The 144,179-nt window shown below is 37.9% G+C and overlaps 1 protein-coding gene and 1 long non-coding RNA gene across 2 annotated transcripts; both read left to right on the top strand.

Moving 5' to 3' along the window:
• The first annotated feature begins 34,194 nt into the window (after window positions 1-34,194).
• On the top strand, window positions 34,195-143,392 carry LOC137217582 (uncharacterized). Its single transcript, XR_010940144.1, has 3 exons — window positions 34,195-34,837; window positions 141,789-141,908; window positions 143,232-143,392. It is a non-coding gene; the product is annotated as an uncharacterized lncRNA (long non-coding RNA).
• On the top strand, window positions 34,831-38,066 carry UBQLN2 (ubiquilin 2). Its single transcript, XM_067724607.1, has one exon. It carries the CDS (start codon window positions 34,977-34,979, stop codon window positions 36,849-36,851), a length of 1,875 nt encoding a protein of 624 aa, XP_067580708.1. The 5' UTR covers window positions 34,831-34,976; the 3' UTR covers window positions 36,852-38,066.
• Window positions 143,393-144,179: the final 787 nt, after the last annotated feature.

The raw sequence follows: 144,179 nt of genomic DNA, 5'->3' as shown, positions 1-144,179 counted from the left end.
TGGTATATTTTGGAAATTAATCCTTTGTCTGTTGTTTCATTTGCAAATATTTTCTCCCATTCTGAGAGTTGTCTTTTTATCTTCTTTATGGTTTTCTTTGCTGTGCAAAAGCTTTTAAGTTTAATTAAGTCCCATTTTTTAATTTTTACTTCCGTTACTCTAGGAGGTGGATCAAAAAAGATCTTGGTGTGGTTTATAACAAAGACTGTTTTGCCTATGTTTTCCTCTAAGAGTTTTATAGTGTCTGGTCTTACATCTAAGTCTTTAATCCATTTGGAGTTTATTTTTGTGTATGATGTTAGGTAGTGCTCTAATTTCATTCTTTTACATGTAACTGTCCAGTTTTCCCAGCACCACTTACTGAAGGGGTTCTTCTTTCTCCATTGTCTGTTCTTGCCATCCTTGTTGTAAATTAGGTGCCCATATGTGCGTAGGTTTACCTCTGGGCATTCTATCCTTTACCACTGATCTATATTTCTCTTTTTGTGCCAGTACCATACTGTCTTGATTACTGTAGCTTTGTGCTATAGTTTGAAGTCAGGGAACCTGATTCCTCCAACTCCATGTTTCTTTCTCAAGATTGATTTGGCTATTCACGATCTTTTGTGTTTCTCTATGAATTGTAAATTTTTTTCTTCTAATTCTGTGAAGAATGCCATTGGTAGTATGATAGGGATTGAATTGAATCTGTAGATTGCTTTGAGTAGTATCGTCATTTTCACAATATGGATTCTTCCAATCCAACAACATGGTATATTTCTCCATCTGTTTCAAGAATATGGTATATTTCTCAATCTCTTTATGTCATCTTCAATTTCTTTCATCAGTGTTTTATAGTTTTCTGAGTACAAGTCTTTTGCCTCCTTAGGCAGATTTATTCCTAGGTATTTTATTCTTTTTGTTGCAGTGGTAAATGGGAGTGTTTCCTTAATTTCTCTTTCTGATCTTTCATTGTTGGTATATAAGAATGCCAGAGATTTCTGTGCCTTAATTTTTTATTCTGCAACCTTACCAAATTCACTGATTACTTCTAGTAGTTTTCTGGTGGCATCTTTAAGATATTCTATGTATAGTATCATGTCATGGGCAAATAGTGACAGTTTTACTTCTTCTTTTCTGATTTGGATTCTTTTCATTTCTTTTTCTTCTCTGATTGCTGTGACTAGGACTTCCCAAACTATGTTGGATAACAGTAGTAAGAGTGAACATCCTTACTTTGTTCCTGATCTTAGAGGAAATGCTTTCACTCTTTCACCACTGAGTATGATGCTAGCTGTGGGTTTGTTATATATGGCCTTTATTATGTTGTGGTAGGTTCCCTCTATGCACACTTTCTTGAGAGTTTTTATCATAAATAGGTGTTAAATTTTGTCAAAAGATTTTCCTGCATCTATTGAGAATCATATGGTTTTTATTCCTTAACTTGTTAATGTGGTGTATCACATTGATTGATTTGTGTATACTGAAGAATACTTGCATCCCTGAGATAAATCCCACTTGATCATAGTCTATGATCCTTTTAATGTGTTGTTGGATTCTCTTTCCTAGTATTTTGTTCAGGATTTTTGCATCTATGTTCATCAGTGATCTTGGTCTATAATTTTCATTTTTTGTGATATGTTTTTCTGGTTTTGGTATCATGGTGATGGTGGCTTCGTAGAATGTATTTGAGAGTGTTTCTCCCTCTGCAGATTTTCAGAATAGTTTGAGAAGGATCAGTGTTAGCTCTTCTCTAAATGTTTGACAGAATTAGCCTATGAATCCATCTGGTCCTAGACTTTTGTTTTTTGGAAGATTTTTAATTACAGTTTCAATTTCATTCCTTATGATAGGTCTATTTATAGTTCCTAATTCTTCCTGGTTCAGTCTTGGGAAATTGTACCTTTGCAAAAAATTGTCCATTTCTTCATGATTGTCCATTTTATTGGCATATAGTTGTTTCTAGTAGTGCCTTATAATCCTTTGTATTTCTACAGTGTCAGTTGTGATTTCTCCTTTTTCATTTCTAAGTTTATTGATGTGCATCCTCTCCCTTTTTTTCTTCATGAGTCTGGCTAAGGGTTTATCAATTTTGTTTATCTTCTCAAAGAACCATCTTGTCGTTTTATTGATCTTTGCTACTGTTTTCTTTGTTTCTATTTAATTTATTTCTGATCTGATCTTTATGATTTCCTTCCTTCTCTTGACTTTGGATTTTCTTTGTTCTTCTTTCTCTAGTTGTTTTAAGTTAGGGTTAGATTGTTTATTTGAGATTTTTCTTGTTTCTTGAGGTGAGATTGAATTGCTATTACCATCCCTCTTAGAACTGCTTTTGCTGTGTTCTTTATGTTTTGGGTCTTCGTGTTTTCATTGTTATTTTTTTCTATGTATATTTTTATTTATTCTTTGATTTCTTCAGTGATCTCTTGGTTATTTAGTAGCACACTATTTAGCCTACATGTATTTGTGTTTTCTTACAGTTTTTTCCTGTAACTGATTTGCAATCTCATAGTGTTGTGGTCAGAAAAGATGCTTGATATGATTTCAATTTTCTAATATTTCCAAAGGCTTGATTTGTGACCCAAGATGCAGTCTATCCTGCAGAATGTTCCATGTGCACTTGAGAAGAAAGTGTATTCTGCCACTTTTGGGTGGAATGTTCTACAAATATCAATTAGATCTATATGGTCTATTCTGTCATGTAAAGCTTGTGTTTCCTTATTTATTTTCTGTTTGGATGATCTGTCCATTGGTGTAATTCGGGTGTTAAAGTCCACTACTATTATTGTGTTTTGTCATTTTCTCCTTTCATGGTTGTTAGAATTTGCCTTATGTATTGAGGTGCTCCTATGTTGGGTACATAAACATTTATAATTGTTATATCTTCTTCTTGGATTGTTACTTTAAACATCAGGTACATGCTAATGGTGCCCAGATATACATGCTCAGCCCTGCCTTCCTTGCTGAGCTCCAGATTTATGTGCCTAACTGCATGTAAGATATGAATGTCTAAGTTTCACATTCTGTATGACCATAAAGAACTCTTTGTTATCACACTGCCTTCATTTTCCTCTCTCACTTGACACTATCTTCCTTATCTTTCTGAATCACACCATTATACGTCCAGTTGCTTAGATGTTATCCTTGATTTTTTTCCCTTGTCCTTGCGCCATATCTGATCAGTCAGCAACTCCTATCCACTTCCACTAGCTTTTTAGTGTGACATTTCAATCCCACAAGAACATTAAAAGAACAATAAAATAAACACTTATATACTCTTTATTTAGATTCATCAATTGTTAACAATTTCTTTTATCTTTCTTCCCCACTCTCACCTCTTGCCTTCTATGAACCATTTAAAACTTAGTTGTAGACATCTTGAAGCTTCACTTATATATACTTTAGTATGTATCTCCTAAGAACAAGGGTATTCTCCCACAGAACTATAATGCAATTATACATACAAAAAAATAACACGGATACAATATTATTTAACAACAGTCCATATCTGAATTCCCCCAATTATTCCCATAATATCCTTTGTAGATTTTTTTTCCTTATCCAGACTCAGACATTGCATTTATTTGTGGTGCTTCTTTAGTTTCCTTTAATATAAAACAATACCTGTAGACTTTTCTTGTCTTTCATAATATTAGCATTTTTCAAGAGCCCAAGTAGTTGCTTTGAAAACTAATTTTCAATTTGGATTAGTATGATTTTTTCATTGTGTTTAGGTATGTCTTCTCATTTATACTTCCAGGATATATCTTAATTAATTTTTGTCTTCATCTTTACTATCCTAGCCCAAGTCACAGTTATTTCTTATCTGCACTAATATGAAAACATTCCTACTGTTTCTTTTCTTACTCCACTCTACCTTTTTTTCCAATAACAGCCAGACTGATCATTTAAAAATGTCACTTGGATCATATCATCCCTATATTTAAAACTTATCAGTAGCTTCTGCTCCTCTTTTAGAAAAGTATCCAAATTTTAAAAAAATTTTACTCACTACCCTCCAGGGCCTCATTGCCATTTAAAATTATACCATTTCTTACTTGCTTTGGGATATTTTCATGAACTGTATGTTCTTTTTGGAATGTTCTTTCTCATTTTTTACCTGGCTATCTCCTGCTCATCATTCATAGCTCACTTTAAATATATCCTTAGAGAAGACTTTCATGACTATTTATTGTAGAATACATATGTCGTATGATTCTCTTTCACATCTTTTTCCTTATCTTGATACTCGTATTGTAGCTTGTAAGTTTATATTTATTTGTGTAATTATTTATTTAATGTGTATTTCATGAGGGCAGTGTGTGTGTTTTATTCTCTACTGTATTCCCATGGTTTGCCACTGCCTAGCACATAGTAGTGAACTTAGTAAATATTTGTGAAATAAAGGAAAAATTTTGGTGGGAAATGTTGTGGACCCTCAAACTGTTTTTAATCACACATTTACAATTATACATATCACTAGATCTGTCCATGAGGTAGAAGTGTTTGAATAATCCTGTTCACAAGTCTAAACTTTTCTACTGCATACTCTCATATTTTTTAAAAAATTAAGTCAGTACCCCAGTTACCATCTGAAACCCAAAGGCCTGTCTAGGTTATGTTTACATCTCTTTTTTCAAACCCTGCCTTGTGACTTGCAGACATCCAAGAGCAATGTCTCTCCAACTTAAATAATATGTGGCCATACTTTAATTTTAAAAAAATACTGTAACACTATAGTTGACTTAAATTATTTTTATTATGATGGTATTTAAGTATGTACAAACATGAAACTATACATATATTATTTATGCTTATAGTCCTAAAACTATAAACCAAAATATATTTTTAAATTAAATAAAACCTGCTCAACTAGTAAAATTCAAAGTAACAACATTATTTTTGGTTACAAATAATTTACCATTTGCAAGATGAATATATTACTGACTATTGTGGAACATGTTACTCTGAATGTTCATCCCTGTATTTTTGTAAGACTCAATTTTCCCATTACATTTTTCTATTCCAGTTACTGCAGAACTATTACTTGCATAGCCATCTATGATGCTATTTAGTCTTTCCTTGGTGAGAATACATCACTTACATATTCATTTCACTGCCATTCTAATCTTACTCCACTATAATTAAAATAGTGGAATATATAATTAAAGTAACATGTGTAACACAGATTTCAAAATTGATGGCAGTACTCACGTGTGAGGTGGTCAACCAGATGATCCAGAATGTGATTTTGTTAAGTTATATTATCGGAATAAAAATACACAAAGATGAAATTATTATAGACAACTTGCTGCCACCTGAGATTATCTTCATGGATCCCCAGAGGGTCCTGTGCACCTCAGAGAAATAGAACATGTAAGGTTCAGAGATTCTACCATCCAGATGTAACATTTTAATAGCTAAATGGATATTTTTGAAAAGAGATTGCTTTACTATCAAACAGATCAGTCTTGATGATGGGTTGATCGTTTGGTCCTTAGGTATAATAATTACAATGACTACTACCAATTTAGTGATCATCAGAGCAGGTCAAGATAGCAGAAGAGTAGGACATGGAGTTCACCTACACCCCACAGATACATCAAAAATACATCTACATGTGGAACGACTCTCACAGAACATCTACTGAACTCTGGCAAAAGACCTCAGACTTCCAAAAGGGCAAGAAAATATCCACATAACTGGGTAGGACAAAAAAAAAGAGACAAAGGAATAGAGATGAGACCTGCACTCCTGGGAGAGAGCTGTAAAAGAGGAAAGGTTTCTGCATATGGGGAAGTTCCCTCACTGCCAGGGAGATCGGCCAGGACAGAGGGGGAGCTTCAGAGCCTTGGAGGAGAGCACAGCAAAAGGTTTGCAGAGAGCAAAGCAGAGAGAGACCTGCACAGATGATTGGTGCTGACTGGCACTCACCAGCCTGAGATGCTCGTCCATGTGGCAGGCAGGGGCTGGGTGCTGAGACTCGGGCTTCAGAGGTCAGACCTTGGGGAGAGGACAGGGGTTGGCTGCACAAAGACAGCCTGAGGTGGCTAGGGTGTGGTGCACAACAACAGAGGGAGTCCGGGAAGAAGCCTGGGCCCACAAGAGGTGCAAGGCACCATTGTTCGAGGGCACATGAGGATAGAGGCAGGTCCACCATAGGAGCTTCTTTCTTGGAGGGCACTGCCTACATGAGCTGCAGGCATGAGCATGAGCCGACTCTGGCATCTCGGAATCCAGAGGTGGGAGTGGAATACTGCTGCCACCCAGGGTCCTATGGGGAGGGGGAGAGGTTGCAGCCCCCACCTTCCCAGGATTGTGCACAGCCTGCTAACACCAAGTGTCCCATGACCCGGCACCGACCACTGTTCCCACTTGTCTGGGGGCATGAGCAACATATGGCTGCTGCCAAGGGTCCCATGACCTGGCGCCAACCACTGCCAATGCCTTCCTGGGAGCATGGACGTGGGCCATGCACCTGCACAACCCCTATCAAGGGGATAAGGTCTAGCACATGCTGAAGAAAGAGATGGCAAACATTCAAACCAGAACCAGCCCTCACTCCAAAAAACCATTAAACACACACAAGCTTTGCAGAGATGCTTCCACATATAAATAGCCCTCCAAGACTACAGTAGATATTTGTTTCTCCTAAACTCACAGAGTAAGAGATATATAAGTAAAATGAAGAAGCAGAGGAACCACTCTCAGTTAAAAGACCAAGAGAATTCCCCTGAAGGAACAAACAATGAAACAGACCACTTCAGTCTAACTGACACCAAGTTCAAAAATGAGGTAATGAAAATGCTGAAGGATTTAGAAAGGCTATTGACAAATATGCAAATTACTGTAAAAAAGGAACTAGAAACTATAAGGAGGAAGCAAGAAAAATTTATAAGTTCATTTGCTGTGATAAAAGTTGAGCTTAAGGCAATGAATACCAGAATGAATAATGCAGAAGAAAAAATAAGTGACCTGGTGAGTGGGGTCATGAAGAGGGCTTGCTGGCTGGTGATTTGAATCAGGCAGAACTGCCCATGGACCTCCCTGGCAAGAGAAGGGCCACCGACTGGGCTCTGCAGCTGTGGGGAGGATTGTGGTCAGACAATATCTGAGCATTGATTTCTGCACCCAAAGAGTGCTGCCAGTCAGAGCAGACTCCAGCTGTAAACATCTGGAACACCTTACAGGAATAATTCTAAAATACATTCAAATTAAAAATAAAACTGATTTAGGACCCGAAAGTAGGTGGAGAGATCACCTTCTTCCCCACAAATACATCAACAATACATCTACATGTGGAACAACTCCTACAGAAAACCTACTGAATGCTGTCAGAAGGTGTCAGACTTCTCAAAAGGCAAGACACTCCCCAAGTACCTGGCCATGTGGCTGACAGGGTCTTGGTACTCTGTCCGGGTGTCAGGCCTGAAGCTCAAAGGTGTGGGAGCCGAGTTCAGGACATTGGAACACCAGAGACCTCCCAGCCCCACATAATATCAAATGGCAGAAGCTCTCCCAGAGATGTCCATATCAACACTAAGACTCAGTTCCACTCAACGACCAGCTAGCTACAGTGTTGGACATCTCATACCAAACATTAGCAAGACAGGACCACAACACCACCCATTAGCAGAGAGGCTGCATAAAATCATAACAAGTTAACAGACACCCACCCATTAGCAGAGAGGCTGCATAAAACCATAATAAGTTAACAGACACCCCAAAACACACCACCGGATGCAGCCCTGCCCACCAGAAAGACAAGATCCAACTTCATCCACCAGAACACAGGCACCAGTCCCCTTCACCAGGAACCCTACACAACCCAATGAACCAACCTTACCCACTGGGGGAACACACCAAAAATAACAGGAACTACGAACCTTCAGCCTGCGAAAAAGAGACCCCAAACACAGTAAGATAAGCAAAATGAGAAGACAGAGAAATACACAGCAGGTGAAGGAGCAAGGTAAAATGAAACCACACCAAACAAATGAAGAGGGAATAGGCAGTCTACCTGAAAAAGAATTCACAATAATGATAGTAAAGATGATGCAAAATCTTGGAAATAGAAAGGATAAAATACAAGAAACTTTTAACAAGGACCTAGAAGAACTAAAGAGCAAACAAACAATGATGAACAACACAATAAATGAAATTTATAATTCTCCAAAAGGACTCAATAACAGAATAACTGAGGGAGAAGAATGGATAACTGACTTGGAAGATAAAAAAGTGGAAATAAGTAACACAGAGCAGAAAAAAATATTGAAGAGAATTGAGGACATTCTCAGAGACCTCTTAGAAATCATTAAATCCAACAACATTCAAATTATAGGGGTCCCAGAAGAAAAAGACAAAAAGAGAGGGACACAGAAAATATTTGAAAAGATTAGAGTTGAAAACTTCCTTAACATGAGAAAGGAAATAATCAAGGGCAGGAAGTGCAGAGAATCCCATACAGGATAACTCCAAGGGGAAACACGCCAAGACACATATTAATCAAACTATCAAACAAATATTTCACAATTTATATGGAAATAAAAAAGACCCCAAATAGCCAAAGCAATCTTGAGAAAGAAAAACGGAGGTGAAGGAATCAGCTTCCCAGACTGCAAACTATACTAAAAAGCTACAGTAATCAAGACAGTGTGGTACTGGCACAAAAACAGAAATATAGGTCAAAGGAACAGGAGAGAAAGCCCAGAGGTAAGCCCACACACATATGGTCACCTTATTTTTGATAAAGGAGGCAAAAATATACAATGGAAAAAAAGACAGCTCCTTCAATAAGTGGTGTTGGGAAAACTGGACAGGTACATGTAAAAGAATGAAATTAGAATACTCCCTACCACCATACAAACAAATAAACTCAAAATGCATTGAAGTCCTAAATGTAAGGCCAGACACTATAAAACTCTCACAGGAAAACATAAACAGAACACTCTATGACATAAATCACAGCAAGATCCTTTTTGACCCACCTCCTAGAAAAATGGAAATAAAAACAAAAATTAAAAAATGGGACCTAATGACAATTAAAAGCTTTAGCACAACAAAGGAAAGCATAAACAAGACAAAAAGACAACCTCAGAATGGAAGAAAATCATTGCAAATGAAGAAACTGACAAAGGATTAAACTCCAGAATTTACAAGCAGCTCAATATCAAAAAAACAAAACAAAACAAAAAACAATCCATCAATGGGCAGAAGACCCAAATAGACATTTCTTCAAAGAAGGTTTACACATTGAGAACAAACACATGAAAGGATGTTCAAAAGCACTAATCATTAGAGAAATGAATATCAAAACTACACTGAGGGGCTTCTCTGGTGGCGCAGTGGTTGAGACTCCACCTGCCGATGCAGGGGACACGAGTTCATGCCCCGGTCTGGCAAGATCCCACATGGCGTGGAGCGGCTGGGGCTGTGAGCCATGGCTGCTGAGCCTGTGTATCCGGAGCCTGTGCTCTGCAACAGGAGAGGCCACAGAAGTGAGGGGCCCGTGTACTGCAAAAATAAATAAATAAACAAACTACACTGAGGTATCACCTCACACCACTCAAAATGGCCATCATCAAAAAATCTACAAACAATAAATGCTAAAGAGGGTGTGGAGAAAAGTGAACCCTCTTGCACTGTTGATGGGAATGTAAATGGATACAGCCACTATGGAGAACAGGATGGAGGTTCCTTAAGAAACTAAAAATAGAAATACCATACAACCCAGGAATCCCACTACAGGGCATATCCCCTGAAAAAACCATAATTCAAACACAGTCATGTACCACAATGTTCATTGCAGCTCTATTTACAATAGCCAGGACATGGAAGCAACCTAAGTGTCCACCAACAGATGAATGGATAAAGAAGATGTGGAATCTATATACAATGGAATATTCCTCAGCCATGAAAAGAAACGAAATTGAGTTATTTATAGTGAGGCAGATACAACTAGAGTCTGTCATACAGAGTGAAGTAAGTTAGAAAGAGAAAAACAAGTACCGTATGCTAACACATATATATGGAATCAAACCAAAAAGGTGCTGAAGAACCTAGGAGCATCAGGAATAAAGATGCAGATGTAGAGAAAGGACTTCAGGAAAAGAGAGTGGGATGGGGAAGCTGGGACGACATGAGATAGTTGCATGGACATATATACAATACAAAATGTAAAATAGATAGCTAGTGGGAAGCACCCACATAGCACAGGGAGATATGCTCGGTGCTTTGTGACCACCTAGAAGGGTGGGATAGGGAGGGTGGGAGGGAGATGCAAAAGGGAGGAGATATACATACGTATATGTACGTATAAAGGGAGGAGATATACATACGTATATGTAGAGCTGATTCACATTGTTATAAAGCTGAAACTAACACACCATTTTAAAGCAATTATACTCCAATAAAGAGGTTTAAAAAAGTTAAATACAAAGAAAAAATATTAAAAGCCACAAGAGAAAAGCAACAAAAAAATATACAGGGGAATCCACGTAAAGTTAACAGCTGATTTCTCAGCAGAAACTCTGCAAGCTAGAAGGCTGTGGAAGGACATAATTAAGACATGAAAGGGAAAAACCTACAACCAAAATTACTCTAAACAGCAAGGATCTCATTCAGATCTGATGGAGAAATTAAAATCTTTACAGAGAAGCAAAAGCTGAGAGAGTTCAGCACCACCACACCCACTTCACAACAAATGCTAAAGGAGCTTCTCTAGGCAGGAAACACAAGAGAAGGAAAAGACCTAAAAAAAAAAACGCAAAAAACAATTTAGAAAATGGTAATACGAACACACATATTGATAATTACCTTAAATGTAAATGGTTTATATGCTCCAACCAAAAGACATAGACTGGCTGAAGAATACAAAAACAGGAACCATATATATGCTGTTTACAACAGACCTACTTCAGACCTACGGACACATAAGACTGAAAGTGAGGGGATGGAAAAAGATATTCCATGCAAATGGAAATCAAAAGAAAGCTGGAGTAGCACTTCTCATATCAGGGAAAATAGACTTTAGAATAAAGACTATTTCAAGAGACAAAGAGGACACTACATAATGATCAAGGGATCTACCCAAGAAGAAGATTTAACAATTGTAAATATTTATGCACCCAACAGAGGAGAACCTCAACACATAAGGTAAATGCTAACAGCCATAAAAGGGGAAATCAACAATAACACAATCATAGTAAGGAATATTAACACCCCTCTTTCGCCAATGGACAGATCATCCAAAATGAAAATAAATAAGGAAACACAAGCTTTTAATGACACATTAAACAATATGGACTTAATTGATATTTACAGGACATTCCATCCAAAAACAACAGAATACAGCTTCTTCTCAACTGCCCGTCGAACATTCTACATGAGAGATCACATCTTGGGTAAGAAATCAAGCCTTGGTAAATTTAAGAAAATTGAAATTATATCAAACATCCTTTCTGACCACAACGGTATGAGACTAGATATCAATTACAGGAAACAAATCTGTAAAAAAAAAAAAACACACATAGACGCTAAGCAATACACTACTAAATAACTAAGAGACCAGTAAAGAAATCGTAGAGGAAATCCAAAAATACCTAGAAACAAAAGATAATGAAAACACAACGATGGAAAACCTATGGGATGGAGCAAAAGCAGTTCCAAGATTGAAGTATATAGCAATACAATCCTACCTCAAGAAACAAGAAAGACCTCAAATAAACAACCTAACCTTATAGCTAAAGCAATTAGAGAAAGAAGAACCAAAAAAACACAAATTTACCAGAGGGAAAAAATCATACGATAAGCTCAGGAGTAAATGAAAAAGAAATGAAAGAAATGATACCAAAATTGAATAAAACTGAAAGCTGGCTCTCTGAGAAGATAAACAAAATTGATAAGCCAGTAGCCAGATTTATCAAGAAAAAAGGGAGAAGACTCAAATCCATAGAATTAGAAGTGAAAAAGGAGATGTAACAACAGACACTGCAGAGATACAAGGATCATGACCAATTACTACAAGAAATTATATGCCAATAAATTGAACAACCTGGAAGAAATGGACAAATTATTAGAAAAGCACATCCTTCTGAGACTGAAACAGGAAAAATAGAAATTATAAATAGACCAATCACAGGTAATGAAATTGAAGCTGTGATTAAAAATGTTCCAATGTTCCATAGAGAATCCGAAAGACACTACCAGAAAACTACTAGAGTTAATCAATGAATTTGGTACAGTAGCAGGGTAAAAAATTAATGCACAGGAACCTCATGCATTCTTATATACTAATGATGAAGAATCTGAAATAAAATATAAGGAAAAACTCCCATTTACCATTGCAAAAAAGAATAAAATACCTAGGATTAAATCTACCTAAGGAGACAAAAGACCTGTATGCATAAAACTATAAGACACTGATGAAAGAAATTAAAGATGTTACAAACAGATGGAGAGATTACCATGTTCTTGGATTGGAAGAATCAACATTTCAAAAATGACTATACTACCCAAAGCAATCTACAGATTGAGGTCAATCTCTATCAAACTACGAATGGCATTTTTCACAGAACTAGAATAAAAAATTTCACAATTTGTATGGAAACACAAAAGACCCCGAATAGCCAAAGCAATCTTGTGAAAGAAAAACGGAGCTGGAGGAATCAGGCTCCCAGACTTCACACTATACTACAAAGGTACAATAATCAAGACAGTATGGTACTGGCACAAAAACAGAAATATAACTCAATGGAAAAGGATAGAGAGCCCAGAGATAAACCCATGCACATATTGTCACCTTATCTTTGTTAAAGGAAGCAAGAGTATACAATGGAGAAGAGACAGCATGTTTAATAAGTTGTTCTGTGATAAATGGACAGCTACATGGAAAAGAATGAAATTAGAAGACTCCTTAACACCATACACAAATATAAACTCAAAATGGATTAAAGACCTAAGTGTAAGGCAAGGCACTATAAAACTCTTAGAGGAAAACATAGGCAGAATGCTCTATGACATAAATCACAGCAAGATCCTTTTTGACCCACAACCTAGAGAGATGGAAATAAAAACAAACATATGGGACCTAGTGAAACTTTAAATCTTTTGCACAGCAAAGGAAGCCATAAACAGGACAAAAGGACAACCCTCAGAATCGGAGAAAATATTTGCTAATGAAGCAACTAATAAAGGATTAATCTCCAAAATATACAAGCAGCTCATGCAGCTCAATATCAAAAAAACAAACAACCCAATCCAAAATTGGGGAGAAGACCTAAATAGACATTTCTCCAAAGAAGATATACAGAATGCCAACAAACACATGAAAGGATGCTCAACAACACTAATCATTAGAGAAATGCAAATCAAAACTTAAATGAGGAATCATCTTACACCAATCAGAATTGCCATCATTAAAAAATCTAGAAACTATAAATTCTGGAGGAGGTGAGGAGAAAAGGCAACTCTCTTGCACTGTTGGTGGGAGTGTAAATTGATACAGCCACTATGGAGAAGAGTATGGAGGTTCCTTAAGAAACTAAAAATAGAACTACCATACTACACACCAATCCCACTACTGGACATACACTCTGAGAAAACCATAATTCAAAAATAATCATGTACCACAATGTTCATTGCAGCACTATTTACAATAGGCAGGACATGGAAGCAACCAAAGTGTCCATTGACAGATGAATGGATAAAGAAGGTGTGGCATATATATATATATATATATATATATATATATATATATATAGTGGAATATTACTCAACCATAAAAAGAAACAAAATTGAGTTATTTGTAGTGAGGTGGATGGACCTAGAGTCTGTCATACAGAGTGAAGTATGTCAGAAAGAGAAAAACAAATACCGTACGCTAACACATATATATGGAATCTAAAAAAAAAAAAAGGTTCTGAAGAACCTAGGGGTAAGACAGGAATAAAGACGCAGATGTAGAGAATGTAATTGAGGACATGGGGAAGGGGAACGGAAGCTGGGACGAAATGAGAGATCGGCATGTACTTATATATACTACCAAATGTAAAATAGATAGCTAGTGGGAAGCAGCTGCATAGCACAGGGTGATCAGCTCAGTGCTTTATGACTACCTAGAGGGGTGAGATAGGGAAGATATATAGCGTGTGAGATATATATATATATAGAGAGAGAGAGAGAGAGAGAGCTGATTCACTTTGTTATAAAGTAGAAACTAACACACCATTGTGAGCAATATTACTCCAATAAAGATGTTTAAAAAATTTTTTTAAGAAATAATTATGCACAAAAAAGGTAAAAGAATACCCCCATCGGTAATATATGACTATTTACATCTGCTTTTAAATGTCCCAACCTTGGTTTCTGCTAACAATTATTCTAGGATCCTTAATTTGTTTATCCTCAGATTCAGAAATTTTTTTTCCATTGTCAGGCCTTACACTTAGAAGAAACCTAAATTCTATTGAGTGGACCACTATTTCCCAAAGTGTGTTCTGTGGAACACAAGTTCTACATAATATTATGGAGTCTAATGGTCACATAAATACCACATAGTATGTTTGCCTCTTGTAGAGTTACAATGCACTTTAGAATGATAAAGAAACTTGTTTAACTGTGTTTGATGCCAGTGTTTGCCAGACTTATTTTGGAATCACTTTTTAAACCTATTAATCTCTCTTATAACACATACACATATGTGTGTACATATGCACAGGCATGTGTGCATGTATACACACACACACTTTGAGAAACCTTGGAAGGAATACTAACATTGATGCCCTACACAAAAAGTCCTCAAATGTTCTCAGAAAGGACCCTCTTTCTTTTCTGGAGATAATTTCTGAGGTTCTGATAGGCTCGAATTCTCCTTATTTCCTTGCTTTGAGCAGTTCTAATTCACTTTTAGACATATGCATGATTTCCTTGTTTGTTGAAAAGTGTGGCCACCCATTTGGTAGAGCTAAGAATACTTAAAAGAATTTTCTAGTGTGGATAAACTAGAAAGTACCTGACTACCTGTTTCATTTCCCAGCTTCAGAGTTGGTAATTGCTGTTGCATTTCCTTCTCGTGGGACTCTACTTAGACTCATGTAAACTTAGTAGTGGTATAAAATGAAAGTAAAGTAAACCTAGTTTCATGGTACAGAAATCTTATAGGATGCTTTAGCACAAAAAGTGTTCTGTGGTCTAATAAGTTCAAAGAGCACTGTATAAGAGTGAAGTAAGTCAGAAAGAGAAAAGCAAATACTGCATGCTAAAACATATATATGGAATCTAAAACAATAATAATAATAAAGTTCTGATGAACCTAGGGGTAGGAGAGGAATAATGAGGCAGATGTAGAGAATGGACTTGAGGACACAGGGAGGGGGAAGGGTAAGCTGGGATGAAGTGAGAGAGTATCTTTTACATATATACACTGCCAAATGTAAAATAGATAGCTAGTGGGAAGCAGTCACAAAGCACAGGGAGATCAGCTCAGTGCTTTGTGACCACATAGAGGGGTGGAATACGGAGAGTGGGAGGGAGACAAAAGTGGCAGAGGATAAGGGGATATATGTATACATATAGCTGATTCACTTTGTAATACAGCAGAAACTAACACAATGTTGTAAAGCAAGTATACTCCAATAAGGATGTTAAAAAATAAGAGACATATGTTATAATGTAAAGCAGGCCAATCTACATGTAATAGGGATTCCAAAAGGGGAAGAAAGAGAAAAGGGTATTGAAAATGTATTTGAAGAAATTATGACTGAAAAATTCCCAAACCTAAGAAGGAAACAGACATCCAGATACAGGAAGCACAGAGCGTCCCAGACAAGATGAAGCCAAACAAACCTACACCAAAACATATTATAATAAAAATGGCAAAAGTTAAAGAAAGGATTCTAAAGGCAGCATGAGAACAACACAGAGTTAATTACAAGGGAACCGCCATAAGTCTATCAACTGATTTCTCTAGAGAAACACTGCAGGCCAGAAGGAGTGACAAAATATATCCAAAGTCTTGAAAGAGAAAAACCTGCAACCTAGAATAATCTACCCAGAAAGATTATCATTTAGAATAAGAGGAGTAATAAAGAATTTCTCACACAAGCAAAAACGAAAAGAATGCAGCAATACTAAACTTATCCTTAAATAGTGAAAGGTCATCTCTAAAGAGAAAAGAAGCAAGAAGATACAGGAAGGAGGAAATCACAATTGGAAAGTAAATCACTTAAATTAGCCAGTATACAGATCAAAAAGAAAAGAAAAAAAAAAAACTATTTGTGACCGCAATGATAAACACAAGGAACAGCAAAAGGATAAACATGAAGATATAAAAAGGGACATGAAAATCATAAAATGTGAACAAGAAGATAAGAAAATGCCGATTCTTTTTCTTTCTTTTAGAATGTGTTTCAACCTATATGAATATCAGTCTAAAGCAAGCAGATATAGGAAGGAGTTAACATACTTGAAAAACAGGGCAACCACAAATCCAAAACACACAGTAAATTCACAAAATCTAAATAAAAGAGAGCACAAGCATAAAATAAAAGGAAATCGTCAAACCACAAAAAGAAAAGAAACAAAGAATCAACTGGGAAAACAAGGTTTGAAATGTCAATACATACATATGTATCAATAATTACATTAAATGTCAATGGACTGAATGCTCCAATCAAAAGACATAGAGTGGCAGACTGGATAAAAAAACAAGAGCCTACAATATGCTGCCTACAAGAGACCCATCTTAGGTCAAGGGACACATATAGATTGAAAGTGAGGGGATGGAAAAAGATATTTCAGGCAAATGGAAATGACAAGAAAGCAGGAGTTGCAATACTCATATCAGACAAAATGAACTTTAAAGACTATAAAGAAAAATAAAGAAGGACACTATATAATGATAAAAGAATCAATACAAGAAGAGGATATTATAGTCATCAATTTATATACACCTAATATAGGAGCACCCAAATATATAAAACAAATACTAACAGACATAAAGGGAGAAATCAATTGGAATACAATTATAGTAGGAGTCATTAACACCTCACTCACATGAATGGACAGATATTCCAGACAGAGAATCAATAAGGAAACAGAGATTCTAAATGATATAATAGAACAGTTAGACTTAATTGATATTTTCAGGACTTTACATAGCAAAAATACCAGAATACAAATTCTTTTCAAGTGCACACGGAACATTCTCTAGGGCTGACCACATACTAGGGCAAAAAAACTAACCTCAACAAATTAAACAGTATAGAAATTATTTCAAGCATCTTCTCTGACAACTATGGAATGAAACTAGAAATCAATCACAGGAAAATAAATTAGAAAAAAATGCCTAAATGGAGACTAAACAAATGCTACTAAAACATTGTTGATTCAACAAGAAAACCAAAAAGATACCTTGAGAAAAATGACAATGAAAACACAACCATAAAAAAATCTATGGGATGTGGCAAAAGCAGTTCTTAGAGGGAAGTTCATAGCAATACAGGCCTTCATCAAAAAAGAAGAAAAATCTCAATAAACAACCTAACTTACCACCTAAAAGAATTAGAAAAAGAAGAAGAACAAACAAAACCTAAAGTCCGCAGAAGGAAGGAAATAATAAAGATCAGGGAGTAAATAAATAAAATAGAGATTTTAAAAATAGAAAAAAAATCAATAAAAACAAGAGCTGTTTCTTTGAAAGGGTAAACAAAATTGACAAACCTCTGACCAGGTTCACCAAAAAGAAAAGAGAGTGAACCCAAATAAAAAAAATAAGAAATTGAAAAGGAGAAACCTCAACTGATACTGCAGAACTACAAAAAAACCATAAACCAATACTATGAACAATTATATGCCAACAAATTTGACAACCTAGAAGAAATGGGCAACTTTCTAGAAACATACAGGCCACTAAAATTGAATCAAGAAGAAATAGATGATTTGAACAACCTAATCACTACAAGTGAAATAGAATCTGTAATAATAATAAAAAAAAACACCTACAAACAAAAGTCCAGGACCAGATGGTTTCACAGGTGAATTCTACGGAACATACAAAAAAAAATTATATCAATCTTTCTCAAACTCTTCCAAAAGACTGAAGAGGAGGGAACACTCCCAAATACATTCTATGAAGGCACCATCACCCTGTACCAAAACCAGACAAAGACACCATCAAAACAGAAAATTACAGGCCAATATCTTTGATGACTATCGATGCAAAAATTATCAACAAAATATTAGCAAACAGAATCCAACAACACATAAGAAAGATCATACACCAAGACCAAGTGGCATTCATCTGAAGTCCACAAGGATGGTTCAACATTCATAAATCAACGAATGTAACACACCACATAAACAAATGAAAAGTCAAAAACCACATGATAATCTCAGTAGATGCATAAAAAGCATTTGATAACATTCAACATCCATTCATGATAAAAAAAAACTCTTACCAAAATGGGTATACAGGGAACATATCTCAACATAATAAAAGCCATTTATGACAAACCCACAGCCAATACTCAATGGTGAAAAGCTAAAATTCTTCCCAATAAAATCTAGAACAAGACAGGGATGCCCACACATCACTTCGATTCAACATATTATTGGAAGTCCTAGCCATAGCAGTCAGACAAGAAAAAGAAATAAAAGGTATCCAAATTGGAAGGGAAGAGGTAAAATTGTGACTATATGCAGATGCCATGATACTATATATAGAAAACCCTAAGGACTCCACACAAAAACTATTAGAACTAATATCTAAATTAAGCAATGTTGCAGACACAAGATTAATATACAGGAATCTGTTGCATTTCTATATATTAAAAAGAAATATCAAAGAGAGGAAGAAAAATATAACCCCATTAAAAATCACATTAAAAAAATAAAAGAAATTCACAGAAAGATAGACAAGATGAAAAGGCAGAGGGCTTTGTACCAGATGAAGAAACAAGATAAACCCACAGAAAAACAACTAAATGAAGTGGAGATAGGCAATCTCTCAGAAAAAGAATTCAGAATAATGATAGTGAAGATAATAATGAACCTCGGAAGAAGAAAGGAGGCAAATATGGAGAAGATGCAGGAAATGTTTAACAAAGACCTAGAAGAATTAAAGAGCAAACAAACAGAGATGAACAATACAATAACTGAAATGAAAACTACACTAGAAGGAATCAATAGCAGAATAACTGAGACAGAAGAACGGATAAGTGACCTGGAAGACAGAATGGTAGAAATCACTGCTGCAGAACAGAATAGAGAAAAAAGAAAGAAAAGAAATGAAGACAACAACATAAGAGACCTCTGGGACAACATTAAACACAACATTTGCATTATAGGGTTCCCAGAAGGACAAGAGAGAGAGAAAGGACTATAGAAAATATTTGAAGAGATTATAGTCAAAAACTTCTCTAACATGGGAAAGGAAATAGCCACCCAAGTCCAGGAAGTGCAGCGAGTCCCACACAGGATAAACCCAAGGAGAAACATGCCGAGACACATAGTAATCAAATTGGCAAAAATTAAAGACAAAGAAAAATTATTGAAAGCAGCAAGGGTAAAATGACAAATAACATACAAGGGAACTCCCATAAGGTTAACAGCCGATTTCTCAGCAGAAACTCTACAAGCCACAAGGGACTGGCATGATATACTTAAAGTGATGAAAGGTAAGAAGCTACAACCAAGATTACTCTACCCAGCAAGGATCTCATTCAGATTCGATGGAGAAATCAAAAGCTTTACAAACAATCAAAAGCTAAGAGAATTCAGCACCACCATATCAGCTGTACAACAAATGCTAAAGGAACTTCTCTAAGTGGGAAACACAAGAGAAGAAAATCACCTACAGTAACAAACCCAAAACATTAAGAAAATGGGAATAGGAACATACATATCGATAATTACCTTAGATGTGAATGGATTAAATGCTCCAACCAAAAGATACAGGCTTGCTGAATAGACACAAAAATAAGACCCATATATATGCTGTCTACAAGAGACCCACTTCAGACCTAGGGACACATACAGACTGAAAGTGAGGGCATGGAAAAAGATATTCCATGCAAATGGAAATCAAAAGAAAGCTGGAGTAACAATACTCATATCAGGTAAAATAGACGTTAAAATAATGTTACAAGAGACAAGGAAGGACACTACATAATGATCAAGGGATCAATCCAAGAAGAAGATATAACAATTATAAATATATAAGCACCCAACATAGGAGCACCTCAATACATAAGGCAACTGATAACAGCTATAAAAGAGGAAATCGACAGTAACACAGTAATATTGGAGGACATTAACACTTCACTTACACCAATGGACAGATGATCCAAAATAAAAATAAATAAGGAAAGAGAAGCTTTAAATGACAAATAGACCAAATAGATTTAATTGATATTTATAGGACATTCCATCCAAAAACAGCAGATTACACTTCTCAAGTGTGCAAGGAACATTTTCCAGGATAGATCACATCTTGGGTAACAAATAAACCCTCAGTAAACTTAAGAAAATTGAAATCATATCAAGCATCTTTTCTGACCACAACGCTATGAGATTAGAAATGAATTACAGGGGAAAAAATGTGAAAAACACAAACACATGGAGGCTAAACAATATGTTACTAAATAACCAAGAGATCACTGAAGAAATCAAAGAGGAAGTCAAAGAATACCTAGAGACAAATGACAATGAAAACACGACGATCCAAAACCTATGGGATGCAGCAAAAGCAGTTCTAAGAGGGGAAGTTTAGAGCTATACAAACCTACCTCAAGAAACAAGAAAAATCTCAAATAATGCATCTAACCTTACACCTAAAGGAACTAGAGAAAGAAGAACAAACAAAACCCAAATTGAGCAGAAGGAAAGAAATCATAAAGATCAGAGCGGAAATAAATGAAACAGAAACAAAGAAAACAATAGCAAAGATAAATAAAACTAAATGCTGGTTCTTTGAGAAGTGAAACAAAATCGATAAATCATTAGCCAGACTCATCAGGAAAAAGAGGGAGAGGACTCAAATCAATAAAATTAGAGATGAAAAGGAGAAGTTACAACAGACACCACAGAAATACAGAGCATCATAAGAGACTACTACAAGCAACTCTATGCCAATAAAATGGACAACCTGGAAGTAATGGACAAATGCTTAGAAAGGTATAACCTTCCAAGACTGAACCAGGAAGAAATAGAAAATATGAACAGATGAATCACAAGTAATGAAATTGATTATGATTAATAATTTTCCAACAGACAAAAGTCCAGGACCAGATGGCTTATCAGGTGAATTCTATCAAACATTTAGAGAAGAACTAATACCCATCCCTCTCAAACTCTTCCAAAAATTGCAGAGGAAGGAACACCCCCAAACTCATTCTATGAGCGCACCATCATCCTGATACCAAAACCAGACAAAGATACTACAAAAATGGAAAATTACAGACCAATACCACTGATGAATATAGATGCAAAAATCCTCAACAAAATGCTAGCAACCAGAATCCAACAACACATTAAAAGGATTATACACCATGATCAAGTGGGATTTATCCCAGTGATGCAAGGAGTCTTCGATATACACAAATCAATCAATGGGATACACCATATTAACAAATTTAAGAATAAAAACCATATGATCATCTCAATAAATGCATAAAAAGCTTTTGACAAAATTCAACACCCATTTATAATAAAAGAAACTCTCCAGAAAGTGGGTATAGAGGGAACCTACCTCAACATAATAAAGGCCATATACGACAAACGCACAGCAAACATCATTCTCAAGAGTGAAAAACTGAAAGCATTTCCTCTAAGATCAGGAAGAAGACAATGATGTGCACTCTCCCCACTATTATTCAACATAGTTTTGGAAGTCCTAGCCATGGCAATCAGAGAAGAAAAAGAAATAAAAGGAATAGAAATTGGAAAAGAAGAAGTAAAACTGTCACTGTTTGCAGATGACATGATACTATACATAGAGAATCCTAAAGATGCCACCAAAAAACTACTAGAGTTTATCAATGAATTTGGTAAAGTTGCAGGATACAAAATTAATGCACAGAAATCTCTTGCATTCCTATACACTAATGATGAAAAATCTGAAAGAGAAATTAAGGAAACACTCCCATTTACCATTGCAACTAAAAGAATAAAATACGTATGAATAAACCTACCTAGGGAGACAAAATACCTGTATGCAGAAAATTATAAGACACTGATGAAAGAAATTAAAGATGATAGCAACAGATGGAGAGATATACCATGTTCTTGGATTGGAAGAATCAATATTGTGAAAATGACTATACTACCCAAAGCATTCTACAGATTCAATGCAATCCCTATCAAATTACCAATGGCAATTTTTATGGAACTAGAATAAAAACATCTTAAAATTTGTATGGAGACACAAAAGACCCCAAATAGCCATAGCAGTCTTGAGGGAAAAAAAATGGAGCTGGAGTTATCCAACTCCCTGACTTCAGACTATACTGCAAAGCTACAATAATGAAGACAATACAGTACTGGCACTAAAACAGAAACATAGATCAATGGAACAAGATAGAAAGCCCAGAGATAAACCCATGCACCTGTGGTCAACTAATATATGACAAAGGAGGCAAGGATATACAATGGAGAAAAGATAGTCTCTTCAATAAGTGGTGCTGGGAAAACTGGACAGCTACATATAAAAGCATGAAATTAGAACACTCCCTGACACCATACACAGAAATAAACTCAAAATGAATTCGAGACCTAAATGTAAGACCGGACACTATAAAACTCTTAGAGGAAAACATGGGAAGAACACTCTTTTACATAAATCACAGCACGATCGTTTTTGATCCACCTCCTAGAGTAATGGAAATAAAAACAAAAATAAACGAGTGGGACATAATAAAACTTAAAAGCTTTTACACAGCAAAGGAAACCATAAACAAGACGAAAATACAACCCTCAGAATGGGAGAAAATATTTGCAAATGAAGCAACTGACAAGGATTAATCTCCAAAATATGTAAGCAGCTCATGCAGCTCAATATTAAAGAAACAAACAACTGAATCCAACAATGGGCAGAAAACCTAAATAAACATTTCTCCAAAGAAGACATACAGATGGCCAAGAAGCACATGAAAAGCTGCTCAACATAACTAATTATTAGAGAAATACAAATCAAAACTACAATGAGGTATCACCTCACACCAGTTAGAATTGGCATCATCAGAAAATCTACACACAACAAATGCTGGAGAGGGTGTGGAGAAAAAGGAACCCTCTTGCACTGTTGGTGGGAATGTAAATTGATACAGCCACTATGGTAAACAGTATGGAGGTTCCTTAAAAAACTAAAAATAGAATTACCATATGATCCAGCAATCCCACTACTGGGCATGTACCCAGAGAAATCCATAATTCAAAAAGACCCATGCACCCCAGTGTTCATTTCAGCACTATTTACAATAGCCAGGTCATGGAAGCAACCTAAATGCCATTGACAGATGAGTGGATAAAGAAGCTGTGATATATATATACAATGGAATATCTCTCAGCCATAAAAAGGAACTAAATTGAGTCATTTGTTGAGACGTGGACGGATCTAGAGACTGTAATACAGAGTTTAGTAAGTCAGAAAGAGAAAAACAAATATTGTACATTAACGCATGTATGTGGAACCTAGAAAAATGGTACAGATGAACTGGTTTGCATGGCAGAAATTGAGACACAGATGTACAGAACAAACGTATGGACACCAAGAGGGGAAAACCGTGGGGGGGTGGGGATGGTGGTGTGCTGAATTGGGCGATTGGGATTGACATGTATTCACTGATGTGTATAAAATTGATGACAAATAAGTATGTGCTGTATAAAAAATAAAATAAAATTCAAATGTTAAAGAAAAAACTAATACTAAACTTTCTTTGGGTTATTTGTATGGAAATATGTTAATATAAATGTTTCAGACATTACATGAAATTCCTAAAAATCTTATATGTTCTGGTATAATGTTATAAGTCATAATTCTAGTTATTACTTTAAAATGTATATCTCAGAAATAACTAAATTTCCTTGTCAATTGCATTATTATGAACTTTCATGAAATCTTTAACCATGGTCATTTCTAAGTCTTTTGTCATTTACAGACAGTTCTGGGTGTACTCTGATGCTTTTGCAAAAATGTTCCTATAAAAGGGTTTCATCTTCACGGAATTCATGGAAAAAACTCTGACAAGTACAGGTTTCTGATAACTGACTATACTCCTGAACTGAATGAATAAGCATTTTCAGAACTCTAATGGAAAACTGATGAATTCATAAAAGTGCTAACAAAAGGTCAAGATGAAAAAAAGATTAATTACATGGGACTCAGTGAATTGATGAGGATGATTATAATTTTTGTGACTTTCTGTTTGAATTTTTAAAATGTGATGTAAATTTATGTAAAAAGAACTTAATGTAAAACAAACAAAAAACCCAAATTAAAACAGAAAAAGAAAATAAGTTTAAAAATGCATGATTGGTAACTTTTAAAAGTTGTGAATCACTGTGCTGTACACCTGAAATGAACATAATATTGTGAATCAACTCTACTGCAATTAAAAAAAAAGAATAAAATACCTAGGGATAAATTTAACCAAGGATGTGAAAGACCTATACTCTGAAAACTATAAAACTCTGATGAAAGAAATTGAAGCTAAAAAAAAGGGAAAATATCCCTTGTTCTTGGATTAGAAGAATTAATATTGTTAAAATGGCCACATTATCCAAAGCAATCTCCAGATTTAATGCAATCCCTATCAAAATACTCATGCCATTTTTCACAGAACTAGAACAAATAATCCTAAAGTTTATATGAAACTACAAAAGACCCAAGATTAGGAAAGCAATCTTGAGAAAAAAGAACACAGCTGCTGGTGTAACCCTCCCATACTTCAGAATATACTACAAAACTACTCTTATCAAAAAAACATGGTATTGGCACCAAAACAAACACATAGATCAAAGGAAAAGAGAAGAGAGCCTGGAAATAAACCCCTTCCTCTATGGTTAATTAATCTATGACAAAGAATGTAAGAATATACAGTGGATAAAAGACCATCTCTTCAAAAAGTGGTGCTGGGAAAATTGGACTGCCACATGTAAAACAATGAGATTAGAACATTCCCTCACACCATACACATAAATAAACTCAAAATGTTTTAAAGACCTAAATGTAAGACAGAAAACCATAAAACTCTTAGAACCTAGGCTGAACATTCTCTGACATAAATGGTAGCAATATTTTCTTGGATCAGTCTCCTAAGGCAAATGAAATAAAGGCAAAAATAAGCAAATGGAACCTAACTAAACTTAAAAGCTTTTTACGCAGTAAATGAATCTATCAACAAAATAAAAGAGTACCTATGGAATGGGAGAAAATATTTGCCATTGATGGATTGACAAAGGGTTAATATTCAAAATATAAAAACAGCTTATACAACTCAATATCAAAAACAAAAATCAACTCAATTAAAAAATGGGCAGATGACCTGAATAGACATTTTTCCAGAAAAAGACATACAGATGACTAACAGGCACATGAAAAGATGTTCAACATCACTATTTATTGGAGAAATGCAAATCCAAACAACAATGAGATATCACCTGGCACCTTTCAGAACGCCTATCATCAAAAAGTCTACAAATAACAAATATTGGAGACTATGTGGAGAAAAGGGTACCCTTGTACTCTGTTGCTGGGAATGTAAATTGGTGCAACCACTATGGAAAACAGTATAGAGGTTATATGGCTATATATCCAAAAAAATGAAAACATTAATTCAAAAAGATACATGCACCTCAGTGTTCATAGTAACACTACTTAGAACAGCCAAGACATGGGAGCAACCCACGTGCCCATCAACATACTATTGGATTAAGAAGATGTGGTATATACATATACGATGGAATATTAGCCATAAAAAAGAATGAAATGCTACCATCTGCAGCAATGTGGATGGATTTAGAGAATATGATTCTTACTGAAATACATCAGACAGAAAAAGATAAATACTGTATGGTATCAATTATATGTGGATTTAAAAAAAAATACAAGGGAATGTATATGCAAAACAGAAATAATCTCACAGATATAGAAAGCAAACTTGTGGTTACCAAAAGGGAGAGGGAAGGTGGGAGGGATAAATTCAAGTTATGGGATTAACAGAGACAAACTACTATGTATAAAATGTATAAGCAACAGGATATACTGTATACCACAGGGAATTATAGCCATTATCTTGTAATATCCTAATTGCTAAAAATACTGAATTTCTACACTGGACACCTGAAACTAATATAATATTGTAAATCTCCTATACTTCCTTAAGAAATAGTTTGTCATCATATACTTATATTGCAAAAATGTAAATTTTGAAGTATTATGAATACTGACATTTTGAAATAAACTGTTACTCTCTTAAATATACCCAACAGAATCTAAATACTATAGCAATTTGAGATCAGCTATCATTTTTTTAACATCTTTATTGGAGTATAATTGCTTTACAATGGTGTGTTAGTTTCTGCTGTATAACAGTGAATCAGCTGTACATATACATACATCCCTATCTCCTCCCTCTTGAGTCTCCCTACCACCCTCCCTAACCCACCCCTCTAGGTGGACAGAAAGCACCTAGCTGATCTCCCTGTGCTATGCGGCTGCTTCCCACTAGCTATCTATTTTACATTTGGTAGTGTATATATGTCAATGTCACTCTCTCACTTTGTTCCAGCTTACCCTTCCCCCTTATCATTTGTTTTTAAAATACATTAAAATAATTTTATTTAACTATTGGATAATTTATATTGTTTCTTTCTTTCCTCTAATGTATAGTTCCATTTATTATCACCCCAGAATTTTTGTCCTAATTTTGTATATTTTTTTTGTTAAAAAGCCTTTCATTGATCACTGTATCATATTTCCCTACCTCAAAAACTATTTAAATTAATTTTAAAGGTTAAAAACTGTTCCTTACTAATTTATCATTCAATTATTGTCAGTATATGATTGATCAAAATAATATAAATGCATCACCAATATTTGTAAATTTTTTTAAGTAAAAAGTTAAAATTTAATTGAATATTCATTTGAAGGATTTTTTCCCTATTATTTTATTTATCCAAACATGAATAGTACTCATTGCTACCAATTTATTCCTTTAATTTTTTATTAATATAAGCACTAAACTATATAATAAATAAATGAATAGATGGGAATTAAAGAACTTTATTATAGTAATTTCCTTCCATCTTTAATTTCCTTGCAGATAATATGCCAAAAATCACATAATTATCCATCTTCATAAATCATTTATCAGCTGACAATTCAATTAGGCCCTCCTTCAATTTTGTCCAAGACAAAGAATTGGAAATTACAGACTTGCAAAATGATTTATTACATAGTGTTTAGAGTCATTAATTTTCTCAATGTGGACACCAATATGTACTTCAAATTTTCCCTTTGTAAACAAACTCAAGGTTTTCATCCCCAGAGGCAATGCAGTATTGTCAAATCTTAGACGTAAGACAGAAGTATGCCTTTATTTTGTAACGCGGGAAAAGGTAAATTGCAAAAAGGGACATTTTGTAGAAGATCAATTTTAGGAAAGAAGCTATGTGGAAATTGAATATCTAGAAATTGATTCTCTTTAAGCTACTATCTTTATCCTCCTACTGTTTGAAAAGACTTTGTGTAGACAAACTCAATTTGAAGACTTGCCATAGATAATACTGCTACCACTGCTATATCTGGTGCAACAATTGGTTTTTACCATTGAAACCAAGCAGAACCCTGTGGGCTCTCAGGCACAAAAGCCTTTTTGTGTCCCCTATTTCTTGTTTGTAAGAAATAGGCTTCATTCAACCCCATCTCATATCCTGCTCAACTCCCAGTGTTCAGTTGGAAGTTCCCAGTGTTCAGTTGGAAGTCCCATAGCTCTGATGGTAAATGACATGGAAAGATAAACTGAAGGAAAAATAAGTATTGGCTGCTATCATCATCCTCTTCATCGTCACCATCATCGATGGAGTGTTTGTGCAAATACAGACATATTTATACTCCCCCCCCCCCGCAGAGTGAATATGCCACATTCTAATAAAGTGACACAAGTGTGTTCTTGGATTTTGCAACTCACCTCAGTGCTTCTACTCTTCAGGAGATAGAATGACGGAAGGGACGGCTTGAACTCTTCCAGAAAGGGTCAAAAACTCCAATGCCTATGGGACCAACTAGATAAGCAATTTAATAAAGTGGACTTGGTAGAGTCAGAACACATGCCTTGTCTAAAAGGGACAGCCACTACTCAGCTCCAGTCAAACTGTGGCACTTCAAGTGTATTAGTCTAATATAGCCATATCATCCAGTTTTAAAAGAAAAGCTTGAAATGTGGATTCGTATGGGAAATTTGCCGAGTATTATGTGTTGGCAGGCCAAAGCCAGTCCATGAGTTGCCAGTTTGTAATTCATGTGCTAAAGTTTAAAGTGGGTATATAGCACCAGAATTTCTGAACATTCAAGAAAGCCTGACTTGTTCATTCTTTTTTATATGCAAGCTAAATGAAAAATCAAGATTATTAGAAGATTACAGGTACTATAGAGTCAGAACAAGAATGATAGATGATTTGAATATACATCTCTAGAACATAATATATATCTGCTAGGTAGACTATCTTTGGTCTGATCCTTTACTGGTTTTTTTGCTTTTGTTTCTGTTTCTGTTTTTGTTTTTGTTTTTGTTTTTGTTTTTGTTTTTGTTTTGGTCATAGTTTAACTTACCAAGAGTAAATTTATTTCATTTGTTTTATTTCAGAAGAGAGGGTGTGTCAGAGCAATTGATGTCTCTATCATGTATTTACTACAACTGTGAAATGTATGCATGTTAGTCCCAGTTTTGCTGATGAAGAAACTGAGATTCAGAAAAATGAAATGAACTGTACTAAGGTCATACAGCCATAAGTGACCAAGCCAGAGTTGAAATCCTGGTCTTTTTGGCTTAAGTCTAGGCTCTTGCCATTATACCATCCTGCTGTCTCTCTAGTTCTGCTTGTATTATTTGCGCCTATGTGCATCAGTAGGAGTGGGGAGCAACCATAGGATTTCCCTTAAATTCTGTAGATATACTCCATTTAATTAGTACAATCACTTCAAGACCCCAACAACAGAAATTACTTCCTCAGGATAAATTCCTAAAGAAGAATTACTCAGTAAAATTGTCTGCATGTTTTATTAAGCTTTCAGTGTTTATTAGCAAATTGTCCTTCAGATAAGTTGAACCTACAAAGTAACCTAATTCCCAGTAGGAATGAGGTCCTGTTTCCTCTAATAATAATAACAATAATATTATTCATATAGTGCTTACTATGAATGGGGCACTGTTCTAAGTGCTTGACATATGTTAATTTATTTGATTTCCAGAAAGCTCATTTCACAGATGACGAATATCAAGGCACAGAAAGGTTAAATTACTTGCACAACATCATGTAGTGAACAAGTGGAAGTAGTGGAACCAGGATTTGAAGCTAGGCAGTCTAGATTAACTATGTCAGGACTGAATATTATATTGTTCTCTTTAATTTAATAGACAAAATATTTCAGTTATATTAATTTGTATTTTTTTATTTAAAGAAGATAAAAATTTTTTCTTTTTCTTTCCTCCTTCCCTTTTCCTTCCTTCCTTCCTTCCTTCCTGACCCTTTTTTCCCCTTTTGTGACATTAACATACTAGTTAATGCCTTCTGTCTAGTTTTCTCTTATGGTGTTCATTTAAAAAAATTATTTGTAAGAAGTGTGTTATGTCAAGAATATTAAGACTTCATGTGTTATAAATGTTGCAATTTCTTTTAGTTTGACTTTAACCTTTTAGTTTTTATTGTATTTTTGACATATAGAAGTTTAAAACTCCTTAGGAAATCTGTCTATCTCTCCATTTATGTTTTTTTGTTTGTTTTAGAAAGGCCATAATCAAACCTAGGTTATATAAATATTTGCTATAATAGTTTTCTGCAAATTTTATGATTTAATTTTTTATCTAGAATTTATTTTGGCATTTAAAATTAAGATTCATGGAAAGTTTCACTCTTTCCACCTTTCCAACACATTAGGGATTTATTGTGTTTCTCATGTCTTTTTTGTCAGTTCAATGGTATTTGGTAAAGATAGGAGGTGAAAGCACAGGCTTAGTTGCCACCTTTAAGATCAGAAAGCTGATTTTAAAATAGTTAATTATTTCATTTCTTTTTTGTTTTTCTTACAAGTTTCTTACATGGCCTGTTAAGGTTTTCTACTTCTTGAATATATTTTGGTCATGTACACCTTCCTAGAAAAGTAATACAGTGATCCATTTTTCTTTATCATTAGCAAAGATTTGTACAAAGTCTTTTCTCATAATTCTCAAAAATATAAACCCTTTATCTGTGATTAAATCTACTCATGGAATTCTAGTTTTCATGTAATTATCTTGTTGCTCCTTTCTTAAGTTGCAGCTAATTAATGCTGTGCTTCTCACTAATAAAGGCGTGTTCATTTAACTGCTGGAATGCTAATTTTATTTAGTTGTAATTTAAAACATTAAAGTGGATATATTTTGGAATAAAATGCAAAAAAATAACATGATTTATAAGATAAATGAAGAGAATTCAAAATAATGTGCTTTTGGCCAAACTCGTTGAAACAGAGGGTAGAATGGTGGTTACCAGGGGCTGGGGGATGAGGGGAATTGGGGAGATGTTGGTCAAAGGCTATGAACTTCCAGTTACGAGATGAATAAATTCCAGGGATCTAATGTACAGCATGGTGATTATAGTTAATAATGCTGTATTGTATACTTGAAAGTTGCTAAGAGAATAGAGCTTAAATGTTCTCACCACAGAAAAGAAAAGGCCATTATGTGACCTGACAATGCTGCAATGGTAATCATTTTTCAATATATATGTATATCAAATCAATGGGCTGTACACCTTAAATTTACACAGTGTTATATGTCAACCATATCTCAATAAATCTGGGGTGGAGAGAGAAAACAATGGCCAAAATAACACTAAATCTCTATCTACTGAGCCCAAACTGTGGTCTTCCTCCACCACCCATGGGGAGACCTCTTTGACAAAGTCTTTCAGTTTCTCATAAATTACCCTCTATGGTAGAACTCAGGATGATTGCTGTTTATTGTTTTTTTTAATTTATTTATTCATTTATTTCTTTTTGGCTGTGTTGGGTATTCGTTGCTTCGTGTGGGCTTTCTCTAGTTGTGGTGAGCAGGGGCTTCTCTTGTTGTGGAGCACGGGCTCTAGGTGTGTGGAATTCAGTAGTTGTGGCGCACGGGCTTAGTTGCTCCGTGGCATGTGGGATGTTCCTGTAGCAGGGATTGAACCCATGTCCCCTGCATTGGCAGGTGGATTCTTAACCATTGCACCACCAGGGATAAAGAGCTTACAGAAGGAAAAGAAATGTGTTTTTAGGAGAATTCAGGAAGAGGATGAGTGTGTTTTACCCGTGCTGTGTTCCTTGTAAGAGAGTCACATAGTTATAATGTTTATCTATTTGACTTGTTCTTCAAAGACCTTCTTAGATTTTCTTAGCAAATTTCATTTTTTGAGTCTGTTAATTCATTAATGTTCGACTTTTATCATTTTGTAGCCATCACCCTGCTTTCCTTTTTTTTCTGTTGTCCTCTTTATTTGAATGCCTAATTAATTTTTTCTCTCTCTATTCTTCGGTATTTAAGATCTTTGAGTGTATAAATTTGACTCTGAGCTCATTCACATAGTTAAATCAAATACCGCTAAATTGAAGCTTGATAAGAATGCAGATTCCTGAGCACCACTTATATTTTGGTAAGTTTGGAGTGGGGTCTAGAAATCCGTTTGTTTTTTTTTGTTTTTTTGTTTTTGTTTTTTTTTTTGTACACGGTCCTCTCACTATTGTGGCCTCTCCCGTTGCGGAGCACAGGCTTCGGACGCGCAGGCTCAGCGGCCATGGCTCACGGGCCCAGCTGCTCCGCGGCATGTGGGATCTTCCTGGACTGGGGCACGAACCCGTGTTCTCTGCATCGGCTGGCGGACTCTCAACCACTGCGCCACCAGGGAAGCCCAAGAAATCCGTATTTTTGAATGAGATCCTCAGATCACATATAGGGAAATCCCATCATAATTATGAATGTTTATGTTCTCATTATCATTATTTTTCTAAATTCACTCTAATAAGAACTTTGATTTGCACTTTGTCCCAAAAGTGTTTAATTCTGTTTTAATTTTCAAGTGGTTGAGTTTTTCATTCACAGTTTCATTATTAATATCTAGTTTTGTTCTATTGAGATCAAGGAAGATGGCCTGTGATACTTTCTTAATTTTTTCTTTTTTGAGAAAATTAAAAATCTAAAAAAAATATAAAATAGTATTATAACAAATACTCATATCCCTACCACCTAGAATTAACTCTTGCTATTTTGCCATATTCGCTTCCATTTAAAAGAGGAAATATATTTTTAGAGATTTAATTAAATTTCCTTTTAATTACTGTCCTCTGTCCTATTTCATTTCCTCTTCCTCATGGGTGCAAATTTGCTATGAATCATTCTAGTATATTTTCAATAGCTTCACATACATATGAATGCATCTATAAACACCATAGAGTGTTTTGCTAATTAATTAGGTTTTTGAGATCTATATATATAAATATATTTAGATATAGTTCATTCCTTTTATCTTCTGTATTCTAATAATCACATTAATCACACTCTATTAATCCATCCCCCTATTGAGAGACATCATATACCTATATTTTTTTCTTATCTTGAGATTTACTAAAGCATTTGTGGCCTAAATGTTATTAAATGTCGGCTGGATACTAGGGGGAAAAGGTACTTTTATGCATGGTATAAACCAGAATTAGAAATTTATACATAAATTTGAAATTTATTCTATTATTCAAGGGCTAGATCTTTATTTCTCCTACTTAATCTGTAACTAAATTAGATACATGTGTTAATAGCTGCCACTACTATTGTGTGCCTGTCAATTTCTACCTATAATTTCTCACCAAAATATCTTCTCATTTTTAAAAATTGTAAACGCAGTGCATACTTATAAAAGCCATCAGAAAATTTTTAATTTTATTTTAAAAAAAAGGAACAAGGGACTTTCCTGTTGGTACAGTGGTTAAGAATCTGCCTGCCAATGCAGGGGACATGGGTTCGATCCCTGGTCTGGGAAGATTCCATGTGCTGAGGAGCAACTAAGCCCTGTGCCACAACTACTGAGCCTGCGCTCTAGAGCCTGCATGCCACAACTACTGAGCTGCGTGCCACAACTACTGAAGCCTGTGTGCCTAGAGCCTGTGCTTCACAACAAGAGAAGCCACTGCAATGAGAAGCCCGTGCACCACAACGAAGAGTAGCCCCCGCTCGCCACAACTAGAGAAAGCCCTTGTGCAGCAACGAAGACCCAATTCAGCAAAAAAAAAAAAAAAAAGGAACAGTTATTCATAATTTTAGCACCAAGTACTAACCACCATTAACATACTTGTGTATAGTGTTCCAGGTTTCTTTTTATACATACACATACATTGTCTTTAAGGACAGTTTACACATACAAACTGTTTATAAAATATAGTTTTAACATAAAAATATACTTACTGTATTTTTTGGTATTGAAACATGTGATTGTATAATTTCTAACTGTACGGAAATATATAAAACTGAAAATACTCTGTAATTTCCCTGTAACTACCATTTATTTCATGTACACTTTTTATCATACAAATTAACTACCTGTTTCTTAAACAGTGAATATTATTTTTTGTATGGTAATATCATAATATATCTGACCAATCCTGTGTAAAGAGACACTGATTATCTTTTAAAATAATTTTTTAAATGCTGCAGTGCATGTACATTTTATACATATGTATTTTTGTGTCCTTATCCAATTATTTTCATAGGTGAGGTCTCTAAATGAGGCATTTCCAAATAAAGGTGGAAATATTTAAAATGTTAAAATTGCCTTAAGATAACAACTTACACTTCAATTGGCATGACAGTTCATTTTCTCAGCTCTCTCAATGATAAGGTTTATTATTATTTTTCATCTTTGCCAATATAAGACAGAAGAAGAATCTCATTGTTTTAATTTGAAATTCTTTGATTACTCGTGAGCTTAATCATCCTTTTATATGCCCATTGGCCATTTGCACTTCTTTTGTAAAATGCAGGCTCTTGCCTAGTCCTCTTCCCTTCCCCCAAGGGGGGTGTTCATCTTTTCCTTTTTGCTTTGTCAGAGTTCTTTGGTTCTCATTTTTGATCTTTTACTTCGGGTCGGTTTGATTCAGGCTTTCATCTTTTCACTTCACTGCCTGATGGAATATATATATATTCTCCATTAGTCTTTAATGTCCTTTATAGAAGCTGGCTCCCTTTCCTCTCTTCCTCCTTCCTTCCCTCTCTTTTCTCTTGTCTCCTGTTGTCCCTTTGTTTCTTTCTCTCTGTTTCTCTCTCTCTCCCTCATCTTTTTTTTTTTTTTTCGGTACATAAGTTTTTAATTTTGACCGAGTCGACTCTATCATCCTGGGCCTGGCGCCGCGTCAGCAGAGGGGGGCGGGGAGGCGAGCGCGGAACTGGGGGAAGGGAAGGGGCGGGGAGGAGCGGGCGGAGCAGCTGCGCGAGCTGCTGGGAGACCGCGCGGTGGGATCACACGGCGGCGGCGGCGGCGGCGGCGGCGGCGGCCCAGAGACCTGAGCGGCGAGACCTCGGCCCGCGGCCTACTCGGAGCCCTCTCTCCACCGGAGGACCAGGGATCCGCAGTCTTCAACATAGAGGTACCGTGCTCCGCGCTCCCCGCCCAGCCCGGCCCAGCCTGCTGCGGCGGTGCCTCCTTCCTTCCTTCTTCCCTCGCTCTCTCTCTCGCCCGCCCGCCCGCCCGCGCCTTCCCTGTCTGCCTGCGTCACTGCGGCCGCCATGGCTGAGAACGGCGAGAGCAGCGGCCCCCCGCGCCCCTCCCGCGGCTCTGCTGCGGCCCAAAGCCCTGCCTCTGCCCCGGCGGAGCCCAAAATTATCAAAGTCACTGTGAAGACCCCCAAAGAGAAAGAGGAGTTCGCAGTGCCCGAGAACAGCTCAGTCCAGCAGTTTAAGGAAGCGATTTCGAAACGCTTCAAATCCCAAACGGATCAGCTAGTGCTGATTTTTGCCGGAAAAATCTTAAAAGATCAAGATACCTTGATTCAGCATGGCATCCATGATGGACTGACTGTTCATCTTGTCATCAAAAGCCAGAACCGACCTCAGGGCCAGTCCACCCAGCCTAGTAATGCCGCGGGAACTAATACTACCACCGCGTCGACTCCCAGGAGTAACTCCACACCTATTTCCACAAATAGCAACCCGTTTGGGTTGGGGAGCCTGGGAGGACTTGCAGGCCTTAGCAGCCTGGGCTTGAGCTCGACCAACTTCTCTGAGCTCCAGAACCAGATGCAGCAGCAGCTCCTGTCCAGCCCTGAGATGATGATCCAAATCATGGAAAATCCCTTTGTTCAGAGCATGCTTTCGAATCCTGATCTGATGAGGCAGCTCATTATGGCCAATCCACAGATGCAACAATTGATTCAGAGAAACCCAGAAATCAGTCACCTGCTCAACAACCCAGATATAATGAGGCAGACCCTCGAAATCGCCAGGAATCCAGCTATGATGCAAGAAATGATGAGAAATCAAGACCTGGCTCTCAGCAATCTTGAAAGCATCCCAGGTGGCTACAATGCTTTACGGCGCATGTACACTGACATTCAAGAACCCATGCTAAATGCCGCACAAGAGCAGTTTGGGGGTAATCCGTTTGCCTCGGTGGGGAGCAGTTCCTCTTCTGGGGAAGGTACGCAGCCTTCCCGCACAGAAAATCGCGATCCACTACCCAATCCGTGGGCGCCACCACCGGCTACCCAGAGTTCTGCGACCACCAGCACAACAACGAGCAGTGGCAGTGGATCTGGCACTAGCTCTAGCAGTGCTACGGGGAACACAGTGGCTGCAGCTAATTATGTTGCCAGCATCTTCAGCACCCCAGGAATGCAGAGCTTGCTGCAACAGATAACTGAAAACCCCCAGCTGATCCAGAATATGCTGTCTGCACCCTATATGAGAAGCATGATGCAGTCGCTGACCCAGAATCCAGATTTGGCTGCACAGATGATGCTGAATAGCCCTGTGTTTACTGCAAATCCTCAGCTGCAGGAGCAGATGCGTCCACAGCTCCCTGCTTTCCTGCAGCAGATGCAGAATCCAGACACACTCTCAGCCATGTCAAACCCAAGAGCAATGCAGGCTTTAATGCAGATCCAGCAGGGGCTACAGACATTAGCCACTGAAGCACCTGGCCTCATTCCAAGCTTCACTCCAGGTGTGGGGGTGGGGGTGCTGGGAACAGCTATAGGCCCTGTAGGCCCAGTCACACCCATAGGCCCCATTGGCCCCATAGTCCCGTTTACTCCCATAGGCCCCATTGGACCCATAGGACCCACTGGCCCTGCAGGTCCCCCTGGCTCCACTGGCTCAGGCGCCCCCCCTGGGCCCCCTGTATCTAGCTCTGCACCCAGTGAAACTACGAGCCCAACATCGGAATCTGGACCCAACCAGCAGTTCATTCAGCAAATGGTGCAGGCTCTGGCTGGAGCAAATCCTCCGCAGCTGCCGAATCCAGAAGTCAGATTTCAACAACAACTGGAACAGCTCAACGCAATGGGGTTCTTAAACCGGGAAGCAAACTTGCAGGCTCTAATAGCAACAGGAGGCGACATCAATGCAGCCATTGAGAGGCTGCTGGGTTCCCAGCCATCATAATTACATTTCTGTACCTTGAAAAAATGTATCTTATTTTTGATAATGGCTCTTAAATCTTTAAACACACATAATTGTACTTTACTTTCACTTTGATTCTTTTAAATCTGTCTAGTTATAAATTTAATATGCATTTTAAGGTGGAGTCCTTTCCTCCCTCTTTGTTTCCTCCCTCCCTTCCCTCCTCCCTCCCTCCCTTCCCTCCTCCCTCCCTCCCCTCCTCCCTCCCTCCCTCCCCTCCTCCCTCCCCTCCTCCCTCCCCTCCTCCCTCCCTCCCTCCCTCCCTTCCTTCCTTCCTTCCTTCCTTCCTTCTCTGTTTTGAATGGTGGGAATCAATGCCATTTCACTCAAAGGTGTTGCATGCAAACACTTCTGCTTTTATTGTGATTTTTGGAAACAGATATCAACCTTTACAGTTGGGTGAACAAGTTTTGTCCTACAGATGTCCAATTTATTTGCATTTTAAACATTATCCTATGATAGTAATTAAATGTAGAATGAAAATATTAAAAACATAAATTAATTGAAGCTCTAATTTGTGGTACAATATTGCTTATTGTGACTTTGGCATGTATTTTTGCTAGCAAAATGCTGTAAGATTTATACCATTTGATCTTTTTTGCTATATTTATACACAGTACAGTAAGCACAATTGGAACTGTACATCTAGAAATATTACAACAGAATCTCTGAGCAGAATATGTATAACCAAAATGAGAAAGGATATAAGAAATATTTCTGGAGCTCGGTATATCTCACAATTTTGTAGAATCTTACAGCATCTTTGATAAACTTCTCAGTGGAAATGTTGGCTAGGCAAGTTCAGTTAAAATATAGTAGAAATGTTTATCCTGGTATCTCTACGTATACATTTAATTGTACAGAAAACTTACAGTGTGACATTGTGTCAACATTTGCAAATTGATTGTATATGATCTTAATCTTAGTGCAGCCTGAAGGATCAGTATAGTAATGCCAGGAAAGTGCTTTTTTTAAGACTTCCTTCTCAGCTTCTCCCATAAAGAGACCCTAATACGCATTTTGATTTGTAATTGGAAATGTAACTTTCACTGAAAATGTCATGTGACGTTTGCATTACTTTTAACTGCTGTGTATAAAGGAAACTGTATCTTTTGACTCTATCAGTTATTTCTCTTGTGCACAGGGAAAAATGCATTAAAAATGACTAAAAAAATAAAAAAATTTAAAATGGATAAATCTTTTCCTTTTTGCCTTCTGGCCCTAGAATCATGTTTAGAAGGATTGCCAACCCCAAGATTATATAAATCTTATCCTGTATTTCTCTAATTTTGATGGTTTTGTTTTTGAAAAAAAGTTCCTTTGCCCTGTCTGGAATTATTTTGATGTATAGATTTAGGTATTCTAACTTTTTTTTCCCCCCGAAGGGTAGACAGTTGTTACCCGGTTTTTATCTCATTGTCCTCATGCCCCCCTCCATTTGAAATGTCATACATATATATACTTTATTCTGTGTTTGAATTCTCTTTAGTACCACTGAACATTGTAGCCCCAGTACACCAGCCTGTAGTTATTGAGTTAGAAATGACTTCATATCTCTTAGGGTAAGTCCTCCTTTTGATCTTTTTTATTTTTCACAATTTTCTAATGATTCTGACGTGTTGATTTTACCAGATGAACTTTACAGTTATTAGACTTCCCTCCCCCCCAAAAAAATAAATTGGGAATTTGATTAGAATTGTCTTAAATTGATACGATAGTGAGAATTACAGTGCTTTCCAGAAACATGATATATTGCCTCATTTTTAAAAAGCTTTTACATCCTTCAAGAGAGTTTTATTTATTTAAGTCCTGTATAATTTGTAATAAATGTATTCCTAGGTAATACAGATATATGGGAAACAATACTGCAATTGTGAGCTCTTATTCACTGTGTTACCTGTGTGGTCATTTTTGCTATATAGGGGAAGAATGTATTTTCATAGATTAATTTTAAGTTGGCAGTTTATTGGAATCTATTAAATTCAGAGACATTCAGTTGATCCTTTTGAGTTTTTCCTGGTAAGCAATCATATCAATGATAAGTTATAATGATAGGTTATTTTCAAAATTTATAACATAGTTCTGATGGCATGGGTTAAACAATTCCAGAATAGTGCTAAAGAGGAAAAGTGGCAATGGCATTCTTGTCTTGTTTCTCATTTTAACCAGACTATGTTTGCTGCAGCAATTCTAAATTGCATTTTCGAAAGACCATTCCTCTGGGAGATGGTCAAATAAGTTTGCAAAATGCTGTATACTATAGCCCCTCTTGGAGAGTCATTAGGCAGTAAATTTTGACTAGTATTATGTTTAAAGGAGTATGTTCTTTAAACGATTAAAAACTATTTAATCTTATCTAACTCAGCATTTCCTAAACTTATTTGAGTAAAGAACAACTTTTTTCCCTTTAAACACCCTAATAACATTTGGCATATCAATGTTCCTCAGAACATCAAGTTAGGAAATGGTGATTTATTATTTCACTGCTGTATGATGCTTGGGTGTTCACAATAATTACAGTAGCAAAGTCTGCCATAATTAAGAATTTTTATGACATGAAGGATTTTATAGGCAATCAATATAAAAATTAGCCAGTAACATAGAAAATAGCAAGAAATCAATAGCTATAGGAAAAACTGGATGTTTTCTGAGGCCTGGCTCAGACAATTTAACAGGTAAATTTCTTTCAGGCATTCAAGGAACAGAGAATTCCTTAATTACCCTTGCCAAATGTTTCTCTACCTTTTAATACATTTTGTTTTCTCCCTGAAAAGGTCCAATCTTTAATTTATTAATTCTATTTTTTTGGTTGTATTTTTGCTTTCCAGTTAATTAATTTTTGTTTATAACTTTATTTACCCTTTTAAAAAAATTTAAAACTGTTCATCTCTTACATGATATAATTTCCTCTTATTATCTTGCAAGTTCTTTTCATAGGCTCTGTTTTTGTTTTGGGTTTTATCTACTGTTAATTCACAATTTATCCATTTATTCATCGTTGAATAAGAAGGGCATATCCTAACCTGCTATCTTTCTCCCTCCAATAAGAGTGGGGTAATTCTTTTATGCTTTCACTGTTTACTTGGTTGTCGTCCCCTCTCTAAGCTTACACTAGATGGCTAGATGGTGTAAGTTTATATTACTGGCTCTGTGAGCCAGCAGGATGAGGTAGTGGGGAGGGAGCTAGGGCCAGGGGCAATCCCAGCAGGAGATGTTCACCTCAAGTTGGCTTTCTTCATTTGCTCTTTTGGCCTCTACTTCAGGTATGTGATATCATATTATACTCGCCACTTGTGTGTGGCCAGTGTGTGAGTGGGTTGGATATAAAACATTGAAATAAGTCCTCCTGGTTTATTAATGAGGACTCATATCAGGTTGAGACCATCATGTTTATTGAGACCATGGTCAGAGACACTGAGCTTGCCTTCTGAGAAGGAGCAGCCTGCTCCAAAGTCTGTTGATGTGCAATGTCAAAATAGCAACAAATGGAGTAATTCCTGTCAGGGCCTAGCCCAGGGATTTGGGTTAAGGTATCAGGAGAGCCCTTTGGCCTGTGTTTCATGTTCACAAAACTCAAATTCAGAATTTTAACATTATTCTCAAATGAATTGATTACTCCAGCCATACAGCTAGACTGAGCTGGTTGAAAATGTTCATAATACAGCTTAATTTAGTAAATGTAAACTTTTAAAACTATGTGGCAATTTCGATATTTCCAATTTGTATTATTTTATTTAAAAAATGTATTGGGAGGCTTAGATGAAGAATGTTACTCAGGCTTACCTCAATTTATGAGAGGTTCTCATCCCAGTCTTTTTCACTGCCTGCTCCCACCTTCAGTCCTTGCTCCTTTAAGCTAGATGGTATTAGTGCTTTTCTGCCAGGATTTTCTTGATTTGTCAATATATCACAGAACTTAAGATTGGCGATATCTTTCAGTATGGCCCCATCAGCATCATGTCTTACAGAAATTCCTTGACAATTCTAATGCCCTCATTGTTTGTACAGGTTTTGCTCAATTTTTGTTTCCCTGTGGTCATTTCTATTGATTTGTAGGAGGAAGGACAAAAATTGGGGACCTTTTCCAATGCTACCATCTTCCCAGAAGTCTGTTAGGAAACTTAGGGGAAAAACAATTTTCTAAAACTAGAAAGGAGAAAAATGATTTGGATTATGATTTCAGATACCAGACTGAAGCCACCCAAAGAACAACTTCATCAGGTGGTGTACATTCTTACCAAGGCTTTAGACATTTTGATAATGGGTAAGCACCATTGGCAAAAGGTATTCTAAACCAGCAAACTCCAAAGGTTGGGTAAGCCACTCTCAAATAAGGAATTGTTTGTCCTGACATACATAGGCAACATTATTCATCAAATGGATATGTATTGAAGCATATGGCTAGCTAGCTTCAGCTGTACTGAGGTATCTAAACACAGATTTGGGTTCCCTAAGTACTATCAAAATTCAACTTCAGAACTTCTTAGCCCAATGTGTAGATTAGCAAATTTAAGGTAATTTCAGGAAAGATGCTTTAATTTATTATTAAAAGAATAGTTGATGAGCATGAAAGAAAAAAGACATGATTACTCAGCTCTAGCTTGGATTTCACAATATTGTTTCTGTTAGATTGGGATGATAATAATAGCTAATGTATTCATGGTTATGTTCAATTTTCATAGCAACCCTATATGGTAGTACTACTATTATCTTCCCCAGTTTACAGATAAGGAAATAAACTAACAGTTTAATTTTCTGGGGTCACACTGCTATTAAGTGACAGAGTCAAAATTTGAACCCAATTCTGAGATTCCAGAGTGTGTGCTTAACCAGTTCATTCTTCTGCTTTCCCCTGAATCTATTAAACTATACTGGTCTATTTATAATAGAGATTTTTATAATAAATTATGTACTAACTTGCCTCCTCGGTGTTGTTGTGGAGATACATTAGCTGTTGTTAAATGAATGCATCTCTGCTGCTTTTCACACTGGTGCAGCTCCCATAAAAATGCATATGTGAGAATCAGCTTTGTCATAATCAAAACTGCAATTTGGTGGTTTGGCTTTCTGACTTTTGAGTTATGGCGAATATTTGAAACTGTCCTTCAGTACATCTGTCCACAGTGTCCTAATACATACGGTATGCCTCCAAATTGGCAATCACATGGGCCACTTGTGCTTCAGCTGCTCTGGAGGATGCCTGCATTTTGTTGAGCTGCCTCCCAGAGACCTCAGAAGGCAATAAACATTGTGTACCTCACCATGGTATTTGGCAGTTTCTCAAAATGCCCTTAAGAATAAAATTGGAGTAACATGAGCTAGATAATAACAGGCCAGTAAATGGGTTAGTAAGTTGAATTGACAGTGTCAAATGATGTGTCAATATAAACAAGTGGTTTCTAACCTCAGTTCTGTCTCATTGAAATTATTTTTCAGTAACTAGTATGAAAATATAAAATAGCTTGCCCATCCCATGGCAAATAGTATAGCATTAGAAGGCAGAATAAATGCACTGGATGTCACTAACAAGATCCAAAAGTCCTTAGTAGATCGAAGAAAATCTATAGCCAAATCTAGCAGGATTAAATTGAATAGGATAAAATGTAAAGTCTTATATCAAAAATTCAGTTACTAAAGGAAAGGGGTTATGTGGCTTAAAAATAGCATTTGTGAAAAAGACTCAGTGATTTTAATTTACTATAAGTTTAACATGAGCCCACCATGTGAGATTATAGTGCACATGGGTGTAATGAAGTCTTAGGCTCTATTAATAGAGGCATGGTGTCCAGCACAGAGAAGTCCTTCATGATGTTTTTTTCTTTTCTTGATCATTTATGTTGAGAGATTTGGATCATTTCAGAGCACCACAATTAAGATGGACACAGACAACCTGGAAAGTGACCAAGATGGTAACTCATTTACAAATAGACACAGAACAATTATTAAAAGGAACAAGAATGTTTTAGTCTAAAGACTGGGTGTTGTGGTTTTTTTTTTTAAATAATTGAGGGCCTTGTCAGATAGAAGAGGCATAACATTTACTTGGGTAGTTTCAGAGGGCAAATCAATTTAAATTTTACAAGAAGTCAGAATTTTGGCTTACTCTTAGGAACTTTATAGCAATAAATTGAAGATACCCTTGTCACTGGAGCTGCTTAAACGGAAGCCCATTAGACAGAAATATTCAAGAATGAATTAGAAGACCTTCAAGATTCCTTCCAAAGCTAATATTCTCCCAAATGGACTTCTCAGCTTCTCACTGAAGTTTCAAGGGCTGGGGTCAAGGTTGTTACAGAATGAAGACATGTTACAAACTTCTGCATTTCTTACCTTAATAAATAGCAAATCAGAAGTAGACTGCCACCTTTGTTGACATAACGTCTAGATAAACTCATTGTTTTATTTCATGATCCTACACATGGGAAAAGGACTCAAACAAGATCTTAAACTGAATGTCAGAAAGTGCTGAGAGCTTGGGAGGAGGAAATAGGAGCAGATGCCTGAGGTCAAAGGACTCTAGTTTGAGAATGAAGGTTACAGTGCTATTCTGACCTCCTTTTTCTCTTGATAATATTCTCCTCCCCCTGGCATTCACCATGGTGATGTGAGTAAGCTGAAACTAAGAGTGGTATGTAAGATGTAAGGATATAGCAGTGTGTGTGTGTGAATGTCCATATATATATATATATAACATCTAATGGAAAACCTGAACAAACTTTTTGGCTGACCCAATATATACATATATGTATATATGTACATATATATATATATATATATATATATATATATAAATTCCGTACATAATTCTTTACTTAGGGTGATCCTTTTGGAGCAACAAAAAAGTTAGTACTGTGCTTTACATGATACCTTGGGTTTCATTACATCAAATAAATGACCTTAATATTTTTGAGTCATTATGCTTTGTATTCCTTATAAGTTACCCTAGGACTCCAAAGGGTTTGGAAAAGAGCATCTTGGTACTGGGTACAGGCTGAAACATATTAGTTTCCTTAATTGAGGAATGTAAATCGAACCTCAAATGTGTGTGTATGTGTAAGACTTTGTTTTGACAGCTAAATATAGGTCCCCTCCACATACACTTATACTAATGAACTACCCTGATATATTCCCCATGTAGATGTTTGCCTTCTCCATGAGCCTTCACCTGGATTAACCACATATTATGTGACCAGAGGCTATAGGAAAATTGTCTTGGCTTTCTTGCTTTACTCAAACCCCTGCTTCCATTTTTGGATGTATTCGTATATCTAGATGGCTTTAGGCAGTTTGACTTATTTTTATTTTTTTAATATCTTTATTGGAGTATAATTGCTTAACATTGATGTGTTAGTTTCTGCTGTATAACAAAGTGAATCAGGTATATGTATACATATATCCTCATATCTCCTCCCTCTTGCACCTCCCTCCCACCCGCCCTATCCCATCCCTCTAGGTGGACACAAAGCACCGAGATGATCTCCCTGTGCTATGTGGGTGCTTCCCACTAGCTATCAATTTCACATTTAGTAGTGTATATATGTCAATGCTTCTCTCTCACTTCGTCCCAGCTTACCCTTCAACCTCCACGTGTCCTCAAGTACATTCTCTACGTCTGTGTCTTTATTCCTAACCTTCCCCTAGGTTCCTCAGAACCATATTTTTTCCAGATTCCATATATATGTGTTAGCATACAGTATTTGTTTTTCTGTTTCTGACTTACTGCACTCTGTATGACAGATCCTGAGTCCATCCACCTCACTACAAATAATGTAATTTCATTTTTTATGGCTGAGTAATATTCCATTGTATATATGTGCCACATCTTCTTTATCCATTCATCTGTCGATGGACACCTAGGTTGCTTCAAAGTCCTGGCTAATGTAAATAGAGCTACAATGAACATTGTGGTACATGACTCTATTTGAATTACGGTTTTCTCAAGGTATATATGCCCAGTAGAGGGATTGCTGGGTCGTATGGTACTTCTGTTTTTGGATTTTAAGGAAACTCCATACTGTTCTCCATAGTGGCTGTATCAATTTACATTCCCGCAAACAGTGCAAGAGGGTTCCCTTTTCTCCACACCCTCTCCAGCACTTACTGTTTGTAGATTTTTTGACGATGGCCATTCTGACCAGTGTGACGTTATACCTCATTGTGCTTTTGATTTGCATTTCGCTAATGACTAGTGATGTTAAGCAACCTTTCATTTGTTTGTTGGCATTCTGTATATCTTCTTTGGAGAAATTTCTATTTAGGTCTTCTGCCCATTTTTGGATTGGGTTGTTTGTTTTCTGATATTGAGCTGCATGAGCTGCTTGTAAATTTTGGAGATTAATCCTTTCTCAGTTGCTTCATTTAAAAATATTTTCTCCCATTCTGAGGTTTGTGTTTTGGTCTTGTTTATGGTTTCCTTTGTTGTGCAAGAGGTTTGAAGTTTCATTAGGTCCCATTTGTTTCTTTCTGTTTTTACTTCCATTTCTCTAGGAGGTGGGTCAAAATGGATCTTGATATAATTTGTGTCATACAGTGTTCTTCCTATGTTTTCCTCTAAGAGTTTTATAGTGTCTGGCCTTAATTTGAGGTCTTTAATCCATTTTGAGTTTATTTTTCTGCATTGTGTTAGGGAGTGTTCTAATTTCATTCTTTTACATGTAGCTATCCAGTTCTCCCAGCACAACTTATTGAAGAGGCTGTCTTTTCTCCATTGTATATTTTTGCCTTTTTTATCAAAGGTAAGGTGACCATATGTGCGTGGGTTTTTCTCTGGGCTTTCTATCCTGTTGCATTGATCTATTCTGTTTTTGTGGCAGTACCATACTATCTTTTTTTTTTTAACGTCTTTATTGGAGTATAATTGCATTACAATGGTGTGTTAGTTTCTGCTTCATAAGAAAGTGAATCAGTTATACATATACATATGTTCCCATATCTCTTGCATCTCCCTCCCTGCCACCCTCCCTATACCACCCCTCTAGGTGGTCACAAAGCACCGAGCTGATCTCCCTGTACTATGTGACTGCTTCCCACCACCTATCTTATTTTATGTTTGGTAGTGTATATATGTCCATGCCACTCTCTCACGTTGTCACAGCTTACCCTTCCCCCTCTCTATATCTTCAAGTCCATTCTCTAGTAGGTCTGTGTCTTTATTCCGGTCTTACCTCTAGGATCTTCATGACTTTTTTTTTTCTCCTACATTCCATATATATGTGTTAGCATATGGTATTTGTTTTTCTCTTTCTGACTTACTTCACTCTGTATGACAGGCTATAGGTCCATCTACCTCACTACAAATAACTCAATTTCGTTTCTTTTTATGGCTGAGTAACATTACATTGTATATATGTGCCACATCTTCTTTTTCCATTCATCTGTTGATGGACACTTAGTTTGATTCCATCTCCTGGCTATTGTAAATAGAGCTGCAATGAACATTTTGATACATGACTCTTTTTGAATTATGGTTTTCTCAGGGTATATGCCCAGTAGTGAAATTGCTGTGTTGTATGGTAATTCTATTTTTAGTTTTTTAAGGAACCTCCATACTGTTCTCCATAGTGGGGGTTCAGTTTGCATTCCCACCAGCCATGCAAGAGTGTTCCCTTTTCTCCACAACCTCTCCAGCATTTATTTTTTCTAGATTTTTTGATGATGGCCATTCTGACTGGTGTGAGATGATATCTCATTGTAGTTTTGATTTGCATTTCCCTAACGATTAATGATGTTGAGGATTCTTTCATGTGTTTGTTGGCAGTCTGTTTATCTTCTTTGGAGAAATGTCTGTTTAGGTCATCTGCCCATTTTTGAATTGGGTTGTTTGTTTTTTTGTTGTTGAGCTGCATGAGCTGCTTGTAAATTTTGGAGTTTAATCCTCTGTCAGTTGCTTTATTGGCAAATATTTTCTCCCATTCTGAGGGTTGTCTTTTGGTCTTGTTTATGGTTTCCTTTGCTGTGCAAAAGGATTTAAGTTTCATTAGGTCCCATTTGTTTATTTTTGTTTTTATTTCCATTTCTCTAAGAGGTGGGTCAAAAAGGATCTTGCTGTGATTCATGTCATAGAGTATTCTGCCTATGTTTTCCTCTAAGAGTTTTATGGTGTCTGGCCTTACCTTTAGGTCTTTAATCCATTTTGAGTTTATTTTTGTGTATGGTGTTAGGGAGTGTTCTAATTTAATACTTTTACATGTACCTGTCCAATTTTCCCAACAGAACTTATTGAGGAGGCTGTCCTTCTCCACTGTATATTCATGCCTCCTTTATCAAAGATAAGGTGACCATATGTGCGTGTGTTTATCTCTGGGCTTTCTATCCTGTTCCATTGATCTATATTTCTGTTTTTGTGCCAATACCATAATGTCTTGATTGCTGTAGCTTTGTAGTATAGACTGAAGTCAGGAAGCCTGATTCTTCCAGCTCCATTTTTCGTTCTCAAGATTGCTTTGGCTATTCGGGGTCTTTTGTGTTTCCATACAAATTGTGAAATTTTTTGTTCTACTTCAGTGAAAACTGCCAGTGGTAGTTTGATAGGGATTGCATTGAATCTGTAGATTGCTTTGGGTAGTAGATTCATTTTCATAATATTGATTCTTCCAATCCAAGAACACGGTATATCTCTCCATCTATTTGTATCATTTTTAATTTCGTTGACCAGTGTCATAATTTTCTGCATATAGGTCTTTTGTCTCCTTAGGTAGGTTTATTCCTAGATATTTTATTCTTTTGGTTGCAATGGTAAATGTGAGTGTTTTCTTAATTTCACTCTCAGATTTTTCATTATTAATGTATAGGAATGCCAGAGATTTCTGTGCATTAATTTTGTATCCTGCTACTTTACCGAATTCATTGATTAGCTCTAGTAGTTTTCTGGTAGCATCTTTGGGATTCTCTATGTATATTATCTTGTCATCTGCAAACAGTGACAGCTTTACTTCTTCTTTTCCGATTTGGATTCCTTTTATTTCTTTTTCTTCTCTGATTGCTGTGCCTAAACCTTCAAAAACCATGTGGAATAATAGTAGTGAGAGTGGGCAACCTTGTCTTGTTCCTGATCTTAGGGGAAATGGTTTCAGTTTTTCACCATTGACAATGATATTGGCTGTGGTTTTCTCATATATGACCTTTATTATGTTGATGAATGTTCCCTCTATGCCTACTTTCTGCAGGGTTTTTATCATAAATGAGTGTTGAATTTTGATGAAAGATTCTTCTGCATCTATTGAGATGATCATATGGTTTTTGTCCTTCATTTTGTTAATATGGTGTATCACATTAAATAATTTGCGTATATTGAAGAATCCTTGCATTCCTGGAATAAACCCCACTTGATCATGGTGTATGATCCTTTTAATGTGCTGTTGGATTCTGTTTGCTAATATTCTGTTGAGGAGTTTTGCATCTATATTCATCAGTGATGTTGGCCTGTGGTTTTCTTTCTTTGTGACATATTTGTCTGGTTTTCATTGTTATTTGTTTCTAGGTATTTGTTGATTTCCTCTTTGATTTCATGAGTCATCACTTCGTCAATAAATAGTGTATTGTTTAACCTCCATGTGTTTGTATTTTTTACAGATCTTTTTCTGTAATTGATATCTAGTCTCATAGCGTTGTGTTTGGAAAAGATACTTGATACAATTTCAATTTTCTTAAATTTACCAAGGCTTGATTTCTGACCCAAGATATGATCTATCCTGGAGTACATTCCATGAGCACTTGATAAAAATGTTTACTCTGTTTTTTTTGGATGGATTGTCCTGTAAATATCAATTAAGTCTATCTTGTTTAATGTATCATTTAAAGCTTGTGTTTTCTTATTTATTTTCATTTATTTTCATTTTGGATGATCTGTCCATTGGTGAAAGTGGGGTGTTAAAGTCCCCTACTATGATTGTGTTACTGTCGATATTCCCTTTTATGGCTGTTAGTATTTGCATTATGTATTGAGGTGCTCCTAGGTTCGGTGCATAAATGTTTACAATTGTTATATATTCTTCTTGGATTGATCCCTTGATCATTATGTAGTGTCCTTCTTTCTCTCTTGTAATAATAGTCTTTATTTTAAAGTCTATTTTGTCTGATAAGGGAATTGCTACTCAGGCTTTCTTTTGATTTCCATTTGCATGGAATATCTTTTTCCATCCCCTTACTTTCAGTCTGTATGTGTCCCTAGGTCTGAAGTGGGTCTCTTGTAGACAGCATATATATGGGTCTTCTTTTGTATCCCTTCTGCCAGTCTATGTCTTTTGGTGGGAGCATTTAATCCATTTACATTTGAGGTAATTATCGATATGTATGCTCCTATTCCCATTTTCTTAATTTTTGGGGGTTTGTTATTGTAGGTCTTTTCCTTCTCTTTTGTTTCTTACCTAGAGAAGTTCCTTTAGCATTTGTTTTACAGATGGTTTGTTGGTGCTGAATTCTCTTAATTTTTGCTTGTGTGTAAAGGTTTTAATTTCTCCATCAAATGTGAATGGGGTCCTTGCTGGGTAGAGTAATCTTGTTTGTAGGTTTTTCTCCTTCATCACTTTAAATATGTCCTGCCAGTCCCTTCTGGCTTGCAGAGTTTCTGCTGAAAGATCAGCTGTTAACCTTATGGGGATTCCCTTGTGTGTTATTTGTTGTTTTTCCCTTGCTGCTTTTAATATGTTTTCTTTGTATTTAATTTTTGACAGTTTGATTTATATGTGTCTTGGCGTGTTTCTTCTTGGATTTATCCTGTATGGGACTCTCTGTGCTTCCTGGACTTAACTATTTTCTTTCCCATATTAGGGAAGTTTTCAACTATTATCTCTTAAAATATTTTATCAGTCCTTTTCTTTCCATCTTCTACTTCTGGGACCCCTATAATTCGAATGTTTGTGTGTTTAGTGTTGTCCCAGAGGTCTCTGAGACTGTCCTCAGTCCTTTTCATTCTTTTTTTCTTTATTTTTCTCTGCAGTAGTTATTTCCACTATTTTATCTTCCAGGTCACTTATCCGTTCTTCTGCCTCAGTTATTCTGCTATTGATCCCTTCTAGAGTATTTTTAATTTCATTTATCATGTTGTTCATCATTGCTTGTTTCCACTTTAGTTCTTCTAGGTGCTTGTTAAATGTTTCTTGCATTTCTCTCTTCTCCTTCCAAGATTTTGGATCATCTTTACTATCATTCTGAATTCTTTGTTAGGTAGGCTGCCTATTTTGTCTTCATTTGTTAGGTCTGGTGGGTTTTTACCTTGCTCCTTCATCTGCTGTGTGTTTTTCTTCTTCTCATTTTGCTTTTCTTACTGTGTTTGAGGTCTCCTTTTTGCAGCCTGCAGGTTTGTAGTTCCCATTGTTTTTGGTGTCTGTCCCCAGTGGCTAAAGTTGGTTCAGTGTGTTGTGTAGGTTTCCTGGTGGAGGGGACTAGTGCCTGTGTTTTGGTGGATGAGGCTGTATCTTGTCTTTCTGGTGGGCAGTTCCACGTCTGGTGGTGTGTTTTGGGTGTCTGTGGTCTTATTATGATTTTAGGCAGCCTCTCTGCTAATGGGTGGATTTGTGTTCCTGTCTTGCTAGTTCTTTGGCATAGGGTGTCCATCACTGTAGCTTGCTGGTCGTTCAGTGAACCTGGGTCTTGGTTTTGAGATGGAGATCTCTGGGAGATTTTCACTGTTTGATATTACATGGAGCTGGGAGGTCTCTTGTGGACCAGTGTCCTGAAGTTGGCTCTCCCACCTCCGAGGCACAGCACTGACTGCTGCCTGCAGCACCAAGAGCCTTTCATCCACATGGCTCTGAATAAAAGGGAGAAAAATTAGAAAGTAAGAAATAAAGAAAGAAGAAAAGAAAGAAAGGAAGAAAGAAAGAACGGTGAAGAAGAAAAAGGATAAAATAAAGATAAAATAAAATAGTTATTAAAATAAAAAATAATTATTACGAAAAAATATTTTAAGTAAAAAAATAAATATACGGACGGACAGAGCCCTAGCACATATGGTGAAAGCAAAGCTATACAGACAAAATCTCACAGAGAAGCATACACATACTCACAAAAAGAGGAAAAGGGGAAAAAATAATATATCTTGCTCTCAAAGTCCACTTCCTCAATTTGGGATGATTCATTGTCTATTCAGGTATTCCACAGATGCAGGGTACATCACATTGTTTGTAGAGGTTTAATCCTCTGCTCCTGAGGCTGCTGGGAGAAATTTTCCTTTCTCTACTATGTTCACACAGCTCCCGGCGCACAGCTTTGGATTTGGCCCCTCCTCTTCGTGTAGGTCCCCTGACGGCATCTGTTCTTCGCTTAGACAGGACAGGGATAAAGGAGCAGCTGATTCAGGGGCTCTGGCTCACTCAGGCCAGGGGGAGGGAGGGGTGTGAATGCAGGGCGAGCCTGCAGTGGCAGAGGCCGGCGGGTCGTTGCACCAGCCTAAGGTGCTCTCTGCTTTCTCCTGGGGAAGTTGTCCCTGGATCACGGGACCCTGGCAGTGGCAGGCTGCACAGGCTCCCGGAAGGGGAGGTGTGGATAGTGACCTGTGCTCCCAGACAGGCTTCTTGGTGGCGGCAGCTGCAGCCTTAGCGTCTCATGCCCGTCTCTGGAGTCTGTGCTGTTAGCCACGGCTCGCACCCATCTCTGGAGCTTCTTTAAGCAGTGCTCTTAATCCTCTCTTCTCGGGCACCAGGAAACAAAGAGCGAAGAAAAGTCTCTTGCCTCTTCGGCAGGTCCAGACTTTTTCCGGACTCCCTCCTGGCTAGCCATGGTGCACTAACCCCTTCAGGCTCTGTTCACGCCACCAACCCCAGTCCTCTCCCTGCAATTCGACCAACCGATGGAAGCCCGAGCCTCAGCTCCCAGCCCCCGCCCGCCCCGGCGGTTGAGCAGACAAGCCTCTTGGGCTGGTGAGTGCCAGTTGGCACCCATCGTCTGTGCAGGAGTCTCTCCGCTTTGCCCTCCGCACCCGTATTGCTGTGCTCTCCTCTGCGGCTTTGAAGCTTCCCTCCTCTGCCACCCACAGTCTCCACCTGCAAAGGGGCTTCATAGTGTTTGGAAACCTTTCCTCCTTTACAGCTCCCTCCCAGTGGTGCAGGTCCCGTCCCTATGCTTTTGTCTGTGTTTATTCTTTTTTCTTTTGCGCTACTCAGGTACTTGGGCAATTTCTTGCCTTTTGGGAGGTCTGAGTTCTCTGCCAGCGTTCAGTGGGTGTTCTATAGGAGCAGTTCCACATGTACTTGTATTTCTGATATATCTGTGGAGAGGAAGGGAATGTCCGCATCTTACTCTTGCACCATCTTCCCGGCCCTCCTCCATACTATCTTGATTTCTGTACCTTTGTAGTATAATCTGAAGTCAAGGAGGCCGATTCCTCCTGCTCCATTTTTCTTACACAATATTTCTTTGACTGTTCGCTGTTTTTTGTGTTTCAATGCAAATTGTGAAATTTTTTGTTGTACTTCTGTGCAAAATGCCATTGGTAGTTTGATAAGGATTGCATTGAATCTGTAGATTGCTTTGGGTAGTTTAGTCATTTTCACAATGTAGATTCTTCCAATCCAAGAACATGGTGTATCTGTCCTTCTGTTTGTATTGTCTTTTAATTTCTTTCATAAGTTTCTTAATGGTTTTCTGCATAAAGGTCTTTTGTCTCCTTCGGTAGATTTATTCCTATGTATTTAATTCTTTTTGTTGCAATGGTAAATGGGAGTGTTTCCTTAATTTCTCTTACAGATTTTTCATCATTATTGTACAGGAATGCAAGAGATTTCTGTGCCTTAATTTTATATCCTACTACTTTACCAAAGTCATTGATTAGCTCTAGTAGTTTTCTGGTAGTATCTTTAGGATTCTCTATGTATAATATGATGTCATCTGCAAATAGTGACACTTTCTTTTCCATTTTGGATTCCTTTTATCTCCTTTTCTTCTCTGATTGCCATGGCTACAACTTCCAAAACTATGCTGAATAACAGTGGAAGAGTGGGCAACCTCGTCTTGTTCCTGATCTTAGAGGAAATAGTTTCAGTATTTCACCATTGAGAGCGATGTTGGCTGTGGGTTTGTCATATATGGCCTTTATGATATTGAATTAGGATCTCTCTGTGCCCACTTTCTCGACGATTTTTATCATAAATAAATGGGTGTTGAATTTTCTCGAAAGCTTTTTCTGCATCTATTGAGATGAAATGGTTTTTGTCCTTCAATTTGTTAATATGTTATACCACATTGACTGATTTGCATTTATTGAAGAATCTTTGCATTACTGGGATAAACCCCATTTGATCATGGTGTATGATTCTTTTAATGTGCTTTTGCATTCTGTTTGCTGCTATTTTTTTGAGGATTTTGGCGTCTATGTTCATCAGTGATATTGGCCTGTAGTTTTCTTTCTTTGAGACATCTTTTTCTGGTTTTGGTATTGGGGTGATGGCCTCAGAATGAGTTTGGGAGTGTTCCTCCCTCTGCTATATTTTGGAAGAGTTTGAGAAGGATAGGAGTTAGCTCTTCTCTAACACATATATATGTTTGAAGATTTTTAATCACAGTTTTAATATCAGTGTTTTTGACTGGTCTGTTCAAACTTTCTGTTTCTTCCTGGTTCAGTCTCGGAAGGTTGTGCCTTTCTAAAATTTGTCCATTTCTTTCAGGTTATCTATTTTATTGGCATGGAGTTGCTTGTAGTAATCTCTCATGATCCTTTTATTTCTGCAGTGTCAGTTGTTACTTCTTTTTCATTTCTAATTCTGTTGATTTGCGTCTTCTTCCTTTTTTTCTTGATGAGTCTGGGTATGATTTATCAGTTTTGTTTATCTTCTCTAAGACCAGCTTTTAGTTTTATTGATGTTTGCTATTGTTTCATTCATTTCTTTTTCATTTATTTCTGGTCTGATCTTTATGATTTCTTTCCTTCTTCTAAGTTTGGGTTTTTTTCTTCTTTCTCTAATTGCTTTAGATATAAGGTTAGGTTTTTTATTTGAGTTGTTTCTTGTTTCTTGAGTTAGGGTTGTCTTGCTATATATAAACTTCCCTCTTGGAACTGCTTTTGCTACATCTCATAGGTTTTGGATTGTCGTGTTTTCATTGTCATTTGTTTCTATGTACTTTTCGATTTCCTTTTTGATTTCTGCAGTCATCTCTTGGTTATTTAGTAGCGTATTGATTAGCCTCCATATGTTTGCGTTTTTTACACTTTTTTTCCTGTAATTGATATCTAGTCTCATAGCGTTGTGGTCAGAAAAGATACTTGATACGATTTCCATTTTAAATGTACCAAGGCTTGATTTGTGACCCAAGGTCACATTCTACCCTGGAGAATGTTCCATGGGCATTTGAGAAGAAAGTGTATTCTGTTGTTTTTGGATGGAATGTCCTATAAATATACATTAAGTCCATCTTGCGTAATGTGTCATTTAATGCTTGTGTTTCCTTATTTCTTTTTAGTTTGGATGATCTGTCCTTTGGTGAAAGTGGGGTGTTAAAGTCCCCTACTATGATTGTGTTACTGTCGATATTCCCTTTTCTGGCTGTTAGTATTTGCCTTATGTATTGAGGTGCTCCTCTGTTGGGTGCATAAATATTTACAGTTGTTATATCTTCATCTTGGATTGATTCCTTGATCATTATGTAGTGTCCTTCTTTGCCTCTTGTAATAGTCTCTATTTTAAAGTCTATTTTGTCTGATAGAAGAATTGCTACTCCAGCTTTCTTTTTATTTCCATTTGCATGGAATATCTTTTTCCATCATCTCATTTTCAGTCTGTATGTGTATGTATGTCTGAAGTGGGTCTCTTGTAGACAGCATATATATGTGTCTTGTTTTTGTATCCATTCAGCCAGTCTGTGTCTTTTCGTTGAAATTTTTAAGCCATTTACTTTTAAGGTAGTTATCGACATTTATGTTCCTATTACCGTTTTCTTAAATGTTTTGGGTTTGTTTTTGTAGGTCTTTTCCTTCTTTTTTGTTTCCTGCCTGGAGAAGTTCCTTTAGCATTTGTTTTTTTTTTTTTGTTTTTTTGTTTTTGTTTTTGTTTTTTGCAGTATGCAGGCCTCTCACTGTTGTGGCCTCTCCCATAGCAGAGCACAGGCTCTGGGCACGTAGGCTCAGTGGCCATGGCTCACGGGCCCAGCCATTCCGTGGCATGTGGGATCTTCCTGGACCGGGGCACGAACCCATATTCCCTGCATCGGCAGGCAGACTCTCAACCACTGTGTCACCAGGGAAGCCATAGCATTTGTTTTAAAGATGGTTTGGTGGTGCTGAATTTTCTTAGCTTTTGCTTGTCTGTAAAGGTGTTAATTTCTCCGTCGAATCCGAATGACATCCTTGCTAGGTGGAGTAATCTTGGTTGTAGGTTTTTCCCTTTCATCGCTTTAAATATGTCCTGCCACTCCCTTCTGGCTTGCAGGGTTTCTGCTGAAAGTTTAGCTGTTAACCTTATGGAAATTCCCTTGTATGTTTTTGTTGCTTTTCCCTTGCTGCTTTTAATATTTTTTCTCTATATTTAATTTTTGATAGTTTGATTAATATGTGTCTTGGCGTCTTTCTCCTTGGATTTATCCTGTATGAGTTTCGCTCACTTCCTGTAATTGATTATTTCCTTTCCCATATTAGGGAAGTTTTCAACTACAATCTCTTCAAATATTTTCTCAGACCCTTTTTTTTTCCTCTTCTTCTGGGTACCCTATAATTCGAATGTTGGTGTGTTTAATGTTGTCCCAGAATTATTCAGACTGTCCTCAATTCTTTTCATTCTTTTTTCTTTATTCTGCTCTGTGACAGTTATTTCCACTATTCTACCTTCCAGATCTCTTATCCGTTCTTCTGCCTCAGTTATTCTGCTATTGATTCCTTCTACAGAATTTTAAATTTCATTTATTGTGTTGTTCATCATTGTTTGTTTGTTCTTTACTTCTTCTAGGTCCTTGTTAAACGTTTCTTGTATTTTCTCCATTCTATTTCCAAGATTTTGGATAATCTTTACTATCATCATTCTGAATTCTGTTCTGCCTATTTCCCCTTCATTTGTTTGGTCTGGTGAGTTTTTACCTTGCTTCTTCATTTGCTGCATATTTCTCTGTCTTATTTTGTTTAACTTACTGTGTTTGGGGTCTCCTTTTCACAGGCTGCCGGTTCGTAGTTACCGTTGTTTTTGGTGTCTGCCCCCAGTTGGTGAGGTTCGTTTAGTGGGTTATGTAGGCTTCCTGGTGGAGGGGATTGGTGCCTTTGCTCTGCTGGGTTGGGCTGGATCTTGTCTTTCTGGTGGCAGGAACACATCCAGTGATGTGTTTTGGGGTATGTGTGAACTTAGTATGAATTTAGGCAGCCTCTCTGCTAATGGGTGGAGTTGTGTTTCTGTCTTGCTAGTTGTTTCACATTGGGCATCCAGCATTCGAGATTGCTGCCCGATGGGTGGAGCTAGGTCTTAGTGTTGAGACGGAGATCTCTGGGAGAGCTCTCCCCAGTTGATATTACATGGGGCTGGGAGGTTTCTGTTAGTCCAATGTCCTGGACTCGGCTTTCCCACCTTGGAGTCTCAGGCCTGACTCCTGGCTGGAGAACCAAGACCCTGTCATCCAAATTGCTCACAAGAAAAGGGAGGAAAAAAAGGAAGAAAATAAAATAAAATAATAATAAAATTTAAAAATTATAAAATAAAAAGTAATAAAATTTTAAAAATAAATAAAAAATTTAAAAAAAAGATCAACCAAACCAATAAACAAATCCACCAATAATAACAAGCACTAAAAACTAAAGTTAGATAAACAATCAGAAACAAATCAGTTGCAGACAGCAAACCCCACGTCTACAGTTGCTCCCAAAGTCCACTGCCTCAATTTTGGGAACATTCATTGTTCAGGTATTCCACAGATGCAGGGTACATCAAGTTGATTGTGGGGATTTAATCCGCTTCTCCTGAGGCTGCACGGAGCAATTTCCCTTTCTCTTCTTTGTTTGCACATCTCCTGGGGTTCAGCTTTGGTTTTGGCCCCACCTCTGCATGTAGGCTGCCCTCAGGCATCTTTTCCCTTGCCAGACAGCAGGGGGTTAAAGCAATGGCTTATTAAGGCTCTCTTGCTATCTCAGGCCGGGGAGACAGAGGGGTACGGTAGTCATCATTGGAATGCGGGACGAGCCTGTGGTGGCAGAGGTCAGCATGACTTTGCAACAGCCTGAGGCATGCCATGTGTTCTCCCGGGGAAGTTGTCCCTGGATCTCAGAACCCTGGCAGTGGTGTGCTGCACAGGCTCCCAGGGGAGCTGTGGGTAGTGACCTGTGCTTGCACACAGGATTTTTGGTGGCAGTGGCAGCAGCATTAGCATTTCATGCCTGTCTGTGGTGCTGATAGCCATGGCTCACACCCATCTCTGGAACTCGTTTAGGTGGTGCTCTGAATCCCCTCTCCTCCCACACCCTGAAACAATTGTCTCTTGCCTCTTTGGCAGGTCCAGACTTTTCCCTGACTCCCTCCTGGATAGTTGGGGTGCACTAGCCCCCTTCAGTCTGTCTTCACACAGCCAACCCCAGTCCTCCCTGATATCTGATCTGCAAAGCCGGAGCCTCAGCTCCCCACCCCCACCCGTCTTGGTGGGTGTGCAGACAAGTGTCTCAGGCTGGTGAGTGCTGGTCAGCACTGATCCTTTGTGTGGGAATCTCTCCGCTTTGCCCTCAGCACCTGTGTTGCTGCGCTCTCCTCTCTGGCTCCAAAGCTTCCCCCCCCCCACTACCCCCTGTCTCTGCCAGTGAAGGGGCTTCCTAGTGTGTGGAAACTTTTCCTCCTTGACAGCTCACTCCCAGAGGTGCAGGTCCCATCACTATTCTTTTTTTTTTTAATACTTTTCTTTTGTTTTTTTTTTAAACCCCACATTTGTTTATTTATTTACTTATTTGGCTCTGTTGGGCCTTCGTTTCTGTGCGAGGGCTTTCTCTAGTTGTGGCAAGCGGGGGCCACTCTTCATCGCGGTGCGCAGGCCTCTCACTATCGCGGCCTCTCTTGTTGCGGAGCACAGGCTCCAGACGCGCAGGCTCTGTAGTTGTGGCTCACGGGCCCAGTTGCTCCACGGCGTGTGGGATCTTCCCAGACCAGGGCTCGAACCCGTGTCCCCTGCATTAGCAGGCAGACTCTCAACCACTGCACCACCAAGGAAGCCCCCCATCACTATTCTTTTGTCTCTGTTTTTTATTTTTTCTTTTACCCTACCCAGGTACATGGGGATTTTCTTGCCTTTTGGGAAGCTGAGGTCTTTTGCCAGCATGCAGTAGGTGTTCTGTAGAAGTTGTTCCACATGTAGATGTATTTTTGATGTATTTGTGGGGAGGAAGGTGATCTCCATGTCTTAACTCCTCTGCCATATTGACAGTCTCCCCCCTTTGACTTATTTTTAAATAAACTTTTTATTTTAAAATATGTTTTTGATTACAGAAAACCTAGGAAAACAATAGAGTTCTCGTATACCCCACACCAAGTTTCCCCTATTTTTCACATTTTACATTAGTATGGTATATTTATTACAACAATGAAGAAATATCGATGCATTATTATTAAGTCAAGTCTATCCTTTATTCAGATTTTCTTAGTTTTTATCTAATGTCTTTCTTCTGTTCCAGTTAGCCCATCCATGATAAAACAATTACATTTAGTCATCATTTCCTTAGGCTCCTCTTGCCTGTGACAGCTTCTCAGACTTTTCCTTGTTTTGGAAGATCTTGATAGAATGAGGAGTATTGGGCAGGTATTTTGTGGAGTGTCCCTGAATTGGAATTTGTTTCGATATTGTATTTGATATTTTCCTCATGATCAACCTGGAGTTATGGATTTTGAGTTGGAAGATCACAGCAATAATGTGCCATTTTCATCACATCATATCAAGCATGCATACTGTCATTATGACTTATAACTGTTCATATTGATTTTGATCACCTAGCTTGAGGTAGTGTATATCAGTTTTATCCACTGTGAAGTTACTCTTTTTCCCTTTCAGTACTGTACTGTTTGGAAGGAATTTACTACATGCAGCCCACACGTAGGTGGAGAGTTGTTCCACCTCCCTGAAGGTGAAGTACCTACACAATTCATTAGGAATTATTCTGCATGAGAGATTTGTCTCTCCCATCATTTGTTTATTTAATAATGTATTTATATCAGTGCAGACTCATGAATATTTATTTTATATTTTGGATTATAGTCCGATACTACTTTATTTTGTTACTCAAAATTGTTCCAGGTTTGACCATTGGATGTTTTTTTAGGTTGACTCCCAACGCCTTTTGACATACCTCCATCATTTTTTTTGAACATTTCCTTACTTATTGGCACCATAAGATGCTCCAAGCTCAACTGTATTTCTTGGCTCAGGTTCGTCTGGGAGCCATAGTTCCATTTATTGGAGAATGACATTAAAAACCAAGACATGGGTGCTAGATGCACTCATTATTACTAGGACTTCATTGCTTCTAGGCCCTCTCAGCTGACTGAGCAAGGAAATAAGTGTACGCATACTAACCCACATATATACACATATCTATAAATATTCCATATGTAATAATCTGTATCTATATTAAGTGAAACATGAGATATTGCTGATGTCAATTCTAATCCATTACCAAAAGGAACATTAATAATCCATATGTATCATTCATGTCACCCGCCCCCTTACTTATCTGTAACATTCCACTCCAAAAGTGAGAAACTTGACTCCCACCATCTGCCATCCATTTACACAATTGTTTAATTCATGTATACATGTACAGCAGTATCTCAATTGTTAACCCTTATTCCTGTGGGAAACAACTTTATTAGCTAGAGTATAGTGCTTATATATAGTTTATTTTGCCTTTAGTATTACAGACTACTCATTTCCAAAGTTACTTAAGTCAGCACCATTCTCCTCATACCGTTCAGTGAAGTTGTTTCGTACATTTGTAACACAATTATATTGTTTTCTCACATTCTAACTTCCATCCTGGCATCCCCCAACCTCCTAAATGATTTTTTAAAATTTGCATACATTAAGATTCACCATTACAGTAAAATGTAGAATAGTTTTCCTTCCCTAAAAATTCTGTGTGTGTGGTCTATTCAGTCCTCTGAGCCCCTGGCAACCATTATCATCACTACACATAATTGGAATCATACAGTATGTAGCCTTTTCAGAGTGGTTTCTTTCACTTAGCAATTTGCATTTAATAATTTAAGATTCATTGATGTCTCTTTTTGGCTTGATACCTGATTTATTTTTAATCACTGAATAACATTCCATTGTATTAGTGTTCCACAGTTTTTTTACCTATTGAACGAGACTTATTGGTTGCTTCTAGATATGGTGATCATGAATAAAGCTGCTATAAACATTTATGTGCAGGTAGTCTCTTTCATTTGGTCTCCCAGTTTCCAAATTCACACTTACCAGTTAGCCTTTAAAAAATAATTATTTTATTATAAAAGAAATACTCATAAAATAAATTTAAAATGTAAAATAAAATGAAGAAAATTTTAAGACCCTCATAACAAGAGATAACCTCCATAATTTTAACGTTTTTACCCAGTTTTATATGTTTTAATATAGGCATGTAAAATTTTTGACATACTATAAATACAGTTTTTAAATTTAACTTATTGTTACAAACCTTTTCTCCTTCATTCCCAGATTTTCACTTTTAAATGTAAAATGTGGCTTCTATTTCTTATTAAAACAAAAACAATTTCAGAATTGAATAGAGTAGAAAATCCTATCCCTACCCATATCGAATTCCAAGAACAAAAAGAGTATGGGGAAACAACTTAACATTTTAGTTAATATATGTGACATATATGACATGTATGTGTGTATATATATATATATATATCCCATTTTCCTATTAGAGCATTTATTTTTTTCACATTGATAAAAATATATGAATATAAAAAATAAAATTTTCCAAGTCAGAAAATAGAGATTCACTTCATTATTTTCCATCATTTTTCTTTTTTTTCTTTTTTTTTTTTTTTTGTGGTATGCAGGCCTCTCACTGTTGTGGCCTCTCCCATAGCAGAGCACAGGCTCCAGACACATAGGCTCAGCAGCCATGGCTCACGGGCCCAGCCGTTCCGTGGCATGTGGGATCTTCCCGGACCGGAACATGAACCCGTGTCCCCTGCATCGGCAGGCGGACTCTCAACCACTGCACCACCAGGGAAGCCCCTCATTGTAGTTTTGACTTGCATTTCTCTAATGATTAATGATGTTGAGCATTCTTACATGTGTCTGTTGGCAATCTGTGTATCTTCTTTGGAGAAGTATCTGTTTAGGTCTTCTACCCATTTTTTGATTGGTTTGGTTTTTTTTAATGTTGAGCTGTATGAGCTGCTTGTAAATTATGGAGACTAATCCTTTCTCAGTTGCTTCATTTGCAAGTATTTTCTCCCATTGTGAGGGTTGTCTTTTCGTCTTGTTTATGGTTTCCTTTGCTGTTCAAAAGCTTTTAAATTTCATTCGGTCCTATTTGTTTGTTTCTATTTCCGTTTCGCTAGGAGGTGGGTCAAAAAGGATCTTGGTGTGATTTATGTCACAGTGGTTTCTCCCTATGTTTTTCTCTAAGAGTTTGACGGTGTCTCGCCTTACATTTAGGTCTTTAATACATTTTGAGTTTATTTTTGTGTATGGGGTTAGGGAGTGTTCTAATTTCACTCTTTTACATGTAGCTGTCCAGTTTTCCGAGCACCACTTATTGAAGAGGCAGTCTTTTCTCCACTGTATATTCTTGCCTCGTTTATCAAAGGTAAGGTGCCCATATGTGCATGGCTTTATCTCTGAGCTTTCTATCCTGTTCCATTGATCTGCATTTTGATCTTTGTGCCACTACCATACTGTCTTGATTACTGTAACTTTGTAGTATAGCCTGAAATCAGGAAGCCTAATTCCTCCAGCTCCATTTTCTTCCTCAAAATTACTTTGGCTATTCGGGATCTTTTGTGTTTCCATAGAAATTCTGGAATTTTTTGTTCTAGTTCTGTGAAAAATGCCAGTGGTAGTTTCATAGGGATTGCATTGAATCTGTAGATTGCTTTGGGTAGTATACGCATTTTCACAATGGTGATTCTTCCAATCCAAGAACATGGTATATCTCTCCATCTATCTGTATCATCTTTACTTTCTTTCATCAGTGTCTTATAATTTTTTGCATACAGGTCTTTTATCTCCATAGGTAGGTTTATTCCTAGGCATTTTATTTTTTGTGTTGCAGTGGTATGTGGGAGTGTTTTCTTAATTTCACTTTCAGAGTTTTCATCATTATGGTATAGGCATGCAAGAGATTTCTGTGCATTAATTTTGTATCCTGCAACTTTGCCAAATTCATTGATTAGCTCTAGTAGTTTTCAGGTAGCATCTTTCGGATTCTCTATGTATAGTATCATGTCCTCTGCAAAGAGGGACAGCTTTACTTCTTTTCAGATTTGGATTCCTTTTATTTCTTTTTCTTCTCTGATTTCTGTGGTTAAAACTTCCACAAGTATGTTGAATAATAGGGTGAGAGTGGGCAACCTTGTCTTGTTCCTGATCTTAGTGGGAATGGTTTCAATTTTTCACCATTGAGGACGATGTTGACTATGGGTTTGTCCTATATGTCCTTTATTATGTTGAGGAAAGTTCCCTCTACGCCTGCTTTCTGGAGGGTTTTATCATAAATAGGTGTTGAATTTTGTCTAAAGTTTTCTCTGCATCTATTGCGATGATCGTATGGTTTTTCTCCTTCAACATGTTAATGTGGGGTATCACGTTGACTGATTTGCGTATATTGAAGAATCCTTGCATTCCTGGGATAAATCCCACTTGATCATCGTGTATGATCCTTTTAATGTGCTGTTGGATTCTGTTTGCTAGTATTTTGTTGAGGATTTTTGCATCTATGTTCATCAGTGATATTGGTCTGTAGTTTTCTTTCTTTGTGACATGCTTGTCTGGTTTTCGTATCAGGGTGATGGTGGCCTCGTAGAATGAGTTTGGGAGTATTGCTCCCTCTGCTACATTTTGGAAGAGTTTGAGAAGGATAGGTGTTAGCTTTTCTCTAAATGTTTGATAGAATTCGCCTGTGAAGCCATCTGGTCCTGGGCTCTTGTTTGTTGGAAGGTTTTTCATCACAGTTTGAATTTCAGTGCTTGTTATTGGTCTGCTCATATTTTCTGTTTCTTCCTGGTTTTGTCTCAGAAGGTTGTGCATATTTAAGAATTTGTCTACTTTTTCCAGGTTATCCATTTTATTGGCATACATTTGCTTGTAGTAATCTCTCATGATCCTTTGTATTTCTGCAGTGTCAGTTGTTACTTCTCCTTTTTCATTTCTAATTCTATTGATTTGAGTCCTCTCCCTTTTTTTCTTGATGAGTCTGCCTAATGGTTTATCAATTTTTTTTATCTTCTCAAAGAGCCAGCTTTTAGTTCTATTGATCTTTGCTATCGTTTCCTTCATTTTTTTCATTTATTTCTGATCTGATCTTTATGATTTATTTCCTTCTGCTATCTTTGTGGTTTCTTGTTCTTCTTTCCCTAATTGCTTTAGGTGTAAGGTTAGGTTGTTTATTTGTGATGTTTCTCATTTCTTAAGGTGAGATTGTATTGCTATAAACTTGCCTCTTAGAAATGGTTTTGCTGCATGTCATAGCTTTTGGGTCATCGTGTTTTCATTGTCATTTGTTTCTAGGTATTTTTTGATTTCCTCTTTGATTTCTTCAGTGATCTCTTGGTTATTAAGTAGTGTGTGTTTAGCATCCATGTGTTTTTATTTCTTACATGTTTTTTCCTGTAATTGCTATCTAGTCTCATCGCATTGTGGTTAGAAAAGATACTTGGTACAATTTCAGTTTTCTTAAATTAACCAAGGCTTGATTTGTGACCCAAGATATGATCTACGCTGGAGAATATTCCATGAGCACTTGAGAAGAATGTGAATTCTGTTGTTTCTGGATGGAATGTCCTATAAATATCCATTAAATCCATCTTGTTTAATATATCATTTAAAGCTTGAATTTCCTTATTTATTTTAACTTCGGATGATCTGTCCATTGGTGAAAGTGGGGTGTTAAAGTCCCCTACTATGATTGTGTTATTGTCGATTTCCCATTTTATGACTGTTAGTATTTGCTTTATGTATTGAGGTGCTCCTACGTTCGGTGCATAAATATTTACAATTGTTATATCTTCTTCTTGGATTGATTCCTTGATCATTATGTAGTTTCCTTCTTTGTCTCTTGTTATAGTCTTTGTTTTAGAGTGTATTTGTCTGATATTAGAATTGCTACTCCAGCTTTCTTTTGATTTCCATTTGCATGGAATATCTTTTTCCATCCCCTCACTTCAGTCTGTATGTGTCCCTAGGTCTGAAGTGGGTCTCTTGTAGACAGCATATATATGGGTTTGTTTTGGTATCTATTCAGCCAGTCTGTGTCGCTTCATTGGAACATTTTATCCATTTACATTTAAGGTAATTATCAATACTTGTGTTTCTATTACCATTTTCTTAATTGTTTTGGGTTTAGTATTGTAGGTCTTTTCCTTCTCTTGTGTTTCCTCCCTAGAGAAGTTCCTTTAGCATTTGTTGTAAAGCTGGTTTGGTGGTGCTGAACTCTCTCAGCTTTTGCTTGTCTGTAAAGTTTTTAATTTCTCCATCAAATCTGAATGAGATCCTTGCTGGGTAGAGTAATCTTGGTTGTAGGTTTTTCTCTTTCATCACTTGAAATATGTCCTGGCAGTCCCTTCTGGCTTGCAGAGTTTCTGCTGAAAGATCAGGTGTTAACCTTATGGGGATTCCCTTATTTGTTATTTGTTGTTTTCCCCTTGATACTTTAATATTTGTTCATTGTATTTAATTTTTGTTCGTTTGATTAACATGTGTCTTGGCATGTTTCTCCTTGGATTTCTCCTGTGTGGGACTCTCTGTGCTTCTTGGACTTGAGTAACTATTTCCTTTCCCATATTAGGGAAAATTTCAACTATAATCTCTTCAAATATTTTCTCAGTCACTTTCTTTTTCTCTTATTCTTCTGGGACCCCTATAATTTGAATGTTGGTGTCTTTAGTATCGTCCCAGACGTCTCTGAGTCCGTCCTCAATTCTTTTCATTATTTTTTCTTTATTCTGCTCTGCAGTAGTTATTTCCAGTATTTTATCTTCCAGGTCACTTATCCATTCTTCTGCCTCAGTTATTCTGTTGATCCCTCCTAGAGAATTTTTAATTTCATTTATTGTGTTGTTCATCACTGTTTCTTTGCTCTTTAGTTCTTCTAGGTCCTTGTTAAACGTTTCTTGTATTTTCTCCATTCTGTTTCCAAGATTTTGGATCATCTTTATTATCATTATTCTGAATTCTTTTTCAGGTAGACTGCCTATTTTCTCTTCATTTTTTATGTCTGGTGAGTTTTCCCCTTACTCCTTCATCTGCTGTGTGTTTCTCTGTCTTCTCATTTTGCTTAACTTACGGTGTTTTGGGGTCTCCTTTTCGAAGGCTGTAGATTCGTAGTTCCCATTGTTTTTGGTGACTGTCCCCAGTGGCTCAGGTTGGTTTAGGGGGTTGTGTTGGCTTCCTGGTGGAGGGGACTAGTGCCTCTGTTGTGGTGAATGAGGCTGGATTTTTTCTTTCTGGTGGGCAGGTCCACGTCTGGTGGTGTGTTTTGGGGTGTCTGTGGCCTTATTATGATTTTAGGCAGCCTGTTTGCTAATGGATGGCATTTTGTTCATGTCTTGCTTGTTGTTTGGCATAGGGTGTCCAGCAGTGTAGCTTGCTGGTCATTGAGTGGAACTGGGTCTTGGCATTGAGATGGAGATCTCTGGGAGATTTTGCCATTTGATATTACATGGAGCTGGGAAGTCTCTTGTGGACCACTGTCCTGAACTTGTCTCTCCCACCTCAGTGGCACAGCCCTGACGCCTTGCTGGAGCACCAAAGCCTGTCCTCCACATGGCTCAGAATAAAATGGAGGAAAGAAAGAAAGAAACAAAGAAAGAAAGAAAGAAGGAAGGAAGGAAGGAAGGAAGAAGGAAGGGAAAGAAAGAAAGAAAGAAAGAAAAGAAAGAAAAAATAAAATAAAGTTATTAAAATCAAAAATCAAAAATAATTAAGAAACAAAATATTTTTAAGTAAAAAACAAACAAAAAAAAACGGACAGAACCCTCAGACAAATGGTAAAAGCAAAGCTATATAGACAAAATCAGACACAGAAGCATACACATAAACACTCAGAAAAAAAGAAAAAGGGAAAAAATATAGGATCATTGCTCCCAAACTCCACCTCCTCAATTTGGGATGATTCATTGTCTATTCAGGTATTCCACAGTTGCAGGGTACATCAGGTTGATTGTCGAGATTTAATCCACTGCTCCTGTGGCTGCTGGGAGAGATTTCCCTGTCTCTTCTTTGTTCACCCAGCTCCCGGGGTTCAGCTTTGGAAGTGGATCTGCCTCTTTGTATAGGTCGCCTGAGGGCATCTGTTCTTCCCTCAGCCAGGACGGGGTTAAAGTAGCAGCTCTGGCTCACTCAGGCCAGGGGCAGAGAGGGGTATGGATGCGGGGCGAGCCTGTGGCGCCTGAGGCCGGCATAACGTTGCAGCAGCCTGAGGTGTGCCGTGCATTCTCCCAAGGAAGTTGTCACGGGATCACGGGACCCTGGCAGTGGCGGGCTGCACAGGCTCCCGGTAGGGGCAGTGTGGATAGTGACCTGTGCTCACTCAAAGACTTCTTGGTGGCTGCAACAGCAGCCTTAGCATCTCATGCCCGTCTCTGGGGTCCGCGCTGATAGCCGTGGCTCACGCCCATCTCTGGAGCTCCTTAAGCAGCACTCTTGATCCCCTCTCCTCGCGCACCAGGAAACAAAGAAGGAAGAAAAAGTCTGTTTCCTCTTGAGCAGTTCCAGACTTTTTCCCAGACTCCGTCCCAGCTAGCGGTTGTGCACTAGCCCCCTTCAAGCTATGTTCACGCAGCCAACCCCAGTCCTCTCCCTGGGATCCGAACTCTGAAACCTGAGACTCAGCTGCCAGCCCACACCTGACCCAGCTGGTGAGCAGACAAGCCTCTTAGGCTGGTGAGTGCAGGTCAGCACCTCTGTGAGGGAATCTCTCCGCTTTGCCCTCCGTACCCCTGTTGCTGCACTCCCCTCTGCGGCTCCGAAGCTTCCCCGCTCTGCCACCCACAGTCTCTGCCCGCAAAGGGTCTTCTAGTGTGTGGAAACCTTTCCTCTTTCACAGCTCCCTCCCACTGGTGCAGGTCCCATCCCTATTCTTTGTGTTTTTCTTTTTCTTTTACCCTACCCAGGTGCATGGGGAGTTTCTTCCCTTTGGGGAGGTTTGAGGTTTTCTGCCAGCATTCAGTAGGTGTTCTGTAGGAGTTGTTCCACATGTAGATGTATTTCTGATGTATTTGTGGGGATGAAGGTCATCTCCGAGTCTTACTCTTCTGCCATCATGAAGCTCTCCTAGAATTTCGTTTTTAAGATTTTCTCTTTTCATCAGTGACCATTTGATATGTAAACAAATACCTCTGTGTTGTTCCACCTTCCATATTCTTGATAGCGTGTAAGGTGAAGAATTTTATATATGTTCAATGACCTTTTGCATTTCTCCTTATATGAATAAGCTGTTTATACTCAGACTGTTTTTCTATTAAGTGATTTTTTGCATTAATAAAAAGACATCATCATAAATTAAGTATATTAGTACTTTCTTTTTGTTTTGTTTTTTTTTTTCAAAAATATTCCCACTACCAGGTGTGGAAATAGTTCCAGTTTAGAATTTTTTTATGTATAAATTTTTATTTATTCTGTATTTTCTTTTTGTGTATGGTAAGATGTGAAGATTTAATATTTGTTCCAATTTTCCTAAATCATTTATTGCACAACCTATCATTTCCCCAGTGATCTGTAATCACATATTCATCTTACGGTGAATTCCTATATATGTGTACCTGTTTCTGGAGTTTCTGTTCTCTTTTAGTGATATATTGGTCTGTATTTCTCCCAATTGCAGACTGTTGTAATTCTTGTGATACAAGTTTTAACATCTGCTAAGGGAAGTGCCCTCTCAGTAGTTCATCTGCTAAATCTTCTTCTTCTTCTTTTTTTGACATCTTTATTGGAGTATAATTGCTTTACAATGGTGTGTTAGTTTCTGCTTTGTAACAAAGTGAATCAGCTATTCATATACCTATATCCCCATATCTCCTCCATCTTTTGTCTCCCTCCTATCCTCCCTATCCCACCACTCTAGGTGGTCACAAAGCACCAAGCTGATCTCTCTGTGCTATTCAGCTGCTTCCCACTAGTTATCTATCTTATATTTGGTGGTGTATATATGTACATGCCACTCTCACACTTCATCCCAGCTTAACCTTCCCCCTCCCCGTGTCCTCATGTCCACCGTCTACATCTGCATTTTTATTCCTGTCCTGCCCTAGTTTCTTCAGGACCATTTTTTCCTTATTTTTTTAGATTCCATATATAAGTGTTAGCATACTGTATTTGTTTTTCTCTTTGTGACTTACTTCACTCTGTATAACAGAATCTAGGTACATCTACCTCACTACAAATAACTCAATTTCGATTTTTTATGGCTGAGTAATATTCCATTGTATATATGTGCCACATCTTCTTTATCCATTCATCTGTCAATGGACACTTAGATTGTTTCCATGTTCCAGCTATTGTAAATAGAGCTGCAATGAACAGTTTGGTACATGACTCTCTTTGAATTATGGTTTTCTCAGGGTATATGACCAGCAGTGGGATTGCTGTGTCATATGGTACTTCTACTTTTAGTTTCTTAAGGAACTTCCATACTGTTCTCCATAGTGGCTGTATCAATTTACATTCCCATGAACAATGAAAGATGGTTCCCTTTACTCCACACCCTTTCCAGCATTTATTATTTGTAGATTTTTTGATGATAGCCATTCTGACTGGTATGAAGTCATACCTCATTGGAGTTTTAATTTGCATTTCTCCAATGATTAGTGATGTTGAGCATCCTTTCATGTCTTTGTTGGCAATTTGTATATCTTCTTTGGAGAAATGTCTATTTAGGTCTTCTGCGTATTTTTGGATTGGGTTTTTGTTTTTTAGATATTGACCTTCATGAGCTGCTTGTAAATTTTGGAGACTAATCCTTTGTCAGTTCCTTCATTTGCAAATATTGTCTCCCATTCTGAGGGTTGTCTTTTCATCTTGCTTAAGTTTTCCTTTGCTGTGCAAAAACTTTTAAGTTTCATTAGGTCCCATTTGTTTATTTTTGTTTTTATTTCCATTTCCCTCGTAGGTGGAGCAAAAAGGGTCTTGCTGTGATTTATGTCATAGACTATTCCACCTCCAAGAGTTTTGTAGTGTCTAAACTTACATTTAGATATTTAATCCATTTTGAGATTATTTTTCTGTATGGTATTACGGAGTGTTCTAATTTCATTCTTTTACATGTAGCTGTCCAGTTCTCTGAGCACCACTTATTGAAGAGACTGTCTTTTCTCCATTGTATATTCTTTCCTCCTTTATCAAAAATAAGGTGACCATATGGGCATGGGTTTATCTATGGGCTTTCCATAATGTTCCATTGAACTATTTTTCTGTTTTTCTGTCAGTACGATACTGTCTTGATTACTGTAGCTTTGTACTATACTCTGACGTCAGGGAGCTTGATTCCTCCAGCTCCATTTTTCTTTCTCAAGATTACTTTGGCTATTTGGGGTCTTTGTGTTTCCATAGAAATTGTGAAATTTTTGTTCTAGTGTGTGAAAAATGCCAGTGGTAATTTGATAGGGTTTGCATTGAATCTGTAGATTGCTTTGGGTAGCATAGTAATTTTCACAATGTTGATTTTTCCCACCCAAGAACATGGTATATCTCTCCATCTGTTTGTATCATCTTTAATTTCTTTCATAAGTGTCTTATAGTTTTCTTCATACAGGACTTTTTTCTCCTTAGGTAGGTTTATTCCTAGGTATTTTATTGCAATGGTAAATGGGAGTGTTTCCTTAATTTCCCTTTCAGGTTTTTCATCATTAGTGTATAGGAATGCAAGTGATTTCTGCGCATTTATTTTGTATCCTGCTACTTTACCGAATTCATTGATTAGCTCTAGCAGTTTTCTGGTAGCATCTTTAGGATTCTCTATGTATATTATCAGGTTATCTGCAGTGACAGTTTTACTTCTTTTCAGATTTGGATTCCTTTTATTTATTTTTCTTCTCTGATTGCTGTGGCTAAAAACTCTCTGTTCTGTTGTTTTTGTATGGAATGTCCTTCTCTGATTGCTGTGGCTATGTTGAATAATAATTCTGAGTGGAGAACTTTGTCTTGTTCCTGATCTTAGAGGAAATGGTTTCAGTTTTTCAGCATTAAGGACAATGTTCACTGTGCATTTGTCATATATGGTCTTTATTATGTTGAGGTAAGTTCCCACTCTGCCTACTTTCTGGAGAGTTTTTATCATAAACGGCTGTTGAATATTTTCGAATTTTTTTCTGCATCTATTGAGATAATCATATGTTTTTTTCTGTTTCAATTTGTTAATATGGTTTATCACATTGATTGATTTGCCTATATTGAAGAATCCTTGCATTCCTGGCATAAACCCCGTTGACCATGGTGTATGATCCTTTTAATGTGCTGTTGGATTTTGTTTACTAGTATTTTGTTTAAGATTTTTGCATGTGTGTTTGTCACTGATATTGGCCTGTGCTTTTCTTTCTTTGTGGCATCTTTGTCTGGTTTTGGTATCTGGGTGATGATGGCCTCGTAGAATGAGTTTGGGAGGGTTCCTCCCTCTGCTATATTTTGGAAGAGTTTGAGACGGATAGGTGTTAGCTCTTCTCTAAATATTTGATAGAGTTCACCTGTAAAGCTATCAGGTCCTCGGCTTTAGTTTGTTGGAAGATTTCCAATCTGTCTGAATTTCAGTGTTTGTGATTGGTCTGTTTATATTTTCTATTTCTTCCTGGTTCAGTCTCAGAAGGTTGTGCTTTTCTAAGAATTTGTCCATTTCTTTCATGTTGTCCCTTTTATTGGCATAGAGTTGCTTGTAGTAATCTCTCATGATCCTTTGTATTTCTGCATTGTCAGTTGTTACCTCTCCTTTTTCATTTCTAATTCTATTGATTTGGGTCTTCTCCCTTTTTTTCTTCACGAGTCTCAATAACAGTTTATCAATTTTGTTTATCTTCTCAAAAACCAGCTTTTAGTTTTATTGATGTTTGCTATTGTTTCATTCATTTTGTGTTCATTTATTTCTGATCTGATCTTTATGATTTCTTTCCTTCTGCTAACTTTGCAGGATTTTTGTTCTTCTTTCTCTAATTGCTTTAGGTGTAAGCTTAGGTTGTTTATTTGAGATGTTTCTTGTTTCTTGAGGTAGGATTGTATTGCTATAAACTTCCCTTTTAGAAATGCTTTTTCTGCGTCCCAAGATTTTGGGTCGTGGTGTTTTCTTTGACATTTTTTTCCTAGGTGTTTTTCAATTTCCCCTTTGATTTCTTCAGTGATCTCTTGGTTATCTAGTAGTGTATTGTATAGCCTTCATGTGTTTGTATTTTTTACAGATTTTTTCCTCTAATTCATATCTAGTCTCATAGTGTTGTGGTCAGAAAAGATACTTGATATGATTTCAATTTTCTTAAATTTACTAAGGCTTCATTTGTGACTCAAGAAATGATCTATCCTGTAGAATGTTCCATGAGCACTTAAGAGGAAAGTGTATTCTGTTGTTTTTGTATGGAATGTCCTATATATGTCAATTAAGTCCATCTTGTGTAATGTGTCATTTAAAGCTTGTGTTTCCTTGTTTATTTTCATTTTGGATGATCTGTCCATTGGTGAAGGTGGGATGTTGAAGTCCCATACTATGATTGTGATATTGTCAATTTCCCCTTTTCTGGCTGTTAGCATTTGCCTTATGTGTTGAGATGCTCCTCTGTTGCGTGCATAAATATTTACAATTGTTATGTCTTCTTCTTAGATTGATCCCTTGATCATTATGTAGTGTCCTTTTCTGCCTCTTGTAATAGTGTTTATTTTAAACTCTATTTTGTCTGATATGAGAATTGCTACTCCAGCTTTCCTTTGATTTCCATTTGCATGGAATATCTTTTTCCATCCCCTCACTGTCAGTCTGTATGTGTCCCTATGTCTGAAGTGAGTCTCTTGTTAACAGCATATATACGGGCCCTATTTTTGTATCTATTCATCCAGTCTATGTCTTTTGGTTGGAGCATTTAATCCATTTATATTTAAGACAGTTATGGATATGTATGTGCCTATTTTCATTTTCTTAATTGTTTTGGGTTTGTTATTGTAGGCCTTTTCCTTCTCTTGTGTTTCCTGCCTAAAGAAGCTCCTTTAGCATTTGTTTTAAAGTTGGTTTGGTGGTGCTGAATTCTCTTAGCTTTTAGTTGTTTGTAAAGCTTTTAATTTCTCCATTGAATCTGAATGAGATCCTTGGTTGGTAGAGTAATCTTGGTTGTAGGTTTTCCCCTTTCATCACTTTAAATATGTCCTGCCACTCCCTTCTGGCTTGCAGCGTTTTGCTGAAAGATCAGCTGTTAAACCTGATGTGGATACTCTTGTATGTCATATGTTGTTTTTCCCTTGCTGCTTTGAATATTTTTCCCTTGTATTTAATTTTTGATAGTTTGATTAATATATGTTTTGGCGTCTTTCTCCTTGGATTTATCTGACCTTCCTGGACTTGATTGACTATTTCATTTCCCATATTAGGGAAGTTTTCAACTATAATCTTTTCAAATATTTCCTCAGTCTCTTTTTTTTTCTCCTTCTTTTGGTACCCCTTTAATTTGAATGTTGGTACATTTAATGTTGTCCCATAGATCTCTGAACATGTCCTAAATTCTTTTCATTCCTTTTTCTTTATTCTGCTCTGTGGTAGTTATTTCTACTATTTTATCTTCCAGTTCACTTATCCGTCCTTCTGCCTCTGTTTTTCTGCTATTTATTCCTTCTAGCGAATTTTTTATTTCATTTATTGTGTTGTTCATCATTGTTTGTTTGCTCTTTAGTTCTTCTTGGTCCTTGTTAAACATTTCTTGTATTTTCTCCATTCTATTTCCAAGATTTTGTATCATTTTTACTATCATTACTCTTAATTCTCTTTCTGGTGGACTGCCTATTTGCTCTTCATTTGTTTTGTCTGGTGGGTTTTTACCTTCCTCCTTCATCTGCTGTATGTGTCTCTGTATTCTCATTTTGCTTAACTTACTGTGTATGGGGTCCCCTTTTTGCATGCTGCAAGTTCGTAGTTCCCTTTATTTTTGGTGCCTGCCCCCAGCGGCTAAGTTTGCTTCAGTGGGCTGTGTAGGCTTCCTGGTGGAGGGGACTGTTGCCTGTTTTCTGGTGGATTAGGCTGGATCTTCTCTTTGTGGTGGGCAGGACTGCGTCCGATGGTGTGTTTTGGGGTGTCTCTGAACTTATTATAATTTTAGGCCACCTCTCTGCTAATGGGTGTTGTTGTGTTCCTGTCTTGCCAGTTCTTTGGCATAGGGTGTCCACCACTGTAGCTTCCTGCTTGATGAGTGGAGCTGGGTCTTGGTGTTGAGATGGGGATCTCTGGGAGAGCTTTTGCCGTTTGCTATTACATGGAGTCTGGAGGTCCATGGTGGACCAATGTCCTGAACTCGGCTCTCCCACCTCCGAAACGCAGGCCTGACACTCAGCCAGAGCACCAAAACCCTATCAGCCACATGGCTCAGAATAAAAGGAGAAAATAAGAATGAAGGGCTTCCCTGGTGGCGCAGTGGTTGAGAGTCCGCCTGCCAATGCAGGGGACATGGGTTCGTGCCCCAGTACGGGAAGATCCCACATGCCGTGGAGCGGCTTGGCCCATAAGCCATGGCCACTGAGCCTGTGCGTCTGGAGCCTGTGCCCCACAATGGGAGTGGCCACAACAGTGCAAGGCCCACGTACTGCCAAAAAAAAAAAAAAATGAAGGAAGGAAAAATAAAATAAATTATTAAAATTTAAAAAATTATGTACAATTAAAAGTTTTAAAAGTATTAAAAGAATAAAAAACAGAGAGAGCCCTGGGACAAATGGTAAATGCAGAGCTGTACAGGCCAAATCACAGAAGGAAGCATACACATACACACTCATAGAAAGTGAAAAAGGAAATATATGTATATATATAAAAGTAAGAGGGCAACCAAATCAATAAACAAATCTACAATGATAATCTCTAATTTCTAAACTATGATAAACATAAGACAAGAAACAAATTAGATGTAGAAAGCAAACCCCCAGTATACAGTTGCTCCCAAACTAACTGCCTCAATTTTGGGGTGGTTCGTTTTCTATTCAGATATTCCAGAGATGCAGGGTACATCAAGTTGATTGTGAAGATTTATTCCACTCCTCCTGGGGCTGCTGGGAGAAATTTCCCTTTCCTCTCTTTGTTTGCACAGCTCCAGGGGTTTAGCTTTGTATTTGGCCCCGCCTCTCTGATTAGGTTGCCTGAGGGCCTCGCTTCTTCGCTTAGGACAGGGTTAAAGTAGCAGCTGAGTAGGGGGCTCTCGCTCACTCAGGGGTTATGTAGCGGTATGGAGTGTGGGGAGAGCCTGCAGCAGCAGAGTCAAGGACGTGACATTGCAACAGCCTGAGGTGCACTGTTCGTTCTCCCTGGAAAGTTGTCCCTGGATCTCGGGACCCTGGTAATGACAGGTTACACAGGCTCCGGGAGGGGAGATTTGGATAGTGACCTGTGCTTGCACACAGGTTTCTTGGTGGCTGCAGCAGCAGCCTTAGTGTTTCATGCCCATCTCTGGTGTACGTGCTGATAGCCGTGGCTCGCGCCAGTCTCTGGAACTTGTTTAGGAGGCGCTCTTCATCCCCTCTCATCATGCACCCCAGAACAATGGTCTCTTGCCTCTTAGGCAGTTCCAGACTTTTTCCCAGACTCCCTCACGACTAGCTGAGGCACACTAGCCCCCTGCAGGCTGTGTTCACACAGCCAACCTCAGTCCTCTCTCTGGGATCTGACCTGCGAAGCCGGAGCCTCAGCTCCCATCCCCCATCCGTCCCGGAGGTGAGCAGACAAGCGTCTCAGGCTGGTGAGTGCTGGTCGGCACCTATCCTCTGTGTGGGAGTCTCTCCACTTTGCCCTCTGCACCTCTATTGCTGCACTCTCTTCCGTGGCTCTGAAGCTTCCCTGCAACCACCCTCCCTCTTCACAAGTGAAGGTGCTTCCTAGTGTGTGGAAACTTGTCCTCCTTCACAGCTCCCTCCCAGTGTTGCAGATCCCGTCCTTATGCTTTTGTCTCTGTTTTTCCTTTTTTCTTTTGCCCCACCCAGGTATGTGGGGAGTTTCTTGCTTTTTGGGAAGTCTGAGGTCTTCTGCCAGCGTTCAGTAGGTGTTCTGTAGGAGTTGTTCCACATGTAGATGTATTTCTGATGTATTTGTGGGGAGGAAGGTGATCTCCATGTCTTACTCCTCCACCATCTTGAAGGTCTCTGCTAAATCTTGACCAATTCTGCATTTTTGTCTTCCAGAGGAAGTTTAGAATGAATATAATATACCCCCAAAATCCTATTGGATTTTGAGTATTTCATTAAATATGTAGATTGATGTAGAGAGAATTGACATTTTTGCAGGACTGGATTTTCCCCTGAGGAATATGGTTTCTCCATTTGTCTTGTTTTATGTACCTCAATTAAGTTTTATAATATTCTTTTTATATTTATTGTACTTTTATTGTTAAGGTTTGAACTTTCAGAACAATTTTGCATAATAGTGAGAATAGGTGACAACATGGTCTTGTTCCTGACTTTACTAGAAATGGATTTGGTGTATCATCTTTAAATATACTTGCAGGTGACTTGTTATAAATGCTATTTATCATGTTAAAGAATTTTTTTGTTTCAGAATTTTTTTCAATTCATTGATAAACTTTGAATTTTGTTAATTTTAAGGGGTAACTCAGAATAATCATATGACATATTTTTATGTACTAATGTGTTGAATTACATTATTGGTTTGATGACTCATCCTTGTGCTTTTGGCCTAAATGCTACTTCGCTATGGTGTATTCTCGAAATATGCTCCTGGATTTGATTCACTAATATTTCACTTAGAATTTGTGTACTTAGAAATATTTGTTTAATTTTTCATTCTACTCAAACATCTAGTGAGTTTTTATCAATTACTTATATTCAGAAATCCAGATTGATTAGTATACAGCTGGTATGGGAAACTCAGAAATCATGAAAGTCAGTTTTCAGGACCCTCCTCTCTTCTTCCATGGAATGCAGTCAACACGTCTAGGGAGAAGTATCAAGCAACAAACCCCACTTAAATAATTGAGACCATGGGCTTCCCTGGTGGCGCAGTGGTTGAGAGTCCGCCTGCGATGCAGGGGACGCAGGTTCGTGCCCCGGTCCAGGAGGATCCTACATGCCGCGGAGCGGCTGGGCCCGTGAGCCATGGCCGCTGGGCCTGCGCGTCCAGAGCCTGTGCTCCGCGATGGCAGAGGCCACAGTGGTGAGAGGCCTGCGTACCACAAAAAATAATAATAAAAAATAATAATAATAATTGAGACCAACTTGGACATACCATGATCTACTGAGCTGCATGTGATATTTTAATGGTGTTGCCCAAGTCCTGAAATTTTTGTCTTTGTCCCCCTTATTCCTAGGCTAATTCTAGGAAGGAAACATGTCCCTGCTTAGTGGAGTGTTTTCCAACTTCTTTTCCAGAATCAATCTCAACTTTTCTTGATGAATGTTACTGGGGCTGAGGGAGAGCATAGGGGAGATAGTGTCAGACATCAAATTAAGTGTTCTCTGTTGCTCTGGAAGCTCACTCAGGCTTCCACCTCTCCCTCATCTTAGGGGATGTTTTAGTATTGTCTTCATTTATTACCTTCTACACTTCAGTAGATGTAATTTTCCTCTCTATTTTGGATTCTTATATATTTTTCCCAGTAGAAACTGAGGAGAAGAGTTCTTATTTTGTTGTCCCCCTCCCCCATAAAACCTCTTTTTACTGAGGAAGGACGTTAGCATCCCCAGTTTGGCTTCTAGTGTTCCTCTGGTCATGACTCATCACGCTCCTGATCATGTTCGATAGACAGTTCATGTTATTCAACTATGTCCCCTAGGATCTTAACTCTGTTACTAGAGCACCTGGTTAACTCCCTGGTTGGGAAATAGTTACCCTGAGAGATAAAGTTATGATATCAAAACATAATAGATGAGATTGGATGGGACTAATAGATTCCAAGGCTGCGATTAAGTGAAGTCTTTAACATGTCTATAAGGAGAATGTATAACATGTCACTCAGATGGTTTGGTGAGTCAACGACGCATGAAAGAGAGATTCACTGAGGCAAGAGACAGTGCCCATTAAGGGAGACAATACCTTCACCCATAAATCTCTGTTTGGGCATTTAATGTTATTAGATCCCAATGCCATTAGATGTTAAAATCATATAATTCACTCCCCTAGTTTTGAATTTATACTCTCGAAGAATCTTTCAGACTAGGAAAAAATGAACTGATCAGGTGGGGGCAATAAGGATGCCCTTCCATGAACTATATTTCACATCCTAAATTTGAAAACGGGGACACTAGTGTAAATACATCACTACCCTCTAAGTTCTGTCAGCCTGATAGACTTCTGAGCACCATGAAACTTAAAGCACTAACTCATTCAATCAAGTATCCAGATCTACAGGGAGAGGAAAGGCCCTTGACCTCAGTGTGTTCACCTAGATAATGCCAGTCTGGAAAGCCTTGTGGAGTAGGCCAACTAGCCTTCCCTCAAGACATGCAGACCTCACCCTAAATCTTTCAAACTGTCATAGTTGCTATGTCTGTGATTTGAAGCAAATCACAGAGTCATAGATTCCTTAGGCTATGAAAGATCATCTTCTCAAAACACCCACCTGATGCTTCAATTTTATCTGTCACAGAACTTAAAAATCTCCAATTTCAAGTAACTCACAACAGTTATTTAGGCACAATTTTATTTTTTTAACATCTTTATTGGGGTATAATTGCTTTACAATGGTGTGTTAGTTTCTGCTTTATAACAAAGTGAATCAGTTATACATACACATATGTTCCCATATCTCTTCCCTCTTGCGTCTCCCTCCCTCCCACCCTCCCTATCCCACCCCTCCAGGCAGTCACAAAGCACCGAGCTGATATCCCTGTGCTATGCGGCTGCTTCCCACTAGCTATCTACCTTACATTTGGTAGTGTATATATGTCCATGCCTCTCTCTCGCTTTGTCACAGCTCACCCTTCCCCCTACCCTACAGCTCAATTAATTTTCAAAAAGTGAACAAATCCACCTAAATGAGCACACAGATAAGGAAACAAATATTACTAGCACCCCAGAAGCCTCTCATGCCCCTTCCAGTCATTATCTCTTAACTGTTACCACTATTTTGACTTCTAACAGAAGTTTTGCCTGTTTTTGAACTTTATATAAATGGAATAATCAAGGGTTTATTTTTTGTGTCTGGCTTCATTTAATCACCATTATGTTTGTGAGATTCATCCATGTTGTTGGAATTTGCTGCATTTATTTTTATTGAGGTGAAATTCACAAGTCATAAAATTGGTCATTTTAAAGTGTCAGATTCAGTGGCATTTAGTATATTCAGTGTTGTGCAACCATCATATCTATCTCATTCCAAAGCATTCTTGTCACCCCAAAAGGAAATTCTCTATCCATTAATCAGTCTGTCTCCCTTCCCCACTCACCTCTTACCTCTGGCAACCATTAATCTGTATCCTGTCTCTATGGACTTACTTATTTTGGATATTTCATATGAATGGAAACATAATATGTGACTTTATATGTCTGGCTTCTTTTCACTTATAATGTTTTCAAGATTCATTCATGTTGTAGCATGAGTTCCTTTTCATAGCTGAATATTCCATCATGTAGATATATAACACTTTCTTTATACATTAATCAGTATAAGGGTAGACATTTGGATGGTTTCCAAATTTTAGCTATTGTGAATAGTGCTACTATGAACATTTATGTACACATTTTTTTAAATTTATTTATTTTATTTTGGCAGCATCGGGTCTGTTGTGTGTGTGGGCTTTCTCTAGTTGCGGCAAGTGGGGTTTACTCTTCATTGCAGTGTACTGGCTTCTCACTGCAGTGGCTTCTCGTGTTGCAAAGCACAGGCTCTAGGCATGTGGGCTCTAGGCATGTGGGCTTCAGTAGCTGTGGCATGCGGGCTCAGTAGTTGTGTCTCACGGGCTCTAGAGCACAGGCTCAGTAGTTGTGGCTCATGGGCTTAGTTGCTCCACAGCATGTGGGATCTTCCTGGACCAGGGCTCAAAGCCATGTCTCCTGCATTGGCAGGTGGATTCTTAACCATTGTGCCCCCAGGGAAGCCCTGTGTACACACTTTTATTTGAACACTTGTTTTAAATTCTTTGGGGTTTATACCTAAGGGTGGAATTGCTGGGTCATATGGGAATTCTATGTTTAACTTTTTGGGGAACTGCCAGATTATTCCCCAGTGGCTACACCCATTTACATTCCCATTAGCAATGTCAAGAGTTCAAATTCCTCCACATCCTTGCCAACATTTGCTATTTTCCATGTTTTCTGTTCTAGCTACCTAAGAGGTATGAAATGTATCTCACTGTAGTTGTGATTTGTATTTCCTTAATGACTAGTGATGTTGAACATTTTTTCATGTGTGTTTTGGCCATTTGTGTATCTTCTTTGGAGAAACATCTATTGAAGTCCTTTACCTATTTTGAAATTTGATTGTCTTTTTTGTTTTTGAGTTGTAAGAGTTCTTTATATATTTACTGGATACAAGACCATTATCAGATATTTGCTTGTATTAATTTGCTAGGGCTGCCATAATAAAATACTACAGACTAGGTAGTTTAAACAACAGAAATTTAATTTTCTCACAGTTCTGAAGGCTGGAAGTCTGAGGTGAAGGTGTCAGGAGGTTTGATTTCTTGAGGTCTCTCTCCTTGGCTTACAGATGGCTACCTCCTCACTTTGTCCTCACAGTATCATTCCTCTGTATGCTCACATTCCTGTTAGCTCCTTTTTTTTTAAGAGAATGGGCAGTTAGGCTTTCATGACTAAAGCAGCTACTTGAGAAACCATAGCTTCCTGATGCCTGGACCCATTTTTATCCATACTTTATTTTTTCCTATTCCCATCATATCTGTAGTTACCAAAACCTGTCAACCGGTTAGAGAGGTATAAGATCAATTTAGTGGGAAACTTAAAAGAAAAACTTTAAAACATCTGATTGCATCCTATTACCCCCAATTATTCTTCTCTGAAACTTTCACTTATAAAAGAATATGCTGAGTCACAGAATAAAACATTGCTTTTACATGGGTCTCAATCTGAAATCCACAAATGTTAGTAACTCAGTTTTTAGATTTTTTTTAATTTGTTTCAAAGTTAAACCCAAGACACATTGACTTCATAGGAAATCCACTGAAAAATGTTTTTCTATGCTGAACACCTCTTTCCCTTTAGTCTCCCACAACAGAGCGTGTACATGTTAATTACTTTCATTTTATAATCACTGCTGTCCCACCACTATACCAAGATCACCTAAACTGTGTGTGTAGTATTCTGAATGTTCTTAGTTATACCCTAATTTCACTAACTGCAAAAGATTTTCTGGGATAGCCTGTCTCTTGAATTCTTTGGCTACTTTTGAAGGTGAAGTCCAAAGAACTCTTAAATGATTCTCCTTTGGGGGTGTGCATGGTATTTTATAGGCATTAGCAACTAGTACCTGGAGCTGTGCTGATCCCATCTGGCATCACGGGGAGACAACCTATAAAACCAAAGAACCATTTGATGTACCTGTTAGCTCTTTTTATGTGTCCTAATCTCTTCTTCTTATAAGGAAACCAGTCATATTGGTTTACGGCACACCTTAAGGGCCTCATTTTAATTTAATCACCACTTTAAAAGCCCTATCTCCTAATACAGTCACATTCTGAGGTACTGGGAGTTAGGACTTTAACATATGAATTTTGGGAGGACACAATTCAGCCCATAACAGTAATTTACAAGCGTTTTCTCCCATTCTGTAAGTTGTCTTTTCAGTTTCTTCATAGTGTTCATTGATGTACAAAAGATTTGATTTTCATGAAATCAAATTTATCTGTTTTTCTTTTGTTGCTTTGCTTTTGATGTTATTTCTAAAATTCCACTGTCAAATAAAAACTGATGGAGGTTTACCCCCATGTCTGTTCTGACAGTTTTATAGTTTTTATGTTTAGGCCTTTGATCCATTTTGAATCAATTTTTAGATGTAGTATGAGATAAGAGTCTAACTTCTTTTATATGTCAACTTACAGTTGAGTCAGCATTATTAAACAGATAATTCTTTCCCAATCAAATGATCTTGACACCTTGTCAAAAATCAATTGAGCATAACATATATGGATGTATTCCTGCATTCTCTGTTCTATTCCATTTGTTCATATGTCTGTCCTTAGGCCAGTATCACACTGTTTTGATTACTGTAGCTTTGCAGTAAGTTTTTTGCTCTGGACTTTGAGTAAAGAATTTATTTTTTATTGTTAACAGAGAAGTTCTTTCTGTACTCTCATTTGTCTATTTTTTATTGTCCATTTTTCATCAGATTGCTTTGTTATTGTTTTAGTTGTAGGTGTTCTTTATATAGTCTAGATATTAAGCTCTTGTCAGATATATGATTTGCAGATATTTTCTCCCATTGCATAGTTTACCTTTTCACTCTGTTGATAGTGCATTAAAGTTTTTTTGTTTAATTTTAAAGTCCAATTTATCTATATTTTTCTTGTTTGTGCTGTTGTTGTTGTGTACAAGAAATTATTGACAAATCTGTCATGAAGTTTTCTCCTATGTTTTCCTCTACAAGTTTTAGTTTTAGCTCTTATGTTTAGGCCTTTGATCTATTTTAAGTTAATTTTTTAATATGGTGTAAGGTAAAGTTCCAACCTCACTTTTTTTTTTTTTGCATTTGGATATCCTGTTTTCCCTGCACCATTTGTTGAAGACTATTGTTTCTCTATTAAATGGTCTTGGAACTCATGTTGAAATGATTTGACCATATGTGTGAGATTTATTTCTGATCTCTTTATTGTAGTCCACTGGTCTATTTATGAGTCTTTGGTGCCAATAACACACTGATTTTTACTACTCTAGCTTTGTAGTAAGTTTTGTAATTAGGAAGTGTGAAATCTCCAATTTTTTTCTGGAAATTGTTTTGACTATTTGGGGTCCCTTGAGATTCCATATAAATTTTAGTAAGTGTTTTTCTATATATGCAAAGATAATATCATTGGGAATTTGATAGGGATTACTTTAAATCTATAGATACTTCAAGTAGAATTGACATCTTAACAATATTAAACCTTCTAATCCATAAGAATGGAATGTTTTCTATTTATTTAGGTTTCTTTAATTTCTTTCAGCAATGTTTTGAACTTTTCTGTGCACAAGTTTTGCACGTCCTTGGTTAAATGCATTCCCAAGTATCTTATTATTTTCAATGTGTTTGTAAAAGGACTTGTTTCTTAATTTTATTTTTGGATTCTTCATTGCTAATTTCTATAAATACAACTGATTTTTGAGTATAAATCTTGTGTCCTTTTCTGAATTCACTTATTAGCACTAGTAGTCTTTTTGTGAATTCTTCGGGATTTTCTGTATGCAAGATCATGTCTTAAGTGAATAGAGATAGTTTTACTTCTTCCTTTCCAATTTGGATGTCTTTTATTTCTTTTATTTGCCTAATTGTTCCAGTTAGAACTTTCAATACTGTGTTTAATAGAAGTGAAGAAATTAGGAATTCTTATCTTGTTTCTGATCTTGACTATGGTGTTACCTGTGAGGTTTTCATATAATTTCCTTATCATGTTAAGCAACTTTCCTTCTATTCCTCATTTGTTTCATGCTTTTATTATGACAGAGTGTTAAATTTTGTCAAATGCTTTTTCTGCAACAATTGAAATAATTTTGTGTGTTTCACATCCCCCCCTTCTCTTAATGTATTACAGTTTTATTTTGTATTTGATTTATTTTGTATTTGAATCATTATTGTGTTCTGGGGAGAAATTCCACTTGGTCTCCATCTGCATCTTTTTGCCTGGACTTTTATTTTTTTGTGGTACGCGGGCCTCTCACTGTTGCGGCCTCTCCCGTTGAGGAGCACAGACTCCGGACACGAAGGCTCAGAGGCCATGGCCCAAGGGCCCAGCCACTCTGCAGCATGTGGGATCCTCCCGGACCAGGGCACGAACCCCTGTGCCCTGCATCAGCAGGTGGACTCTCAACAACTGCACCACCGGGGAAGCCCCCATCTGCATCTTTTTGATATGCTGCTGAATTTGGTTTGCTAGTATTTTGTTTAGGATTCTTCTATTAATATTCATAAGGGATATTAGTTTGTAGTTTTATTTTCTTCTGATGTGTTTATCTGGCTTTGTTATCAGAGGAATACTGGCCTCATAGAATGAGTTAGGAAGTGTTCCCTCCTCTTCTATTTTTTTTGGGAAGAATTTGAGGAGGATTGATGTTAATTTTCTTTAAAGTTCTGGCAGAATTCACATGTGAAGCCATCTGGTTCTCAGTTTTTCTTTGTTGGAAGGTTTTTGATTAATGACTCAATTTCTTGTTATAGGTTTATTCACATTTACTATTTCTTCTTGAGTCAATTGTGGTAGTTTCTGTGTTTTAAGAAATTTATTCAATCATATATGTTATTTAATATATTGCTGTACATTTTTTTCCACAATATTCTCATAAATTTTTTATTTCTATAAGATTTACAGTAATGCCCCTAGTGTTTATTAATTTGAGTCTTCTTTCTTTTTGGTTTGTGGTATTGTTCAAGTCCTTTATTTCTTTAATGATTGTCTGTCTGGTTGTTTTATCAGTTATGAATGGGTTATTGAAGTCTCCAACTCTTATTTTAGGACTGTTTTTCTCTTCAATTCTGTTAATGTTTGCCTCATATAATTTGGGTTTCTGATATTTGGTGCATATATGATTATAATTGTTATATTTTCTTGGTAAATTGATCCATTTATCAATATATAATGCACTTCTTTGCCTCTTGTGACAGCTTTTGACTTAAAGTCTATTTTGTCTGATATTAGTGTAGCCATCAGAGCTCCCCTGTGGTTACTATTTACATGGACTATATTTTCCCATCCTTTTAGTTTTAATCTATGTGTGTCTTTTTATTTAAAATGCATCTAAAGCGTATAGTTTGATCATGTTTTTTTTAATCTACTTTGCTAATATATGCCTTTTGATTGGAAAGAATAACCCATTATATTTAATGCAATTGCTGATAAGAAATAACTTACTTCTGCCATTTGGTATTTGTTTTCTTTATGTCTCAACTTTTTTGGCCCTCATTTCCTCAATTTCTAACTTCTTTTGTGATTATTTGAATTTTTGTGCTGATGCATTTTAATTTTCTTTTCATTTGCCTTATCTGTATTTTTTTTAGATATATTCTTTGTGGTTATCATGAGGATTACATATAATATCCTAAAGTTCTAACTGTCTAATTTCAATTGATACTAACTTAACTTCAGTTGAGTACAGAATTTCTATTGCTTTAAAGCCCATCTCCCTCCTTATGTTATTAATGTCACAAATTACAACTTTATATACATTGTATACCAAATAACAGATTTATATTTAATTTTTGTGCATTTGTCTTTTAAATTCTTTTGAAAATAAAATGAAGTCACAGATCAAGATTATAATAATACCTGCTGTTTGTTGACAGATCCCCCCCACCATACTTTAAATATATCATCCCACTGCCTTCTGGCCTCCAATGTTTCTGATGAGAAATCAGCTTATAATCATATTGAGGATCCCTTGTACATGACAATTTGCTTTTTTCTTGCTGCTTTCCAGATTGTCTCTTTGTCTTTTAATAATTAGATTTTAATGTTTCAGTGTTTGTCTCTTTGGCTTTATCTTACTTGGAGTTAATTGAGCTTCTTGGATTTGCATATTCATGTATTTCATCAAATTTGAGAAGTTTTCAGCCAACAGTTCTTGAAATAATTTTTCTGCTCTTTTCTCTCTCTCCTCCTTTTTGGGATTCCCATAATGCATATTATAGTTCCATTTTTTGGTGTTCCACAAAGTCCTTAGGCTGTGTTCATTTTTCTTCATCCTTTTTTTCTTTCTGCTCCTCAGACTTCATAATTTTAATTGACTGGTCTTCAGTCCATTGATTCTTTCTTCTGTCTGCTCAAATCTGCTGTTGAACCCCTCTAGTAAAATTTTTATTTCAGTTATTATACTTTTCAACTTGACAATTGCTGTTTGCTTTTTTTATATAGTTTCCATCTCTTTGTTGCTAATTTTATTTTTTTCATATATCATTGTTCTGATTTGTCTAGTTCTTTTTGTTTTCCCATGGCTCTTTGAGCATATTTAAGAAGATATTTTAAAGTTTTTGTCTAGTAAGCCCAATGGCTGGCCTTCCTCAGGGATGTTTCCTGCTCTGTTCCTTTGAATGAGCCATCTTCTCCTGTTTGTATGCCTTGTGATGTTTTGTGGAAATTGGACATTTAATACACATAATGTGGTAACTCTAGAAATCAGGTACTTCTCCTTTCCATGAGTTTCTGTTCATTTATTTTTTGATTGTTGAAGACTGCAGTAGTTTATTTTGAGACTTTGTCAAACTATTTTCCAAAGATTATTTCTTGCTCTGGTATGCTCACTGGAGTCTCACTTCTTTTAGGTCAGCTAATCTTTTGACAGGTTTCTAGATTTGCCAGAAGCTGAAACACATAACCAAACGAAAAACACCAAAAATGAAAAAGAGAAAGCAGCCATGTTTTCAAATTTTTGCAGACTGGCTCTGGTAGGATGGTGCTTTACTGACTAGCTAAACTTGCCCTGAGCCAAAAGATCTGCACGAGGTGAAAGATTAAGTCATTCTCAGTACTTTTCTCAGTGTTCCTCTTGCTTAAATATGTGTTTAGTTTTCTGAATTTTTTCTAAATTCTCCCATAAAAGTTATATTCTCTTTCATATGTGATCACTGAAGTCTGTGTTTCATTGGCTTAGTTGTCAGTTAGTATTTTGACAGAATTGCCTTAAATATCTGGAGCCAAAGAAGAAAAGAAAAAAAGTAAAGATAAAGAAATAAAGAACAGGGACTACCCTGGTGGCGCAGTGGTTGAGAGGCTGCCTGCCGATGCAGGGGACACGGGTTTGTGTCCCGGTCTGGGAAGATCCCACATGCCGTGCAGCGGCTGGGCCCGTGAGCCATGGCAACTGAGCCTGTGCGTCCGGAGCCTGTGCTCCACAACGGGAGAGGCCACAACAGTGAGAGGCCCGTGTACCACAAAAAAAAAAAAAGAACAAGGGGAAAATACTTTTTCAGTATTTGCAGATTGGATATTTGTTTTAGTGGTACTCCTTCAACATTTACCTTGTCCATTTACATTTCTGCCTTAGGCCTCCTGCACGCCTAGAGCATGAAGGTTAACCAGAGGTGAAAAATGGGAATTTCTCAGGCCTTTTCTGAACATGCATCCAGCCATCGTCATGTGCATGGCTTCATGATTCCTCAGTATACAGAGGAGCTTTTAAAATCCCTTATTCCACCATATATGTCCTTTCCCAACCTCCTCTGACTGTTAACCCTAGTCTCACTTTGCATGGCCAATGCGTTTGCCTATAAATGCTTTCAACAAATGTTGCTTGGGAAGATGCCTCAGCCTTGGGAATGCTGAGAGCGAGATGAAACAATGGCAATCCCTTTCACTGTTCTTTCAGGTTTCCACCAGACAGGCTAAAACAGTCAAACACAGTTCTTTGAGAACAAGGTCTGTATTACTTCCTTTTGCACTAGCAACTTTCACCAGGAGTGTAGGCTGCTAACTCCATAGGCACTGCAACTCTGAGGTTGAAGGATGGCAGGCAGGCAATTTAAGGTGCCACAGTACTTTCTTACCACAATGCAGCCACTTTTATCTTCATTAAGTTTTCTCCTGGTTGTAAATTTTTGGCTAGATCCCAGAGCTCTAGAAAAGTTGATTGTGACAGTTTTTTCCCACTTTATTAATTGGTGTTATATTACTCTGTGATTTTTTGTAATATCACCTTCCTGGAATTTACTGCATTTTAAAACAGGTTTAATTATTGGGAAATTCTTCCTCGGGTTAAGCTTAAGTAGGTTTTGTATTGATAGTTTCCCATTGTGTACCCCAGTTATGCTATTCAGGTAGTATAAGGTAAATCTCATTTCTTTTCCTTTGTCTGGCAGCCCTTCTGACTTGTGAAGTTGGTGATTTTGTCCATGCTAAAACTTCTACTTTGTAGTCTTGGCAGATCTTAGTTCCTTTCACTGTTGCTCCTAATGTTGTGGTTTCAAATGTATTTCTATCCTGTGTGTTCTACTCTGTTTTTCCTTAGGTGTGACATCTTAAAGAACAGAACAGAATGTTTCAGGTGTGGTTGACAAGCAGGGTGGAACTTCCACTAGTTTTATTGAAGTTACTTCAGATCACATTCACCTTTTTGGCAGCAACATTACACTATTAATTTACATTAAACTGAATCAAGTAAACCCCTAAGTGTGTTTTCATACATGTTGTTGTTAAATTCAGCCCCACTTCCATTGTCTACATGCCCATGTGGCAACTTGTTTGGTTTAGTCCGATTTTCTTTGTATGAAATATAGGGATAATAATAGTCATGGTTTCAACACTTGCAATGTGAAATACTTTGAACACATACAAAGTATTATATTCTCTCTCTGTCTTTCCTTTACCCCTTAATGTTTTAAAAATGTTGATGACTAGGTATAACCCCCAATTCTGATTTAATTAGTCTGAGGTGTGGCCTCATTTTAAAAATTACTTCAGGTAATTCTAACGTACAGCCAATGTTGAGACCCACTTGCCCTGAGAAAAAGAAAAATGGAAAACCAAACAAAGGAAATAACTAACATTTACCATATACTCCAATGTATTAATCTTCCAACCATTCTTTGGAAATAGGTACTATTTGTTGTTTTCATCCACATTTTATACTTGAGAAAGCCACAGCACAGAAAGGCTAAGAAATGTGCCTATGCAAGTCACAGAGCAGGTAAGACTCAGAGAGCAGATTCAAATTCAGGGAGCCTGATTCTGGAGCCTAAGAGTTAACCACCCCTCTAGGGCTTCTCCTTCTTGCCTCTAGTTTTGATTTCTGTCACTGCTGCTCTGGTTTATGTAATTCTCAGTTAGCTTTGGGGTTTAATAGTTATTGGACATTCATCAGATGAGGCTTAGCAGAGTCTAATAAATGCCTGTCATTACTGGGTAAGCAGCCCGATAGTTAAACAGGGAGAACAGTCTCAGGAGCTCAATGAACAGAAGTAAAAGGGACAAGCAGGGGATTGGGTAACAGAGAAACCATACAAATACTACGATGTCCAAGAAAAGGGTGATAGGAAAAAAAAAGTAGACTAACACCCAGGAAAAGTGGTCAGGATTCCTGAAACTGTAGGAAGTTGAGTTACAGTACCAGCAAAAATTTATTATACCTTTGTTCAGGATTTGCACAGGAGGTTAAGGGCAGATTAATTTCTGTGAGTTGTGGGGGGTGGCTATGTTAGCATAGACTAGAGGCTAGAAACTTAGGAAGTTTGAATGAGGCCTAGCATTCCAGCTTCTAGGAAGAAAAGAGTAAGGGAGATATGACCATGGACTTCAGAGAAAGGAAGTATTCTATTATACTTATTTTTTTATTATAGTAAAATAAATATGACGTAAAATTTACCATTCTTGCCATTGTAATCAGTGACGTTAAGTACAATCGCAGTGTTGTGCAACTAGCACCACTGTCTAGTTCCAGACATTTTTTATAGCCCCAAACAGAAACACCATAATCATTAAGCAGTCGTTCTGCATTCCTCTGTGTCCCCAGCCCTAGAAACCATAAATCTGCTTTCTGTCTCTAAGGAATTGCTTATTTTGGATATTTCATATAAATGGAATCATTTATAACATGGCCTTTTGTGTCTGGCTATTTCAGCATGTTTTCAACATTCATCCATGTTGCAGCATTTATCAGAACTTCATTCATTTTATAGCTGAATAATATTTCATTTCATAGATATATTACACTTTGTTTCTCCTCTCATCCACTGGTGGAAATTTGGGTTGTTTCACTTTTTGGCCATTGTGAATAATGCTGCTATGAACATTCAGGTATAAGTATTTGAATACACGTTTTCAGTTATTTTGTGTATATACCTAGGAGTGCTGGTATTATAATTGCTGGATTATATATTCTATGTTTAACATTTTTAAGAACGACCAAACTGTTTTCCCTTTTACATCTTCACCAGCAATGTACGAGTGTGCCAATTTCTCCACATCTTTCCAATACCTGTTATTTTCAATTTTTTAAATTATAGCTATCCAGCTGTGTATGAAGTGGTATCTCATTATGATTGATTTTGATTTATATTTCTTGAATGATAAATGACATTTATCATTTTTTCATGTGATTGCTGGCCATTTGTATAACTTCTTTGGAAAAGTGTCTATTCAACTCCTTTGTGCATTCTTTTGTTGGATTTTTTTCTGTTTTATTTGTTGAGTTGTAAGAAAATTTAAATATATATTCTGGATAGTAGACCTTTTTATACATATAATTTGAAAATGCTTAGTCCCATTCTGTTGTCTTTTCATTCTCTTGACAATGTCCTTTGATGTACAAAAGCTTTTAATTTTGATTAAATCCAATTTATCAATTTTTTCTTTTGTTATATTTGATTTTTAGCCATATTTTAAAAAACACTGCCAAAGCCAAGATCATAAAAGTTTACCCCTATGTATCTATTTTATAGTTTTACCCCTTATATTTAAGTCTTTAATCCATTTAGTGTTCATTTTTGTTCATAGTATAAGGGTTCAACTTCATTCTTTTACATGTTGATTTCCTGTTGTCCCAGTACCATTATTGAATTATTAATTCATTTATATTATTCATTCTCCATTGAATGGTCTTGGTACCCTTACAGAAAGTCAGTTGACCTTAGATATAAGAGTTTATTTCTGGACTCTCATTCCATTTCATTGATCTATATGTCTGTCCTTATGCCAGTGCCACACTGTTTTAATTTAACTTTGTAGTAAGTTTTTTCATTGGGAAATGTGAGCCTTCCAACTTTGTTCTTTTTCAAGATTGTTTTGGCTCTTTAGGTTTCCTTGAAATTCTATAGGAAGGTTAGCATCATCTCCTCTATTTCTGCACAAAAGACCGTTGGGATTAACTATTTTATTTATTTTTATGGTATTGTACATGGAATGTTTTACTTAACTTTGTTTTTGCATTGTTCTTAGCTAATTCATACAACTATAACTAGTTATTTTATGTTCATCTCATATTCTGCAATTTTGCTGGATTTGTTTATTAGTGCTGTTGTGTATTCTTTAAAATTTTCTATGTAGGATCATGGCAAATGCAAATAGAGATAATTTTGCTTCTTCCTTACCAATTTGGATGACTTTTATTTCTTTTTCTCACCTAATTGCTGTGTTAGACCTCCAGTATAATGTTGAATATATGTGGTGAAAGTGGATGTCCTTGTCTTGTTTCTGATCTTAAAGGAAAAGCTTTCAGTTTCTCACCACCAAGTATGATGTTACCTCTGGGGTTTTCATATATACCTTTAATTACATCAAGGAAATTCTCTTCTACTTTTAGTTTATTGAGTGTTTTCCTTATGAAATGGTGTTGAATTTTGTCAAATTTTTCTGTATCAATTGAGACAATCATATTCCTCTTTTCCTCTTCATTCTATTATGGTGTATTTCGTTTATTTTTTTCATATTTTGAGCCACTTTTGTATTCCTGGAATATATTGCATTTAGTCATGATGTATAATTTTTTAAATAAAATGCTGCTGGATTTGATTTGCCAGTACTTTGTTCAGGATTTTGCATCTACATTAATCAGTTTGGTGTGGTTTATTTCTGATGTCTTTGCCTGGCTTTCATATCAGAGAAGTACTGGCCTCATAGAATGAGTTAGGAAGTGTTGTTGCCTCTTCTATTTTTGGAATTGTTTGAGAAGAATTGATGTTAATTCTTTTTTATCTGTTCAATAAAATTCACCAGTGAAGTCATCTAATCCTGGATTTTATCCTTTCTGTTGGAAAGTTTTTAATTACTGACTTAATCTTTTTAATTTCTATAGGTCTATTTACATTTTTATTTCTTTTTTAAAATTAATTTATTATTTATTTATTTATTTATTTAGCTGTGTTGTGTCTTCGTTGCTGCCTGCAGGCTTTCTCTAATTGCAAAGAGCAGGAGCTACTCTTTGTTGCGGTGTGCGGGTTTCTCATTGCAGTGACTTCTCTTGTTGCAGAACACAGGCTCTAGGTGCGCATTCTTCAGTAGTTGTAGTGTACGGATTTAGTTGCTCTGCAGCAATGTGGGATCTTCCTGGACCAGGGCTCGAACCCAAGTCCCCTTCATTGGCAGGCGTATTCTTAACCACTGTGCCACCAGGGAAGTCCCTACATTTTTATTTCTTAAGTCAGTTTTGATAGTCCACGTGTTTCTAGGAAATTGTTCATTTTCTTTAGGTTAATCTAATTTCTTGGCATACAATTGTTTGTTTCTTTATTATTTCCTTGCTGCTGATAGCTTTGAATTTAGTTTACTGTTTTTTTCTAGTTGCTTATGGTATAAATCATTTTTTAATGTTGACACTTACTGCTCTACATATCCTTTGAGCAGTGTTTTGCCTGCCTCTCATAAGTTTTGTTGCACTGTGGTTTTTTTTTTTCATGTGTCTCAAGTTATTTTCTTATTTCACTTCTGATTACTTCTCTGACTCATAGCTTGTTGAAGAGTGTGCTGTTTAATTTCCACATATTTGTAAGTTTTATTATATTTTGAATTATGTGTCATAGTTAGAGTATAGGCCATGAAGCCAGATCGACTGGGTTGGATTCTTAGATCAGCCATTTACTGGCTATGTGACCTTGGGCAAGTTATAACTTCTTTGTATCTCAATTTATTCACGTAAATTAAGATAATAATATTGCTGTCTACAAAGCATTGTATTTTTTTTTTTTTTTTGCTTTCACCTTGTTCTTTTTTTTATATTGAGGTATAGTTGATGTACACTATTATATGTTTCAGGTGTACAACATAGTGATTCACAATTTTAAAAGGTTATATTCCATTTATAGTTATTGTAAAATATTAGCTATACTCCCTGTGTTGTACAATTGATCCTTGTAGCTTATTTATTTTATACATAGTAGTTTGCACCTCTTTTTTCCCTACCCCCATCTTGCCCCTCCTCCATTCCCTCTTCCCACTGGTAACCACTAGTTTGTTCTCTATATCTGTGAGTCTCTTTCTTTTTTGTTATATTCACTAGCTTGTTCTATTTTTTAGATTCCACATATAAGTGATATCATATAGTATTTATCTTTCTGCATGACATACTGTATGACATACTTCACTAAGTATAATATTCTCTAGGTTCATTCGTGTTGCTACAAATGGCAATACTACATTATTTTATATGGCTGAGTAATATTCCATTTTATATATATTCCACATTTTAAGCAATTGTCTGGTGATGGGAACCTGAATTGTTTACATTTCTTGGCTACTGTAAATAGTGCTGCTAGGAACATTGGTGTTCATGTATCTTTTTGAATTAAAGCTTTTGTCTTTTCCAGATATTTGCTCAGTGGTTGGATTACTGGATCATATGGTAGTTCTATTTCTAGTTTTTTAAGGAACACCAATAGTGTTTTCCATAGTGGCTGCACCAATTTACATTCCCACCAACAATGTAGGAGGGTTCCCTTTTCTCCACACCCTCTCCCGCACTTATTTGTAGACATTTTGATGATAGACATTCTGACTATTTTGAGGTTATAGCTCATTGTGGTTTTGATTTGCATTTCTCTAATAAGTAGTGTTGTTGAGCATCTTTTCATGTGTCTGTTGACCATCTGTACGTCTTCTTTGGAAAAATGTCTATTTAGGTCTTCTGCCCATTTTTTAAATTGGTATGTATGTTTTTTTGGTACTGAGTCATAAGAGCTCTTTGTATATTTTGGATATTAATTGCTTGTGTATTGCATCATTTGCAAATATTTTCTCCTAGCCTGTATGTTATCTTTTTGTTCCATTGATGGTTTCCTTTGCTGTACAAAAGTTTATAAGTTTGATTAGGTCCCATTTGTTATTTTTTACTTTAATTTCTTTTGCCTTTGGAGATCAATCTAAGAAAATATTGCTACAATTTATGTCAGAGAGTGTTTTGTCTATATACTCTTCTAGGAATTTTATGGTGTCATGCCCTATATTTTGGTTTTTAAACAATTTTGATTTTATTTTTGTATATGGCATGAGGAAGTATTATCCTTTCATTGATTTATATGTAGCTTTTCAGCTTTCCCATACCACTTGTTGAATATACTTGCTTTTCCCTGTTGTATATTCTTGTCTCTTTTGTTGTAGATTAATTGATCAGTAGTGAGTGGGTTTATTTCTGGGCTCTCTATTCTGTTCGAATTATCTACATGTCTGTTTTTGTTCCAGTACCATGTTGTTTTAATTACTGTAGCTTTGTAGTATAGTCTGAAGTAAGGAAGGGTTATGCCTCCAGGTTTAGTCCTTTTCCTCAGGACTGCTTTAGGAATTCTGGGTCTTTTATCATTCCAAATAAATTTTAGAATTATTTGTTTTAGTTTTGTGAAAAATGTCATGGGTGTTTTGATAGTGGATATCATTATATCTGTAAGTTGCTTTGGGTAGTATGTCCATTTTAACAATATTAATTCTTATCCAAGATCATGGGATAACTTTCCACTTCTTTGAATCACCTTCAGCTTCCTTTATCAGTGTTTTATAGTTTTCAGCAAATAGGTCTTTCACCTCCTTGGTTAAGTTTATTTCTAGGTATTTTATTATTTTTGATGCCATTTCAAATGCGATTTTATTTCTTTCTCTTTCTGATATTTCATTATTAGTGTAAACAAATACAACTGATTTCTATATATTAATCTTGTATCCTTGTAACTGAATTTACATATTAGTTCTAATAGTTTTTGTGTGAATGTTTTAGGGTTATTTATATAGAGTATTATGTCAACTGCAAATGGTGGCAGTTTTACCTCTTCCCTTCCAATTTATATACCTTTTATTTCCTTTTCTAATCTGATTGCTGTGGCTAGGACTTCAATACTATGTTGTATAGAAGTGGTGAGAATGGGCATCCCTGTCATGTTCCTGAATTTTGTGGGAAGGCTGACTGTTCACCACTGAGTGTGATGTTAGCTATGGGATTGTTGTATATGGCCATTATTATGTTCAAGTATGTTCTCTCTATGCTCAGTTTCTGGAATTTTTATCATAAGTGGATGTTGAACTTTGTAAAAATTTTTCTGCATCTATTAAGATAATTACATGGATTTTATTCTTCAGTCTGTTAATGTGGTATATCACATTGACTTGTCAATATTGAAAAAATATTGCATCCCTGGGATAAATACCAGTTGATCTTGGTGAACAAACCTTTTGATGTATTGTTGGATTCACACTGCTAATATTTTTTGAAGATTTTTGCATCTATGTTAATCAGTGATATTTGCCTCTGATTTTATTTCTGGGGGGTGATGTCTTTGGTTTTGATATCAGGGTGATGCTGGCCTCATAGTAAGAGTTTGGAAGTGCTCCTTCCTCTGCAGTTTTTTGGAATCATTTGAGAAAAATAGGTATTATCTTTGCTCTAAATGTTGGCAGAATTCACCTGTGAAGCCATCTGGTCTTGGACTTCTGTTTGTTAGGCATTTTTTCATTACTAGTAATTGTTCTGTTCACATTTTCCATTTCTTCCTGGTCCATTCTTTAGAGATGGTACATTTGTAGGAGTATGTCCATTTCTTCTAGGTTTTTCATTTAATGGGGAAATAGTTGTTAGTAGTAATTTCTTATGATCCTTTGTACTTCTGTCATGTTGGTTGTAATTTCTCCTTTTCATTTTTGAGTTAATTGATTTGGACCTTTTCTGTCTGTCTGTCTGTCTCTCTCTTTTGATGAGTCTGGCTAAAGGTTTACCAATTTTTTTATCTTTTCAAAGAACCATCTCTTAGTTTCATTCTGTTGTTAGAACTACTGATCTATTCTATTGTTTTCTTTAATATTTATTTACTTATTTACTTGGGCTGCACTACATCTTATCTGCAGCACATAGGATCGTTAGGTGCAGCAGGTGGACTTCTTAGTTGCAACATGCAGACTTCTTAGTTTCAGCATGTGGACTTTCAGTTGTGGCATGCAGACTTCTTAGTTGCAGCAGGCATGTGGGATCTAGTTCCCCAACTAGGGATTGAACTCGAGCCCCCTGCATTTGGATCATGGAGTCTTACCCACTGGACCACGAGGGAAGTCTCTGTTTTGTTTTGTTGGGTTTTTCTTAGTCTCTTTCATTTACTTCTACTCTGGTTGTTATGATTTCTTTCCTTCTACTAACTTGGAGTTTTGTTTGTTCTTCTTTTTATAGCTCCTTTAGCTGAAAGTTTAGGTTGTTTACTTGAGATTTTTTTCTTTTCTGAGGTAAGCTTGTATTTATATAAACTTTCCTCTTAGAACTGCTTTTGCTGCATCCCGTAGATTTTGTATCATTATTTTGGTTTTCATTTGTCTCCAGGTGTTTTTTTATTTCATCTTTTATTTCATCAGTAACATTTTTTTGTTTATTTAATTGCATATTAGCCTCCATGATTTCTTTGCAGTTTTTTTTCCTTCTAGGTGATTTCTAGTAGCATAGTGTTGTAGTTGGAAAAGACACTTGATTTGATTTTAGTTTTCTTAAATTTACTGAGGCTTGTTTTGTGGCCTAGCATATAATCTATCCTGGAAAATGTTACATGTGCACTATAAAAGAATGTGTATTATACTGCTTTCAGATGGAATGTTCTATATAACTCCATCTGCTCTAATGTATCATTTAAGGCCAGTGTTTCCCTTTTGGTTTTATGTCTGGATGATCTGTGATTGACATAAGCTGCATGTTAAATTCCCTTACTATTATTGTGTCACTGTTGATTTCTCCCTGTATGTCTGTTAAAATTTTCATAATGTATTTAGGAGCTTCTGTATTGGCTGCACATATATTACAATTGTTTTATCTTCTTCATCGATTGATCCCTTGATCATTATGTATAGTGCCCTTCTTTGTCTCTTGTAATAGTGTTGATATTAAAGACTATTTTGTTTGATATAAGTATTGCTACCTTAGCTTTCTTATGATTTCTATTTCCATGGAATTCCTTTTTTGATTCCCATACTTTTAGGCTATGTGTATAGTTATATCTGAAGTGTGTCTGGTAGGCAGTGTATATATGGTTTTGTTTTTGTATCCATTCAGCCACTATGTCTTTTGATTTGAGCATATAGCTTATTTACATTTAGAGTAGTATCAAGAACTGTATGCAGAAAATTATAAGACACTAATGAAAGAAATTAAAGATGATACAAATAGATGGAGAGATATACCATGTTCTTGGATTGGAAGAATCAACATTGTGAAAATGATTCTACTACCCAAAGCAATCTACAGATACAATGCAATCCCTATCAAACTACCACTGGCATTTTTCGCAGAACTAGAACAAAAAATTGCACAATTTGTATGAAAACACAAAAGACCCCGAATAGTCAAAGCAATCTTGAGAACAAAAAATGGAGCTGGAGGAATCAGGCTCCCTGACTTCAGACTATACTACAAAGGTACAGAAATCAAGACAGAATGGTACTGGCACAAAAACAGAAATATAGATAAATGGAACAGGATAGAAAGCCCAGAGATAAACCAATGCACATATGGTCAACTTATCTTTGATAAAGGAGGCAAGAAGGTACAGTGGAGAAAGGACAGCCTCTTCAATAAGTGGTGCTGGGGAAACTGGACAGATACATGTAAAAGTGTGAAATTAGAACACTCCCCAACACCATACACAAAACTAAACTCAAAATGGATTAAAGACCTAAATGTAAGGCCAGACACTATCAAAGTCTTAGAGGAAATCATAGGCAGAGCACGCTATGACATAAATCACAGCAAGATCGTTTTTGACCCACCTCTTAGAGAAATGGAAATAAAAACAAAAATAAACAAATGGGACCTAATGAAACTTAAAACCTTTGCACAGCAAAGAAAACCACACACAAGGCCAAAAGACAACCCTCAGAATGGGAGAAAATATTTGCAAATGAAGCAACTGACAAAGGATTAATCTTCAAATCTGTAAGCAGATCATTCAGCTCAATAACAAAAAACAAACAACCCAATCCAAAAATGGGCAGAAGACCTAATAGACATTTTGCCAAAGAACATACACAGACTGCCAAAAAACACATGAAAGAATGCTCAACATCATTAATCATTAGAGAAATGCAAATCAAAACTACAATGAGATATCATCTCACACCGGTCAGAATGGCCATCATCAAAAAATCTAGAAACAATAAATGCTGGAGAGGGTGTGGAGAAAAGGGCACACTCTTGCACTGCTGGTGGGAATGTGAATTGGTACAACGACTATGGAGACCACTATGGAGGTTCCTTAAAAAACTACAAATAGAACTACCACATGACCCAGCAATCCCATTACTGGGCATATACCCTGAGAAAACCATAATTCAAAAAGAGTCATGTACCAAAATGTTCATTGCAGCTCTATTTACAATAGCGAGGAGATGGAAACAACCTAAGTGTCCATCATCAGGAATGGATAAAGAAGATGTGGCACATATATACAACGGAATATTACTCAGCCATAAAATGAAACGAAATTGACCTATTTGAAATGATGAGGATAGACATAGAGTGTGTCATACGCAGTGAAGTAAGTCAGAAAGAGAAAGATAAATACTGTATGCTAACACATATATACGGAATTTAAGAAAAAAGAATATCATGAAGAACCTAGGGGTAAGACAGCAATAAAGACACAGACCTACTAGAGAATGGACTTGAGGATATGGGGAGGGGGAAGGGTAAGCTGTGACAAAGCGAGAGAGAGGCATGGACATATATACACGACCAAATGTAAGGTAGACAGCTAGTGGGAAGCAGCTGCATAGAACAGGGAGATCAGCTTGGTGCTTTGTGACCACCTGGAGGGGTGGGATAGGGAGGGTGGACGGGAGAGAGACGCAAGAGGGAAGAGATATGGGAATATATGTATATGTATAACTGATTCACTTTGTTATAAAGCAGAAAATAACACACCATTGTAAAGCAATTATACTCCAATAAAGTTGTAAAAAATAAAAGAAGAGGTGGCACATATATACAATGGAATATTACTCAGCCATAAAAAGAAACGAAAATGAGTTATCTGTAGTGAGGTGGATATACCTAGAGTCTATCATAGAGAGTGCAGTAAGTCAGAAGGTGAAAGAAAAATACCGTATGCTAACACATATATATGGAATCTAAGGGGAAAAATGTCATGAAGAACCTAGGGGTAAGACAGGAATAAAGACACAGACCTACCAGAGAATGGACTTGTGTATATGGGGACGGGGTAGGGTAACCTGTAACAAAGTGAGAGAGTGGCATGGACATATATATACTACCAAACGTAAAATAGATAGCTAGTGGGAAGCAGCCACATAGCACAGTGATATCAACTCGGTGGTTTGTGACCACATAGAGGGATGGACTAGGGAGGGTGGGAGGGAGGTAGATGCAAGAAAGAAGAGATATGGGAACATATGTATATGTATAACTGATTCACTTTGTTATAAAGCAGAAACTAACACACCATTGTAAAGCAATTATACCCCAATAAAGATGTTAAAAAAAAAAAAGTCATGTACCAAAATGTTCACTGCAGCTCTATTTACAATAGCGAGGAGATGGAAACAACCTAAGTGTCCGTCATCAGATGAATGGATAAAGAAGATGTGGCACATATATACAACGGAATATTACTCAGCCATAAAATGAAATTGACCTATTTGTAATGAGGAGGATAGACCTACAGTGTGTCATACAGAGTGAAGTAAGTCAGAAAGAGAAAGACAAATACTGTATGCTAACACATATATATGGAATTTAAGAAAAAAGAATATCATGAAGAACCTAGGGGTAAGACAGGAATAAAGACACAGACCTACTAGAGAATGGACTTGAGGATATGGGGAGGGGAAAGAGTAAGCTGTGACAAAGCGAGAGAGAGGCATGGACATATATACACGACCAAATGTAAGGTAGACAGCTAGTGGGAAGCAGCTGCATAGCACAGGGAGATCAGCTCGGTGCTTTGTGACCGCCTGGAGGGGTGGGATAGGGAGGGTGGGTGGGAGGGAGATGCAAGAGGAAAGAGATATGGGAACATATGTATATGTATAACTGATTCGCTTTGTTATAAAGCGGAAAATAACACACCATTGTAAAGCAATTATACTACAATAAAGATGTAAAAGAAAAAATATATAGTATCAATATGTATGTTCTTTTTTTTTCTAACATCTTTATTGTAGTATAACTGCTTTACAATGCTGTGTTATTTTCTGCTTTATAACAAAGTGAATCAGTTATACGTATACATATGTTCCCATAACTCTTCCTTCTTGCATCTAGCTCCCTCCCACCCTCCCTAATCCACGCCTCTAGGTGGTCACAAACCACCGAGCTGATCTCCCTGTGCTATGCGACTGTTTCCCACTAGCTATCTGTTTTACATTTGGTAGTGTATATATGTCCATGCCACTCTCTCATTTTGTCACAGCTTACTGTTCACCCTCCCCATATCCTCAAGTCCATTCTCTAGTAGGTCTGTGTCTTTACTCCCATCCTGCCCCTAGGTTCTTCATGAGCCTTTTTTCTCTTATATTCCATATATATGTATTACCATACAGTATTTGTTTTTCTCTTTCTGACTTACTTCACTCTGTATGACAGACTCTAGGTACATCCACCTAACTACAAATATCTAAATTTCGTTTCTTTTTATGGCTGACTAATACTCCATTCTATATATGTGCCACATCTTTTTTAACCATTCATCCGATGATGTACACTTAGGTTTTTTCCATGTCCTGGCAATTGTAAGTAGAGCTGCAATGAATATTTTGGTACATGACTCTTTTTAAATTATGATTTTCTCAGGGTATATGCCCAGTAGTGGGATTCCTACGTGGTATGGTAGTTCTATTTTTAGTTTTTTAAGGAACCTCCATACTGTTCTCCATAGTGGCTGAACCAATTCACATTCCCACCAGCAGTGCAAGAGTGTTCCCTTTTCTCCACACCCTCTCCAGCATTTATTGTTTCTAGATTTTTTGATGATGGCCATTCTGACTGGTGTGAGATGATATCTCATTGTAGTTTTGATTTGCATTTCTCTAATGATTAATAATGTTGAGCATTCTTTCATGTGTTTGTTGGCAGTCTGTATATCTTCTTTGGAGAAATGTCTATTTAGGGCTTCTGCCCATTTTTGATTTTGCTGTTAGTTTTTTTGTTGTTGAGTTGCATGAGCTGCTTGTAAATCTTTGAGATGATCCTTTGTCAGTTGCTTCATTTGCAAATATTTTCTCCCACTCCGAGGGTTGTCTTTTGGTCTTGTTTATGGTTTCCTTTGCTGTGCAAAAGCTATTAAGTTTCATTAGGTCCTGTTTGCTTATTTTTTTTATGTCTGTTTCTCTAGAAGGTGGGTCATAAAGGATCTTGCTGTGATTTATGTCATAGAGTGTTCTGCCTATGTGTTCCTCTAAGAATTTGATAGTGTCTGGCCTGACATTTAGGTCTTTAATCCATTTTGGCTTTATTACTGTGTGTGCTGTTAGGGAGCGTTCTAATTTGATACTTTTACATGTACCTAACAGTTTTCTCAGCACCACTTATTGAAGAGGCCGTCCTTTCTCCACTGTATATTCTTGCCTCCTTTATCAAAGATAAGGTGACCATATGTGTGTGGCTTTATCTCAGGGCTTTCTATCCTGTTCCCCTGATCTATATTTCTATTTCTGTGCCAGTACCATACTTTTTTGATTACTGTAGCTTTGTAGTATAGTCTGAAGTCAGGGAGCCTGATTCCCCCAGCTCTGTTTTTCTTTCTCAATATTGCTTTTGCTATTCGGGGTCTTTTGTGTTTCCATACAAATTATGTAGTTCTTTGTTCTATTTCTGTGAAAAATGCTAGTGGTAGTTTGATAGGGATTGCATTGAATCTGTAGATTACTTTGGGTAGTAGAGACATATTCACAATTTTCATTCTTCCAATCCAAGAACATGGTATATCTCTCCATCTATTTGTATCATCTTTAATTTCTTTCATCAGTGTCTTATAATTTTCTGCATACAGGTCTTTTGTCTCCTTAGGTAGGTTTATTCCTAAATATTTTATTCTTTTTGTTGCAATGGTAAATGGGAGTGTTTTCTTGATTTCCCTTTCAGATTTTTCATCATTAGTGTATAGGAATGCCAGAGATTTCTGTGCATTAATTTCGTATCCTGCTTCTTTAGCAAATTCATTAATTAGTTCTAGTAGTTTTCTGGTACCATCTTTAATATTCTCTATGTAGAGTATTATGTCATCTGCAAACAGTGACAGCTCTACTTCTTCTTTTCTGATTTGGATTCCCTTTATTTCTTTTTCTTCTCTGATTGCTGTGGCTAAAACTCCCAAAACTATGTTGTATAATAGTGGTCAGAGTGGGCAACCTTGTCATGTCCTTGATCTTTTGGAAATGGTTTCACTTTTTCACCATTGAGGACGATGTTGGATATGTGTTTGTCATATATGGCCTTTATTACATTGAGGAAAGTTCTCTCTATGCCTACTTTCTGCAGGGTTTTTATCATATATCATTGTTGAATTTTGTTGAAAGCTTTCTCTGAATCAATTGAGATGATCATATGGTTTTTCTCCTTCAATTTGTTAATATGGTGTATCACATTGATTGATTTGTGTATATTGAAGAATCCTCTTATTCCTGGGATAAACCCCACTTGATCATGGTGTATGATCCTTTTAATGTGCTGTTGGATTCTGTTTGTTAGTATTTTGTTGAGGAATTTTGCATCAATGTTCATCAGCCATATTGGCCTGTAGTTTTCTTTTTTTGTGACATATTTGTCTGGTTTGGATATCACACTGTGGGTGCCCAGTAGAATGTGTTTGGAAGTGCTCCTCCCTCTGCTATGTTTCAGAAGAGTTTGAAAAGGATAGGTGTTAGCTCTTCTCTAAATGTTTGATAGAATATGCCTGTGAAACCATCTCATCTTTGGCTTTTGTTTGCTGGAATATTTTTAATCACAGTTTCAATTTCACTGCTTGTTATTGGTCTGTTCATATTTTTTTATTTCTTCCTGGTTCAGCCTCGGAAGGTTTTGCATTTCTAAGAATTTGTCCATTTCTTCCAGGTTGTCCATTTTATTGGCATAGAGTTGCTTGTAGTAATCTCTCATGATCTTTTGTATTTCTGCAGTGTCAATTGTTACTTCTCCTTTTCATTTCTAATTCTTTTGATTTGAGTCTTCTCCCTTTTTTTCTTGATGAGTCTGGCTAATGTTTTATCAATTTTGTATCGCTTCTGAAAAAAACAGCTTTTAGTTTTATTGATCTTTGTTATCATTTCCTTCATTTCTTTTTCATTTCTTTCTGATGTGATCTTTATGATTTCTTTCCTTCTGCTAACTTTGGGGTTTTTTTATTCTTCTTTCTCTAATTCTTTAAGATGCACGGTTAGGTTGTTTATTTGAGATGTTTCCTGTTTCTTAAGGTAGAATTGTATTGCTATACTTTCATCTTAAAACTGCTTTTGCTGCATCCCATAGGTTTTGAGTCGTTCTGTCTCCATGTCATTTGTTTCTAGGTATTTTTTGATTTCCTCTTTGATTTCTTCAGTGATCACTTGATTATTAAGTAGTGTATTGCTTAGCCTCCATGTGTTTGTATTTTTTACAGATATTTTCCTGTAATTGATATCTATTCTCATAGCATTGTTGTCAGAAAAGATACTTGAAATGATATCAATTTTCGTAAATTTACCAAGGCTTGTTTTGTGACCCAACATATGATCTACCCTAGAGAATGCTCCATGAGCACTTGAGAAAAAAATGTATTCTAATGTTTCTGGATGGAATGTCCTATAAATATCCATTAAGTCCACCTTGTTTAAGGTATCACTTAAAGCTTGTGTTTCCTTATTTATTTTCATTTTGGATGATCTGTCCATTGGTGAAAGTGGGATGCTAAAGTTCCCTACTATGATTCTGTTACTGTTGATTTCCCCTTTTATGGCTGTTAGTATTTGCATTATGTATTGAGGTGCTCCTCTGTTGGGTGCATAAATATTAACAATTGTTATATCTTCTTCTTGGATTGATCCCTTGATCATTATGTAGTGTCCTTCTTTGTCTCTTGTAATCATCTTTATTTTAAAGGCTATTTTGTCTGATATGAGAATTGCTCCTCCAGCTTCCTTTTGATTTCCATTTGCATGGAATATCTTTTTCCATCCCCTCACTTTCAGTCACTTTGTGTCCCTAGGTCTGAAGTAGGTCTCTCATAGACAGCATATATATGGGTCTTGTTTTTGTATCCATTCAGCCAGTCTGTGTCTTTTGCTGGGAGCATTTTATCCATTTACATTTGAGGTAATTATCAATATGTATGTTCATATTCCCATTTTCTTAATTGTTTTGAGTTTCTTATTGTAAGGTTTTTCCTTCTCTTGTGCTTCTTGCCTAGAGAAGTTCCTTTAGCATTTGTTGTAAAGCTGGTTTCGTGGTGCTGAACTCTCTCAGCTTTTGCTTGTCTGTAAAGTTTTTAATTTCTCCATCAAAATGTATGAGATCCTTGCTGGGTAGGTTAATCATGGTTTTAGATTTTTCACCTTCATCACTTTAAATATGTCCTGCCATTCTCTTCTGCCTTGCAGAGTTTCTGCTGTAAGATCAGCTGTTAACCTTATGGGGATTCCCTTGTGTGTTATTTTTTTTTCCCTTGCTGCTTTTAATATGTTTTCTTTGTATTTAATTTTTGATAGTTTGATTAATGTGTGTCTTGGCATATTTCTCCTTGGATTTATCTTATATCAGACTCTCTGTGCTTCCTGGATTTGATTAAATATTTCCTTTCCCATATTAGGGAAGTTTTCAACTATAATCTCTTCATATATTTTCTCAGTCCCTTTCTTTTTGTCTTCTTCTTCTGGAACCCCTATAATTCGAATGTTGGTGTATTTAATGCTGTCCCCAAGGTCTCTGAGATTGTCCTCAATTCTTTTCATTGTTTTTTCTTTATTCTGCTCTGCAGTAATTATTTCCACTATTTTATCTTCCAGGTCACTTGTCCGTTCCCCTGCCTCAGTTATTCTGCTATTGATCCCTTCTAGAGTGTTTGTAATTTCATTTATTGTGCTGTTCACTGTTGCTTGTTTCCTCTTTATTTCTTCTAGGTCCTTGTTAAATGTTTCTTGCATTTTGTCTATTCTATTTCTAAGATTTTAGATCATCTTTACTATCATTATTCTGAATTCTTTTTCAGGTAGACTGCGTATTTCCTCTTCATTTGTTAGGTCTGGTGGGTTTTTACCTTGCTCCTTCATGTGCTGTGTGTTTTTCTGTCTTCTCATTTTGTTTAACTTACTGTGTTTCAGGTCTCCTTTTCACAGGCTGCAGGTTCGTAGTTCCCGTTGTTTTTGGTGTCTGTCCCCAGTGGCTAAGGTTGGTTCACTGGGCTGTGTAGGCTTCCTGGTGGAGGGGACTAGTGCCTGTGTTTTGGTGGATGAGGCTGCATCTTGTTTTCTGGTGGGCAGGTCCACGTCTGGTGGTGTGTTTTGGGGTGTCTGTGGTCTTAGTATGATTTTAGGCAGCCTCTCTGCTAATGGGTGGGGTTGTGTTCCTGTCTTGACTGTTGTTTGGCATAGGGTGTCCAGCACTGTAACTTGCTCATCTTTGAGTGAAGCTGGGTCTTGGTGTTGAGATGGAGATCTCTGGGAGATTTTCACCATTTGATATTATGTGGAGCTGGGAGGTCTCTTGTGGACCAGTGTCCTGAATTTGGATCTCCCACCTCAGAGGCACAGGCACTGTATCCTGGTTGGAGCACCAAGAGCCTTTCATCAACACAGCTCAGAATGAAAGTGAGAAAAAAATAGAAAGAAAGAAACATGATAAAATAAAATAAAATAAAGATAAAATAAAATCAAGTTATTAAAATAAAAAATTATTAAGAAAAAAATTTTTAAGTAAGAAAAAAAAAACGGACGTACAGAACCCTAGGACAAATGGTGAAAGCAAAGCTATACAGACAAAATCTCACACAGAAGCATACACATACACACTCACAAAAATAGGAAAAGGGGAAAAAATAATATATCTTGCTCCCAAAGTCCACCTCCTCAATTTGGGATGGTTTGTTGTGTATTCAGGAATTCCATAGATGCAGGGCACATCAAGTTGATTGTGGAGATTTAATCCGCTGCTCCTGAGGCTGCTGGGAGTGATTTCCCTTTCTCTTCTTTGTTGGCACAGCTCCCGGTGTTCAGCTTTGAATTTTGCCCCGCCTGTGCGTGTAGATTGCCTGAGGGCCTCTGTTCTTCGCTCAGACAGGACTGGGTTAAAGGAGCATCTGATTCGGGGGCTCTGGCTAACTGAGTCCGGGAGGAGGGCGGGGTATGGATGTGGGGAGAGCCTGCCGCGGCAAAGGCCAGCATGACGGTGCAGCAGCCTTAGGCGTGCCGTGCGTTCTCCTGGGGAAGTTGTCCCTGGATCACTGAACCCTGGCAGTGGCGGTCTGCCCAGGCTCCTGGGAGGGGAGGTGTGGATAGTGACCTGTGCTTGCAAACAGACTTCTTGGTGGCAGCAGCAGCAGCCTTAGCATTTCATGCCCGTCTCTGGGGTCCACGCTGATAGTCGTGGCTCGCGCCTGTCTCTGGAGCTCCTTTAAGTGGCACTCTTAATCCCCTCTCCTCGCACACCAGGAAACAAAGAGGCAAGAAAAAGTCTCTTGCCTCTTCTGCAGGTCCAGACTTTATCCTGGAGTCCCTCCCATCTAACCGTGGTGCACTAACCCCTTCTGGCTGTGTTCATGCCGCCCACCCCAGTCGTCTCCCTGCGATCCGACCGAAGCCCGAGCCTCAGCTCGCAGCCCCGCCCGCCCCGGCAAATGAGCAAACAAGCCTCTCGGGCTGGTTAGTGTTGGTCGGTACCAATCCTCTGTGCGGCAATCTCTCCGCTTTGCCCTCCACAGCCCTGTTGCTGTGCTCTCCACCGCAGCTCTGAAGCTTCCCCCCTCCGCCACCCTCAGTCTCTGCCCGCAAAGTGGCTTCCTTATGTGTGGAAACCTTTCCTCCTTCACAGCTCCTTCCCACTGGCGCAGGTCCCGTCCCTATTCTTTTGTCTCTGTTTTTCTTTTTTCTTTTGCCCTACACAGTTACGTGGGGAGTTTCTTGCCTTTTGGGAGGTCTGAGGTCTTCTGCCAGCGTTCAGTGGGTGTTCTATAGGAGCAGTTCCACGTGTAGATGTATTTCTGATGTATCTATGGGGAGGAAGGTGATCTCTGCATGTTAGTCTTCCGCCATCTTCTCCGACCAGTCCCAATATGTATGTTCTTATAGCCATTTTGTTTATTGTACTTTGTTTTTGTAAGTCTTTTTTGTTCCTTTCCTATTTTCTTCTCTTCCCTTATGATTTGATGACTATCTTTAGTGTTATTTTTGGATTTCTTTTTGGTTTATTTTGTGTGTATATAAAATTTTGGTTTGTGGTTACCATGAGTTTAAATATAGCCATCTACATATATATGTGATTGTTTTAAGTTGCTGAACTCTTAATTCCAAATGCATTTTAACAAGCCGTCATTTGTAATATCCTGCCCTCACAATTACTGTTTTTGATATCATATTTTATATGTTATCTAATTGTATTGTGTAACTCTTAACTGCTTAATGTGGATATAGATGATTTTACTACTTTCATCTTTTAACCTTCCTAGTAGCTTTTTTCATGGTTGATTTTCTACCTTTTCTATATGTTTGCCTTTACCAATCACACTTATCTGGTCTTAATTTTTATGTTTCTAGTTTGGACCTTTTCTTTTTCACTTAGAGTAGTTCCTTTAACATTTCTTTGAATGCTGGCTTGATGGTGTTGAACTCTTTCAGCTTTTGTTTGTCTGTAAACCTTTTGATCTCTCCATCAAATCCAAATGAGAGCTTTACCAAGTAGAATATTCTCAGTTGTAGCTTTTTCCCTTTCATCACTTTAACTATATTTTGCCACTCCCTTTTTGCCTGCAGAGTTTCTGTTGAAAAGTCTTCTCATAGCTATATGGAAGTTCCCTTGTATGTAATGTGTTCCTTTTCCCTTGCTGCTTTTAATATTCTCTATCTTTTGTTTTTGCCATTTTAATTACAGTGTATCGTGTTGATTTCCTCTTTGTGTTAATCCTACTTGGGACTCTCAGTCCTTCCTGGAGTTTATGTCCTTTTTTTTTTTTCCACATTAGGGAAGTTTTCAGCTATTAAGTCTTCAATTATGTTCTCAGCCCTTTCTCTGTCTTCTCCTTCTAGTGTAAATATTAGTGCCCTTGATGTTTTCCCAGAGGTCTCTTAAACTGTCCTCATTTCTTTTCATTTTTTTCTTTTCTCTATTCAGCATTAGTGTTTTCTGCTACTCTATTCTAACTCACTGATCTTTTCCTCTGTATCATTTAATGTACTTTTGTTTCCTTCTAGTGTATTTTTCTTTGCAGTTGTTGTATTCTTCATCTTTGGTTGTTTTATATATTTTATAACTCTTTGTTAAAATCTTCTAACTTCTCTCTCTGTGCATCCATTCTTCTCCTGAATTTTTTGTTCATCTTAATGATCACTATCCTAAACTCTTTCTTGGATAGATTGACTATGTCCACTTCACTTATCATTCTGAGTACGTTTCTCTATAATCAACTGTAGGTTACACAAACCTCTGACTGCTACTAGGGGAAGGTTAAGTAGAAATACACAGGTGAGAGACTGTGGTGGAGATGAGTAGTTGCAGTCTTTGGGCATTCAGCAGAAAGTCCACATAACATGTTTCAAAAGGAGTGGTAGTGATATTGGTGGATCAAGGCTCTATGCCCCATAGAAGTTTGCAAGATATAGCAATTCAAAGCATCTGGTCAAGGTAGTACTATAAGGACCAGTATCACAGTATCAGCAGCAGCTGGGAGACACCTTATTATTTAAAAAAAAAAAAAAAAAAGTACTTCAGGATTCCAAGTCAGAGGGCACTGTTTTGCAAAATTCCAATTAGATATATTATTTTACTGGAGACATTTCTGTGGGTGACATGCATGGTATGGTATAAAAGGAGTTGAGTTTTCTGTAGTTTTCAGGCAGGGTAACTATCCAGTTTTGTTTTCTTTCCAAAGACAGGGTCCTGAGAGGGCAGACTCTGAGAACCTAAGACAAATCAGTTTATCACTGTACTTCTCAGGAATAAGGCTGCCTACTTTATTCTGTACAGGTGAGGGCCCTGCCTTGGAAGAGAATTTGTGTAGATAGCTAGCTTAGGCAAACATATAGAATGCATGAACTCTTTATATTGTATGGAAATCCAGCTAACACATTTAACAAAGAACTAAAAAATGGATCTATGTTATGAGGTGGGGTCTGTATAGTATATTGAAATTATGTTTGTTGTTATGTAACAGTGAAATTGGGGGATAAAAATGGTAAAACAGGAGTTTTACATTAAGAATTTTCTATATAGTGCACGTTGATTTTTTTTCTCACTTTAGAGAGATTGGAACACAGTACTAATAAATTCAGACTTAAGAGATTAAATTTTGACTCAAACTATACCATGTATCAAAGATAATGTGGTCAATATAACCCAGCCAGTAAAATTATTTTTTATTTATTATATTATGATACAGGAAATATTTTTCCCTTGTTGCTTCTTCCCATATCTAGTGTTGCACTATTACAATTAATTTTATAGAGAGCTATATATGTGATCAGTTGCCTCAAGATGTTTAGCCATCATTAATTCTGTTGGATGTCTGGCTACACATTGGGTAATGCAAGAGACAACAATCTTATAAAATAGGATATAAGTAATACTGTTAGTAACATCAATAAGGTTATAGTACAGCAGAGAAATTATGAACACTTTCAAAACAACAAAGAGAGAACAAATTAAAACAATGTATAACTAGTTGCAATCTGGATCACAATAAGCCATCAAATCCAGAGGGGAGCCAGCTGGAGAAATCAAATTCTGGAGGGATTAGGTAGAGAGAAGAAGATAAGTGTTTCATGTCTGTTTATAAAGGTATAATTTATCACCTTGCTGTAGGTCATAGTTAACATAAGAGGTAAGATTTTCTGGAAAGCAAATATTAAAAGACAGTAATATTTCAGACCAAAAGTCATAAATTATAATTCATATTTATCAGTTCTTTCAGTCCATGTAATTAAATTTTGTTGGTCTGGATGAAGCCATTAAGTTCTCCAATAGTTTTTTAATTTCTTACCCAGTTCAATGGTATGATCTAAAAGTCATCAGAAACCTATATTTTTCAAAAAGTTATTTTCAAAAATATCTTCTTGAAGATCTTCATTTTTGTTAAAGCATCAGAGTAAAATAATAACTGTCTATAAATGACAAAAGACTTAAAATAGCATAAAGATCTGATTACAATGTAATTGACAAAGAAACAGTTATTTCTGTGACATACAATATTTTAAGATAATAACTAGAACTGTGACTGATAACATTATACTAGGATAAACCAGATTTTTAGGAATTCCATATAATTTCTAGACTATCTATATTAATGACATTTACCCATGCAATTTGATGATGTTTCCCATTGTAACATAACATACCAGATAAACCTAATTATTTTAATAACTCTTTGATGTTTCAGGGGCCCTCTGAAGCATCCCAAGTTTAGCTAGAGGTCAAAAGAACTTCATTTAGAATTTGATTTCAGGAAGTATTAAAGATATCAAAAGGTTTTAAAACACTTGGCCAAAATAGGCTCATAGGTCACCATGAAACAATACTTATTCACTCAATCAAAGTGACAAGAAAAGAATTTAAAGGCAAACATTGAAAGTTACAACAGATTACTTAGAAGATAAACTTTACAACCTGTTATTAAAAGTAGATTAATATTTTAAAAGAATTCATTCTCTTAAAACAAAGAGAAAACCAATTCTAGTTTTGTACTGGCTTACTTTTAATATTAAAATTTATTTACTCAATTAAATTTTCTTCTAATCTTAACTAATCCTGACCATGCACAAAACTCTTGTTTCAGGTTTCTTTTCCCACAAACCTTCTATAATTTCCCATTTTACCTTCAAATTTTGTCCTATGCTCCCCCCATTTTTTTCTCTCCAGGACAAAATTACTCTCTTTTCCCTTAACAGACTGCATTTCCATTCCTTATATCTTTTTTTCCTTTCAAACAAAGATGTTTTCCTTATTAATTTTATTACTTTTAATTACATATATGAGTTAGAATTCTTAACTTTCAAAAACGTTTCCCTTATTTTTTTTCTTTTGGTTTTATATTCTACCTGAGTTAATTAGGCTTTCTAAAGTCTTTGTGGACTGTACTTACATTTCTGATTTGTAGAGATTGGCAAGGCAAAGATATTTGCTTTTAACTTCCCAAAGAGCTCTGCTACCTAAGTGATATTAAAAGATTGATTTGCCCAACTACATTTTAATTTGTTTCCTTATATCAGCAAGATTTCTAAATAAACTGGGAATCAAGAATTCTATGTTCAAGGGCTTCCCTGCTGGCACAGTGGTTGAGAGTCCGCCTGCCGATGCAGGGGACACGGGTTCGTGCCCCGGTCCGGGAAGATCCCACATGCCGCGGAGCAGCTGGGCCCGTGAGCCATGGCCGCTGAGCCTGCGCGTCCGGAGCCTGCACGTCTGGAGCCTGTGCTCTGCAATGGGAGAGGCCACAACAGTGAGAGGCCTGCGTACCGCAAAAAGAAAACAAAAAAAAAAAAAGGAATTCTATGTCCAAGAAATTTGGGGTTAAATTTATCATGCCTTTAAAAGTTTGCACAAGGCATTCAACAATGGCCCTCTTTCTGCATGAACAAGTTAAACCCAGAGCAGATTGCCCTAGGGGCAAAAAAACCTCCATTATTGCTTTTATTAGCCCCTTAATATTAGCCGCCAGTTTTTACTTCATATTCTCTGGGCTCAAGTAACCCTATTGGTTTCCTTTAGTATTTTTTTTTTTAACATCTTTATTGGGGTATAATTGCTTTACAATGGTGTGTTAGTTTCTGCTTTATAACAAAGTGAATCAGTCATACATAAACATATGTTCCCATATGTCTTCCCTCTTGCGTCTCCCTCCCTCCCACCCTCCCCATCCCACCCCTCCAGGCTGTCACAAAGCCCCGAGCCAATATCCCTGTGCCATGCGGCTGCTTCCCACTAGCTATCTACCTTACTGCATTTGTTAGTGTGTATATGCCCATGACTCTCTCTCGCCCTGTCACAGCTCACCCTTCCCCCTCCCCATAACCTCAAGTCCGTTCTCTAAGAGGTCTGCGTCTTTATTCCTGCTTTACCCCTAGATTCTTCATGACATTTTTTTCTTAAATTCCATATATATGTGTTAGCATACGGTATTTGTCTTTTTCTTTCTGACTTACTTCACTCTGTATGACAGACTCTAGGTCTATCCACCTCATTACAAATAGCTCAATTTCGTTTCTTTTTATGGCTGAGTAATATTCCATTGTATATATGTGCCACATCTTCTTTATCCATTCATCCGATGACGGGCACTTAGGTTGTTTCCATCTCCGGGCTATTGTAAATAGAGCTGCAATGAACATTTTGGTACATGACTCTTTTTGAATTTTGGTTTTCTCAGGGTATATGCCCAGTAGTGGGATTGCTGGGTCATATGGTAGTTCTATTTGTAGTTTTTTAAGGAACCTCCATACTGTTCTCCATAGTGGCTGAACCAATTCACATTCCCACCAGCAGTGCAAGAGTGTTCCCTTTTCTCCACACCCTCTCCAGCATTTATTGTTTCTAGATTTTTTGATGATGGCCATTCTGACTGGTGTGAGATGATATCTCATTGTAGTTTTGATTTGCATTTCTCTAATGATTAATGATGTTGAGCATTCTTTCATGTGTTTGTTGGCAGTCTGTATATCTTTTTTGGAGAAATGTCTATTTAGGTCTTCTGCCCATTTTTGGATTGGGTTGTTTGTTTTCTTGTTATTGAGCTGCATGAGCTGCTTGTAAATTTTGGAGATTAATCCTTTGTCGGTTGCTTCATTTGCAAATATTTTCTCCCATTCTGAGGGTTGTCTTTTGGTCTTGTTTATGGTTTCCTTTGCTGTGCAAAAGCTTTGAAGTTTCATTAGGTCCCATTTGTTTATTTTTGTTTTTATTTCCATTACTCTAGGAGGTGGGTCAGAAAGGATCTTGCTTTGATTTATGTCATAGAGTGTTCTGCCTATGTTTTCCTCTAAGAGTTTGATAGTTTCTGGCCTTACATTTAGTTCTTTAATCCATTTTGAGCTTATTTTTGTGTATGGTATTAGGGAGTGTTCTAATCTCATACTTTTACATGTACCTGTCCAGTTTTCCCAGCACCACTTATTGAAGAGGCTGTCCTTTCTCCATTGTACATTACTGCCACCTTTATCAAAGATAAGGTGTCCATATGTGCATGGGTTTATCTCTGGGCTTTCTATCCTGTTCCATTGATCTATCTTTCTGTTTTTGTGCCAGTACCATACCGTCTTGATGACTGTAGCTTTGTAGTATAGTCTGAAGTCAGGGAGCCTGATTCCTCCAGTTCCTTCTTTCGTTCTCAAGATTGCTTTGGCTATTCGGGGTCTTTTGTGTTTCCATACAAATTGCAAAATTTTTTGTTCTAGTTCTGTGAAAAATGCCAGTGGTAGTTTGATAGGGATTGCATTGAATCTATAGATTGCTTTGGGTAGTAGAGTCATTTTCACAATGTTGATTCTTCCAATCCAAGAACATGGTATATCTCTCCATCTATTTATATCATCTTTAATTTCTTTCATCAGTGTCTTATAATTTTCTGCGTACAGGTCTTTTGTCTCCTTAGGTAGGTTTATTCCTAGATATTTTATTCTTTTTGTTGCAATGGTAAATGGGAGTGTTTTCTTGATTTCACTTTCAGATTTTTCATCATTAGTATATAGGAATGCAAGAGATTTCTGTGCATTAATTTTGTATCCTGCCACTTTACCAAATTCATTGATTAGCTCTAGTAGTTTTCTGGTAGCATCTTTAGGGTTCTCTATGTATAGGATCATGTCATCGGCAAACAGTGACAGCTTTACTTCTTTTCCGATTTGGATTCCTTTTATTTCCTTTTCTTCTCTGATTGCTGTGGCTAAAACTTCCAAAACTATGTTGAATAAGAGTGGTGAGAGTGGGCAACCTTGTCTTGTTCCTGATCTTAGTGGAAATGCTTTCAGTTTTTCACCATTGAGGATGATGTTTGCTGTGGGCTTGTCATATATGGCCTTTATTATGTTGAGGAAAGTTCCCTCTATGCCTACTTTCTGCAGGGTTTTTATCATAAATGGGTGTTGAATTTTGTCAAAAGCTTTCTCTGCATCTATTGAGATGATCATATGGTTTTTCTCCTTCAATTTGTTAATATGGTTTATCACGTTGATAGATTTGCGTATATTGAAGAATCCTTGCATTCCTGGAATAAACCCCACTTGATCATGGTGTATGATCCTTTTAATGTGCTGTTGGATTCTGTTTGCTAGTATTTTGTTGAGGATTTTTGCATCTATGTTCATCAGTGATATTGGCCTGTAGTTTTCTTTCTTTGTGACATCCTTGTCTGGTTTTGGTATCAAGGTGATGGTGGCCTCGTAGAAGGAGTTACGGAGTGGTCCTCCCTCTGCTATATTTTGGAAGAGTTTGAGAAGGATAGGTGTTAGCTCTTCTCTAAATGTTTGATAGAATTCGCCTGTGAAGCCATCTGGTCCTGGGCTTTTGTTTGTTGGAAGATTTTTAATCACAGTTTCAATTTCAGTGCTTGTGATTGGTCTGTTCATATTTTCTATTTCTTCCTGATTCAGTCTTGGCAGGTTGTGCATTTCTAAGAATTTGTCCATTTCTTCCAGATTGTCCATTTTATTGGCATAGAGTTGCTTGTAGTAATCTCTTATGATCTCTTTTATCTCTGCAGTGTCAGTTGTTACCTCTCCTTTTGCATTTCTAATTCTATTGATTTGAGTCTTCTCCCTTTTTTTCTTGATGAGTCTGGCTAGTGGTTTATCTATTTTGTTTATCTTCTCAAAGAACCAGCTTTTAGTTTTATTGATCTTTGCTATTGTTTCCTTCATTTCTTTTTCATTTATTTCTGATCTGATTTTTATGATTTCTTTCCTTCTGCTAGCTTTGGGGTTTTTTTGTTCTTCTTTCTCTAATTGCTTGAGGTGCAAGGTTAGGTTGTTTATTCGAGATGTTTCCTGCTTCTTAAGGTGGGCTTGTATTGCTATAAACTTCCCCCTTAGAACTGCTTTTGCTGCATCCCACAGGTTTTGGGTCGTTGTGTCTCCATTGTCATTTGTTTCTAGGTATTTTTTGATTTCCTCTTTGATTTCTTCAGTGATCTCTTCATTATTAAGTAGTGTATTGTTTAGCCTCCATGTGTTTGTATTTTTTACAGATCTTTTCCTGTAATTGATATCTAGTCTCATGGCGTTGTGGTCAGAAAAGATACTTGATACAATTTCAATTTTCTTAAATTTACCAAGGCTTGATTTGTGACCTAAGATATGATCTATCCTGGAGAATGTTCCATGAGCACTTGAGAAAAATGTGTATTCTGTTGTTTTTGGATGGAATGTCCTATAAATATCAATTAAGTCCATCTTGTTTAATGTATCATTTAAAGCTTGTGTTTCCTTATTTATTTTCATTTTGGATGATCTGTCCATGGGTGAAAGTGGGGTGTTTAAGTCCCCTACTATGAATGTGTTACTGTCGATTTCCCCTTTTATGGCTGTTAGTATTTGCCTTATGTATTGAGGTGCTCCTATGTTGGGTGCATAAATATTTACAGTTGTTATATCTTCTTCTTGGATCGATCCCTTGATCATTATGTAGTGTCCTTCTTTGTCTCTTTTAATAGTCCTTATTTTAAAGTCTATTTTGTCTGATATGAGAATTGCTACTCCAGCTTTCTTTTGGCTTCCATTTGCATGGAATATCTTTTTCCATCCCCTTACTTTCAGTCTGTATGTGTCTCTAGGTCTGAAGTGGGTCTCTTGTAGACAGCATATATAAGGGTCTTGTTTTTGTATCCATTCAGCTAATCTGTGTCTTTTGGTGGGAGCATTTAGTCCATTTACATTTAAGGTAATTATCGATATGTATGTTCCTATTCCCATTTTCTAAATTGTTTTGGGTTCGTTATTGTAGGTCTTTTCCTTCTCTTGTGTTTCTTGCCTAGAGAAGATCCTTTAGCAGTTGTTGTAAAGCTGGTTTGGTGGTGCTGAACTCTCTCAGCTTTTGCTTGTCTGTAAAGGTTTTAATTTCTCCATCAAATCTGAATGAGATCCTTGCTGGGTAGAGTAGTCTTGGCTGCATGTTTTTCTCCTTCATCACTTTCAGTATGTCCTGCCACTCCCTTCTGGCTTGTAGGGTTTCTGCTGAGAGATCAGCTGTTAACCTTATGGGGATTCCCTTATGTGTTATTTGTTGTTTTTCCCTTGCTCCTTTTAATATGCTTTCTTTGTATTTAATTTTTGACAGTTTGATTAATATGTGTCTTGGCGTATTTCTCCTTGGATTTATCTTGTATGGGACTCTCTGTGCTTCCTGGACTTGATTAACTATTTCCTTTCCCATATTAGGGAAGTTTTCAACTATAATCTCTTCAAATATTTTCTCAGTCCCTTTCTTTTTCTCTTCTTCTTCTGGAACCCCTATAATTCGAATGTTGGTGCGTTTAATGTTGTCCCAGAGGTCTCTGAGACTGTCCTCAGTTCTTTTCATTCTTTTTTCTTTATTCTGCTCTGCAGTAGTTATTTCCACTATTTTATCTTCCAGGTCACTTATCCGTTCTTCTGCCTCAGTTATTCTGCTATTGATCCCATCTAGAGTACTTTTAATTTCATTTATTGTGTTGTTCATCGTTGCTTGTTTCATCTTTAGTTCTTCTAGGTCCTTGTTAACTGATTCTTGCATTTTGTCCAATCTATTGTCCATTCTATCTCCAAGATTTCGGATCAACCTTACTATCATTATTCTGAATTCTCTTTCAGGTAGACTGCCTATTTCCTCTTCATTTGTTAGGTCTGGTGCATTTTTATCTTGCTCCTTTATCTGCTGTGTGTTTTTCTGTCTTCTCATTTTGCTTATCTTACTGTGTTTGGGGTCTCCTTTTTGCAGGCTGCAGGTTTGTAGTTCTTCCTGTTTTTGATGTCTGTCTCCAGTGGCTAAGGTTGGTTCAGTGGGTTGTGTAGGCTTCCTGGTGGAGGGGGCTAGTGCCTGTGTTGTGGTGGATGAGGCTGGATCTTGTCTCTCTAGTGGGCAGGTTCACGTCTGGTGGTGTGTTTGGGGGTGTCTGTGGCCTTATTATGATTTTAGGCAGCCTCTCTGCTAATGGGTAGGGTTGTGTTCCTGTTTTGCTAGTTGTTTGGCATAGGTTTTCCAGCACTGTGGCTTGCTGGTCGTTGAGTGAAGCTGGGTGCTGGTGTTAAGATGGAGGTCTCTGGGAGATTTTCGCCGTTTGATATTATGTGGAGCTGGGAGGTCTCTTGTTGATCAGTGTCCTGAAGTTGGCTGTCCTACCTCAGAGGCAGAGCCCTGCCTCCTGGCTGGAGCACCAAAAGCTTTTCATCCACAGGCTCAGGATAAAAGGGAGAAAAAGTAGAGGGAATTAGTAGAAGTATGAGGAAAGAAAGAAGGAAAGGAGGGTAGGAAGGAAGGAAGAAAGAAAGAAAGAAGCAAAGAAGGAAAGAAGGCAAGAAGGAAAGAAAGGAGGGAGGGAGGGAGGGAGGAAGGAAGGAAGGAGGGAAAGAAGGAAAAAAGAAAGAAAGAAGATACAGTAAAAATAAAATAAAGTATAATAAAGTTATTGAATTAAAAACTTCTTATTTAGAAAAAAAAAAAAAGAGGGACGGAAAGAACCTTAGGACAAATGTTGGAAGCAAAGCTATACCGACAAAATCTTACACAGAAGCATACACATACACCCTCACTATAAGAGGTAAATGGGGAAAAATCCTAAATCTTGCTGTCAGAGACCACCTCCTCAATTTGGGATGATTCGTTGTCTAAAGGAGGGAAGGAAGGACGGAAAGAAAGAAAGAACGAAGGTAAAGTATAATAAGGTTATTAAAATTAATTATTAAGAAAAAAATTTAAAAAAAAACATGGACGGATAGAACCCTAGGACAAATGGTGGAAGCAAGACTATACAGACAAGATCTCACACAGAAGCATACACATACACATTCACAAAAAGAGGAAAGGGGAAAAAATCATAGATCTTGCTCCTAAAGTCCACTTCCTTAATTTGGGATGATTGGTTGTCTATTCAGGTATTCCACAGATGCAGGGTACATCAAGTTGATTGTGGAGCTTTAATCCGCTGCTTCTGAGGCTGCTGGGAGAGATTTCCCTTTCTCTTCTTTGTTCTCACAGCTCCCAGGGCTAAGCTTTGGATTTGGCCCTGCCACTGCGTGTAGATCGCTGGAGGGCGTCTGTATTTTGCTCAGACAGGATGGGGTTAAAAGAGCCGCTGATTGGGGGCTCTGGCGCACTCAGGCCGGCGGGGACGAAGGGTCACAGAGTGCGGGGCGGGCCTGCGGTGGCAAAGGTCGGCGTGACTTTGCACCAGCCTGAGGCGCGCTGTGCGCTCTCCCGGGGAAGTTGTCCCTGGATCCCGGGAACCTGGCGGTGGCGGGCTGCACAGGCTCCGCGGAAGAGGGGTGTGGAGAGTGACCTGTGCTCGCACACAGGCCCCTCGGTGGCGGCAGCAGCAGCCTTAACGTCTCCCGCCCGCCTCTGGGGTCCGCGCTTTTAGCCGCGGCTTGCGCCCGTCTCTGGATTCCGCGCTTTCAGCCGCGGCTCGCGCCCGTCTCTGGATTCCGCGCTTTCAGCCGCGGCTCGCGCCCGTCTCTGGATTCCGCGCTTTCAGCCGCGGCTCGCGCCCGTCTCTGGGGTTCGCGCTTTTAGCCGCGGCTCGCGCCCGTCTCTGGAGTTCCTTTAAGCAGCGTTCTTAAACCCCTCTCCTCACGCCCCAGGAAACAAAGAGGGAAGGAAAAGTCTCCTGCCTCTTCTGCAGGTGCAGGCTTTTCCCCGGACTCCCTCCCGGCTAGCTGTGGTGCACTAACCCCTTCAGGCTATGTTCAAGCCGCCAACCCCAGTCGTCTCCCTGCGCTCCGGCCTCAGCTCGCAGCCCCGCCCGCCCCGGCGGGTGAGCAGACAAGCCTCTCGGGCTGGTGAGTGCCGGTCGGCACCGATCCTCTGTGCGGGAATCTCCCCGCTTTGCCCTCCGCACCCGTTGCTGTGCTCTCCTCCGCAGCCTCGAAGCTCCCCCCTCCGCCTCCCGCAGTCTCCGCCCGCGAAGGGGCTTCCTAGAGTGTGGAAACTTTTCCTCCTTCACAGCTCCCTCCCACTGGTGCAGGTGCCGTCCCTATTCTTTTGTCTCTGTTTTTTCTTTTGCCCTACCCAGGTACGTGGGGAGTTTCTTGCCTTTTGGGAGGTCTGAGGTCTTCTGCCAGCCTTCAGTAGGTGTTCTGTAGGAGTTGTTCCACGTGTAGATGTATTTCTGGTGTATCTGTGGGGAGGAAGGTGATCCCCGCGTCTTACTCTTCCGCCATCTTCCGCCTTCTCCCTCCTTTAGTATTTTTAAATAATATTGCCTGAGGGGCAGGTTTATATGCCTCGTCTTATAATACCAGACAGGGGAATCATTCCCCAGTGAGACATAATGTCTATCCCAGAATATAATTAGGCAAAAGAGAGGTAACCATCTTATATAAAGCCCATTCAAATATACAAATTTTTGTAAACTTTCATCTCAATTCTACCAACACTTATACCTTTAACTTTAGCCTCCATTATGACCCCACCAACAAGTCTTGGTCTTACAAAGAATCCCAGAAACTTTCCTTGTTATCCTCTGGCCATTTTATCCATTTATGTATAAAAGACTTTGGGGTTCCTGTTAACAACAAATTGGCACTTGCCATTGGCATTTACCAACTACCTCTACAAGGATTAAATCATGTGCTGCTGCAGCTGCTGATTTTAACACCCCCCTGAAAGGAGTTCAGGGTGGAGAGCAGAAATGAGGCACTCTGTGCTCTGGGAAAAACTGGCAGAACAGGTCTTCAGATAGTTAGATATTTTCAGGAGCCAATTTTATGAACCCAATTCTTGCACCTCTTCATATCTAGAAAAGCACTAAAATCCTTCATGGTGATGACTGCTCCTCGAAACCTTCTGCTAAAGAAAAATGTGCCTGATTGTATGTACTCCCCTGTCACCAAAATCACATATATACCGATCTTCCCCCCTACCTCTTTGGAGCAGTTTCTCAGAACTATCTGAAATGCTGTCTCCCAGTCTATAGTCGCCATTTTGTTGCAGGAAGGGGGACCCCTTCCAGGGCCCAAGAGTGGGGTCTTATCTAACACTCAGAAATGAATCGTCTGAGGAGACACACGTGCTGACAAAGCAAGAGACTTTTTTAGGAAGGGGCACCCGGGTGGAGAGCAGCAGGGTAAGGGAACCCAGAACTACTCTGCCACATGGCTCATAGTCTCGGGTTTTATGATAATGGGGTTAGTTTCCGGGCTGTCTCTGGCCAGTAATCCTGACTCAGGGTCCTTTCTGGTGGCACACGCAACCACTCAGCCAAGATGGATTCCAGCGAGCAGGATTCTGGGAGGTTGGTAGGACATGTGGACTGGCGTCTCCTTTCTCCTTTTGAACTTTCTTCTGCTTGGTGTTGGCTTGTTCGTTCCATGCTCCTTACCAGAATCTCCTGTCATAAAATAAGTCATACAAATTGTTACTGTCTTTGCCTGGCCAGGGTGCGTGGTTTCAGTCAGTGTTTCTCCTAGCAATTTTGCCCCTAATAAAACGTGACTCACAATACTCATGTTGTGCAATTATTTTAAGTCAACACCCCCAGTGAGGGGTCAAGCCAAGGCACCCAATCCCTTTTGTCAGTCATTAACTTAATTAACCGACCTAACTTTGTTCCAAGCAATTGCTTGTCAGGTACCTCGGTGTAATTTTCTTTAAGCTTTTTAATTTTTAAAAAACTGGGGTAAATAAAGCAGACTTGTTTGGGGCCCTTTAATGTTGGAGGGACCAATTGGGGGCGCTTTTCTTATCCAAACCTAGGTTGTGTTTGTTTTGATCCCATCAGTGTCCATTTTATTTATCCCATTTCATAAAAACCATGTATGATTTCCATCCTGTTGGGACGAGTCACTTTAAAATTTCCAACTTGTTTGGAAGAAGTCGTTTGACCTTCCCCTCAGCTTCTTCCAATTCCCTTGTTAATCAAACTAATTAACATTAAGTAACCTAGTATTTTTATTAACATCCATAAGACCCATTAAGGGGAATCCAAGACCACAAGTGAGGTTTCCCAAACCATTGTTTGTTTGTTTGTTTGTTTTAATCTAAGGGAGTTCTTAAGCTGTTATATTTTTGTATCCAGATTTTAATTTGGTCTTTCAATAGGTACCAATAAAACAGCTGTTTATAATGAGAGCTCTCTATAGATTTATCAATTTAGAATTTTTTCCAATTTAAAGGATCCATAGTCTGGCCATTGATGAGTAGTATCTTAATAGCAACTCAAACCAATAAGATGCAAGATGTGTCCTTACAAGAGAGTGCAAAAGGTACAGTCTTCACAAGATCCAGAAAGTTTACTCCCCAAAATAGTCTAAGAAAGTAAAGGCCTTCATTGTACAGGGGGACACAACGAAGATTGAGATGGAAAAGGTCCCTTATGGTCTGGAATCCCTATGACAAATTTCCCTGAGAGCTGGCATAGCCAAAGAGACTGCTCAGAATCCCAGTCTATTCAACTGGCTGCCAAATGTACACGATATGTGTACCTTCTGGATGGCAAATACCATTCTCTCAAAACACAGAGCAAAACATCTAAGAAGATCTAGTAGAACATTTACATTTCAAAGGCACAGGAAGAGAAATGCAAGCTCCTCCTAGAAGGGATTTTGTTCTTTAAGGTCAGAATTCTGAAAAGATGTTCCTTTCAAGCCAGCTTTCTCTAACTGTGTACAGAAAATCCAGTTTGGGAATGTGAAAAAGAGCCCCATCTCGGCCATTTTTAGCGTTAGATTTTCTTAGTTCCCAATTAAGTAAGTCCTTGCAAGTATAAGTTTCATAGGTATTGTACATGAATCTGGCTGGGGTGTTAGTTGAAGGCTGGCTTTCTGATGACCCTTGTTTAGGAAAAACATGAGGCCAGTTTCCTACCTAATAACCCAGTCCAGACTACTCAGTATTTTTCAACAGAGCAAATCCGAGTATCTTTCAACTGGACTTTCCGTGGTGTCTTTTTAACACAATATCTTTCAACTGTGGGGGCAGGTACCTCTTCTTGAAACTAAGTTCAAGGAAAACCTCCTTACAGCAAGTAGTTTGTCCACCATCAAATAAAACTTAGGATCATCAGTCAATAACGGGAGATCTAAGACCGAGGAGAGTTTCACCCAATCTTCTGGACACACCAAGGAGGCAAATGGGCACAAGTGGTCCTTGCTGGTACCAAGGCTCTGGACCCTTATAGAGTGCAGGCAAAACAGAAGGTACTCTGGACCCCATCGTGGTTTCCAAAACTGTCAACTGAAATAAAAATACACAACGTAAATGTTGTGAGTTACTGACGACTTTAGACCAGGAGACAGCTTCTCAGACAGCTCTGAGGAACTACTCTGGAAAGCTAAGGGAGGAGCCAGGAAATATATGAACTTTTTGCTGGGGAAAGCACGTGGTCAAGCACAAAAACTTACTGCTAATAACAAATAACAGAAATTTCAAGTTAATGATATTTAGTGTGTGGATACATATGGGAAAATGCAAGAATCTGAGGTTATTGAAATTTTCCCTTAGATATGTATCTTAACAATCTATGGGTCAGTATATCCAAAGCATAGAATGCTTCCAGTTTTTCTCCATCATGAATTCCCCTCAATATACACTGTGAGTGAATGCAGTGGCTAATGGCTTGATTTTTGTAGAACTGGAATGGCAGGTAAAATTTTCTTTCCTTACACTCTTTAAAAATAGGACTTACAGGTCCCAACTAAACCTATTAAATCAGAATATCTGGGTAAAGATAAGAGGAATCTGTATTTCTAACAACGATTTTAAGTGATTTTTATCATGCGGAAAGTTTAAAGAAAATGAGTATACTGAAAAGAGCATATGTTTTAGAAAAGTTGTTTTCAACCTCAGCTGAACATTGGAATTATATAGGGATTATTTATTTATTTATTTATTTATTTATTTATTTATTACTTTTTAAAGCACCTTTACTCACAATAGGCCAAAGCTAGAAACAATCCAGATGTCCCTCAGTGGCTGAATGGTTAACTGTGGTATATTCATACCACGGAATATGGCTCAGAAATAATATTTCTTTTTGTAAACATCTTCATGGGAGTAAAATTGCTTTACAATGGTGTGTTACTTTCTTTTTTTTAACATCTTTATTGGGGTATACTTGCTTTACAATGGTGTGTTAGTTTCTGCTTTATAACAAAGTGATTCAGTTATACATATACATATGTCCCCATATCTCTTCTCCGTTGCGTCTCCCTCCATCCCAGCCTCCCTATCTCACCCCTCTAGGTGATCACAAACCACCTAGCTGATCTCCCTGTGCCATGCGGCTGCTTCCCAATAGCTATCCACCCTACGTTTGGTAGTGTGTATATCTCCATGCCACTCTCTCACTTTGTCACAGCTTACCCTTCCCCCTCCCCATATACTCAAGTCCATGCTCTAGTAGGTCTGTGTCATTATTCCCGTCCTAACCCAAGGATCTTCATGACATTTTTTTTTCTTACATTCCATATATATGTGTTAGCATACGGCATTTGTTTTTCACTTTCTGATTTACTTCACTCTGTATGACAGACTCTAGGCCCATCCACCTAACTAAAAATAACTAAATTTCGTTTCTCTTTATGGCTGAGTAATATTCCGTTGTATATATGTGCCACATCTTCTTTATCCATTCATTCAATGATGGACACTTAGGTTGCTGCCATCTCCTGGCTATTGTAAATAGAGCTGCAAAGAACATTTTGGTAAATGACTTTTTTTTTAACATCTTTATTGGAGTATAATTGCTTTACAGTGGTGTGTTAGTTGCTGCGTTATAACAAAGTGAATCAGTTATACATATACATATTTTCCCATATCTCTTCCCTCTTGCATCTCCATACCTCCCACCAACTCTATCTCACCCATCTAGGTGGTCAAAAAGCACCGAGCTAATCTCCCTTGCTATGCGGCTGCTTCCCACTATCTATCTATTTTACGTTTGGTAGTGTATATATGTCCGTGTCACTCTATCACTTTATCACAAATTACCCTTCCCCCTCCCCATATCCTCAAGTCCATTCTCTAGTAGGTCGTGACTTTATTCGCTTTTACCACTAGGTTCTTCATGACATTCTTTTTCTCTTAGATTCCATATATATATCTGTTAGCATACAGTATTTGTCTTTCTCTTTCTGACTTACTTCACTCTGTATAACAGACTCTAGATACATGCACATCACTACAAATAATTCAATTTCATTTCTTTTTATGGCTCAGTAATATTACACTGTATATATGTGCCACATCTTCTTTATCCATTCATCTGATGATGGACACTTAGGTTGCTTCCATCTCCTCGCTATTGTAAATAGAGCTGCAGTGAATATTTTGGTACATGACTCTTTTTGACTTATGGTTTTCTCAGGGTGTATGCCCAGTAATGGGATTGCGGTGTCATATGGTAGTTCTATTTGTAGTTTTTTAAGGAACCTCCATACTGTTTTCCATACTAGCTGTACCAATTCACATTCCCACCAGCAGTGCAAGAGTATTCCATTTTCTCCACACCCTCTGCAACATTTATTGTTTCTAGATTTTTTGATGATGGCCATTCTGACTGCTGTGAGATGATATCTCATTGTAGTTTTGATTTGCATTTCTCTAATGATTATGTTAATTAATAATGTTGAGCTTTCTTTCATGTGTTTGTTGGCAATCTGTTTATCTTTTTTGGAGAAATGTCTATTTAGGTCATCTGCCCATTTTTGGATTGGGTTCTTTGTTTTTTTGTTATTGAGCTGCATGTGCTGCTTGTAAATTTTGAAGACTAATCCTTTGTCAATTACTTCATTTGCAAATATTTTCTCCTATTCTGAGGGTTGTCTTTTGGTCTTGTTTATGGTTCTCTTGGCTGTGCAAAAGGTTTGAAATTTCATTAGGTCCCATTTGTTTATTTTCATTTCCATTCCTCTAGGAGGTGGGACAAAAAGGATCTTGCTGTGATTTATGTCATAGCGTGTTCTACCTATGTTTTCCTCTAAGACTTTGATACTTTCTGGCCTTCCTTTAGGTCTTTAATCCATTTTGAGCTTATTTTTGTGTATGGTGTTAGGGAGTGTTCTAATCTCATACAGTTACATGTACCTGTCCAGTTTTCCCAGCTCCACTTATTGAAGAGGCTGTCTCTTCTCCACTGTATATTTTTGCCACCTTTATCAAAGATAAGGTGACCAAATGTGCGTGGGTTAATATCTGGGATTTCTATCCTGTTCCATTGATCTATCTTTCTGTTTTTGTGCCAGTACCATACTGTCTTGATTACCATAGCTTTGTAGTATAGTCTGAAGTCAGGGAGCCTGATTCCTCCAGCTCCATTTTTCATTCTCAAGTTTGCTTTCTGTATTTGGGGTCTTTTGTGTTTTGATACAAATTGTGAAATTTTTTGTTCTAGTTCTATGAAAAATGCCAGTGGTGGTTTGATAGGGATTGCATTGAATCTGTAGATTGCTTTGGGTAGTAGAGTTATTTTCACAAAGTTGATTCTTCCAATTCAAGAACCTGTTATATCTCTCCATCTATGTGTATCATCTTTAATTTCTTTCATCAGTGTCTTATAATTTTCTGCATACAGGTCTTTTGTCTCCTTACATCGGTTTATTCCAAGATATTTTATTCCTTTTGTGGCAGTGCTAAATGGGAATGCTTTACTAATTTCACTTTCAGATTTTTCATCATTAGTGTATAGGAATGCCAGAGATTTCCTTGCATTAATTTTGTATCCTGCTACTTTACCAAATTCAATGATTAGCTCTAGTAGCTTTCTGGTGGCATCTTTAGGATTCTTTATGTATAATATCATGTCACCTGCAAACAGTGACAGCTTTACTTCTTCTTTCCTATTTGGATTACTTTTATTTCTTTTTCTTCTCTGATTGCTGTGGCTAAAACTTCCACATCTATATTGAATAATAGTGGTGAGAGTGGGCAATCTTGACTTGTTCCTGATCTTAGTGGACATTGTTTCAGTTTTTCACCATTAAGGATGATGTTGGCTGTGGGTTTGTCATATATGGCCTTTATTATATTGAGGGAAGTTCCCTCTATACCTACTTTCTGCAGGGTTTTTATCATAAATCAGTGTTGAACTTTGTATAACGCTTTCTCTGCATCTATTGAGATGATCATATGGTTTTTCTACTTCCATTTGTTAATATGGTTTATCACATTGATTGATTTGTATATATTGAAGAATCCTTGCATTCCTGGAATAAACCCCACTTGATCATGGTGTATTATCCTTTTAATATGCTGTTGTATTCTGTTTGCTAGTATTTTGTTGAGGATGTTTGCATCTATGTTCATCACTGATATTGGCCTGTAGTTTTCGTTCTTTCTGACATCTTTGTCTGGTTTTGGTATCAGGGTGGTGGTGGCCTAATAGAATGAGTTAGGGAGTGCTCCTCCTTCTGCTATATTTTGGAAGAGTTTGAGAAGGGTAGGTGTTAGCTCTTCTCTAAATGTTTGATAGAGTTCCCCTCTGAAGCCATCTAGTTCTGGGCTTTTGTTTGTTGGAAGATTTTTAATCACAGTGTCAATGTCAGTGCTTGTGATTGGTCTGTTCATATTTTCTATTTCTTCCTGCTTCAGTCTTGGCGTGTTGTGCATTTCGAAGAATTTGTCTATTTCTTCCAGATTGTCCATTTCTTTGGCATAGAGTTGCTTGTAGAAGTCTCTCATGATCCTTTGTATTTCTGCAGTGTCAGTTGTTACTTCTCCTTTTTCATTTCTAATTCTATTGATTTGAGTCTTCTCACTTTTTTTCTTGATGAGTCTGGCTAGTGGTTTATCAATTTTTTTTATCTTCTCAAAGAGCCAGCTTTTAGTTTTATTGATCTTTGCTATTGTTTCCTTCATTTCTTTTTCATTTATCTCTGATCTGATCTTTATGATTTCTTTCCCTTTGCTAACTTTGTGGATTTTTGTAATTTTTTCTCTAATTGCTTTAGTTGCAAGGTTAGGTTGTTTATTCGAGATGTTTCCTGTTTCTTAAGGTAGGATTGTATTGCTATCAACTTCCCTCTTAGAACTGCTTTTACTGCATCCCATAGATTTTGGATCATCATGTCTCCATTGTCATTTGTTTCTAGGTATTTTTTGATTTCCTCTTTGATTTCTTCAGTGGTCACTTCGATATTAAGTAGTGTATTGTTTAGCCTCCATGTGTTTGCATTTTTCACAGATCTTTCCTGTAATTGATATCTAGTCTCATAGTGTTGTGGTCAGAAAAGATACTTCATACAATTTCAATTTTCTTAAATTTACCCAGGCTTGATTTGTGACCCAAGATATGATCTATCCTGGAGAATGTTCCATGAGCACTTGAGAAAAAAGTGTATTCTGTTGTATTTGGATGGAATGTCCTATAAATATCAATTAAGTCCATCTTGTTTAATGGATCATTTAAAGCTTGTGTTTCCTTATTTATTTTCATTTTGGATGATATGTCCATTGGTGAAAGTGGGGTGTTAAAGTCCCCTACTATGAAAGTGTTACTGTCGATTTCCCCTTTTATGGCTGTTAGTATTTGCGTTATGTATTGACGTGCTCCTATGTTGGGTGCATAAATATTTACAAATGTTAAATTTTCTTCTTGGATTGATCCCTTGATCATTGTGTAATATCCCTCCTTGTCTCTTGTAATAGTCTTTGTTTTAAAGTCTATTTTGTCTGATATGAGACTTGCTATTCCAGCTTTTTTTGATTTCCATGTGCATGGAATATCTTTTTCCATCCCCTCACTTTCACTCTGTATGTGTCCCGAGGTCTGAGGTTGGTCTGTTGTACTCAGCATATATACAGGTCTTGTCTTGGTATCCATTCAGCCAGTCTATGTCTCTTCACTGGAGCATTTAATCCATTTACACTTACAGTAATTATTGATATATTTGTTCCTATTACCATTTTCTTAATTGTTTTGGGTTTGTTACTGTAGGTCTTTTTCTTCTCTGTGTTTCCTGCCTAGAGAATTTCCTTTACCGTTTGTTGTAAAGCTGCTTTTGTGGTGCTGAATTCTCTTAGCTTTTGCTTCTCTCTAGTGGTTTTAATTTCTCTGACAAATCTGAATGAGATCCTTGCTGGGTAGAGTAATCTTGCTTGTAGGTTTTTCTCCTTCATCACTTTAAATATGTCCTGCCACTCCCTTCTGGCTTGCAGATTTTCTGCCGAAAGGTCAGCTGTTAACCTTATGAGGATTCCCTTGTCTTTTATTTGTTGTTTTTCCCTTTCTGCTGTTAATATTTTTTCTTTGTGTTTAATTTTTGATAGTTTGATTAATATGTGTCTTGGAGTGTTTCTCCTTGGATTTATCCTTTAATGGACTCTCTGTTCTTCCTGGACCTGATTAATTATTTCCTTTTCCATATTAGGGAAGTTTTCAAATGTAATCTCTTCAAATATTTTCTCAGTCCCTTTCCTTTTCTCTTCTTCTTCTGGGACCCCTATAATTTGAATGTTGGTGCATTTATTGTTGTCCTAGAGGTCTCTGAGTCTCTCCTCATTTCTTTTCATTGTTTTTTCTTTATTCTTCTCTGCAGTCCTTATTTCCATTATTTTATCTTCCAGTTCATTTATCCATTCTTCTGCCTCAGTTATTCTGCTATTCATCTCTTCTAGAGAATTTTTAATTTCATATATTGTTTTGTTCATCACTGTTTCTTTGCTCTTTCGTTCTTCTAGACCCTTGTTAAACGTTTCTTGTATTTTCTCCATTCTATTTTCAAGATTTTGGATCATGTTTACTATCATTATTCAGAATTCTTTTTCAGGGAAACTGCCTATTTCCTCTTCATTTGTTAAGTCTGCTGTGTTTTTGCCTTGCTCCTTCAGGTGCTGTTTTTTTCTCCGTCTTCCCATTTTGCTTAACTTACTGTGTTTGGGATCTCCTTTTCTCTGGCTGCAGGTTCGTAGTTCCCATTGTTTTTGATGTCTGCCTCCAGTGGCTGAGGTTGGTTCAGTGGTTTGTGTAGGCTTCCTGTTGGAGGGGACTATGCCTGTGTTCTGGTGGATGCAGCTGAATCTTGTATTTCTGTTGGGCTGGTCCACGTCTGGTGGTGTGTTTTGTGGTGTCTGTGACCTTATTATGATTTTCGGTAGCCTCTCTGCTAATGGGTGGGGTTGTGTTCCTGTCTTGCTAGTTGTTTGGCATAAGGTCTCCAGCACTGTAGCTTGCTGGTCATTGAGTAGAGCTGTGTCTTGGCATTAAGCTGGAGATCTCTGGGAGATTTTCACCATTTGATATTACATGGAGCTGGGAGGTCTCTTGTGGACCAGTGCCCTAAACGTGGCTCTCCCACCTCAGAGGCACAACCCTGACACCTGGCTGGAGCACCAAGTGCATGTGATCCACATGGCTCAGAATAAAATGGAGAGAAAACAGAAAGACAGAGAGAAGGAGATAAAATAAAATAAAAAATAAAATAAAAGTTACCAAAAATATTTTTAAGTAATAAAAAAAAGAAGACTGAAACCAAACCAAAACACAAATCCACCAATGATAACAAGTGCTAAATACTATACTAAAACAAAAAACATAAAAAATGACAGATCCCTAGGATAAATGTAAAAGCAAAGCTATACAGAGAAAATATCACACAGAATCATACACATACACACCCAAAAAAAGAGAAAAAGGGAAAAAGTATATATATAGTTGCTCCCAAAGTCCACCTCCTCAATTTGGGATGATTTGTTGTCTATTCAGGTTTTCCACAGAGGCAGGGTACATCAAGTTGACTGTGGAGATTTAATCTGCTGCTCCTGAGGCTGCTGGGAGAAATTTCCCTTTCTCTTCTTTGTTCGCACAGGTCCTGGGGTTCAGCTTTCAGTTTGGACCCGCCTCTGCATGTAGGTCGTCTAAGGGCATCTGTTCTTCGCTCAGACAGAACAGTGTTAAAGGAGCAGCTGATTCAGTGCTCTGGGTCACTCAGGCCGTGGAGAGGGAGGGGTATGGAATTCGGGGCAAGCCTGTGGCTGAAAAGGCAGGCATGACATTGCACCAGCCTGAGGCTTGCTGTGTTTTCTACTGGGGAATTTGTCCCTGGATCACGGGACCCTGGCAGTGGCAGGTTGCACAGGTTCCCGGAAGAGGAGGTGTGGATAGTGACCTGTGCTTGCTCACAGGCTTCTTGGTGGCTGCAGCAGCAGCCTTAGCGTCTCATTCCCGTCTCTGTGGTCCTCGCTGATAGCCATGGCTCGCACCGGTCTCTGGAGCTTCTTTAAGCAGCGCTCTTAATCCCCTCTCCTCGTGCACCAGGAAACAAAGAGGCAAAAAAACGTCTCTTAACTCTTGGGCAGCTCCAGACTTTGTCCCAGACTTCCTTCCGGCTAGCTGTGGCACACTGCCCCATTCAGGCTGTGTTCCGCAGCCAACCCCAGTCCTCTCCCTGGCATCCAACTGAGGCCCGAGCCTCAGCTCCCAGGCCCCAGCCATCACAGCAGTGTGCAGACAAACCTTTCGGGCTGGTGAGTGCTGGTCGGCACCGATCTTCTGTGCAGGCATCTCTGCACTTTTCCCTCCGCAGTCCTGTTGCTGTGCTCTCCTCTGTGGCTCCGAAGCTCCCTCTCCCTCTGCCACCCACATTCTTTGCCTGGGAAGGGGCTTCATATTGTCTGGAAACCTTTCCTCCTTCACAGCTCCCTCCCACTGGTGCAGGTCCCGTCCATATTCTTTTGTCTCTGTTTTTATCTTTTTTCTTTTGCCCTACCCAGGTACGTGAGTAGTTTCTTGCCTTTTGGGAGGTCTGAGGTCTTCTGCCACCATTCAGTATGTGTTCTGTAGGAGTTGTTCCACGTACAGATGTATTTCTGATGTATTTGTGAGGAGGAAAGTGAACTCCACGTCTTACTCTTCTGCCATCTTGAAGCTAACTCCTATATAGGAAACTTTAAGAAAAATATTGGTGCCTGTAATCCACAACCCAAGCCTTCTACACCTATTCTGATTTGATTGGTGTGAGCACTGGTCTGAGCATCTGAATATTTTTAAAAGCCCCCCTTGGGAATTCCCTGGTAGTTCAGTGGTTAGGGTTTCATGCTTCCACTGCAGGGGACAAGGGTTGGATCCCTGGTCAGGGAACAAAGATTCTGCATGGCATGGTGTATGTCCAAAACAAAAGACCAACTTTAGCTGATCTTAATATGTAATCATGTTGAGAACCATGTACGTAGAGACAGAGGTATCTGAGTTTGTATTCTAGATCCTTTACTCACTAGTTTTATGACATTAGCCAAATTCTTATGCCTCTCTGTCCTTCAGTTTCTTTTTTCTTTTTAACATCTTTATTGGAGTATAATTGATTTACAATGGTGTGTTAATTTCTGCTGTATAACAAAGTGAATCAGCTGTACGTATACATATATCCCCATATCCACTTTCTCTTGTGTCTCCCTCCCACCCTCCCTATCCCTCCCTGCTAGGTGGTCACAAAGCACAGAGCTGATCTCCCTGTGCTATGCGGCTGCTTCCCACTAGCTATTTTACATTTGGTAATGTATATATGTCAATGTCACTCAGTTCATCGCAGCTTACCCTTCCCCCTCCCCGTGTCCTCAAGTCCATTCTCTACATCTGCATCTTTATTCCTGGCCTGCTCCTAAGTTCTTCAGAACCTTTTTTTTTTTTAGATGCCATATATATATGTTAGCATGTGGTATTTGTTTTTCTCTTTCTGGCTTACTTCACTCTCTGTGACAGACTCTAGGTCAATCCAACTCACTACAAATAACTCAATTTCATTTCTTTTATGGCTACGTAATATTCCATTGTGTTTACGTGCCTGACCTTCAGTTTCTGTAACTGTAAAATGTGGTTAATAAGACTTGTAAAGCAACTATACTCCAATTAAGAAAAAAAAAGACCTATCTTACACAGTGAAATACATTAAAGGATTAAATTAAAAATAAAATGAAATGTGTAATGAGCATATAAGAAGTGCTTCATAAAGGTTTCTGTTATTCCATATCTTTCCCATGCCACAAAGGAATGTCTCTCTGCATATCCAAGGTAGAAAACAAGTCTGTGATGGCGGAGCGATTAGGACTCCTGACCCAGCTGAAATAAGGCCTAATTAAGTGAAACCAAATGGTAATCAATTCTAGTTTGCCCTTCAGTGGTGGCCCCTGCTTGATAATCTTCTTGCTTGTCTGCCAGGAACAGCAGCAGGGAGGCCATTCTGAAGAACATTTCATTCCATTGTGACAGGCAAGTGTTTTGATTTTACACTGCATTGAAGTCCTGCAGAGACCTGCAAAACTTTATTCTAAACTCTTCCTCAGCTTCATGTGCTATTCACCCTGGCAGCTGCACCTGGCAGGAGGTACCTCATAGGGTCTCCTCAGAAGTCTGGGGTGGTTGGTAGGAATAATTACAGACAAAGCTATGGAAACTTTAAGAGGTTAAAAGTGCAAACAACATAGAAATGACCAGTGATCTCAGTAGCCTACTTATCACTCAGCAAAGCTGATAAGTAATTTTAAATCAAATTACGAAATGTGTCAGGAGAAAGATAATGTTATTACACAAACCATTTTCACTGTTAAATTTCCAACTTATTAATTTTGCAGAAGGGAAAGAATGTAATACTGTTATTAATGCTGTGTAACTGTTTTAATTACTTTCTTCTGCTAATCTCCTTATTCTCAACTTTGCAAATAAATCCCTCAGGAAATTGATCCCAACTGTTCTACAGACTTCATCTTTGTTGGGAATAAGAAGGAAAGCAATTGAGACTTAAAGGAACATGTCAATTCATAAATATACAATTAACTAATTTTATTATTGAGTAAAACAAATACCTAGATGCATGCAGAGAGCCAGCAAGTGACTACAAATTTTTAGTAGATTATCAGTTCATTTTTCTAAACATTTTATTTTATTTTACAGTTGTTATATAACATTCCTTTTATTTATTTATTTATTTACATCTTTATTGGAGTATAATTGCTTTACAACGGTGTGTTAGTTTCTGCTTTATAACAAAGTGAATCAGTTCTTTATATACATATGTTCCCATATCTCTTCCCTCTCGTGTCTCCCTCCCTCCCATGCTCCCCATCCCACCTCTCCAGGTGGTCACAAAGCACCAAGCTGTTCTTCCTGTGCTATGTGGCTGCTTCCTACTAGCTATCTACCTTATATTTGGTAGTGTTTATCTGTCCATGCCTCTCTCTCGCTTTGACACAGCTTACCCTTCCCCCTCCCCATATCCTAAAGTCCATTCTCTAGTAGGTCTGTGTCTTTATTCCTGTCTTACCCCTAGGTTCTTCATAACATTTTTTCCTCTTAAATTCCATATATATGTATTAGCATACGGTATTGGACTTTCTCTTTCTGACTTACTTCACTCTGTATGACAGACTCTATGTCTATCCACCTAATTAAAAATAGCTCAATTTCATTTCTTTTTATGGATGAGTAATATTCCATTGTATATATGTGCCTCCTCTTCTTTATCCATTCATCCGATCATGGACATTTATGTTGTTTCCACCTCCAGGCTATTGTAAATGGAGCTGCAACTAACATTTTGGTACATGACTCTTTTTGAACTATGGTTTTCTCAGGGTATACGCCCAGTAGTGGGATTGCTGGGTCATATGGTAGTCCTATTTGTAGTATTTTAAGGAACCTCCATACTGTTCTCCATAGTGGCTGTACCAATTCACATTCCCACCAGCAGTGCAAGAGTGTTCCCTTTTCTCCACACCCTCTCCAGCATTTATTTATTTTATTTTTTTTTTTTAACATCTTTATTGGGGTATAATTGCTTTACAATGGTGTGTTAGTTTCTGCTTTATAACAAAGTGAATCAGTCATACATAAACATATGTTCCCATATGTCTTCCCTGTTGCGTCTCCCTCCCTCCCACCCTCCCCATCCCACCCCTCCAGGCTGTCACAAAGCACCGAGCCAATATCCCTGTGCCATGCGGCTGCTTCCCACTAGCTATCTACCTTACTGCCTTTGTTAGTGTGTATATGCCCATGACTCTCTCTCGCCCTGTCACAGCTCACCCTTCCCCCTCCCCATAACCTCAAGTCCGTTCTCTAAGAGGTCTGCGTCTTTATTCCTGCTTTACCCCTAGGTTCTTCATGACATATTTTTCTTAAATTCCATATATATGTGTTAGCATACGGTATTTGTCTTTTTCTTTCTGACTTACTTCACTCTGTATGACAGACTCTAGGTCTATCCACCTCATTACAAATAGCTCAATTTCGTTTCTTTTTATGGCTGAGTAATATTCCATTGTATATATGTGCCACATCTTCTTTATCCATTCATCCGATGACGGGCACGTAGGTTGTTTCCATCTCCGGGCTATTGTAAATAGAGCTGCAATGAACATTTTGGTACATGACTCTTTTTGAATTTTGGTTTTCTCAGGGTATATGCCCAGTAGTGGGATTGCTGGGTCATATGGTAGTTCTATTTGTAGTTTTTTAAGGAACCTCCATACTGTTCTCCATAGTGGCTGAACCAATTCACATTCCCACCAGCAGTGCAAGAGTGTTCCCTTTTCTCCACACCCTCTCCAGCATTTATTGTTTCTAGATTTTTTGATGATGGCCATTCTGACTGGTGTGAGATGATATCTCATTGTAGTTTTGATTTGCATTTCTCTAATGATTAATGATGTTGAGCATTCTTTCATGTGTTTGTTGGCAGTCTGTATATCTTCTTTGGAGAAATGTCTATTTAGGTCTTCTGCCCAGTTTTGAATTGGGTTGTTTGTTTTCTTGTTATTGAGCTGCATGAGCTGCTTGTAAATTTTGGAGATTAATCCTTTGTCGGTTGCTTCATTTGCAAATATTTTCTCCCATTCTGAGGGTTGTCTTTTGGTCTTGTTTATGGTTTCCTTTGCTGTGAAAAAGCTTTGAAGTTTCATTAGGTCCCATTTGTTTATTTTTTATTTTATTTCCATTTCTCTAGGAGGTGGGTCAAAAAGGATCTTGCTGTGATTTATGTCATAGAGTTGCTGCCTATGTTTTCCACTAGGAGTTTGATAGTTTCTGGCCTGACATTTAGGTCTTTAATCCGTTTTCAGCTTATTTTTGTGTACGGTGTTGGGGAGGGTTCTAATCTTATACTTTTACATGTACCTGTCCAGTTCTCTCAGAACCATTTACTGAAGAGGCTGTCCTTACTGCACTGTATATTCCTGCACCCTATATCAAAGATAAGGTGACCATATGTATGGGGGTGTATCTCTGGGAATTCTACCCTGTTCCATTGAACAATATTTCTGTTTTTGTGCCAGTACCATTCTGTCTTGATTACTGTAGCTTTGTAGTATAGTCTGAAGTCAGGAAGCCTGATTCTTCCAGCTCTGTTTTTCATTCTCAAGATCCCTTTGGCTATTCGGGGTCTTTTGTGTTTCCATACAAATTGTGAAAATTTTTGTTCTAGTTCTGTGAAAAATGCCAGTGGTAGTTTGGTAGGGATTGCATTGAATCTGTAGATTGCTTTGGGTAGTAGAGTCATTTTCACAACGTTAATTCTTCCAGTCCAAGAACATGGTATATCTCTCCATCTATTTGTATCATCTTTAATTTCTTTCATCAGTGTCTTATAATTTTCTGCATAGAGGTCTTTTTTCTCCTTACATAGGTTTATTCCTAGATATTTTATTCTTATTGTTGCTATGGTAAATGGGAGTGTTTTCTTGATTTCACTTTCAGATTTTTCATCATTAGTGTATAGGAATGCCAGAGATTTCTGTGCATTAATTTTGTATCCTGCTACTTTACCAAATTCATTCATTAGCTCTAGTAGTGTTCTGGTAGCATCTGTAGGATTCTATATGTATTGTATCATGTCATCTGCAAACAGTGACAGCTTTACTTCTTCTTTTCCAATTTGGATTCCTTTTTTTTCCTTTTCTTCTCTGATGGCTGTGGCTAAAACTTCCAAAACTATGTTGGGTAAGAGTGGTGAGAGTGGGCAACCTTGTCTTCTTCCTGATCTTAGTGGAAATGCTTTCAGTTTTTCACCATTTAGGACAATGTTGGCTGTTGGTTTTTCATATATGGCCTTTATTATGTTGAGGAAAGTTCCCTCTATGCCCACTTTCTCCATGGTTTTTATGATAAATCAGTGTTGAATTTTGTCGAAAGATTTCTCTGCATCTATTGAGATGATCATATGTTTTTTCTCCTTCAATTCGTGAATGTGGTGTATCACGTTGATTGATTTGCATATATTGAAGAATCCTTGCATTCCTGGAATAAACCCCACTTGATCATGTTGTATGGTCCTTTTAATATGCTGTTGGATTCTTGTTGCTTGTATTTTCTGGAGGATTTTTGCATCTATGTTCATCAGTGATATTGGCCTGTAGTTTTCTTTCTTTGTAACATCCTTGTCTGGTTTTGGTATCAAGGTGATGGTGGCCTCGTAGAATGAATATGGGAGTGTTCCTCCCTCTGCTATATTTTGAAGAGTTTATGAAGAATAGGTGTTAGCTCTTCTCTAAATGTTTGATGGAATTCAGCTATGAAGCCATCTGGTCCCGGGCTTCTGTTTGTTAGAAGATTTTTAATCACAGTTTCAATTTCAGTGCTTGTGATTAGTCTATTCATATTTTCTATTTCTTCCTGATTGAGTATTGGCAAATTATGCATTTCTAAGAATTTGTCCATTTCTTCCAGGTTGTCCATTTTATTGGCATACAGTTGCTTGTAGTAATCTCTCATGATCTTTTGTATTTTTGCAGTGTCAGTTGTTACTTCTCCTTTTTCATTTCTCATTCTATTGATTTGAATCTTCTCTCTTTTTTTCTTGATGAGGCTGGCTAATGTTTTATCAATTTTGTTTATCTTCTCAAAGAATCAGCTTTTCGTTTTATTGATCTTTGCTATCATTTCCTTCATTTCTTTTTCATTGATTTCTGATCTGAATATTTATGATTTCTCTCCTTCTGCTAACTTTGGGGTGTTTTTTTTCTTATTTCTCTAATTGCTTTAGGTGCAAGGTTAGGTTGTTTATTCGAGATGCTTCCTGTTGCTTAAGGTAGGATTGTATTCCTATAAACTTCTCTCTTAGAACTGCTTTTGCTGCATCCCATGTGTTTGGGGGCGTCGTGTGTCCATTGTCATTTGTTTCTAGGTATTTTTTTCATTTCCTCTTTGATTTCTTCAGTGATCACTTCGATATTAAGAAGTGTATTGTTTAGCCTCCATGTGTTTGTATTTTTTACAGAATTTTCCTGTAATTGATATCTAGTCTCATAACGTTGTTGTCGGAAAAGATACTTGATACAGTTTCAATTTTCTTAAATTTACCAAGGCTTGATTTGTGACCCAAGATATGATCTATCCTGGAGAATGTTCCATGAGCACTTGAGAAAAATGTGTATTCTGTTGTTTTTGGATGGAATTTCCTATAAATATCAATTAAGTCCATCTTGTTTAATGTATCATTTAAAGCTTGTGTTTCCTTATTTATCTTCATTTTGGATGATCTGTCTATTGGTGAAAGTGGGACGTTAAAGTCCCCTACTCAGAATGTGTTACTGTCGATTTCCCCTTTTATGGCTGTTAGTATTTGCCTTATGTATTGAGGTGCTCCTATGTTGGGTGCATAAATATTTACAATTGTTATATCTTCTTCTTGGATGGATCCCTTAATCATTATGTAGTGTCCTTGTTTGTCTCTTCTAACAGTCTTTATTTTAAAGTATATTTTGTCTGGTATGAGAATTGCTACTCCAGCGTTCTTTTGGTTCCATTTACAGGAAATATCTTTTTCCATCCCCTTACTTTCAGTCTGTATGTGTCTCTAGGTATGACATGGCTCTCTTGTAGACAGCATAATCTCTGTCTTTTGGTGGGAACGTTTAGTCCATTTACATTTAAGGTCATTATTGATATGCATGTTCCTATTCCAATTTTCTTAATTGTTTTGCGTTTGTTTTTGTAGGTCTTTTCCTTCTCTTGTGTTTCTTGCCTAGAGAAGTTCCTTTAGCATTTGTTGTATAGCTGGTTTGTTGGTGATGTACTGTCTCAGCTTTTGCTTGTCTGTAATGCTTTTAATTTCTCCATCAAATCTGAATGAGATCCTTGCTGTGTAGAGTAATCTTCGTTGCAGGTTTTTCTCCTGCATCACTTTAAATATGTCCTGCCAGTCCCTTCTGGCTTGCAGAGTTTCTGCTGTGAGATCAGCTGTTAACCTTATGGACGTTCCCTTGTGTGTTGTTTGTTGTTTTTCCCTTGCTGCTTTTAATATGTTTTCTTTGTATTTAACTTTTGACAGTTTGATTAATATGTGTCTTGGCATATTTCTCCTTGGATTTATCCTGTATGGGACTCTCTGTGCTTCCTGGAGTTGATTAAATATTTCCTTTCCCATATTAGGGAAATTTTCAACTATAACCTCTTCAAATATTTTCTCAGTCCCTTTCTTTTTCTCTTCTTCTTCTGGAACCCCTTTAGTTCAAATGTTGGTGCGTTTAATGTTGTCTCAGAAGTCTCTGAGACTGTCCTCAGTTCTTTTCATTCTTTTTCTTTATTCTGCTCTGCAGTAATTATTTCCACTGTTTTATCTTCCAGGTCACTTATCCGTTTTTCTGCCTCAGTTATTCTGCTATTGATCCCATCTAGAGTATTTTTAATTTCATTTATTGTGTTCTTCATCATTGTTTGTTTCATCTTTACTTCTTCCAAGTCCTTGTTAAATGTATCTTTCATTTTGTCTCTTCCATTTCCAAGATTTTGGATCATCTTTACTATCATTATTCTGAATTCTTTTTCAGGCAGATTGCCTATTTCCTCTTCATTTGTTAGGTCTGGTGGGTTTTTTTCATGCTCTATCATCTGCTGTGTGTTTTTCTGTCTTCTCATTTTGCTTATCTTACTGTGTTTGGGGTCTCCTCTTTGCAGGCTACAGTTTCGTAGTTCCTGTTGCTCTTGGTTTCTGTCCCCAGTGGCTAAGGTTGGTTCAGTGGGTTCTGTAGGCTTCCTGGTGGAGGGGACTAGTGCCTGTGTTGTGGTGGATGAGGCTGGATCTAGTCTTGCTGGTGGGCAGCTCCACGTCTGGTGGTGTGTTTTGGGGTGTCTGTGGCCTTATTATGATTTTAGGCAGCCTCTCTGCTAATGGGTGGGGTTGTGTTCCTGTCTTGCTAGTTGTTTGGCATAAGGTGTCCAGCACTGTAGCTTGCTGGTCGTTGAGTGTAACTGGGTGCTGGTGTTGAGATGGAGATCTCTGGGCTATTTTCGCCATTTGATATTATGTGTAGCTGGGAGGTGTCTTGTGGACCAGTGTCCTGACGTTGGTTCTCCCACCTCAGAGGTAGACCACTGACTGCTGGCTGCAACACCAAGAGCATTTCATCCACATGGCTCTGAATAAAAGGGAGAAAAAATAGAAAGAAATAAGTAGTAGACATAGAAAGAAAGAAAGAAAGAAATGAAGGAAGGAGGAGGGAGGAAAGAAGGAAGGAAGGAGGGAAGGAAGGAAAGAAAGAAACAAAGAAGATAAAGTAAAATAAAGTAAGATAAAATATAATAAATATTTTAAATAAAAATAATTATTAAGAGAAAAAATTTTTTAAAAAACAGATGGGTAGATCTCTAGGACAACTGGTGGAAGCAAAGCTATATAGACAAAATCTCGCACAGAAGCATACACATACACACTCACAAAAAGAGGAAAAAGGGAAAATATCATAAATCTTGCTCTCAAAGTCCATCTCCTCAATTTGGGATGATTCGTCGTCTTTTCATATATTCCACAGATGCAGGTATATCAAGTTGATTGTGGACCTTTAATCCGCTGCTTCTGAGGCTGCTGGGAGAGATTTTCCTTTCTCTGCCTTGTTCTCACAGCTCCCAGGGACTCAGCTTTGGGTTTGGCCCCGCCTCTGTGTGTAGGTTGGCAGAGGGCATGTGTTCTTCACTCAGACAGGACACAGTTAAAGGAGCAGCTGACTCGGGGACTCTGGCTCACTCAGGCCTGGGAGAAGGAGGGGCACGGAGTGCGGGGTGAACCTTCGGTGGCAGAGCCTGGCATGACGTTGCACCAGCCTGAGGCTCTCCATACGTTCTCCTTGGGAAGTTGTCCCTGGATCCCGGGCCCCTGGCAGTGGCGGGCTGCACAGGCACCCGGGAGGGGAGGTGTGGATAGTGACCTGTGCTCGCACACAGGCTTCTTGGTGGCGGCAGCAGCAGCCTTAGCATCTCATGCCCGTCTCTAGGGTCCGCAATGTTAGCCGCGGCTCGTGCCCGTCTCTGGAGCTCCTTTAAGCAGTGCTCTTAATCCCCTCTCCTCGCGCACCAGGAAACAAAGAGTGAAGAAAAAGTCTCTTGCCTCTTCGCCAGGTCCAGACTTTTCCCTGGACTCCCTCCCAGCTACTGTGGTGCACTAACCCCCTGCAGGCTGTGTTCACGCTGCTAACCCCAGTCCTCTCCCTGCGCACTGACCGAAGCCCAAGCCTCAGCTCCCAGCCCTGCCTGCCCCGACGGGTGAGCAGACAAGCCTCTCGGGCTGGTGAGTGCTGGTCGGCACCGATCCTCTGTGCGGGAATCTCTCCACTTTGCCCTCTGCACCCCTGTTGCTTTGCTCTCCTCCACGGCCCCAAAACTTCCCCCTCCGCCAGCCGCAGTCTCCACCCGCGAAGGGGCTTCTAGTGTGTGGAAACCTTTCATCCTTCACAGCTCCCTCCCACTGGGGCAGGTCCCGTCCCTATCATTTTGTCTCTGTTTATTCCTTTTTCTTTTGCCCTACCCAGGCACGTGTGGAGTTTTTTGCCTTTTGGGAGGTCTGAGGTCTTCTGCCAGTGTTCAGTAGGTGTTCTGTAGGAGTTGTTCCACCTGTAGATGTATTTCTGGTGTATCTGTGGGGAGGAAGGTGATCTCCGCATCTTACTTTTCCATCATTTTCCCCTCGTCCCCCAACATTCCTTCTTTTAGTGAACAGTCAACAGTTAATTTATGTCAGAAGTTTTATTGAGCTTCCTATGACATCCTGTTTTTTATAATTCTTTATCGGGCTTACTCCAATATTTGTTCTTCATAATTCCTTTATCAGGCTTACTCCAATATTTGTTCTTCATAATTCCTTTATCAGTACCTCCTACAGTTGCCCCTAACAGTGTATCTAGTACATATGATTAGTCCCATCCTTTAACATTCCTCAGTAAGGTTAGGTAAGTTTACTTTTCTCACAATTATTCCCCCTTTTGATAAAATCTGATATCAGAGTTTTGATATAATTTGCATTACAGGGCTGATTTCTCTTTGGGATGTTCTTAATTTTCTGTGTATCCAAAAAGGCCAAAGCAACATATCTAAAAAAGTAATGATTAATATTATTACAGGTTGAATTTAAAAGAAAATTAGCTTTAGGTGAGTAGCCTTTGAAGATATCATACCACTCATGTATAGTTAGAGTGGGTTCTTGATTAGCAACACACAAGTTATCCATCATCCTATAACAACTTTATATAATAAGTTGATTTCGTTTAGCAGCTTGTTTTTCTAAGTGCATTACAATTTCAGAGTTATTCTTCAGTTTTCTTTTCCAATTGATACCTAATGTATAATCAACATGTGGAGCTTGGAACGTAAGATATATTATTCCTACACATTAAACCACAGGCAATAGGAATACTTCCATCTTCCCAAGTCATGTTACAAATATAATAAACAAATAGTCTACCAAGCCCATTATCCATTATTGTTTTAATTAAAGATTTTATTTTTCTAGAGCAGTTTTAACCTCACAGTAAAATTAAGAAGGTACAGATATTTCCCATGTATACCCTGCCCCACATGCATACCTTCCCCCATTATTAACATCCCTCACCGGAGTGGTGCATTTGTTACAATTGATGAACCTACATTGACACATCATAATCGCCTGTGATCTACAAATTTGCACTTGCCATCTACCTCTACAAGGATCAAGTTAACTGCTGCAGCTGCTGACCTTCAACACCCCCTGAAAGGAGTTCAGGGTGGAGATCAGGAATGAGGCACTCTGTGTGGGAAAAACTGGAAGAACAGGTCTTCAGATAGATATTTTCAGGAGATGACTTTATGAGCCCAATTCTTGCATCTTCTAATATCTAGAAAAGCACTAAAATCCTTCATGGTGACGTCTCTTCCTCGTGACTAGCAGTAACCTTCTGTAAAAAATATGTGCTTGATTACATGTTCTTCCCCTTCACCAAAATCACATATATACTGACCTTCACCCCTACCTCTTTCAAGTAGTTTCTCAGAGCTAGCTGAAACACTGCCTCCCAGGTTATAGTCCTCTTTTTGCCCCAAATAAAACTTAACTCACAACTCTCACGTTGTACATTTTTTTCAGTCAACAGTTATGGCTACCACAGATATGGGACCCAGAGTGGACTTATCTCCTTTACCTGAACTGTACGAGGAACCAGAGCTTGTGCCCGTCTGCCTCCTCAGAGAGTCCAGACGAATTTGGGTAAGACTGTCCTGGTTCTTGGATCTCCCATATTAGTTGATTATCCTGAGTTTTATTTATTCGTTTATAACACGTACCTGTCCTACTCCCCCAGTTGAAAGGTACTGGGGGGGAGGCAGATGAAAGATACCAGGGTATACCCACCCAGTTGAAACATACTGGGGAGGGGGTGCTTGGTTGAAATATACTGAAGAATACCAACCCAGTTGAAAGATACTGATGGGGGGTGGCTGAAAGATACCGGGGTTTTCTCAGTTGTAGGAGACTGAGTGGTCTGGGCTGAGTGGTTAGATAAGAGGCTGATCTGACACTTTTCCTCAGTTTGGCTGCCTTAATAGAACTTTTTGGGATAAAAGTGAAGATATTACATGAGAGCCTTGCTCTGAAGAAAAGGGACAAGACTCCTCCTGGTTGGTTACGACTTTCTCAGGTGACTGAGACATTTACGGGAGTGGTGGAAGCAGAGTCCTCAACTGTGCAGTGGTCCCATAGGGAAACCCACTCATTAATTAAAAGACTTGCTAATACAGGGGTCACTATAAGAATTGGCCATTCAGTGATCCAAGCACCTGTGGTGGTCTTAGACCACCGAAGGGAAAAATTGAGACACGTAAGAGGGCTGAAACCACTCTAGGGTGACACCTAGAAGAGTTAAGCTCACAAGCAGCACACTGGCCCACTACACAACTTCATTAGTGAATTTTATCCCAAAGTTCAACATTAAAATAGGAAATAGAAACGGACTTGAGGTTATGGGGAGGGGGAAGGGTGAGCTGTGACAGGGCGAGAGAGAGTCATGGGCATATACACACTAACAAACGTAGTAAGGTAGATAGCTAGTGGGAAGCAGCCGCATGGCACAGGGATATTGGCTCGGTGCTTTGTGACAGCCTGGAGGGGTGGGATAGGGAGGGTGGGAGGGAGGGAGATGCAAGAGGGAAGACATATGGGAACATATGTTTATGTATGACTGATTCATTTTGTTATAAAGCAGAAACTAACGCACCATTGTAAAGCAATTATACCCCAATAAAGATGTTAAAAAAAAAAAAAAGGAAATAGAGCCTTTCAAACACAGAAAAAAAGGGCGTGAGAAAACCAGCCTCTGACTAACACCCCAGACAGGTATAGGTACATACAAAACACATACTTACAAATACCTACTTAATTTGGGAAATTATACTAAAGGAGATCTCAACCTGAAACGGCCAAATATTCGTTCTTTTGATATTCGAAAGCTGCTATTTTCTCATGCACAGTTAGAAAAAGCCAGCTGTAAGATCAAACAGACTGAATGGAATGCTTACTTTGATTTGCATCTAGAAGCTTCTGAAATAGGAAATGAGGGGTAATTGAGGAAGACTGTGGAAGAGGAAGACGTGGAGATCACCTTCCTCCTCACAGATACATCAGAAATACATCTACACGTGGAACTGCTCCTATAGAACACCAACTGAACGCTGGCAGAAGACCTCAAACCTCCCAAAAGGCAAGAAACTCCCCCACGTAACTGTGTAGGGCAAAAGAAAAAAGAAAAAAACAGACAAAAGAGTAAGGATGGGACCTGCACTTGTGGGAGGGAGCTGTGAAGGAGGAAAGGTATCAACACACTAGGCAGCCCTTTCGAGGACGGAGATTGCGGGTGGCGGAGGGGAGCAGCATTGGAGCCTCAGAGGAGAGCACAGCAACAGGGGTGCAGAGGGAAAAGCGGAGAGATTCCCGCACAGATGATCGTTGCCAACCAGCACTCACCAGCCCGGGAGGCTTGTCTGCTCTCCCGCTGGAGAGGGGAGGGGCTGGGAGCTGGGGATTGGCCTTCAGCTGGATCCCAGAGAGAGGACTGGGGTTGGGCATGTGAACACAGCCTAAAGGGGTTAGTGCACCATGGCTAGCTGGAAGGGAGTCCGGGATAAACCCTGTACCTGATGAAGAGTCAAGACACATTTTCTTCCCTCTTTGTTTCCTGGTGTGCTAGGAGAGGGGATTAAGAGTGCTGCTTAAAGGAGCTCCAGAGACGGGCGTGAGCCACGTCTATCAGCGCAGACCACAAAGACGGGCATGAGATGCTAAGGCTGCTGCTACCACCACCAAAAATCCTGTGTGTGAACACAGGTCACTATCCACACCTCCCCTCCCAGAAGCCTGTGCAGCCTGCCACTGCCAGGGTCCGATGATGCAGGGAAAACTTCCCCAGGAGAAAGCACAGTGCACTTCAGGCTGCTGCAATGATACGCTGGCCACTGCTGCCACAAGCTCGCCCTGCAGCCGTAT

The sequence above is a fragment of the Pseudorca crassidens genome, chromosome X (assembly GCF_039906515.1).
Source record: "Pseudorca crassidens isolate mPseCra1 chromosome X, mPseCra1.hap1, whole genome shotgun sequence".
NCBI classification, from domain to species: Eukaryota; Metazoa; Chordata; class Mammalia; order Artiodactyla; family Delphinidae; genus Pseudorca; species Pseudorca crassidens.
This window is presented reverse-complemented; position numbering and strand designations above follow the sequence as displayed.

Bases quoted from the DNA above. Each gene is read 5' to 3' on its own strand.
- UBQLN2 (XM_067724607.1), top strand. From the start codon at position 34,977: ATGGCTGAGAACGGCGAGAGCAGCGGCCCCCCGCGCCCCTCCCGCGGC.